Source organism: Cervus canadensis, chromosome 30 (assembly GCF_019320065.1).
Source record: "Cervus canadensis isolate Bull #8, Minnesota chromosome 30, ASM1932006v1, whole genome shotgun sequence".
NCBI classification, from domain to species: Eukaryota; Metazoa; Chordata; class Mammalia; order Artiodactyla; family Cervidae; genus Cervus; species Cervus canadensis.
Window position 1 is genome coordinate 17,479,541 of NC_057415.1, and position 140,924 is coordinate 17,620,464.

General features: G+C 48.8%; 3 protein-coding genes, 1 long non-coding RNA gene and 1 other non-coding gene across 11 annotated transcripts; 3 read left to right on the top strand and 2 right to left on the bottom strand.

The window, feature by feature from the left end:
- The first annotated feature begins 5,313 nt into the window (after positions 1 to 5,313).
- Positions 5,314 to 67,225, top strand: FGD3 (FYVE, RhoGEF and PH domain containing 3). Of its 5 annotated transcripts, XM_043453171.1 has the most exons (19): positions 5,315 to 5,710; positions 21,840 to 22,028; positions 34,987 to 35,181; positions 36,004 to 36,517; positions 42,907 to 42,996; positions 43,678 to 43,814; positions 45,987 to 46,143; positions 47,353 to 47,491; positions 48,036 to 48,094; positions 50,791 to 50,937; positions 51,279 to 51,371; positions 52,555 to 52,634; positions 53,866 to 53,896; positions 54,823 to 54,930; positions 55,962 to 56,024; positions 63,590 to 63,712; positions 64,027 to 64,167; positions 65,894 to 66,040; positions 66,298 to 67,225. In XM_043453171.1, the coding sequence occupies exons 4-19, from the start codon at positions 36,053 to 36,055 to the stop codon at positions 66,541 to 66,543; spliced, it is 2,226 nt and encodes a 741-aa protein (XP_043309106.1). In that variant the 5' UTR covers positions 5,315 to 5,710; positions 21,840 to 22,028; positions 34,987 to 35,181; positions 36,004 to 36,052; the 3' UTR covers positions 66,544 to 67,225. The 5 variants fall into 5 exon arrangements, with proteins under 5 accessions (XP_043309107.1, XP_043309106.1, XP_043309104.1 ...); XM_043453172.1 differs by lacking the exon at positions 21,840 to 22,028 and having other exon boundaries at positions 5,314 to 5,710; positions 53,866 to 53,891; positions 54,818 to 54,930; XM_043453169.1 differs by lacking the exon at positions 21,840 to 22,028.
- On the bottom strand, positions 54,349 to 85,668 carry LOC122431746. Of its 2 annotated transcripts, none has more exons than XR_006266617.1 (4): positions 85,314 to 85,668; positions 61,001 to 61,074; positions 60,428 to 60,573; positions 54,349 to 54,476 (listed from the first exon to the last, which is right to left on the bottom strand). It is a non-coding gene; the product is annotated as an uncharacterized LOC122431746 (long non-coding RNA). The 2 variants fall into 2 exon arrangements; XR_006266616.1 differs by lacking the exon at positions 54,349 to 54,476 and adding an exon at positions 59,489 to 59,617.
- Positions 84,494 to 104,212, top strand: SUSD3 (sushi domain containing 3). The gene is made up of 5 exons (XM_043453174.1): positions 84,494 to 84,966; positions 97,316 to 97,504; positions 99,050 to 99,197; positions 99,844 to 99,996; positions 103,540 to 104,212. Exons 1-5 carry the CDS (start codon positions 84,636 to 84,638, stop codon positions 103,730 to 103,732), a joined length of 1,014 nt encoding a protein of 337 aa, XP_043309109.1. The 5' UTR covers positions 84,494 to 84,635; the 3' UTR covers positions 103,733 to 104,212.
- Positions 104,213 to 123,619: 19,407 nt separating this feature from the next.
- Positions 123,620 to 139,084, top strand: CARD19 (caspase recruitment domain family member 19). 2 transcript variants are annotated; one of them, XM_043453549.1, is made up of 6 exons: positions 123,622 to 123,906; positions 135,189 to 135,331; positions 136,774 to 136,927; positions 138,160 to 138,219; positions 138,465 to 138,536; positions 138,820 to 139,084. In XM_043453549.1, the coding sequence occupies exons 1-6, from the start codon at positions 123,900 to 123,902 to the stop codon at positions 138,933 to 138,935; spliced, it is 552 nt and encodes a 183-aa protein (XP_043309484.1). In that variant the 5' UTR covers positions 123,622 to 123,899; the 3' UTR covers positions 138,936 to 139,084. The 2 variants fall into 2 exon arrangements, with proteins under 2 accessions (XP_043309485.1, XP_043309484.1); XM_043453550.1 differs by lacking the exon at positions 138,160 to 138,219 and having other exon boundaries at positions 123,620 to 123,906.
- Positions 132,648 to 132,774, bottom strand: LOC122432147. Its single transcript, XR_006266761.1, has one exon. It is a non-coding gene; the product is annotated as a small nucleolar RNA SNORA27 (small nucleolar RNA).
- Positions 139,085 to 140,924: the final 1,840 nt, after the last annotated feature.

Sequence of the window (140,924 nt, forward strand, 5' to 3'; positions counted from 1 at the left end):
AAAAAAAAAATTCTTCAAAAAATGGGCATAAATCCCTACCAAGCTACCAACAGTATTTTTCAGAGAACTAGAACAAATAATTTCACAATTTGTATGGAAATACAAAAAACCTTGAATAGCCAAAGCAATCTTGAGAAAGAAGAATGGAACTGGAGGAATCAACCTGCCTGACTTCAGACTCTACTACAAAGCCACAGTCATCAAGACAGTATGGTACTGGCACAAAGACAGAAATATAGATCAATGGAATAAAATAGAAAGCCCAGAGATAGATCCACGCACCTAGGGATACCTTATCTTTGACAAAGGAGGCAAGAATATACAACGGAAAAAAGACAATCTCTTTAATAAGTGGTGCTGGGAAAACTGGTCAACCACTTGTAAAAGAATGAAACTCGAACATTTTCTAACACCATACACAAAAATAAACTCAAAATGTATTAAAGATCTAAACATAAGACCAGAAACTAAAAACTCCTAGAGGAAAACATAGGCATAACACTCTCTGACATAAATCACAGCAGGATCCTCTATGACCCACCTCCCAGAGTAATGGAAATAAAAGCAAAAATAAACAAATGGGACCTAATTAAACTTAAAAGCTTTTGCACAATGATGGAAACTATAAGCAAGGTGAAAAGACAGCCTTCAGAATGGGAGAAAATAATAGCAAATGAAGCAACTCACAAAGAATTAATCTCCAAAATATACAAGCAGCTCCTGTAGCTCAATTCCAGAAAAATAAATGACCCAATCAAAAAATGGGCCAAAGAACTAAACAGACATTTCTCCAAAGAAGACATAAAGATGGCTAACAAACACATGAAAACATGCTCAACATCACTCATTATCTGAGAAATGCAAATCAAAACCACAACAAGGTACCATCTCATGCCAGTCAGAATGGCTGCTATCAAAAAGTCTACAAACAATAAATGCTGGAGAGGGTGTGGAGTAAAGGGAACCCTGTTACACTGTTGGTGGGAATGCAAACTAGTACAGTCACTATGGAGAACAGTGTGGAGATTCCTTAAAAAACTGGAAATAGAACTGCCATATGACCCAGCAATCCCACTGCTGGGCATACACACCGAGGAAACCAGAATTGACAATCTGGTTTCAAACCAGAATTGAAAGAGACACGTGTACCCTAATGTTCATCACAGCACTGCTTACAATAGCCAGGACACAGAAGCAACCTAGACATCCGTCAGCAGATGAATGGATAAAAAAGCTGTGATACATATACACAGTGGAATATTACTCAGCCATTAAAAATAATGTATTTGAATCAGTTCTAATAAGGTGGATGAAACTAGAGCCTATTATACAGAGTGAAGTAAGTCAGAAAGAAAAACACCAATACAGTATACTAACGCATATATATGGAGTTTAGAAAGATGGTAACAATGACCCTATATGTGAGACAGCAAAAGAGACACAGATGTGAAGAATAGTCTTTTGGACTCTGTTGGAAAAGGCAAGGGTGGGATGATTTGAGAGAATAGCATTGAAACGTATATTATCATATGTGAAACAGATCGCCAGTCAAGGTTTGATGCATGAGACAGGGTGCTCAGGGCTGGTGCACTGGGATGACCCTGAGGGATGGGATGGGGAGGGAGGTGGGACGGGGGTTCAGGATGGGGAACACGTGTACAGCCATGGACAATTCATGTCAATTTTGTCATGTATGACAAAAACCACTACAATATTGTAAAGTAATTAGCCTCCAATTAAAATAAATTAATTAATTTAAAAGGAAAAAAATGAACATAGAAGGAACCTACCTTAACATAATAAAGGCCATATACAACAAACCCACAGCAAACATTATTCTCAATGGTGAGAAACTGAAAGCATTCCCTCTAAGATCAGGAACAAGGCAAGGATGTCCTCTCTTGCCATTTGTATTCAACATAGTTCTGGAAGTCCTAACTATGGCAATCAGAGAAGAGAAAGAAATAAAAGGAATCCAGATTGGAAAGGAAGAAGTAAAACTCTCACTATTTGTAGATGACATGATACTGTACATAGAAAACCCTAAAGATACTATCAGAAAATCACTAGAACTAACCAGTGAATTTAGTAAAGTCACAGGATACAAAATCAGTACACAGAAATCACTTGCATTCCTATATACTGACAATGAGAAATCAGAAAGAGAAATAAAGGAATCAATCCCATTTACCATTGCAACTAAAAGAATAAAATACCTAGGAATAAACCTACCTAAGGAGACAAAAGAGCTATATGCAGAAAACTATAAGCCACTGATGAAAGAAATCAAAGATTACATAAACAGATGGAGGGATATTCCATGCTCCTGGGTTGGAAGAATCAATATTGTGAAAATGACTATACTACCAAAAGCAATATACAGATTCAGTGCAATCCCTATCAAATTATCAATGGCATCTTTCACAGAACTGAAACAAAAAATTCCACAATTCGTATGGAAACAAAAGCAATCCTGAGAAAGAAGGATGGAGCTAGAGGAGTCAACTCACCTGATTTCAATACTACAAAGCTACAGTCATCAAGACAGTATGGTACTGTCACAAAAATAGAAGTATACCCCAATAGATAGAGAGCCTGGAGATAAACACACTGTACACATATGTGCACCTTACCTTTGACAAAGGAGGCAAGAATATACAATGGGAAAAAAATAGTCTCTTCAATAAGTCATGCTAGAAGAACTGGATAACTAAGTGCAAAAGAATGAAATTAGGACACCTCCTAACACTATGAAGAAAGATAAAATCAAGACGGATTAAAGACCTAAATGTCATTTATTTTGTTGCTCAAATTATTCCAGCTGTGGCAAGTAGGAGCTCCTCCACGTCAAGTCCTGATTTCTATTGACAGTCTATTTTGTTTGTTTGAGCATTTCCTTTCTTTCTGGTGCCACAACTTCAGGCACATTTTGTATTTTCAGGACAAGGAAGGTGTGCTCAGGGGTCTGTGCTGGGTTGAGCTGCCCTGGGCTGCAGGGATGAAAGGCTGGCAGCTGGAAATCAGGTGGAATTGGCAGCCCTCAGGTTCAAGTCCCCAGGTCCTCTGCAGGTACAGATGAAATCTGGAGCTTGGGGACATCAGGGCAGGGTCTAAGTCGGATTCTTTGTCCATAGATGCTCTTCTTGGCTAAGTGAAGGAAGTGTCCAAAATTGAGATTTGGAATCTGTTTTTTCCAAGGAAGAGTTGCTCCAGGTTTTAAACATCATAGTCTCAGAGGATTGAATTTCAGTAGCTGAAGCTGCACTTGTCATCCTTCAAGTTCATAGTGAAAACATGTCACCAGATCTCTTCCAAATTTTGCCAAACTGCTCACTAATGCTTTTTCCCTTTTTGGGATCCCATAATTCTTTTGTTATTTCTCCTGAATCTTCCCCAGATTGTCATGATGTCTGGATCTTTCCTTGACTTTCTGTTTTTTTTCTTTTTTTTTTTTTAATTTTATTTTTTTCCTTGACTTTCTGATCTAGATTAAAGTATATCTCTCTGGATAAGGTAAAGCCGTACACTGAGTCCCTTGGACTTCAAGGAGAACAAATCAGTTAATCATAATATATATTCATTGGAAGGACTGATGCTGAATCTGAAGCTCCAATACTTTGGCCACCTAATACAAAGAGCCAACTCATTAGAAAAGACCCTGATGCTGGGAAAGATTGAAGGCAGGAGGAGAAGGGGATGACAGAGGACAAAATTGTTGGATGGCATCACCAACTCAATGGACATGAGTTTGAGCAAGCTCCAGGAGATGGTGAAGGGCTGGGAAACCTGGCATGCTGCAGTCCATGGGGTTGCGGGGGTCGCAAAGAGTTGGATATGACTGAGCGACTGAACAACAACATATCAAATTGCTATAGTAAGTGTACTCTATGAATTACCTTATTAAAGTGATGTAACATTTTAATTTTAAAATTCTAATATTTACAACATGCTACAAATTTATTCTTTGCCTCTCTTTGAACTTCCATTGAGGACTTATGTATCAACCTAAAATTTTTCATTACCAATAACTAAACCTTTTCTTTTTTTTTCTGAGTATCATTCTATTGGTGATGACAATTGAAAAATACACATAAAACATAATTGTTCTTGAGTTACTAACAATTATCAAAGATTATAATTGTACAATATTGAGAACTTTAGCACAAAATACAATTATTGGAGGACAATTGCTCTACAGTATTCTGTGGCCTCTGCCACACATCATCATGAATCTGCCACAGGTATACATACATCCCCTCCTTCCTGAATGCCCTGAGGAACATATTAGCACATTCTCTTTACAAGTTGTTTTAATGCTACCACAAGTGTACATGTATAGATAAATTCATAGAGTGAGAAGTGAAGACTTTGAGGTTTCCAACCCTCTGTGTCCTCCCAGGCCCCTCCCCAAGGGGACTTCAGTGGGCATTTGTAGGCCTGCAGACATTGAATTATGAAGATGTTTAATGAGACCGTGAGCAGAGGAATGAAGGACACTCAGGTCCAGTGGGAAGCTGAGACGCCACTGCTCAAGGCGTTGGGGTCCTGGGCCAGGAAAGACGGCTGGCCTGGGCAGCTTTCTGCTTCACACCCATGCCCTAGGCCTGCTCAGTGCTGGCCAGTTGTGGTTTTGGCGCTTTCAAAAGTATGTGACGCAGGCATTCGGCTCAGGCTTATCACTTAGAGAGGAAATGACCTCAGCGGGGCCCATAGCTCCTTGGTGACCTTGGCAGAAAACTCCATGATAACCATATTCACCTTACTCACCTTAGAGGTGTACAGCAGGAAACAAGTAAGTCTGTGTCACATTCACAGACAGGGCTCAGGGGAGCTGACATACCCTGAGGATCCAGGTTTCAGTTAGCACTCTCCAAATGAGGGGTGCAGGCATGTATGAGCGTAAAATGTGGGTGTGGGGGTGAGCCTGAATGTGAGAGACACGCCCCCCCCACACTCATAGTCTCCAAACAAAGGACTCTTTAAGCAGATGAGTATTCCTTGTGGGCATGTGTTAAGTGTCCGCACACTACATCATTGTGGTGATGAAGCATTTTAAATGCCCTGTTGCCACAGAAGCTTCTAAAAAAGTCTGCAAGAGAGAAGGTGGGTGGCAGAGGTGTTCAGAACAAGAAACAAGGCCCTTCACAGCCTGCCGGGGCCTCCTCCTTGGCCCATGGTTGTAGACTCTCCCTGGCCCTACAGGTCCCACCAACTCGTCACCCACCCTCCCCCACCCTTCCTGTTGCCATGGTGACAGTCGGCATCCCAGGCTGCGGGCTGCGGGCTGCACTCCCCTCACCCCTCCTGCTGGCTCTGAAGGAGCAGGCGGGCTTTGTCAGGGCTCAGCGTCTCCCTGCAGCTGTGAGATTAGACAGAGAAGAAAAGAGGCCGCCGTGGGTGCCACTGGGGCCCCTCGAGGCCTGGAACGGGGAGGCAGGGCCACTCCAGACCACCAGCCCTGAGCTCCTGGGGTTCCTGCCAGCCTCACCCTGGACTAACTGCCCACAGCACAGCGTGCCCAGAGGGAGGAGGCCTGCGGCGCCCCAGCGTGGGAGACTGGGGTGGCATCCTGCTCCTTGGTGACCCGCCTGGGGTCTCAGGCAGCAAGCTGTCCCAGGCAGGAGTGGCCAGTGGGGCTGCCCAGGCCTGTGGGTACCCCCTGGTTCTGCTTGTTTGCGAGTTTCATGGGTTTCCTCGCCAAGGGAAGGCGGTGAGTAGACCAATGTCTGAAAAGGGGAGAGATTTTCTCATTTCGGGTGGTGATGAAAACCTGGGTGTCACTTCCCTGGGTTCCTTGGGTGCTGTTTATTCTCCAGGGTTGTTGGGCTGGGGTTGGAGTGTGTCTGCCGTGTGGCTGGAGGAGGGGGTCTACCTCCATTTGAGCATACCAGGGTCTAGGCTGACAACCTGGGCTGGCTTTGCTGAGGGGTCCCTGGCTCTTGAACAAAATTGTCCAGAGTATTTTTTGAACAAATGCAGGATGTTGGGCTCTGTGATGGGGCCTTGTTTAATTCTGGATTTCCCTCACCCTCACCCCACTCTTTCTTTTTTTTTCCCCTTTTTAAATGGATGGGAAGAGAATAGACTGGGTGCTTTAGAAATACCCCTGCATGAGGTTGCCATGATAACAGGGATTTCACATGTCAGGATTGTCTTTTTTTTTTTTTTAAGTAGACTTTATTATTGTTATTTTAGTTTTAGGTTCACAGCAAAACTGAGGGGAAGGTACAGAGATTTCTCATATAACTCCCCTGCCGCTTCTCCCTACCTCCCCCATTATCAGCATCCCTCACCAGGGTGCTGTGTCTGTTACAACTGATGAACCTACTTCGACACATCATAATCACCCAGAGTCCACGTTTTGCATTAGGGTTCACGCTAGGTGTGTACATGCTCTGAGCTTGGACAAATAGCAGGTATCCACCTTTATAGTATCATACAGTGTAGTTTCACTGCTCTAAAAATCCTTTGTACTCCACCTATTCATCCCTCCTCCCTTAAACCCTGGCAAGTCCTAACTCCAGTGATTTTTCCAGAGTGTCACACTATTGGACTCACACAGTATGTAACATTTTCAGATTGGCTTCTGTCACTTAGTAATCTGCATTTTAGGTTCCAGAGTTGTCTTATTATTTCTTTCTCTTTCTCACTTTTTTTTAACATTAGGAAAACCAGCCCTTCAGATAAATGTGGATAAGGGGATTTTTTGCTTTAAAGAGAGTGTAAAGTGCTTATTCCCAGGTTCTTGGTGACCCCAGGCTGTCCCTGGCTCTTTGGTGGTGTGTTCCTTGTCTACGTCTAGGAATCCGGACAGTGAGAAGGTTTAAGCTGTCGTTGTGGGTTTCTAGGGTGACTGGGGGATGCAGCATCACTGCTTGAATTAGCTTGAAGTAAAAAGAATGAGTCGGTGTGGGGGGTCTGTGTGCACATGTGCTCAGACTCAATTCAAATGAAAGCAGCACATCTCAACCCCAGATAGGCTGTTCATGAGAGGTGATACTGTGCAGGCTTATTTTGTGGCTTTTCCCTCCCTGTGTCTAGCCAGTTGGTCAGCTGAAGGCCAGCTGTCTTTGGATGCAGGGCCTGCTCTGTGCAGACAAGAGGGTGACAGGCAAGCCAGCTTGGGCTGGATCCCGCTGGCACAGAGACCCCCATCAGGCAGAGCTTGGACTGGGCCTCAGTTTCCTTATCTGCCCTTTGGGGGATCTTGACAGCTCATCCTCCGGCCCTTAGTGGCTCACTCAGTGACCTCAGTCAGGGCTGTGGGGGGCCTGGCCCTGCCCTAGGCACCAGGAGCAGACCAGCTCACATAGGTCTGGGGGGCTCAGAGCAGGACACATCTGCCTGCCATCGGGGCTGGGGGGAGCACACACCACCAGTGCTTCAGTTCTCCCCGCTATCCAGTGGTCCTTAGTGTGTGTGAAAGGAGCTGAGGGGTGCACTTTGCGGCAGATGCAGTCTGTCTGACTGAAGCATCTGCCAGGACTGAGGGGACACCCTACCCGAGCTCTTGGGCACCAGTTCTGCCTCAGTCCTATAGCTTCAGGTCAGTTTTGGGGGCATCCACCTTCTCTGGGACATCCGGACATCCAGGACAGCCACAGCTCAGCATTCCCAGCCCACCCAAGGCCACCAGGTGTCTACGTGGTCCAGCTGTGAGCAGTGAGAGGCGAGGCACCTGTGTTTGCAGCAGTCTGTCTGGGAAGAACCGAGCAGCCATCCCTTCTGGGCCAGAACCCGCCCCCTGTGTACACTGCTGCACCCATGCCCTCCATGTGCTACCAAGGAGTGTGGTCCTCCTGTCCTCATTCCATGCTCACTGAGAGGCTGCAGCCATCTGCTGCCCTGGGGCCACAGGCAAGATCCCTGTTAGAGTCCAACTATCTGACCAGCTAGTCACTATGGGCATGTGTGCATGCCCAGTCGCTTCAGCCATGTCTGACTCTTTGTGACCCTGTGGACTGTAGCCCACCAGGCTCCTCTGTCCATGGGATGCTCTAGGCAAGAATACTGGAGTGGGTTGCCATGCCCTCCTCCAAGGGATCTTCCTGACCCAGGGATCAAACCCACATCTCTTATGTCTCCTGCATTGGCAGGCAGGTTCTGTACCACCAAGACCACCTGGGAAGCCCCCAGTCAGCCGCTACCCAACTACTAACCAACTAGTTGACTTCCCTCCTTCTCCTTTCTCTCCCGTTCCCTCCTTTTTCTTCTTCCTCCTTTCCCTCTCTCCTTCTCTCCCACCTTTCAGAAGAGCTGGTTGTATTCGCAGACAGAACTTGTGAGCGTATCAGAGGGTGGAGTGTGAAGCCACATGATCGAGTTCTGTGGGAGTTCTGGACTTGGGCCCACCCTTCCAAGAACCTGGGTGTTGAAAGAAGACAGGGGAGAGCAGAGGGCTCTGCACCTGCGAGCTCAATTTGGCCAGTTTAGTCGGAGTCCTCTCCCCACTGCCAGGTCAGGTTCTTATGACTTATTAGAACCTGTGAGTATTCTTTCGTCTAAAGAGTGGAACCCAGAAACACACCCAAGGGGCCCACCCAGAGGGGGTCCATCCTCCTGGCTGTCCCTTCCAGCTCTCTGTCCCCTGCAGGAACAAGGGAAAAGGGGAGAGCAGGAGAGCGGATGACTCCGCCTTGGCCTGGCTTGGGGGTGAGAGCTCCGTCTAGTGTGTTTTGAGAGAATTCCAACAGACTTTCTAGAGATCCATTTGGGGATTTTAAAATGAAAAGTTACTAGTGATATATGCTTGAACAGATGAATAGGGAAGGCCTGTGTTCTCCTGGTACATAATTTTATATCTCAGAATATTCCAGGAGGACTGTGCTGGAAGAGGCTAGGATTTTTTGTTGAATGCATCTTATGCTGAATTTAGAGTATCCTAAAATAAACTGGCATCCCATGCAGATGTGGGATTATAGCTGTCTACTTCCATGTTCTTAACATCACGTCTAAAGGATCCCTCATAGCTGCTGCTCTGGCTGCAAATGGGATAAAACTGCGGGCCTCTAGATATAAGCTTGGAGCCTCCTGGTCAACAGACTGTGACTTTTCAACCGCCTGTGCTGCTTCTCCAAAAATGGGTGCAGGAGAGCATGGTTGTTATTGTTTTGTCCTAGATGATTGGTCAAGGAACCCTGGTGTGGGTGGGGGTCTGGCTGTGTCCTCCTGTGGGTGTGCATCATGTGCAGGGAGTATCCTCGGGAACCACCGAAATGGTAGCCTTTCTTTCTAAAGTCAGGAGCTGCTGCAGAGAAGGTCCTCCCTACCTTCCCCACTCCCTACATATATGAGGAGCCTAAGAGCTTCCATGGCAAAGTGGGCAACTGTTCTCTATTCTCCCCATCATCCTCTGCCTTAAACCAAGCTTCAAAAACTTGTCTGCAAAATAAACTATGCTACCTAAAAATAATTAATTGCAGGGATGGGCAGATGCTCCCAGCCCGACATTGCTTCCTGAGACTGTCCCTCAGCTTCGTGCTTTACTTAGTCGCTCGGTGGTGTCCAACCCCATGAACTGTAGCCCACCAGGCTCCTCTGTCCGTGGGAATTCTCCAGGCAAGAATACTGGAGTGGGTTGCCATGTCCTCCTCCAGGGGATCTTCCCAACCCAGGGTTTGAACCCAGGTCTCCTGCATTGCAGGCAGATTCTTCACCATCTGAGCCACCAGGGAAGGCCCGTCCCTCAGCTTCAGACCTCTGCTAAGGGACACTTAGGTCTTCTCCCCTTTCCCTCCCCTCATTCTTCCCTCACTTCACTCCTTTTTTTTCACTATGACAGTGGTACTGTGAGTAGATTCCAGTTCTCTCTAGCTATCTTCTCCCAGAGCTGTCAGCACATCAGTGCCCTGAAAGGAAGCCATCTAAATAAGCCGAGCTGTTGAGTTATGAACTGCCTTTGGTTGATCAGGAGCAAAGGCGAAGAAACTGAATAAGAAAGGAAGATTCCAAGTGATTGCAAATTCCACCAGGCCACCTCTAATGTAGGTGGAGCCTGAGCATGCAGGGGAGACCCGAATCTCTCTGCGCTCAGCCATGTTCTGCTTGAGGCTGTGCAGTTGCCAGAACAATGCTGGAATCACTCTGTATCCAGACACCTGGACCTGAAGATGGGGGCCAGGCCACTCTTATTGCCTTACTCCTTCATGTAGCTCTTTATTTACACAATGACATTTTTTTTTCTTACAGGGTTAAAAAAAAAAAAGCGTCCAGACACAGCACTTTCCTTTCAGTTTTGATCATCAGAGCTCTTTGTTAAAGATAAGAGGTTGCTTCCACTTCAGGCTTGAATGTCACTGCAGCCTATGCCAGGGCCTCTCTGTAATTATCCCGTCCTGTCTGGAAAGCTCTTAAATGCCACTTCATCTAAGGGCTTGAGGCCGAGATTGCTTCTCCAGTGCGATGCCAAAGGCTCCTCTTGGCTGAGATGATTAAACTGTCAAATATTTTTAGAGCAAGTCTTCTTTTAAAAAATAAATAAGAAAGTAAAGTGAGTGATGATTAATCAGCTGCTCACTGCCTCCACCTTGGCATCTGACATACAATTTTCCCAGGGAGTCCCCGTAGCCTCATGTTGGGGTGACGGGGTTGTCCCACTGTCACCTGGCCAGGATGTGGCCTCTCAGGACCTGTGAACAGGTCCTGGCCTGTTCACCCTCCTAGCTGCCTGATTGATGGTGAAAATGGGTGAAGTTCAAGGCAGTACTCAAGTTTAGGAAACATTTTCTGCCTTTGAACAAAACATACTTTTAGTTTAGAGCAATCTAGAAAAGTTTTTGTAAAAACATGTTCTCGGAAAGCAGAATTAAATTCAGAGTCCCTTCTTTGGGGATTTCTTGACCACATTTTTCCTCAGAGAGATTTAGGACAGCTAAGTAGAAATTAAAATTTCCATATGTAAACAGACATGGAGACAGCTGGCTCTGACTCTGTAATGACTGGAAATTTTGAATCTTGAAAGAGCGTGGAGATTTTATTAGCTGATTTTTTAAATAGGTTGGCTTTTCTCCCAATTGCAAATATAATAAATGTTCTTCATAGAAATTTAGATTACCGAGAAGCATTGAGAGAAGGAAACTCCCAGAAAGCTCACCACCCCAAAGTGGCGAGATTTATGTGGGCCTGGAAAGATTTCCCTTTTCCTTTCCTGGGTCTTGTCTATTGATAAGTGGAATATTCCTCAGAATTTGTCACTGGGGCCTGAAAGCTGACAAAGTTGCCCCCCTATCCAAAGCCTCTTGGATTCTCATCCCAGCCTCCCATCCAGTTGTCTTGGCAAAGTTGCCCAACTTGTTGAAAGAAGTATAGTGTTGGACACTTTGCCCTGTCCTTGGGGCCTGACAGGTGCCCCAGGGCCTGCTGCACGTGGGTCCCACATGACCAGTGAGTGGAAGAGGCACAGACAGCCACAGGGCCCACTTGCGCAGTGTTTCTCTCCTTCCAAATGATTTCACTTCACATAATACCCTGAAAGTCCAAACATTTACTGGAAATGGCAAGATTTCATCTTTTTTATGGCTGAGTAGCATTCCATTCATGGTGACTGCAGTCATGAAGTTAAAAGATGCTTGCTCCTTGGAAGAATAGCTATGACAAACCTAGACAGCATATTAAAAAGCAGAGACATCACTTTGCCAACAAAGGTCCATGTAGTCAAAGCTATGGTTTTTCCGGTAATCATGTATGGATGTGAGAGTTGGACCATAAAGAAGGCTGAGCACTGAAGAACTGATGCTTTTGAATTGTGCTGCTGGAAAAGACATTTGAGAGTCCCTTGGACAGCAAGGAGTTCACACCAGTCAATTCTAAAAGAAATCAACCCTGAATATTCATTGGAAAGACTGAAGCTATAGCTGAAGCTCCAGTGCTTTGGCCACCTGATGTAAAGAGACAACTAATTGAAAAAGACCCTGATGCTGGTAAAGATTGAAGGCAAAAGGAGAAGAGGGTGGCAGAGGATGAGATGGTTAGATAACATCACCAACTCAATGGACATGAATTTGGACAGACTCTAGGAGATAGTAAAGGACAGGGAAGCCTGGTGAGATGCAGTCCATGGAGCAGACATGACTTAGTGATTAAAGAAAAATTTTCATTTTATGTGTTCAGTTCAGTTCATTTCAGTTGCTCAGTCGTATCCGACTCTTTGCGACTCCATGAACCACAGCATGTCAGGCCTCCCTGTCCATCACCAACTCCCGGGGTCCACCCAAACCCATGTCCATTGAGTCGGTGATGCCATCCAACCATCTTATCCTCTGTCATCCCCTTCTCCACCTGCCCTCAATCTTTCCCAGCATCAGGGTCTTTTCCAATGAGTCAGCTCTTTGCATCAGGTGGCCAAAGTATTGGAGCTTCAGCCTCAACATCTATTCCATTGTGTATATATCTCTATCTGTGTATATATCTCTGTCTATCTACAGCATATCTTCTTTACCCATTCATCTATCATGGAACATTTAATTTGCTTCCATATCTTGGCTATTATAAATAATGCTGCAGTAAACATAGGAGTGTCCAAATTAGTGTTTTTGTTTTTCTCAGAAAAATGCCCAGGAGTAGAATTGCTGGATGATATGGTAGTTCTATATTTAATTTTTTTTACTGTTTTCCATAGTGGCTGCACCAGTTTACCTTCTCACCAGCAGATCATGAGGGTTGCCTTTTCTCCACATCCTCCTCAAAACAGTTGTTATTTGTTATCTTTTTTGATAACAGTCATTCTGACAGATGTGAGGTAATATATCTTCGTGGTTTTTACTTGCATTTCCCTGATGATTAGTAATGTTGACCATCTTTTCATGTGTCTGTTGACCATCTATATGTCTTCTTTGGAGAAAAAAAGTCTATTCAAGTCTTCTTTCCATTTTTTTAATCAGGGTGATGTTGAGTTTTGAGTTTTTTTGTATGTTTTGGATACTAGCCCCTTATCAGATATATGGTTTGCAAATATCTTCTCCCATTCAGCAGGCAAGATTTTCATTTTGTGGATAGCTTCCTTCACTGTGTGAAAGCTTTTTAATTTGATGCAACTTCCTTGGCTTATTTTTGCTTTTGTTTCTCTTGCTTGAGGAGACATATCCAATACGTACTTCTAAGACTGATGTCAAAGAGGATACTGTCTATGTTTTCTTCTAGGACTTACATGATTTCAGGTCTTACATTTAAACCTTTAGACCATTTTGCATTTATTTTACTATATGGTGTATCATAGTTCACTTTGGTTCTTTTGCACTTAGCTGTCCAGTTTTCCTAACATCATTTATTGGGCTATCTTTTACCCATTGTATATTCTTGCCTCCTTTGTCTTAGATGGATTGATCGTTTAAGTGTGGGCTCATTTCTGGGCTCTCTATTCTGTTCCATTCTTCTGTGTGTCTGCTTCTGTGCCTGTACCACACAGCTTTGATTACTGTAGCTTTGTAGTATAGTCTGAAGTCAGGGGACTTGATAATTTCAACTATGTTGTTTCTCAAGATTGTTTTTGCTATTCAGGGTCTTTTGTGTTTTCATACAAACTTTAGAATTATTTGTTCTTTTTCTGTGAAAAATGCCATTGATATCTTGATAGAGATTGCAGTGAATGTGTAGATTGCCTTGAATAGAATGATTATTTTAACAATATTAATTCTTCTAGTCCATGAGCACAGTATATCTTTCCATTTGTGTTGCCTTCAATTTCTTTCATCAATGTCTAGAGTTTTTTTGAGTATGAATCTTTTACCTCCTTATTTAGATTTACTCTTAGGTGTGTTTATTCTTTTTAATGAAATTGTAAATGGGTTTGTTTTCTTAATTTCTCTTTCTGATAGTTCACTGTGAGTGTATAGGAATCCAACCAATTCCTATATATTAATTCCATATCCAGCAACTTTACTGAATTCATTTACTAGTTCCAATAGCTTTTTGGTGTCATCTTTAGGATTTTTTTATAAAGTAAGTTTCCTACATACAAACAAACTCCATTCTGAGAGTATGTTCATAAGTCCAGTTTATTCATAAGTCCAACAAAGTTAGCCTCAGTTCAGTTCAGTCATTCAGTTTTGTCCGACTCTTTGTGACCCCATGAACTCTAGCACGCTAGGCTTCCCTGTCCATCACCAATTCCCGGAGCTTGCTCAATCTCATGTCCATTGAGTCAGTGATGTCATCCAACCATCTCATCCTCTGTCGACCCCTTCTCCTCCTGCCTTCAGTCTTTCCCAGCATCAGGGTCTTTTCCAATGAGTCAGTTCTTCCCATCATGTGGCCAAAGTATTGGAGTTTCAGCTTCAACAAAGGACTGATCTCCTTTAGGATGGACTGGTTGGATCTCCTTGCATTCCAAGGGACTCTCAAGAGTCTTCTCCAACACCACAGCTCAAAAGCATCAGTTCTTCAGCACTCCACTTTCTTTATAGTCCAACTTTCACATCCATACATGATTACTGGAAAAACCATAGCTTTGACTAGATGGACCTTTGTTGGCAAAGTAATGTCTCTGCTTTTTAATATGTTGTCTAAGTTGGTCATAACTTTTCTTCCAAGGAGTAAGCATCTTTTAATTTCATGGTTGCAGTCACCATCTGCAGTGATTTTGGCCCCCCCCCCCCCCCGCCAAAAATAAAGTCTGTCACTGTTTCCATTGTTTCCCCATCTATTTGCCATAATGTGATGGGACCAGATGCAATTAGCTTAGTTTTCTATATCATACTCAATGGTGAAAAGCTGAAAGCATTTACTCTAAGATCAGGAACAAGACAAGGATGCCCATTCTCACTACTTTTGGGCAACACAGTATTGGAAGTCCTAGCCATAGCAATCAGAAAAGAAAAAGAAACAAAATAAATTCAAACTGGAGAGAAAGAAGTAAAGCTGTCACTGTTTACAGATGACATGATACTATATATAGTAAGTCCCCTACATACGAATAGTCAAGTTGGAAACTTTCAAAGATATGAATGTGTATTCCATTGACATCAGGGGTGAATTAAAGTGCAACTTGCCCTCCATCTCCTATTGCTGGTGATCCTTCAGCCCTACCATCTCCCACCTCCTCTACCTCCTCCAGTCAGCAATTCTTCTTGTCTGTTCACTTGATGCTAGACCAAGTATGCTAGCTGTTGTATGTACTTTTCAGTTACTGTGAGATTAAAAATGTTTTCTTTTTTTTCCATTTATTTTTATTAGTTGGAGGCTAATTACTTTACAATATTGTAGTGGTTTTTGCCATATATTGACATGAATCAGCCATGGATTTACATGTGGTCCCCATCCCGATCCCCCCTCCTGCCTCCCTCCCCATCCCATCCTTCTGGGTCTTCCCAGTGCACCAGCCCTGAGCACTTGTCTCATGCATCCAACCTAGGCTGGTGATCTGTTTCACCCTTGATAGTATACTTGTTTCAATGCTATTCTCTCAGAACATCCCACCCTCACCTTCTCTCACAGAGTCCAAAAGTCTGTTCTGTACATCTGTGTCTCTTTTTCTGTTTTAAAAATGTTTTCTTTGTGTGTTTATTTTAGTTGGCTCCCAACTGACACAATGGGCTATATAGTACTGTACTGTAATAAGTTTATAATACTTTTCACATAAGTGATACATGAAAATAAACACACAAGGCAAAGAAAACATTTTAAAATCTTACAGTAACTGAAAAGTACAGTATAACAGCTAGCATACTTGGTCTAGCATCAAGTGAACAGACAAGAAGAATTATTGACTGGAGGAGGTAGAGGAGGAGGGGAGATGGTAGGGCTGAAGGATCACCAGCAATAAGAGGTGGAGGGCAAGTTGCACTTTAATTCACCCCTGGTGTCAATGGAATGCACATTCATATCTTTGAAAGTTTCCAACTTGACTATTTGTAAGTAGGGGACTTACTATATATAGTATCATGTCATCTGTAAACAGTGACAGCTTTACTTCTTTCTCTGCAGTTTGGCTTCATTTTGTTTCTTTTTCTTTTCTGATTGCTGTGGCTAGGACTTCCAATACTGTGTTGCCCAAAAGTAGTGAGAATGGGCATCCTTGTCTTGTTCCTGATCTTAGAGTAAATGCTTTCAGCTTTTCACCATTGAGTATGATGTAGATTCTTGGAATTTTCTTTGTTGACAATCATGTCATCTGTAAATATGGGCATTCTTATTTCTCCCATTCTGTTATGTATGCATTTTAGCTCCTTGCATTTACTGTGCTGGCTAAGGAGTCTACCACTCTGATGAATAAGAATAGTAAAAGCAGATATCCTTGCCTCATTCTCATTCTTAAGGAGGATTATGGGCTGTATTGTGTCCCACAGAATTTGCATGTTAAAAATCCTAATCTTCAGTACCTCAGAATGTTACTATATTTGGAGATTGAGTCTTTATAGAGGTATAATTAAATTAAAATGAGGTCTTGCAAGTGGTAACCTTAATCCAATATGACTGGTGTCTTTATAAGAAGAAGAGATTAGGATATAGACACACACAAATAGATGAAACACCATGTAAGGATGCAGAGAGAAGACTGTCATCTCCAAGCCATGGAAAAGGCCTCAGGAGAAATCAGCCCTGCTGACACGTGAATCTCAGACTTTAACCTCCAAAACTATGAGATAATAATTTTTGTTGTTGTTTCTATGGTATTTTGTCATGGCAGCTCAAGCAAACTAATACCCACCCTCTCAACCCAGAGCCCCAGAGATTATCACTACTTCAACTTCATAGACTAGTTTCTGCCTATGAACTAGTTCAACTTCATCGAAAGCAGCCTTTTCTGCTTGGCTTATTTTGAGATACATCCATATCATTGGTTACGTCAGTAATTCATTCCTTTTTGTTTCATATTATGGCTATACCACACTTCATTTATTCATTCTCCTGTTGATGGCCACTTGGTTTTTTTTTTTTTCAATTTTGAACTATTATGAACAGGGCTTCTATAGACTTTTGTGACCAGGTCTTTGTGAGGACAAATGTTTTCTCTTGGGTAGACCCCCTAGGAGTGCCATTGTTGGGTCATAGGGCAAATGTATGTTCAACTTCATAAGAAAATGCCAAGCAGTTTTCCAAAGCAGTTGTAAAATTTTATGCTTCCACCAACACTATATGAGATTTGTTTGCTCAGCATTCTTGTCAACACTTAGTACTGTCAGTCTTTTACATTGTAGCCCTTCTGGTGGGGCATGGTGATATCTCACCGTGAAATTAATTTGCATTTCCCTGATGACAGGTGATGATGAGCACTTTCCCATGTGCTTTTTTCTATTTGAATAACAGTAGAGTACTTACTTTAGTCTTTCCTCAAAAAATTGTTTTTATTAGATCACTTGTCTTTTTTTCTTATTTGATTTGTAGGAATTCTTTTTTTCTTTTTAACTTACCTTTAACTGAAGGAAAAGTGCTTCACAATATTGTGTTGACCTCTGCCTACATCAGCACGAGTCAGTCATAGGTATGCATGTGTCCCCTCCCTCTTTAACCTCCTTCCCAGACCCCCTCCCCCCACTTCCCACTCCTCTAGGTTGTTACAGAGCTCCAGTTTGAGTTCCCTGAGTCATATAGTAAATTCCCATTGGTTATCTGTTTTACACGTGGTAGTATATATGCTTCCATGTTACTCTCTCCATTCGTCCCAACCTCTCCTTCCTCCCCCACTGCTGACCTGTGTTCATAAGTCTGTTCTCTATATCTGTGTCTCCACTATTGCCCTGTAAATAGGTTCATCTGTACCATCTTTCTAGATTCCATATATATGTGTTACTATACAATATTTGTTTTTCTCTTTCTGACTTACTTCACTCTGTATACTAGGCTCTAGGGTCATCCTCCTCACTAGAACTGACTCAAATGTATTCCTTTTTATGGCTGAGTAATATTCCATGGTATATATGTACCACAGCTTCTTTATCCATTCATCTGATGATGGACATCTAGGTTGCTTCCATGTCCTAGCTATTGTAAATAGTGCTGCAGTGAACATTGGGGTACGTGTGCCTTTTTCAATTTTGGTTTCCTCAGGATATACGCCAAGTAGCGGGGTTGCTGGGCCATATGGGAGTTCTACTCCCAATTTTTTGAGGAATCTCCATACTGTCTTTGTAAGAATTCTTTATATATTCTGGATACAAGTCATTTGTCAGACAGATGTATTACAAATATTTTCTTTCTTTTTATGATTTGCCTTTTCATTTTCTTAATGGAGCCTTTTGATGAGCACAGGTTGTTCAGGTTGATGAAATTCATTTGTCAAGTTTTTATTGTATGGCTAGTGTCTTTTATAGCCTAAGAAATTGTTGCTTATTTCTAATGCATGTATGTTTTCACCTATTTAGTTTTAGTTTTGGTGTTTGCAGTTAAGACTGTGATTCACTTCTAGTTATTTTGACATGTGTGGTGTGAGTGGTGAGTCAAGGTTCATTTTCCCATATAGATAACCAATCATTCCAGCTTGTTGAGTGGTTTTTCCTTTCTCATTGCCAGCTGTTGGCACTTTCACTGAAAATCACCTGACCAAGTGAACATGAGTCCATTTCTGGATTCTATCCTGTTCCATTGATCTATTTCTCTATCTGCATGCCAATATTCTGGGAGATAGTGAAGGACAGAGAAGCCCAGCATGCTGTAATCCATGGGGTTGCAAAGAGTCAAACAACTCTTTTGTTGTTGACTGAACAACAACAATGCCAATATCATCACAGTGTCGTGATTCTGTATTTAATATTATTATAGTAATCATTTTGCTTAATAAATTAAATCATTTTATATTTTATAGTAATACCTGTGCTGTGGTAATCTATTGAACTAGTTCTCTGTTGGTGGACATACAGAACCCCTCCAATTCTCACCTATTACAATTATGACTGTATGCATGTCCTTTCTCATCTGTGTGAGCATGAAGGATTGACACCTGGAGTGGGCATGGCTGGGTGGGAGGAGGTGTAAGCTGTGTGTTGCCATCTTTGTATTGGTCGAGGCTCCAGACTTCTTTGCACAAGAAGGTGCGGAGCAGGGGAATGGTGCACCCCAGGCACTATACTGCCCCTTTCCAAGTCAACCTCCAGCGTTTGGTGCCTCTGGAGTTGCTAAATCTCATGTCTTGCTTCTGTGCTTTGTCATGGAGACAAATCATATGAAGAAGTAGAATTTTGTTTTTTAATTATCTTATTCTGAGAAAATGATTAAATGAAAAAATGACTAATATGATTATATGGCTAAAAAAATAAAATGATACAAGAGAAATCTCACTCCTACCCCTATCTTCATCCATCCCTTTCCTCTTGTTCTGTATAGATAACCCATTTTAAACTGCTTTTAAACATTTTCAAACTTACAGAAAAATTATAAGAATTGATTCAGCAAGTGTCAACATTTTCCCATATTTACTCCCTCTTTCTCTCTGTATATATAGGCAGACTTTTTTTGGTCAGAACCATCTTAAAAAAAAACAAAAACTTTCAGAGCTCACAGATGGAACATTTTGTGGCTAGGTACTTCCTATTGTGTCACTCAGGCTCTGATCATTCCATTTTAGTGACTAGCTACATCATCCTTTAAGGCAGTTTTGCCAGATCCCCCTCATTGTGCATATTTCCCTCTGCAGTTAGCAGGTGGCCATGTGGTTTATCAGCAAGTCCCTCCTAGGCGGGTCTTGATTGTTTCCAGCCTTGCTCTTACCAGCCCTGATGCAGGGAACCGCATGACGCACTGTTGTTGTATACTTGTGCAGGTGAGCCTGCAGAACTGTGCCTGCAGAATGCCTGCGTTCACCAGAGAGGTGACTGCCGGGTCAAAGGGCAAATGTGCCGTTTCACTCTCCCACCGGCCCCGTGGAAAGAGCCTCCTCCCATGCCTTACCTCCCTCCTCCCTCAGTCTGCTAGTCTGACTGGGAGAAAAGTTATCTCAGTGTAACTGTGATCTGTAGTTCCCTCATTACATATGAGGTGGAGCCACTTCCCTTTTTCTGTGATTATCTGTTCCTGACCTTTGCCCAGAGCTATTGGGTTCTGGATCATTTCACAGTTCCACTCAGCAGCATCCTCGTCTGGCCCAAATGATAGTGGCTCATCTGATGGCAGATCAGATCAGCCATCTGAATCTTAAAAAAATTAAAAAACTGAACCATTTTGCAATAAAGTCAAATTTAGTTTGAGTCAAATTAACTCATCTAACTCCACATATCTGGTAACAGTAAATAAATTGCTTTACATTTGGTAGCTGTTTTTATCATCCTTTTGTCTTTCATGCTGCCTCACTGACACATGAACTAGACAGTTATTTAGAATGTGAAATGTCATAAGAGGCAAGATTTTGAGAGAAAGCTAACTGGCTCATGGCCTTACAACAGGATTGTTCCATCTCATTAAAATATTCAGTACTGAATTTATAATCCCTAGATTATGGAGTAGTTTTAGATGTACAGACAAGCTGCAAAGATAATATAAATTCCTATAACCTTCACCCAGCTTGCCACAACATGGGCATCTACAAAACTAGGTTCCATTTGTCAAGAAATTGGCATTGGTGGCGTCACTCCAAATCTTTGTTGTGACGAGACAAAGAACCAAGGAGCATACACTCGCCTGACATTTAAATACCACAAACTACAGTTTGTAGCCAGATTTCACCAGCATCCAATCTGGGGTATCATATTTTATTTACTATATTGGATTTTCAAATTAAAAAAAATTTAGAGTGGTTTTACTTTCACAGCAATGTTAAGAGGGAAAAGGGATATTTCAATATATTCCCCACCCCTGAACATATATAGCTTTCTTATTAACAATGTCTCCCACCAGAGTGGTACATTTGTTTACAATAGAGCAGTTGTAACAGATTGAGCAATTGAAGAGAGAATTAGTTTCTCTTTGTATAAGTTTTTTTTTTTTTTTAACAAAGTAAGTTTTTGTATGAAGAAATAAAGTACCTTAATTCTTAATGTTTTTAATGTCTTGTCACAACATAATGAATGAATGTTGGTTTTACTATTTTTCATCTTTCTATATTTATAGTAACAGTGTGAGATTTTCAATGTTCTGACAAAATTTCTAAAGGTGCTGGAACAATGGTACTTCCCCTGTTGGTCAGAACTACTTTGCAGGCCCTTTCTTGGTTTTGCACTGCTGTGCAGTAGGGGCTGCCCACCGCCTGGCTGGTTAGAAGGGATTTGCTGATGCCCGCTCTGGGTCACTGTGATGGCAGAGTACCCTATCAGGGACGCTAAAGTGGTATTGACTGTGTGGTTCTGATCCCAAAGGACACAGGGGGACTGTGGGGCGGAGGTGAGGGGGCGCATACAGGGGCCAGTAGCAAGGCTGAGAGCAGGGTCTCTGATGGGAGAACAGTGGAGCTGACAGCTCTTGGACCATCCTGAAGAGTGGCTGCCCCGGGTGTATTCCAAGTTGCCCGGTACCAAAGCAGTGATTGCTCAATGCCCGTGGTCCAGAATGGACATCTGATAGCTCACAGGAGTGTCCCAGGAGAGGTTGCTTACACCTACAGTACTGCAGGACAGCAAGAGCTAGTTCAGCTCAGATCAGTACAGGCGAGAGGATGAAGCTACTCCCAGCCCTGCCACTTCTGGTGACAAGGAAGCTGGAGCCTCTGTTCTCCACCCTGCTATGGCCAGAGGATTTGAGATCTTTGAGTGCCCACTCAGAATGTATGCAGGCGGGCTAGGCCTTCCCTTTTCTAGCAGGTGCTTTTCCATTGCTAGCAACTGTGAGTAAAATCTGAATTTGTTCCCATGAAAGTGTCTTAAACATCTTCAGCATCTCACATGGGCTTAGTTACGATCTCAAAGCTCAATGCCACATACAGTACAGGTGAGAGGTGATTTTTGCCCAGAGCTAGTGCTTTTGTTGTCCCCTGTCTGCAGGAAAACCTCAGTGAAGCTTGACCACATGTTTGATTCTGCCTGTTCTGGGGCCATCAGATGTCCACAGCCAGTGAAACTTCTGCATGCTCAAAGGACCCTGGCAGTTGATCTGACTCCGAGCAGCATTTGGGGTGGGCCAACGGGTACCAAGTTACCTGACAAATCCAGTCCAGGCGGAGTCTGGCTCAGGTATGTGCTTAGTAAATACCAGCTAGGAAAGAAGGGTCTGCTGGCAGGTGTGCCAGCAGACAAGAACCATGAAGGGGCACTGTTGATTGGGAGATGTAGCACTGGACAGAGAGCAAAGAGGAATGGGATGAACTGGAATCTTCTATGGCTCTTGTTTGGGTCTCTCTCATCTAATCACAGTGACCTTCAGAAAGGGAGGCGTTGCTTCACTTTCATCTCCCAGATACTGTACAAATTTCCCCTGTGACCATCCCTCACTCACATCCCCACAGAGAAGGAGTTACGGGAGACACAGTCCAGCTTAGCTCGTCAACAGTCTGGAGTCCAGTCCCCTTCATCTGATGGCTACTGGCCCGACTTCTATGCATTTGCCTGGCAGATGGGGAAGAGCCAACTGGAAGATTTTGAGAACATTTTTTGAGAGGCCAAGCCTGAAGGGAGCGTGTCATTCCCATTGCCCAGGGCTGGCAACATGGCCCACCATCTGCAGGGGAGGTTGGGAGTAATAAGACGTGGTCACTTCACTCTCAGTACAGTTCCACATTCCTCACGCTCAAATAAGTGTGGATAGACACAACTACTTGTGGCCATTTTATGTTTAATATTTTATACTATAAAAATACCCGTTTGGGGTGACCTCTGTGTCGCTTGAGCTGGGACACAACAGGTGTTGTATACACTCCTGGAGTAAACAGTGAATCAGGGAGTTCAGGTCTGAGCAGGAAACTAATGTACATAGAGACAAACAAATATATACAGAGACTCCATAAACCCTGGATTTTACCACCCCAGGTCTCTTTCTTCACTCTTTCCACTGTTCTTTGTGCAGACCCGTTTGTTGAGGGCACAGCAGTAAGACCAGGTAACAATCACAGGATTGGAGGCACACAAAATGCAGCCAACACTCACCTCACAGTTTGTTGCACACCATCAGGTCACAACACAGCTTAGTCAAAGTAGGGAGAAAATAGGAAAGGGGGTAACAAACCACTCCAGGAGAAAGTCCCGGAAGGAGGTATCTCAGCATGACCATCAGTCTCTGGCACAGCAGTGGAGCCCTTGACCAAGCGTGAGTGGGAAGTGGCTTTGCTTCTGCAAAGCCTCTGGCAGGGCCATCTGGAACAGCACTCAGCAGTGTGGAGTTGGGTCCTCCAGCAAAGAGGCGTTCAGTCATTTGGCTCAGTGGTCTGAGCTTTTAAGAAGTCAGTAGATGTAACAGTTACTCCGGGGGTCTTGTCTCTATCAATCACCCCTTCTGTTCCCAGTCTTTCTTAGGATGCTGCCAAACAAGTGCCTTATCTTTGTTGACACTCTCAATGTATAACACTTCGACACTCAGAGTCCTATGTTGTACATTTCAAAACAACTGGTAAGGAAATTCACATTTGCCACTGTGACTGCATCTTGAATTATTTAATGTAGCTTAAATCCTATGAGTTTCACACAAGATGAGTAGGAATTATAACACAGAAGGAGTCAAATCATGAGATCTTCCTGGGTTCCTCTCTGACCAGTCCCCTATTCCAAGAGACTGTCATATCCTCCTCTGTGTGGGCTTGGCACTAAGCAGCAGCCCCACGTTAGGATATGGGCTGGGCGCCATTCACAGTGCCCCAGACCAGTTTCTCTTGGCTGGCTTGGGGCTCTCTCCCTTTGGATCACCTCTTGAGTGAAATGAATGGATATTCCCCTGGTAGAAAGGTCTCTGCTCACCTACTCTCTCCAGCCTTTGATTCCACAAGTTCCCTTTTAGTGACAGCTTTCAGGGTTCCTCTGCCTTCCTCAGATGGGCTGTCCCCCAGTCTTTGCCAGCTGTCCTGCTAGGTGGGGCTGGGAGTTTCTGGGGCAAAGCAGGGACCATGTGGGAGAGCACTCATGATCAGTGCTGCTTCCTGTGTGACGAGCAGCTTGGGGGAGGAGTGAGCGTCCCCTTTGGAGGATGGATGGGCAGAGGGATGCAGTTTGGGGAACCTGGCCTTCCGCTGAAGAGCCTCTGACTCATGAAGCTATTCACGGTCACAAAGAGTGGTGAAGGGCAGAGCCTTCACCATTGTTACCAGGGAACCCTTCAGGGATGAGGACACAGTTTGAATCACTGGGTCATCATTGGAATAATTGGATAGAGAAATAGGACTGTGTGCCGTTAATACCCTGTAGTCATCTCTTCACTTTGGGCTGATGCCCCCTGACCGTAAGTCACCCTTCATGCATTTCCTGATGACCATTTTATATCATTGCATAATGGATCTATCTATTGCATAATGAAATGTCCAAAACTGAGTGATGTAAGACAAGACTTACCAACTCAGTTTTGGTGAGTCAGGAATTTTGGTGCAGTTTGTTTCTGGCTTGGAGACCTTAGTGAGGTTGTAGTCTTACCCAAAGACTTGACTGGGGCCAAGGGTGCACGTCCATATGATTCACTACCTCATGGCAATTTGGTGCCAGCTGTTGGCTGAGGGTCCAGCTCCTCCCCATGCAGGGCTCTCCTCAGAGCACCTTGAGCACCATCATAACATGGTGGCTGGCTCCCCCAGAGTAAGTGCCCCAAGAGAGAAAGGCAGAAGCTGCAATGTGGTGACTGACCTGGCCTCAGAAGTTACCCTTGACATTTCTGCGGTGTCCTATTGACTGCATTACTGCAGCAACCCTATTCAAAGTGGGCACAGCTGCAGCAGAGTGGGGCCACCAAGATCCTTCTTGGGGCATGGCTGCCACAAACATGCTTCTTGTTGGAGGGTGTCACTCCCAGTGGAGAATCCCCTGCCCCCAGGACGAGAGGGCACTTTACCCCAGTTCTTCTTTTCAGCATACTCTGCCCCCACATGATCCCTGGATCATTATACCTGGTCTGCTGCTGTGCTGCCAGGGTTCATCTCTGCCTTCTTGGGCCATTTCTGTGCAGCAGAGATCTGGGCTTGGGTCTCCAGGTCCTGATGAGTCCCCTTGCCAGTCTTCTGGCTTAGGGATGTCAACAAGGGGGAGGGCTGTGCTGGGCGATGGTGACAGGCACCGTCATTGCCAGCCTGGGCTGGAAGCACTCGGATGGCTGATCTACCCCAGGCCAAGCTCTCTTTCCTCACAAAACTCCAACCATGCATCCTGTATTATCTCCATTTTATGAGAAGAATTAGGGCTCCAAGGGGCTCCGTGATGTGTGGAGGTGACACACCCCCTCAGCCAGAATGCGAAACCAGGTACCCCTGAGACATAGGCCACCCTCTCTTCCATCACTTGCTGACTGAGCTGCTCTCAGTCCACAGCGATGGCTGGGGGCCAGATGGAACTCATCTTAACGCTGGTCTTCAGATTCCTGGAGAAGATGCACTCATGTATTCTGGAGCTGGACCTGGGTCCAAGGTGGTCCTATCCATAGGGCCTGGCACGTGGTGGATTTCACTGCCATGAGCCATGGATGTGAGCAAGAGCTTATCGGTGTCTTGGTCACAGAATTCTTCAAGTCTTTGGTTGAAAGGAAGAACATTTGGAGGTGAAAGTGGGTAGCATCTCTCAGACTACCCCTCACAAACAACTGGTAAATATTTAGAAGAACAGAGGGTGGAAGCAAATCCCCTCTCCAGCTGGTGTGGGCATCCCTTGGGAACCCACGGAGAAACACGGCTGTGTGGTGTGCCAAGGGAGGTCAGTATGGACTGGAGAAATTATCTCATTAACTGGCCCCTTCAATGATTTCATTCGTTATACTCACACGGTCCCTGTGTGTGAGGTATTGCCTCTGAGGGGACTCTATGGCAACCCCCATACAACAAGGAAACCAAGGTCCAGAGAAATCTCTTTGCTTTTTAAAAAACATATAAGTCTGGGTGAAGAATCCATCATTTAAACCAGAATTTGTGGTCTAAGCCTTGTAGCAATCTTGTATCTTCATATATTTACTTTTCACTCTAAAAGTCATGGAGCTCTCTCTGTGGGTGCTAAGAAGGGCTGGATCTGGCTGGAGCAGCCAGATCATCAAATATGGGACAGGTCTCCTCAGGAAATTGGGGTCGGGGGGGCAACTGGCTTCACTCCTGGGAGCACCTTGAAACAATCCATTTTCAATTTTCCAACAGTCTATGGACATTTTTCACTGTTGCCACCCAGAAAATTCAAGAAAGCCTCTGGTGGCCCATTGGGTCATTTCTTTGATCTAGGAGCCACAGCCTGTATGGTCTGGAGCCAGCCCCGCTGCTCAGGCACTGAACCCACTGGATGCCTCCTCTCTGAAGGTCTGAGAGATGGGCACCTGGAAGTCTGCTTAGAAAAACTGACAGAGGCAGAGGCAGGACGGCTGTAGCCTCCACACCGGAACCACTTGGGGCACCCAGAGCAGCCTGTTAAACTTTAAACCACCGCAGGCCACCTCGTGGCCAGCATCGCCTGGTCCTCAGACAGCATTCCAGCCGATTGGGGCTGTATTTTTGCATGTAAGGCAAGGGGAGAACCAGTGAGCTTGAGTGTGTGATAGTGCGGAAATGCAAATGCACAGTCGTTTAGTGACCCATATTGCGAAAACCAGCAAAAGGAAGTTGTGTTTTGCTGCTGCCTGAAGTCAGTCCTAGAGAGAAGTACGTGCGCCACAGAAGACAGGTGAGTGGTGCTGGCTCCAGGGTCTTCGCCAGCCCAGAGAGCCTCTACTGGTCCCGTAAGGGGCACTTTCAGGGTCAGGGAAAGTTCAGAGCAGTAGTCATTTGGGGTCGGATGTCTCGAAGGCAGGAAGCTGCCGTGGTGGCCCCGAGCGGCGTCTTGTGAACGGTGTCTTCCTCTGGTGCCTATGGCATGATTTGTAACTAGTCGTTGAGCAGTGAGTGAGCATACTTACCAGCACACTGTTGAGTGGCCTGTGGCAGTTTAGACTCTAGCAAAGATGAACCTGAGGGCTGGGGTCCCTGAATAGCCTGGACCTATGGAGAAGGGATCAGTGGTCCCAAACACAGTCCCTAGAGACTGTGAGGCTTCAGAAGATTCCTCTGCAATCTGCATTTTAGGTCCTGACAGGGCCTGTCTATGATGGGCTGCTAGGAGGGAAGGCTGAGCCTGTCAGAGCCTCTTCAGAACCCCATACTGTGCCCAGAGAGTGCAGGATGGTGGCCAGGCCACCCTGGCCTCGGGGAGGGGGATGGGCAGCCATGGGGTGCCAGAGGCAGCTGTGTTTGTGCCAGTTGTACTGAGGGGGTGCGTTCTAGGGCAACTGTGCCCAGAGCACTTGGCTCCCAGGACCCTCTGGCGTTTGCAGTGTGGGAGTCCCTGTGATCGCAGACCATCAGCCCGTTTAGAGTTTCTTGGGGTCAGTGAGGAGCTGTGGATTCCCCCTGGGAGGTGGAAAGATGGGTCTGGGGTTTTCATTAGAGGAGGGAAGCTGAGTATGTGGCAGCAGGTGGCTGGTATCCTGGTGATGTTCATGGCCCACTGGGACATTTGGCTTGCAGTCCCTCCCCCGGCTCTGTGACTATGGGGTCACTGATTCTACCACCCAACTTTCCCATAGGTGAAGTGGGATCTGAGTGGTGCCAGGCTCCAGAGGTGAGCACAGCCCTGGGAGGCTGGGTGCGCTCAGGGAAGCTCTGCTGTTACCCACATTAGTCCTCAGACAAATCCCACGGTGACTCTGCTCCACCACTCTTTTAAGAGAGGAAACTGAGAAACTAAGGCCCCGACCATGGACTGTAAGCTGACAAGCTGGGCCCAAACTCAAACCTTTGGAGCCTGAAAACTTGATTGGCAAGTGGCCCTGGGGCTGGGTGGGGCTGGGTGCTGAGGGGAGGAAGTGGTTTGTCTTCGGCTGGGTAGTTGCAGGAGGCCAGAGGCCCTGGTTCCGCAACTCGCACTGATGTCTGTTTCCACACAAAACCAGCACCTCCGAATATGCAATGGCCCCCAAAGCTGGACAGGATTGTAAGCTCTGCACACACAGAAGCCTAGACTGCGGTAGGTCTGTTGAGGTTAGAGCTGAGATGAGGTGCTGAGCAAGGCCCCAAAGGAGGGGTGAGGCCTTGCTGCCCTGAGCCCCTTGAGCCTAGGGTAGGGGTTCACAGTGATCACAGTGATCATAGAGGAGTCTCCAGGAGCATGCCAGGATCACAGTCAAGTGCCAGGAACACTTGCCTTTCTGCTTGCTTGCCACCTGCTCCAGGTGGGCTCTGATGACCCCACTGACAGATGAGGAAACAGGTCCATAGAAAAGTGGATGAGCCTGGGAGTAAAAATATCACCTTGGAGCAGTACTGACCATAGCACAGATGTGAAACCCAAACCTGAATGGAGTGTCACTCACCTGCCTGACCCCCTGGCTGCCTACAGCTATGAGATCCTTCCTGGCCCCAACCCCCAAACCCTGTCCCCTCCCACTCTGGGCTCACACACCTAGGCACTGCCAGCTCTTCAGATGGCATGACTCACTCTTGTTTGCTTTGGGCCCTTCCCTCTGTCTGAGGCTGTTCCCTCTGTCTGGGACACTGGTCTCTCTGCCTGCGATACTGTTCTCTCTGTCTGAGATATTGTTCCCTCTACCGGAGATGCTGTTTCCTCTGTTGGGACACTGTTCCCTCTGTCTGGGGTGCTGTCCGCTGTCTGAGCCCTTATGTGTGGTGGCGATGACTGGTTGCCTAGGTTCCCAGTGAAGTGGATGGTAACCAACCTTGTACATCACTTCTGGGGGGTTTGGTGGGGGCTACTTGGAGCCCCTTGGTGTCCAGGATACAGAGCTCTTGTTGGTGCAGCCATGCAGCTTTGAGGGTGTGAATTCACCGTCTAGGCCTCCATTTCACTGTAATTACCTGAGATGGTCACTGTGCAGTTAGATGAGGTGATGTGGGGCTGTCAAGTGATGGACAGTAGGAGATGGGGTTTGACCTTCTGTAATCTTGATTTGCATTTTGTGTTTTCAAAAATTTGGACTTGACCAGAGCATATTTTTGTAGGGCTATATAAAAGTACACATTAGAAGGAAATAAAACTGAGATGCTGATTCAAATTCATCTATTCACTTACTCACTGAACATGCTTACTGAGCCCTGCTGTTTGCCAGGTGTCAGACCACACGAAGGAGGTAAGATTTCCACCTGCGTGGTCTGTAGCCGGTGGGGAGAGGAGTGGGGAGGTGTGGGTGAGCCTGGCGGGTAGGAGCTATGGAGGAGGGAGTTCTCTTCTGAGGAAGGCCTATCACAGAGCAGGGAATGAGTGTGGGGAGCTGGGCTAGACTGTTCCTCCAGAGGGAGGGCCTTGCAAAGGCCCCTGAAGTGGCTCAGTGTGGAGGGAGAGGCAGAGTCATATCTGTGTTAGGGTTTTCAGTGTCAACTGGAAGCTGTTGGAAAGTTCTTATCTGTTTTGATTCATTGATTTTTTTAAATAAAAATTTTAAACACAATCAAAAGTAGAGAGGACTATTTAGTGAGCCCAGGGTGCCCCATTGGAGAGGTCAGAATGGAACAAGGAGCCCCTGTTTCCTCACCCTGAGTGTGGGCCTAGGGGTCTTGGGTGCTGTGGGGATAAACTCTTTTCCCAAAAAACTTTAATGCAAAACATTTTAAAAATACAGCAAAGCTTCAATAATTTTGCAGTGCTCACTCCTGAGATTCTATTCGCTTTAACATAGCTGCCTATGCAAGAAAGGATTTTACTTTTTATTTCCAAGGTTGTGATTTTATTTCTGTAGTTGCTTTTGATGTATGGCAATGCATAGTGTCTGTAATATTTATACTTATTCTCCTTCTAGATGAAAGTAAAATAAAAACAGAAACAAAATATGAATCAGAAATAAGCATAAAAAATTTAAAAATAGAAAAAATAGGAAATAAAGAAGAATAGTAAATATATACATAAGCAAAAAGATTAAGTTGAAGCACTACAGGGACTTCCCTGGCAGTTCAGTAGTTAAGACTCCACGCTTCCACTGCAGGGGTCATGGTTTGGAGCCAGGGTCGGTGAACTAAAATCCCACATGCCATGCAGCACGGCCAAAGAGAGAAAGAAAGAAACATCACAGTGATCTGTTTCCCAGACACACCTGCCTACATACAGTGTAGCTCTGCATGTGGCTCTTCTAGTCACAGCTCCTTACACTGTACCCAGTGCATTCTTGGACTTGTTTTCCCTGAACTTCTGTCAACCCCCCTCTGGGCACATGTCATCACCACTGGGCTCATTGTGTGATTTCACCAACTCCTTCTGTAGCTAAGCAGGTCCTGTGATGGGGAACTAGGAGCTTCAGGTGATGCTAATGGCTGAAGGTCATCAGCCTGGTGAGGTGTCCTGCCCATGTTTGTCTGTTAGGACTACGAAAAAGGGATGATATAGCCAGTTGGAGGTAGAGTGTTGTGTGCTGCCTTGGGCTTTAAGAATCTTTGTGGGACTGTTGTTGGGTCCAGTGCTGTTGACCAGTCTCCTTTCCTCCTCGCTCTCCTAGCCCCATTCTGCCTTGAAGTCCTGTTGACCCCCGCTGAATTTTGAAGCCTATGGCACCCCAGTGTCTGTGTCCATCTCTGGGTTCTCAGCACGCAGGATGGAGACCACAGACGGTACCAGCCAGAGCACTTCCTAGGCTGAGGCCCCAAGACAAGTATTGTGCTTCTGGATCCTAACACTGGAGTGCAGGCACCTCTGGGTCGTGGAGCAGCTTTGCAGACATGCCATCGATTGTTGCATCTGGCAGGGCCAGCACAACCAGACCTTTGTCACCGCTGATAGAGCCTCGTAGGTTTCTGCAGCCTTACCCCCCAGCCTGCAAGCTGTATGTAGGTGTGTGCCGCATAGCAGTTTCTGGTATTGCCCCAGGGTGCTTTCAGTACTGTTTGAATTCCCTCCTTCACGTAACCAACCACCCCACTGAGTACTATCATCTCTCATGATTCTGGGGCTGGAGGGGTGTATTCCAGTGGCTCTCATTCAGGGTTTCTCTGGGACTGTAACCAGTCAGGGCTAGAACTGTTTCAAAGGCTTCCTCTCAGGCTCATACCTCTGATGGCTGCTGATAGCTGTCAGCTGGGGCCGCATGTTCCGGGGCCACGAAGCCATGTCAGTGACAAAGCGGTGGAGATCCCTGCCCACTTGGGGCCTCCAAGACACCAGGTGACAGGCAGCAAGTGAGATGGGCATAGTGATGATTTTACTGGGAGCTCCTGCATTGCATCCGCGGTGGGGACGTCCAGCGTCTGGTGGAGCAGAATTGTGGCCCACCTGCAGGACTCTCCCTGCCTGTCTCAGGCAGCTGCCAAGCAGTTTGGGGACGCCAGGGCAGGGACCACACCCCTCCTGCTACCCTATCCACTGGCTGCACAGTGCACTCGGTAGTGGGGCGCATTTAATTTCTCTGTACTTCTTCAGTCCCCACACCTCCCCTGGTCCCAGGTTTGGGGCCTTTGACACTGGCTGGTGGCAACCTTGGGTGTCAGGGGCCCTGGGCCCTGGCTGAGTCCAGTAGCAGGCTCAACTCAGCTAGGGTGGGCTCTCTCAGCTCAGAGAGCTCAGGGCTTCAAAGAGAGAGGTAAGTGACTGGGAAGATAGAAATGACAAATGCGCCTTGGTTCCTGCATGGTTTTACATCTTTGGCCTTGGGCGTGTCAGAATGAGCCTGGAACCCAGTCCAGGGGGTTCAGAGCAGCATGTCTGGTAGACTCGGCTCCTGGGTGCTGATTCCCCTAGGCCACATGGCCAGGATCAGCTTTGGCATCCTTGTCTGAGACATGGAATGTCACCTACCTTGGTGACTACAACTGAGCAAGCATACAAAAGTGCTCAGTACATCCCCAGGCACATGGGATATGTGTGTGTGTGTGTATGTGTGTGTAATTGGATGTGTGTTTATGTGTATCTCTGTGTGTGCATGTGCATATGTGTGTACATGTGTGAAGGCATGTGTGTGTTTACATGTGTGTGTATGGCGGGCACCCTTGCACATGTGTGTCCTCTGCCCTAACCTTCCCTCAGTCCTCCGCTCCTCTGAGCTGTGAGGAGGGGAGGCTGTAACTGGGCTGGCCTGCCCTGCACTCACCTTGGCCTTGGAAAGGCAGCAGGGAAACCAATCGAGGCTCTGGGCTGTATCCTGCAGCTTCCTAAGTCAGATTAGAGGGTGGTCTCAGTTGTTCTGCAACCAGAAACACCCTCCACCAGGTACTCTGCTCCCTGAAGGATATCTTTATGCCGAGACCCGGGTTTCCCAGTCTGGCCAAGCCTTGATCAGCTGCCCTTGCACAAAAACCCTTGGAAGATAGATGGTCATGCCTGAAGGACCTCCAGAGGAAGGATACAATTCCTCTCCTTGACCGGGATTCGGGCAAGCCAGGCTGCTGCAGCCTCTCCAGGCTCTGGGCCTGCCACACCCCTTACCACTGTCCTCTGCATAGTTTATTGTCCCTTCTGTAACAAGGAAAATGACACTTTGGTGAATGTTAGCAACTCACCAAGTCTTTGTAACTCAGAGGTATCACCTTCCTTGAAGTATAGTCAACATACAATTAACTGCATATGTTTAAGACGTACAACTGGATGTTTCAACTTACACACACATACACACATGTGATGAGCACCCCTGTCAACTCTGGAAGGCTTCCTTGTGTTCCACTGTAACCCCCACATCACGCCTACCCCTCTTTCCAGGCAACATCCTGGTCTGCTTTCTGGCGTCACATGTTCGGGTACATTTCCTAGAATTCTATGTAAATGGAAAAACAAGTGGGCACCTTTTCCTTTGTCTTTTTTTCACTTGAAATAATTTTTTCTAGATTCATCCTTATTATTGAGAAGTATTCCTTTTCCCCCTCAGTGATCAAAATGTTTGTGTAGAATTGACATCAACTTTGGTCATTTTTTTCTCAAGTATTTTTCACGCTCACTCCTTTTTAAACACTCCACATATGTATTCTGGTTACACACGTATTGTGCTGTTCATAGTTTTTCTGCATTTCACAATTCACTCTCTCTCTCATTTTAGATAGCTTCTGTAGTCTCTCAAAACTCACTAATTTTTCTTCTTTAGTGTCTAATCTGCCATCAATCCCTTCCAGTGGGTTTTGATCTCACACCTTGTGGTTTCCATCTTTAGAAATTGGATATGCATCTTTTTTTATTTTCTATGTCTCTGCTGACCTTTTGAATATAAAGCAGGTACTCCTGCTGCCTTAAAGACCTTGTCTGCTAATTCTAGCATCTGTATCAGATACGGGTCAATTTCAATTCACTGACTTTTCCTCCTCACTGTGGGTTATGTATTCCTGTCCTCTATGTCTGGTAATTTTGGGTTGGATGCCAGACACGGTAAATTTCACCTTACTGGATTCTGAATATGTCTGTGCTTCTATAATTGTCCTGGAGCATTGTTTAGCGATGCTATTAAGTTGCTTGTAAACAGAGGGACTTTCCTGTTAAAATTCATCAGTATTTGTTAGGTGGGACCTGAGTAGAGCTCACTGTGGGGCTAATTATGCCCTTACACTGAGGCAAGATCCTTCCAAGTTATCTAAGTCCCTGCGGATATTGCGGTTTTCCATCTGGCTGGTGGAAACAGGCTTATTCCCTGCCTTGTGTGAGCCTGAGTTGATGTTCCCTTTGATCCCCTCAGGTAGCTCTTTCTCAAGTCTTGTAATTTCCTTGCACACACACTGAGCTATCCCGAGGGCCCTCGTCAGTTCTCTGCGCTCCCTCTGCGCAGTTCTCTCTCTCTAGCCCTCTACCCTCTGACGGCCGGCTGCTTTGGTGTTCCTAGACGCCCAGCTCTGTCTCCTCACTCAGGGGTCGACCTGGGATCCCCTTCTCCAGGCAGGAAGTTGGGGTGACAGGGGGCTCACTGCACATGCTTCTACCTTCAGAAGCACTGTGCTTTGCTGCCTGGGGTAAGGTGTCTCTCAAACTGCTGTTTCGTATGCTTTACCCATGATTCAGTTGCTTCAGGTGAGAGAGTAGCTCCAATGTATTCAGTCTTGACCAGAAGCAGGAGGCCCTGAGGTGTGATTGAGCCTCAGGCTCAACCTGGCACCGGATGGCTGCACTAACATGCCAAAGCTGACTGTGTGGCCTGAATTCCATCTGGCATATTTTTATTGCTATGTCATGTCTGATTTCTAGAAACTGGAGATTATCTTCTGTGCTATGAGAAGAATGCGGCAAAGCATGCATTTTCTGTTTAGAAATATTGATATTCCTCCCTATTAAGTTCTTGAAGAATGTGGCAGTAGCAATACTAAATGTGCACCCTGCACTGGTTTTGGTGTCACTTGACTCAGAAGAAATCTGATTGCACTGGGAAACAAAAGTGCAGAAACTCACAGGGGCTGGATCTTTGCTCGGCTCCTGGGGCCTCACCAGCCCTCAAGGCCATGTGCGTGCAGAGGTGGGTCACACTTCTCTTCTGAGCACCCTTTGCCAGGAGGCCCTTCTGCTGCATGGGTGGCCAAGGGTCAGGCTTCAGGACACCTTTTTGATTGTGTGTCTTGAGGGGAGGGAGACCTGTGCCTCCACTGATGGTTCTTTATTTTGTTTAGTGAGGGAGGAAGGGAATGTGTGAAGAAGCCACTAACAGCAGAGCTGATTGTGACTGTGAGCACAGGGAGTGCATGTGTCTGGGAGGGCATGTGTCTGGGAGGGCATGTGTCTGGGAGGGCATGTGGAGAGGCCTGCTGGGTCCCCTCAGTCATGATGGGCACTGCACACAAACGGACCCTTTCTCCCTGAATCATGGCATGACTGGGGACAAGCTCAGTTCTGGCCCCAGTTTTAAGCCGGCCCTAGAAGCTGCTACGTGCCACGGCCATTGCCATACGTGCTCCCCTGGGCTGGGGCCCAGGAAATCAACCATGCTTCATCTACCCACACACCTCTACCACCTGCTCAGCGGTCCCCTGCCCTGAGTGGTGGCCTGAAGCTGCCCTTCCGTCTTCTCCCTGGAGAACTAGGTCTGTCACCCAGGTTGCTCTAAGTGCCAGTGAAGGAGGTGGTTGACATTCTCTTTTCACCTTTTTTTTTTTAGAACCTCCTGAACTACTCCACTTCAAAACCGCTGGGCAAGGAAAAGATTTTCAGCAAATCAACACCCCCCCACCCCCACCCCGCCAGTCTCGTGCAAGGCCGGGGCTGGCCAACCCAAAGGACCCAGAAAGCAGCCAGCAGGGAGCCTGGCACCCGCCCTTCACCTCGGTGCCCTTGTGGAGTCCTCCAGCCTCAGGTAACCCACCTGTGGCCCAGGAATAAGAGACTGCTGTTCCTGGTTGCTGTCCTCCTCTGCAGCTCCACTGCGGGTTCAAGTAGAAGATGTGGGGGAATGTCAGTCTCCTGCAGGCTAGTCTCACCTTTGACCCTCTCTGTGCGGGTCTGACACTTGACTGGCTGACACCTGAAGGGCATTTCTCCCACAGGGTTTTCCAGAAGAGGCACCACGAGAGAGCATGAAGCAGCCCCAGTGTGTACATGTAGCAGCGGGAGGAATTTGGGACCAAGACCCAGGCTCCTCAGGCCCTGGGTCTCTGGAAAGTGTCAGGTCACCTGTCAGACAGGATATCTACAATGATATGGAGGGAGGGTCTTGATGGGTATCCTGTCTCACCTCAGAGCTACCTTGTAGGACAGAGGGTCGTGGATGCCAAAGCAGGGTGCAGACCAGATCCACTGTGCTCCAGATGGTGATTGCTATTATTTTATGCATTTATTTCTAATTCATTGAGGAGCAGGAAGCTTCATGCTACAGGAGTCATTCCTCCCTGTCCTGTCTTTTTCTTTCACCCTCTCTTTTTTCTTTCCTTTCTTCCTTCTTTTGTCTCTTTTTCTCTCTCTTTCTTTCTCCCTCTCTCCCTCCCTCCATCCCTCTCTCTCTTCCTTCTTTCTCTATAAAGAAATTAACTTTTAAAATAAAATGCTTTGTATTTGCCATTGCCCGAAAGCCAGCTAAGGCTGACAAGGGTGTTTCAAGCACAGCCCCATGTTGACTTTCTCCAGAGGGGGCTGGTCCACAGCCCAGCTGGTACTGACAGTGCTCATTTCTCCCCGACAGGAAGCCCCCAGCCAGCCCCTCACAGAGATCGGAGAACTCAGCTTTGAGGATGGAGCCAGGAGGGGGGTCCTCAACACCCCCGGCCCCCAGTGCCACCATGGAGGAGCCAGACGCTGGGCCTAATAACTCCTCCCTGGAGCAACCAGGCACAGACCCAGGGAAGCTCCCAGCGCTCCCTGTCGGGCCTGGAACTCACTATAGGGAGCCCACCTCTGGGAGCCCTGGCAGCCAGGCCTCTGTTGGGGACGTGAGCTCAGTGGGTGAGGCCAGCAGCTCTAAGATCCCTAACCGGGACAGCGGGATAGACAGCCCGTCCTGCAGCGTGGTCGGCGAGCAGTTCTGTGAGGACAGCGGCGAGGCAGGCCCAGGTACCATCATCAAAGGGCCACAGCCGGGGACAGCCCTGGGCGGCAAGTCTCCACAGGAGGAGGCTGATAGCGATGCAGGAGAGGGCAGCAGTGAGGAGCCAGACCCCGAGAACAGCCTTTCTAAGGTTGACACGGATCCAGCCAAGGTAGGTCACCTTCTTGTACCAGGTGTCAGGGGCTGCAGGGCCCTCCTCTGAGGGTATTTGAGGTTTCCAGGGCCATCATTTGGCCTGGTGGCAGTAGCAGAGTGCACACTCAAACACCACTCCCAAAGAAGCCCCCGCAACGGGTTGGTGGGCAGGCCCGAGGGCAGGACCATGCAAGCAGGGGTCTCCCTGACCCGTCAGGCAATGATCTCACTCCTAAGCCTCATTCCATGGCCACACAGTGGCCCAGTCTTAATGGAAACAGCACTGCCACCAGCTCTGTTCACCGATGCTTGCTGCCTGCCTGGCAGAACCCCCGTGAAGAAGGCAGCTTGATTATCACGTTGTTTTATGAATGGGAAAACACTAGGGTTGCCCATAGGGTGTACAGAGGCAGGAAGGGAGCCCAGGCATGGGAGTAGAGCCCCATGCAGATGGCCCAGGGAAGCAGGTATGCTCATGCCTTGCGGCTCAGTGTTAGAGAAAGCTCATCTGCGTCCCTTTAGCATTCTGGGCTCTGGGCTCTGCGCTGGGACTCATGGGGACATGGGAGTAAAGCTGACAGCCCTGGCTTAGAGGGACCGCATGTGCATGGGAGGGGAACAGCATAAGTAAGCTGCAAGTGACTAGGTCTCAAGAGAAGCACAGGTGGCCTTTGGTTGGAGATGGTATTGACAAACACGGCTTCATCCAGAGGCAGATTGGTGGGCAAATGACAGCCACAGGCCTATGCTGTTGTAAGCCAAAGTCTCAGCAAGTGGGCTGGGGGCATATTTTAATCTAGGTTTTATTATTATTCAGGAATGGCAAAGCCAACCAATCAGGAGATGACTTCCGTGTAAAGACATTTTATTACTCATAGCTCAGGAGAAGAGGGGGCACATCATGCCAAGGAGAACCAGAGAGAAATGCACCAGGGTGGGTCAGAAGACAGAGGGGGTGGAAATTGTGAGCAAGAATCTTTTTTTAATCACTTAATGATTTTTTTTTTAATTGAAGTACAGTTGATGTACAACTATAATTACAGTAGAGTCTTTATTGTGATTTCTGAAGAGATGGATGGGTGAGACGGAGTAAGTAGGCTTAAGCTTGGCCAGTCTGAATAATTTCAGTGGGCTCTACGTACAGGGGCTGTCCCTGGATACCTCACACCTGGCCCTGTGTGATTCAGGAAAGCAGGTGGTTGGCTGTGGGCTCTGGATGGGTTGGTTTGCACTTGAAACACACTATTTGTCTTGCTGGGGAATCCTTTATATCTCTAGGAATCAGTGTACACTGGGAGGGACAATATCTCCAGAGTCAGCAAGGCCCCAGAGCTTTGATATTAAGATAATATTGGTCTTGTAGAATGAGTTAGGCAGTGTTCCTCATTCTTTGAATTTTTTGGAAAAATTTGAGAACAATTGGTGCTAATTTCCCAGTGAAACCATCTGGTCCTGGGCTTTTCTTTGTTGGGAAGTTTCTTTATTGTTTATTTAACCTCCTTATTTGTTATTGGTCTGTGCATATTTTCTATTTCTTCATGATTCAGTCTTGGTAGGTTGTGTTTCTAGGAATTTATCTATGTCTTCTAGCTTATTCAACTGTTGGCATTTAATTGTCTGTCTCTATGATTCCTTGTATTCTGTGGTATCGGTTGTAATGTTTCCTCTTTCATTTTATTTATTTGATTTCTCTCTCATTTTTTTAATTTGATTTCTCTCTCATTTTTTTGGTTTGTCAATTTTGTTGATCTTTTCAAAAAACAACTCTTAGTTCTGTTGGTTTTTTTTTTTTTTTTACTGTATTTCTACTGTCTGCGTTGTTTATCTCTGCTCTAATCTGTTAGTTCCTTCCTCCTGACTCCTTTGTGTTTAGTGTGTTATTTTTCTAATCTTGAGGTACAAAGTTAGGTTGTTGATTTGAGATCTTTCATCCTTATACATGTACGCATTTACAGCTATAAATGACCCTCTTAGCACTGCTTTTACCACATTCCATAAGTTTTGATATGTTGTGTTTTCATTTTCATTTGTCTCAAGCTATTTTCTAATTTCCTTTGTGACTTCTTTGACTGTTGTTAAAGAGTGTACTCTCTAATTTCCAGAAATCTGTGGATTTTCCAGGTTTTCCTGTGCTATTGATTTCTAGTTTCATTCTGGTGTGATTGGAAAAGATATTTCATATAATTTCAATCTTCATCAATTTGTTAATGTTTGTTTTGTGGCCTAACACATGGTCTGATCTTGAGGGTTTCCATGTGCACTTGAGAAGAATGTATGTTCTGCCATTATTAGATAGAGAGCTCTATACGTGTCTGTTAGGTTCAGACACTGTTGTTCAAATCCCTTGCTTCTTTATTGATATTTTGCATGTCCTATCCAGCATTGAAAGTAGAATACTGAAGTCTCCTACTGTTATTTTGTTGTAATCAACTTCTTTCTTCCAATCTGTCAAAGTTTGCTTCATATATTTAGGTGCTATGAGGTAAAAAACCTGCCTACAATGCAGGAGACCCAGGTTCAAGTCCTGGTTTGGGAAGATCCCCTGGAGGAGGACATGGCAACCCACTCCAGTATTCTTGCCTGGAGAATCCCATGGACAGAGGAGCTTGGTGGGCTACAGTCCATGGGGTTGCAAGAGTCGGACACGACTTAACAAGTAAACCACCACCACCATGAGGTTTGATGCGTATTTATACTTTTTGTATCTTCTTGGTGAATTGGTCCTTTTATCATTATACAATGTCTTTGTATTGTGTAAGGTTTTTTATTTAAAGTCCATTTTGTCTGATGTAAGTAGGCCACTCCTGGTCTATTTGTTGACCATTTCCATGAAATATCTTTTTACATTTTTCACTTACAGCCGATGTATATCATTAAGTCTAAAGTGAGTTTCTTCTGTGTGCTCAGTCACTGTTAGGTTTGACTCTTTGTGACTCCATGGGCTGTAGCCTGCCAGGTTCCTCTGTCCATGGAATTTTCCAGGCGAGAATACTGGAGTGGGTTGCTATTTCCTCCTCCAGGAGATCTTTCCAACCCAGGGATCAAACTCTCATCTCCTACATCTGCTGCTTTGGCCGGTTGATTCTTTACCACTGAGCCACCTTGGAAGACCGAGTTTCTTGTGGGTAGCATATAACTGAACGCTATTTTTTAAAAAAAATCTGTTCAACCAATTCATATCTTTTGATTGGGGAGTTTAAATCATTTACATTTAAAGAAATTACTGATATGGAAGAACTCACTATTGCTTTTTTCATTGTTTTCTATATGTTTTGTAACTTTTTTGTCCCTCTCTTACTGCTTTCCTCTTTTAAGTTTATCTGATTTTTGGGTAATAATATGCCTTGATTTCCTTCTCATTGCCCCTTGTGTATATTCTATATGTTTTTTTCTATTGCAACTACATAAAATATTTAAAGTTATAGCATTGTATTTTAAGCTGGTAAAAACTTACTTCAATGGTAAACAAAAACTGCTTTACAGCTGTCCCTACCAGATGATCTATGTGATATCACAAATTACATATTTATATGTACAGTATGCCCTTTCACATAGATTTATAGTTTTTAAATGTTTTTGTCCTTTTTGTGTTATTTTGTACCAAAAATTATGATAGTATAGGTTACTATATTTGTTCATGCATTTATTTTTATTGAAGAACTTTATATTCTTATATAACTTCATGTTGCTATCTACCATCTTTTCACAACTTAAAGGACTTCCTTCAGCATTTCTTGTATAGTAAGTCTAGTGATAATGAACTCTTTATCTGCTTATTTGGGAAAGTCTTTATTCTTCATTTTTGAAGAACCACTTTGTTGAATAAGGTTTTCTTGGTTGACAGTTGTTGTTTTTTTTTTCTTCAGCACTTTAAATATAGTATCCCACTGCCCCCTTCCCCACCTTTTTTAATAATAGGTCCCAGTGTGGTTCTTTGTGGATTTGTCCTAGTTGGAGTTCCATAAGATTCTTGAATTTGTATGTCCATTTCATTTGGGAGACATTTTCAGCCAATAATTCATCAAGTAAACTCTCTGCTCCTTTCACTCTCTTCTTCTGGGACTCTCATAATGCATATATGGTCAATTTGATAGTATTCCATAAACTCCTGAGGCTCTCTTTGCTTTTCTTCATTGTTTTCCTTTTTGTTTCTCTGACTTAATAATTTCAAATGACCTAGCTTGAATTTTTTAGTCTAGTTATTGAAATTTTCAGCTCTAGAATTTGTTTGGCTCTTTTTTTATAGTTTCTATCTCTTTAATGATATTTTCATTTAGTTCATGCATCACTATCCTGATTTCACTTGTCTCTTTGTGTTCCTTTTTTTTTTTTAGCTCGTTAAGCATCTATATGACAGGTATTTAATATTTTTTTATAGGCAGCTCATAGATCTATGCTTCTTTAGGGTTGGTTTCTGGAATTTTATTTTGTTCCTTTAATCACACCATGTTTCCCTATTTCTTTGTAATATTTTGCTGGAATTTGGGCATCTGAAAAACAACCACCTCTCCAGTCTTCACATGCTGGCTTTGTGCAGGGAAAAATCTTACAGGCTAGAAGTTCTAAAACTTGGTAAACTTTGTCTGATCTCTTGCTCCTCTGGCATCTGCCTGCAGATCATCAGCTCTAACATACTTCTTGCCTCTGTTTTCTGTGTCTTTCAAACTCTGGCACTGGTCATGATAGCATTCCAAGTCTGGCAAGACAGAAACCATCCCTCAGGCAACTTCCAGATGAGACAGAACACTGGATGTACAGTTCACTCCTTTGTTTTCATCCTGAGGGAGGAGTATCATGGGGAGGGGGAGTTCCTCCCAGTTGTGCCATGCTATTTTGCTTGGGGGAGGAACGTAAAAGGGTGTTCCAAACACACCAGTTTTCATTCTCTGCTTAATAGAATCTCTTAGTTTTAAAATGGCTTGGAAGCCATAGTTTCTCAGCTGTCTTGAGATTTCACAGAGGTGTTCTTATTTGTATATTGTTAACTCCATGTCTATGTAGGAGAAGGAGGGCCTGGAGCTTTCTTTTTTGTAAATTTATTTTCTTGAAGCATAGTTGATTTCCAATGTTATGTTAATTTTTACTGTAAAGTGATTCAGTTATGCATTTATATATATGTATATATATATATTCTTTTTAATGTTTTCCATTATGGTTTATCACAGGATATTGGATATAGTTCCCTATGCTATACACTAGAACCTTGTTGTTTATCCATTCTATATGTAGTAGTTTGCATTTGCTAATCCCAAACTTCAGTTCATCCCTCCTACACCTCACCTTTCTCCTTGGCAATCACAAGTCTGTTCACTATATCTGTGAGTCTGTTTTTGTTTCATAGACAAGTTCATTTGTGTCATATTTTATATTCCACATATAAGCAATATCTTTGGAGGAGGGCATGGCAACCCACTCCAGTATTCTTGCCTGGAGAATCCTCAAGGACAGAGGAGCCTCATGGGCTACAGTCCATAAGGCTGCAAAGAGTCAGACACAACTAACTAAGCATATAAGTGATATCGCATGGTCTTTCTCTGTCCGACTTACTTCACTTAGTATGATAATATCTAGTCCATGTTGCTGCAAATGGCATTATTTCATTCTTTTTAATGGCTGAGTAATATTCCCTTGTATATATGTACCACATCTTCTTTATACATTTATCTGCTGGCGAACATTTAGGTTGTCTGTGTGTCTTGGCTAGTATAAACAGTGCTGCAATAAACACTGGGGTACATGTACCTTTTATAATTATAGTTTTCTCTAGACATATGCCCAGAAGTGAGATTATAAGATCATGTGGCAACGCTATTTTTAGTTTTTTGAGGAACCTCCATATTGGCTACATCAACTTATATCCCCACCAATAGTGTAGGAGAGTACCCTTTTCTCTACACCCTCTCTAATATTCTTATTTGTAGCCTCTTTTTTTCATTTATTTTTATGAATTGGAGTTTGTAGACTTTTTAATGACTGATGACCACTCTGACCAGTGTGAGGTGATACCCTCATTATAGTTTTGATTTGCTTCTCTGTAACAATTAACGATGTTGAGCATCTTTACATGTGTCTATTGGGAGGGCTTGTAGCTTTCTAATTTGCCATCTTGATGATGTCATTCCACAGTATATTTTGATGTGGCTATTGTAGCTGCTCTGCAGTCAAAGCCCTGGGAGGATAGAGTTTTCTCTTGGCTGCAGAAGATTTGAGGGGATTGGTAAAAACTATTCTGTCTCCCCCAGAAACCTCCCTGGAAATTCCATCTGTGAGAACTGAGCCTCACATCCCAGTTCCAGCAGCTTCCTCTGATCTTTGGGGGCCTGAGGTCATCCCTGGTATGCAGTGTCAGTGCTGCCTCCCCCAAACTCACCTTCCCTAGGTGAGTTATAGCTCTTCTCTTCACAGTGCTCTGAGCCTCAGAAGTTGCTCCACATTGCCCAGGAGCTCCTGCACACGGAGGAGACCTATGTGAAGCGGCTGCACCTGCTAGACCAGGTAACCCTCCTGGCTTGGAGCCTGGCTTTATCTACTTCCAGAGTTTCAGTGGGCAGTTTCAGAGGCAAACTTTATATCTTAGCATTGGCTAGGCCTTGCAGTTGGAATATGCCTGACATGAATACTAAACCTTGGACATACTTAAGTCTCCTCCAGAAATTTTAATTTTTGCTTTCACAACTTGTGGCTCTGGGGCAAAGGTCTTGTCTAGTCACCTTGGGGGTTTTTCTTCCTGGCAGTTAAATTACCTGAGCATGTAAATGCCCTATGACAGTGGGTGGCACTCTCCCTCTCCACCTGGCAACATGGGGTTTATGAGCACAGGAAGTAAAACTCCAATAGAAACCAGGCTTTGGCAGGTGCTGCTTCTGTTTGTAGCTCACAAAACAGAGAAAGGAAATCCGGACCATCCATTTCCCATGAAAGGCAGATGGAAGAAAGATGGTCTGTCTCAGTCTAGAGGGGACTGTCCCTGCCTCACTCCCAGTCCTTGGCCATCAGTAAGCTTGCTTTAAGACCATAAGGTTCTTTAAGGCAGTTTGATGAAGCAGAAGTTTCATTAAGAAAACATAAGGCAATGGCAGCCTCTCCTAAGCTCCCATGTCTGTAGCAGAAGCATGCTTGTAACCATTTGCAGTGACCCACATTTAGTGACCACTGCAAGGGCTTCTCCATGCCTAGGTTTTCTGCACCCGGCTGACAGAAGCAGGGATCCCTTCAGAAGTCACCACAGGCATCTTCTCTAACATCTCCTCCATCTATCGCTTCCATGGGCATTTCCTCCTGCCTGAGCTGCAGGCGCGGATCACGAATGAGTGGTAAGTGCAACTCAGGGTGCCTGGGAGAGTGGAGGGGCTGACATTTCCCCAGGAGTTTGGTTCCTGTGCCTTTGGAGGTTGAAGGTCATGGTGATCCTGTTGCAGTGTTTTGTTGTATATTCCCTTTAAATCTGGGGTTTGCATGCCCCCAAACCAGGAGCTACCTGGGAAACCTGTCTCCTAGGGTCCTAGGCTCTCTTTTGCAGGGTCCTGAGCCAACCCTGACCCCAGGGCCTCTCAGTGTCTTAGCTTCTTCATCTGCAAATTGGTGGTGGTGGTTTAGTCGCTGAGTCATGTCCGACTCTTGGACTGTAGCCCACCAGGCTCCTCTATCCATGGGATTTTCCAGGCAAGAATACTGGAGTGGATTGCCATTTCCTTCTCCAGGGGATACTCCCAACCCAGGAACTGAACCCGGGTCTTCTGCATTGCAGGCAGATTTTTACCGACTGAGCTATGTAAGAGAATTTAATACCTGCTCAGGGCTTTGTTGGTTGCCCAGTTGTGTCCAGCTGTTTGCAAACCCATGGTCTGTAAGCCCACCAGGCTTCTCTGTCCATGGAATTCCCCAGGCAAGAATCCTGGAGTGGCTTGCCATTCCCTTCAGGACTTCCCTGATGGCTCAGCTGTAAAGAATTTGCCTGCAGTGCAGGAGGCTCGGGGTCAATCCCTGGGTCGGGAAGGTCCCCTGGAGAAGGGATTGGCTACCCACTCCAGTATTCTTGCCTTGAGAATTCCATGGAGAGAGGAGCCTGGCAGGCTATAGTCCACAGGGTCACAAAAGAGTCAGATGTGACTGAGCACATTGAGCAGGTGCTACTGTAAATAGAATTGTCTGGGCTTCCCTGGTGGCTCAGACAGTGAAAAATCTGCCTGCAATTCAGGAGACTGCAGTGCATGAGATGTGGATTTGATTAATAGGTCAGAAAGATCCCCTGGAGAAGGAATTGGCAAAACACTCCAGTATTCTTGTCTGGGAAATCCCATGGACAGAGAAGCCTGGTGGGCTACAGTCCATGGGGTCACAAGAGTCAGACATGACTTAACAACTAAAACCACCAAACCAGGGCTTTGTGGAATTTAAGTGAGATTTGATGTCTGCAAACACCAGTGAATAGACCATGCTTATGGGTTTATTTTCCCTCCTAGTGTATACTGCACCTCTGCTTTAAAAAATAAGATGTTTTTCTCTCTCATGAGTGTCCCCAGAGGGCTGTCCCTCTGTCCCTCTTGCTGCTTCCATTTATTTGTAGCAGATGGACAGCTCAGCTGCAAGGCCTGTGGTGTTCCCAAGAGTCCATTCTCTAAACTAGAGCCAGGTCAGAGAGAACATAGAGGCCAGAGGCCAGGGGCTTGATTGGGGGGTGTCCCTGCACCTGCAAGGCTCAGCAAGCATCCAGGTCAATTTGTAAATATTTAGAAGGACATGCTCCACTTGCAGAGCAGGTTATACTGTGTACAAGGCCATGAGGTTAAAGCTCAGGGCTGGATATGCAGTGCACACCTGCTAGAAATGACTTTACCCCTCAAGGCCCTGAAGAGACTGTCAGAACACAGACACTCCTTGTGTAATAATGGTGCAAGAGTCCAGGGGCTTCCCCTCTGCCTTTAAAGCCCATTCCTAGTAATGCTGCAGAGGATGACTTTTTGCCTGTGCCTTTTTTTTTGTTGTTTTGGATTATTTCTTTAGGATAAATCCCCCACAGTTCTAAAGTCTAATATATTAATATATTTTTGGTTCCTTTAAATTTATTTCTAAATCCTTGTCCAAACCATTCATTATTACAGTGCTGCTTTCCCATGATATTGCCAGAATTAGATCATCCTATTGTTTCTAATCGTTGCTCATATAGAAGTATAATGGGGTTTTCTTGGTTCTCTTCTATAACTGGCTCATCAAGTGGTTCCACTATTACTAACAGCTCCTGGTTTTGAGCAACGGTTCTGTGACTGCACTGTTGAAGTACTTCACCTGATCCTGTAGGCAACACACTATTTTCCATCCCATGTGATATAGGAGAGGAAAGTAGGGCTTAGAGAGGGTGACCAGTTTGCCCACCATCACACAGACTTGGGAGTCAGGCCATTGTCCCATGGCTCCCTGTGAAGTCCCTGTCCCACCCTGGCCCTTCACGGGAGCTGTGTGTGTGATGATCTCATTCCCGGGTGCAGGGATGTGAACCCCCGGCTTGGAGATATCCTGCAGAAACTGGCCCCGTTCCTCAAGATGTACGGTGAATACGTCAAGAACTTCGACCGGGCCGTGGAGCTGGTGAGCACCTGGACCCAGCGCTCCCTGGTGTTTAAAGACATTGTCCAAAGCATCCAGGTAGGTGGCCCCGCCTCGGCTTCATGGGCACAGTGATGGATTTGTGTTTCAACATGGAGGAAATCAGTAAAACTGTGGGATGTGTCCAGATGCTCTATTAATGCTTTGATCTTTAAAATAACTCCAAGAGACAAACCATCATTTTCATTTCATGGAAGAGGAAACGGTGGCTCAAAAAGTTTGTGTGACCGTGTCATCACAAACTATTATTCAATAGGACCAGGATCCAAATGCCAGTCTCCCTCCAGAGCATCCCTCAGTGGCTGGTGCAAACACTTAGGAAAATGTTGCATCAATCTTTTCTTTCTCTTTTTCTGCAAACAGACTGTTCACAGCTCTGGTTGCTGTTGTCTACTGCCCTGTTGGTCTTTTTCTTACTAATTCATGTAGATTTTACATGTTAAGAATGTCAGCTGTTAACTGTCAAATGTGTTGCAAATTATTTTTCCCCATTGATGTTTTATTTTTTAACTTTATGATTTTGTTTTCCATACAAAATTTGAGGGTTTTAATTGGCCACATTCACCAATTTTAAATAAAGTGATTCTTTTAAAAATATTTCAAGTATGAGCCACCTGCACCCACGTGCATATATGCACATATGTAACATATGTGCACATGTGTACATACACATGTATATGTGCACCTACACTCCTCACTGTACCCTGGAGAGTCAATGGGCACTGAGCCCTCTGTGCTAAGGCTTTGAAGAACACGTTCAGATCTGGGGTGGCCCCTTGATAATCTTCTGGGTTTTCCCCAGATCCCACTGTAATCAAATCACTCATGATTTCTTAGTATAGAGTCCTGGATCTGCCTGCATCTCTCAGCATCCCCCTCTCTCCCCAGAGAGGATAGCTCTGACTCCGAGTGCTCCTTTCTCCCCTTTTACCTGCAACCCCTACACCCTCACCCGCTCACTTACAGCTGGGCCCTCCCAGCTGTCCGCACAGAACAGTCTCCAAGGAGGATGTATATAAAAGTGCCAGCACTGGGTCTAGAGCAGGCCTGCCTGGGGTGCAGCTCCTCGCTCCATTGTTCAACCTCTCCAAGCCTCAGTTTCCTCTGTGTAAGATGCGGCCTGCGGTCAGTCGATTGTGGGTACTCCAGGCAGCCTTCTGGGGGCTGCAAAAGCTGGAAGTGTGGGGTGTGCCTGGGAGCCACATGCCTGCCCATGGGTGCCCCACACCTCCTCTATCTACCCCACAGAAGCAGGAGATGTGCGGAAACCTGACACTGCAGCATCACATGCTGGAGCCCGTGCAGAGGGTCCCCCGCTACGAGCTGCTGCTCAAGGACTATCTGAAGAGGCTCCCAGAGGACGCCCCAGACTGGAAGGATGCAGAGAGTGAGCTGGCCTGGGTGGTGGGAGTTGGGGCTCCTGCTGAAAACCCACAACGAGAGAGACAGACAGACAGAAAGATAGAGACAGAGAGACAGAGACAGAGAGACAGAGACAGAGAGAAGGAAAGAGTTCCAGCTGACCCCTAAACAGGAAGTGACTGAGTGAGTGGAAGGGAAAAACCTCCCCTGCCCCCATTGCAGTGTGAGGAGAGGATGATATTCTTGTGGAAGGAACTGCTAAGTGCTGGCAGAGCTTAGGGCTCATGGAGGACCTTGTGGAGCTGGCAAGGCTGCGCCTGGTGCATGGGCAGAAGCTGGTGGGCAGCATGGGGCAGGATCTACACAGGGGAATGGGACACCAGCCTTGGCAGACCCCCAGCAAATGGGACATGTCTGCAAGCTTGCAGTGCCCCACCCTGGGCCAGTTCTCATGAGCACCCATGGGAAAGGACAGGAGCAGGGCAGAGTCTGGCACTCAGCCTCATGGGGTAAGGACCTGTGCGGAGCCACCAGGTGCCCTGTAGCTAGATTCTGTCATCTTTCCGCAGGGTCCTTGGAGCTCATCTCCACAGCTGCCAACCACTCCAACGCTGCCATTCGGAAAATGGTGAGTGTGGGCATTCCCAGAAGATGCCTGAGGAACCAGCAGTTTAGGGCAGGGCAAGCACAGGGTGGGCGAAGCATCATCAGTATGCACACTCACCCACCTGCCCCCAGGAAGACAGAGGCTCTGCTGAGAGCTATACAGGCCTGCCCCTTACTAGCTTGATGATTGCTAGTAAGTTATACAGTACCCTGTGCCTCAGTTTCCCCACCTGTAAAATGAAGTCACTGACAAAACTTGTCTCATTGGGGATCGTGGGGATCAAATCACTCTACATAAAGTGCTCAGAACAAGACCTGGTACAGTCCAATGTTAGCTCTCAGTGTTAGCATCACTCATTTGATTGTTCATTCATTCATTCAAGCTCTGTCAGCTGGGGCTGCTATAACAAAGTATTGTAGACTAGACAGCTTAAACAGTGTACATTTACTCTAACCATTCTGGAGGCTGGAAGTCCAAGATCAAGGTGCCGATGGATTTGATTCCTGGCTTGTAGACAGCCACCTTCTCCCTGTCCTCACATGGCAAAAAGAAAGACCAAGTTCTCTGGTGTCTCTCTTATTAGGGCTCTAATCTCATCATGATCCCCTCCCCACCCCATGACCATGACCTCATCTAAACTTAATCACCTACCAAAGGCCCCATCTCCAAGTATAGCCCAAAGGTGTCCTCTTGTTGATCTAACACCTCTGAGCAATGGGGTCTGCAGATGGGGAGGCCTCCTAGCTCACACCAACACCTTTTGACCCAGCTGGCATTGTTTCATCACAGCCCTTGTTTGGCCTGCACACTGCCTGGACATGGTGTAAGAATTTCTAAGTCCTTACCCAGAATTTTAGATCAGGGCACTTCACAGGAGAATCCAAATTCTTGGCTTTACTGGAAAACTCTGAAAGCCCCAGGGCCACACTTCAACCTGGGATGAGGTGAGATATCCTCTCAGTAAGCAGGCTCTCCAGCCTGCCACAGTCTCTAGCCAGCCCTGGTTCCCTCAGTCCTGGGACCTATTTACTTTCACATGGGCACTGCTGTTTTTTGAGATGAGAAAGAAAGGAAAATATTTCTTTGACCACACATCTCTCAACAGCGAGAAATGAGAGATGGGCAGCCTGTTTTGGGGCAGATCTTGTTACGTGTGATCCATGTCCTATGTCCTCCTACCTGACTTTCCCCAGGATTGGGTCTGCTTTGGGGGTACCCACAGCAACCAAACCAGGCAACATTTCACTCTAGATCCTTTTAAATCTAATTTCTTGTCTTTCTCTCCCCAATACTAAATCTAACGGAGGAGAAAGAGCTGCTTCATGGAACTCCAAGGTCATGAGGTCACATAGAGCCCATGGACCTTTGCAGGAGCCGCTGTGGGCCTACCTCTGAGGGGCATGGGATGGACTCCTGTCACACTATAACACATTCACCATGTGTCAGTTCTCACTCCAAGTCTGATGAGGCCTCTGTGACAATCTGGGGGCCCTTCTCAGGTGCAGGGGATGGTTTATCAGTGTGTGCTCATAGGAGTCTCTTCATGTGTCCACCTATCTATCCATAATCTCATCTTGGATCACCACTGCACCCTCCCCACCTCCCATCTCCCTGGACTCTGATCCACCTTTCTCTGCCCAGAGCCTTCTCTGGGTTGCTTATTTTGTCACTCCCTGTTCAGAACCTTCCTGACCTGCCATTTCCTCCCAGGTACACACACAAGCTCTCCAACATGCCATCTGCATGCCTGCCTTGTCTGCTCCTCCTTATTCTCTATGCTAGGGTCCCCTTTCTGCTTCCGTGCCCATATCTACCACCTGTTTCCACACCGGAGACAGAAGGGCCAACTAAACCAGCCAGCTTCCGGGGCATGCGGGCTAAGACTGGTCAGATCCAAGGGCAGTGGCTGCTGTAGCATGGTGGATCCACTCTCCTTGTTGCTGGGTTAAGGGTCCTTAGGCTCAGCTCTGCCTTTTGCTGTGTTCATTCCTTCATTCCTGGCTTAGGCGCCTCTCACCCCAGAGCTGGAACAATGAACTGCCTATCCTCTCCCCTCATACCCCAGGGGAGCTGGTTGATCATATGACCACACAACCCAGTCTTGAGGCCAGAGGGAGATGACCTGAGGATAGGCAGAGGTCTGGTCTTATCATGGCCCTGGGCCATCTGAGGGTGGAGCAGGAAACCCAGTAAGGCTAAAACACAAGAGGGGCCCAGCATATCTCCTCTGACCCAAAGGCCTTCACTGCCTCCCCATAGAAGGCACTGGCATGCAGTGTGGAGGCCAAGAGAGCCAGTCCCAGTTCTCTAGCTGAAGCACCTCCAGCAACTTAATTTCTCTGTGTCTCAGTTTCTCTGTCTACAGGTTGAGGATAATAATGGGATCTGCCTCATAGAACCCGTGCGAGAATTAGGTTAAATACACCATGTGTATTAAATACACTATGTGTAGAACAGGGCAGGGCACATAGCAATGGTGCTAGCTGCTGTTATAATTGAATAGTTATTATTAACATGCGAGGTGAACTTCTATTCAGTGCCCAACTTGAGTGTCACTCGTGTTTTCCCTCACATCCGGTTGTACACATGCTCATGGTTTCAGCTTGGTTCTGGTCCACACTTGCAGGGCAGGGTTCCATTCATCTCTGGGTCCCCAGCCCTGGCAGGCCTCCAGTCCCTGTGGTTGTGCAGCTGCCTGAGCCCCGTGTCTCTCTTAGGAGAAAATGCACAAGCTTTTGGAGGTGTACGAGAGACTGGGTGGGGAGGAAGACATCGTCAACCCTGCGAACGAGCTGATCAAGGAGGGCCACATCCAGAAGCTGTCCGCCAAGAATGGCACCACCCAGGACCGCCACCTCTTCCTGGTGAGCCCCCATCCAATCACACCAGCCCTGCCTACTCCTGCCCAACCCAGTTGCAGAGCCACAACCCTGCCGCGCCTCACCCAGCCCAGATGCAGTCCTGGCCCACCGGGTCACTCAGCCACACCCTCACTCAGCCCAGACCCAACCAGCGGCAAAGCCACGCCCAGCCGCTAAGCCACACCCCCAGCCCGCCTCCTAGCATGCCCTCGCCACGCCCACACCCATCCCAGCCCCACCCAGCCCTGTCCACCACCGCCAGGGCCACGCCCCACCTCCTCCCTAGGGTGCTCCTCTCTGGGGTCAGACGCCCTTCATCGCCTGCCTGCCCGTCCCTATCGCAGTTTAACAGCATGATCCTTTACTGTGTGCCCAAACTGCGGCTTATGGGCCAGAAGTTCAGTGTCCGGGAGAAGATGGACATTTCCGGCCTCCAGGTAGGTGAGCCCCTCCCACGCAATCTGTTCTCCTGGGAGAGCACCGAGCAGGTGTAGGGACACAGGGCTCTAGCCACTCACCGCTGTGCAACTGGTCATCTGCCTGCTTCTCTGAGCCTTGCTTCTGTCCTGATTCAGGCATGCCGGAACATCTCTGAGGGCTCCTTGTCCTGGCATCCTGGACTGAGTGGGCAGGATCCTGGCCTCTCCGCTTGGCCTACCTGCCCGCACGTGTAGGCTTCGTATTGGGCTGAAGGGCCATGGCAGGACCAGGCTGTCGCCTGTCCCCAGCACTCAGGGCCCCCTTTACAGACTCTAAGTGAAGCTTGAGGTGAATACAGATGGGATGCCCATCCTGTCTGTTCTTTGGTCCTTGGTCCTATGCTCCCTCCACTCCTGCACCAATCTGGAACCTGAATGAGGTTCTGCTGACATCTAGACCCCAAATCCAGACAGCCTGTTGTCCTTGCTGGCCCTCTTCCTTGAGTCCATCTGTGTCTTATGCTATGGGGCTACTGGAGCTGGAATCAGTGCCCCTTCTCCTGTGCGGGAGCACTTTGAATTAACAGGCACTCCAAAAATGCTGGCTAAAGCAAAGTACTTAGTTATTCTGAAAAGTAAAGATTTGCTAATGATACAAAAAAAAAAAAAAAATCCTTTCTGATAGTGGCCTGCCTGTGGGCCACATCTAGCCAAGGGCTGAGGGAATGAGGGGTCTAGGGGATGAAGGATGGCTCCTTGTTGCAGATGCCCCTGGATCCAAGGTACCTGCCCATGGGGCCTCAGAAACCCCTGCAGAGAAGTGGGGATCCTCCTGGCTCTTCTAAGATTTCCATCCTGTGTGTCAGGAGTGTCTGGGGTTACCTTTGTGGTTCTTGGGGTCCTGGGAAACCCCGAGAACAGACACATTTGGCCGGCACAGTTCCAAGAACAGTGGATGAGTGGTCGTAGCCCTGCCTCAGCAGGTCAGTGGTCCACCCTCCCCTGTGGACTGACTCATACAGTCACCCACAGCAACCATGACCCTAAGCTGGACACCTTCCGTGCAGACCCACTGGGTCACCTCTGCCCCCTTCTCAGGGAAAACCCTCCAAGTCTGAGTGACAGTGTGAGTCCACAGTCCAGGACCTGCTAAGTGACACATGTTTTTGTTTTTGCTTTGTCCTTGGTTGTGTTCCTTTAGGTGCAGGATATTGTCAAGTCAGGTGCAGCCCACACATTCATCATAACTGGAAAGAAAAGGTCCCTGGAGCTACAAACTCGGTAGGATTAGCTGCCTCGGAGTCTGCTGCTGTGGGAATGTGTTTGACCTGAAATTTTAGCAGATGGCTTCCTTTTCTAAACTGGATAATCTTTTGATGTGTTTTTATTTATTCATTTAACTGGCTTATTTGTGGTTTAAAATGTTAACAGTACTAAGGGGAAGTCAGTGAAAATTAGGCCTCTGCCCACCTCCTGTTCCCCACCCCCAGCAGACATTTTTAACCATCTCTGACGCATCCTTCTGGAATTTTTGTCCCCATACATACATACATGTATCTATTTTTTTAACCACAGATGACTATTTTCTGTCTAGTCTGTTCTGCATCTTGCTTTTTTCACTTAATTTATCAGAAATCATTCCATATGTGATCACCATTTTCTAAAGTAGGATAATTTTCCAATATGGTCACTGGCTGGTTCTCACTGATGGGCATCTAGGCTCCTCTGGGGTCTTGTTGTTGCAAATGATGCTGCAAGCAATGTCCATGAACCAAGCTTTGTACAGATGTCTAGTTATGTACATCTGACAGATTCTTAAAGTGGAATTGCTGGCCAAAGGGTAGCACATCCACTTTAAATTTTGGTGGCTGTTGTCACACTCCCTTGTAAGATGGTGGCAGGCTCTCTCTGACTTGCAGCAGTACATGGGAGAGCCCATCTATGACCCACTGTGGCCCAGGGAGGTGTTGATTTACATCCACTGCAGAGGGCTCTGCATACCAAGCTTAACCACGTATATAGTCACACCTGACTTCGTCTGGGCACACCTGAACCGTCCTGAACCCACATGGCCATACCTAGCTCCGCTTGGCCACACTCAACCTGACTGCATCTGGTGATACTGGCTTCATTGTCCCAGAGCCTGTGGGGCCACTCTTCCAAACCTTGACTTGTACTTCCAGGCAGTGAGCAGCTCAGGCATTTGCTACAGAGCTGAGAGGAGTCGGATGGTTTATACTCAGTATCTAAGACAAAATTAGGACTTCCCTGGTGGCTCAGATGGTAAAGTGTCTGCCTACAATGTGGGAGACCGGGGTTCAATCCCTGAGTCAGGAAGCTCCCCTGGAGAAGGAAATGGCAACCCACTCCAGTATTCTTGCCTGGAAAATCCCATGGATGGAGGAGCCTGGTAGGCTACAGCCCATGGGGTCGCAAAGAGTTGGACATGACTGAGTGACTTCACTTTCACTTTCAAGACAAAATTAATAAAATACTGTTTTGGCTTTTATAGGACGGAAGAGGAGAAGAAAGAATGGATTCAGGTAACGCTCCTAAAGTTTTAAAGTCACCAAATGACCAAATTCTTGAGCAACATAGTCATTTCATTCTGGAACAAGGGATGGGATGGCCCTGTGGCCCTTCAGGTGTTGCCCACCCATCTGTCCACCTTGAAGTGATGGATTGACCAAGCTTCTAAGTACCTTCCAACTCCACAAAACTTTGATTCCATTCTCTTATTTGGGGCTCCTCCTCAGTAAACAAACGTAAAGGCCTGGAAGTGGGAATGCAGGGAGGTGCCTTCACCCTGGGGAAAATCTCTACTGGCTGGCAGTTTGAAGGCGGGTCTGTGTCACCTTTCTCTCCATGGCTGGCAGGAGCGATGCATTGTGTGGAATGAGCAGTTTGACTTCTAGGACGGAGTCTGTGCTTCCAGTGACAGGCCAGGCAGCATCATGGGGCAGCCAGAGCAGGCTCAGCTCTGAGCTGGCCATGGTGGGGACATAGGTCAGGAGGGCCAAGGCAGTGTGAAGACCAAGGCAGTGAGTGGGGTTGGCAGACCACCACCAGGCCAAACACTAACCACTAGTGAAGTGTGGCTCACAAAATTCATAGAAGAGAAATCTGAGTGAGGAGAGAAAAAGGAAATTCAAACAGATACTAGATGGTAATAATGCTATTGCAGGAAATGGAAACACGGCTTCAAATCCATATAAAATGTTCCCAGAGAGTGTCTGCTTTTGGCTTGGAGCCACTGCATGTGGGGTGGCACTGGGATCCATGGGAACTGGAGTGGGGACCTGGTCAGTCACTGGTCACATCCCTGGGCCTTGTTTTCTCATCTTATAGTGGGGACTTTTGCCGAAATGTGAGGCTGTTGGTCAGAGGAAAAGGCAATGACCGGAGGACCCTGTCCTGACCTTCCTGGAGTGCTCTCTGAGGGCCCTTGTTCTTTGTGGTTTTGTTTCAGGTCATTCAAGCCACCATTGAGAAACACAAGCAGAACAGCCAGACTTTCAAGGCCTTCAGTGTCTCCTTCAGCCAGGATGAGAATTCCCCCCTCACTCCAGAACCCCCTGTGAGAGCCAGCACCTGTTGGGTGACCTAGGCCCTTTCCACAAGGACTGGTATCAGGGAGGGAAGCTGGTCCCCACACTCTCCTCGTGCCCACCTTTACTGAGCATCCATGTGGGGACCCCTGCTCCCCGCAGGTGTGGTCAGCACTCAGAACGGAGGGAGGGAAGGACAGGGCTGGATGAAGCTGCTACGTGATCCGCTGTCCTCTCACGTGCTCTAGGGGCTGTGATCATATCAGCAAGCGTGGCTTCCTCCCAATGGGGAGTGGTCCCCAGGCCTGGGGGGAGCAGGGAAGCAGGATCCCTGCCCATGGCCAGATAGGTGACCTTAGGCCTTGGCCATCCCCTCTGTGTGGGCACAACCAAACATGACTTCATGGTGAGAGTCCTCAGAGACATCCCTGATGCCCAGCCCAGACTGGCTCAACAGCTCTGAGTCCCAGACACCAGGCCTGGTTGGTCCTCCCTGTGGCCCACAGGCCACCTCGTTATCCACTTAATATTTGCATCAAATCTCCATTTTGTCTGCTTTCTGGACTATTTTGGAAGAAAACTTTGTTTCATCCCCAGGCAGGAAAAGCACTGTCTCCTAGCTTGAACAGAGGTGACCTGAAAACAGGATGCCCCTGCCCCACCCTGTACCTGCTATTAAAGTCGATGTGGAGGCAGAGCCTGACCATAGAAGGCAGGGCACTGAGCTCTCCATGGATGCCTGAGGAAGGAGCTAGAACCCAGGGCCACCTCACGTGGTGTGATGTAGCCAGCCAGGCCCAATGGGCCTTGAGAAGCTTCATACCTGCCCACCTTCCCCCACCCCCAGCTGGGAAATGATAACTCTTCTGGGACGCCTTCAGTCCTCAGCCAGGCCAGGGAGGGGCTGATTGTCAAAAATCACAGCAAACACTAGGCCCCGACAGTCTTTCTCCTGACCCTGTGATCAGACGGAAGAAATGGTGGTATTCCAACATTACACTGGATGTCAGCATGTGGCCGTGGAACCTCTGCCCATGCCAGCTGTCTCTGTCCCTTCCAGACGATAAGCCCCAGCTCCGAGGTGCCCGCAGTGCCAGCCAACAGTGGAGGGGGAGCTTCAGGGGTGAGTGACCCCCTCAGCTATTGGCATGGGTGGGAGGTGGAAGTTGGGGTCAGACCAGGGTGACCTGAGGGTGAGTCCTTAGGGGTAAGCCTTCCCTCCACTCCATGGGACCTGGGTCCTTACAGTGATGGCCTCTGGGGCCTGTCGGGAGAGGGCTGGGGTAAGCCTGCTGGGACCCAAATGTCCATTTTTTGGGGTGGGTGGAGGTTACAGCTAAGATCTTCTGAAGACTTGTGCTCTCTACCATGAATAGAATAGCCCTGGATGAATGTGCATCAAGGTGGTGCCTGGCCTTCAGGATGCTCAATCAGTGTGGGCAAGGATGGTGTGTCCAGGGACAGCCTGTGTCCTTGTCCCCACTCTGACAGGGCCAGGCCATGGGACTATGCCTGAGTCCCGCCCACTCTGTTGGTTGGGAGATTAAGCAGGAGGGCAAACGGGAGTGCCTTGCATGCAGTGAGTATGCAGTACAGGGGAGCGTCATTATTAACCACGGGGCCTAATCATCATGAAGTCTGATGACAGTTATAACCCTAGACTACCAGGGAGGTGCTGTACCCTGCATCCTGGGAGGGCATTCTCCTGGGCACCCTCGCTTTGCCCTTGTGTGTGCATGCTCAGTCGTGTCCAGCTCTTTGTGACCCTTTGGACTGTAGCCTGCCAGGCTCCTCTGTCCATAGGATTTTCCAGGCAAGAATACTGGAGTGGGTGGCCATTTCCTTCTCCAGGGGACCTTCCCAACCCAGGGATCGAACTAGCATCTCCAGGCAGATTCTTTACCACTAGCCCCACCTGGCCCTATTCCTCAGTTTTCCAGGCTCAAAAGAATGAGTGGGGGCCTGAGGCCCAGCCTGACACCTAACAGGGTATTTGCGCCTAGAAAGGAACATCTCCCGTGGGTGGGTCGGTACTGCCCCCATATTCTCTCCACCATGCCTGCCTCTCCTTCTCTCCCCCACTTCTCTTTCTCATACCCTTATCAGGACCATTCCCTTGGGGGCACGTGCAACCCAGTCGGACAGCAAAGTCTGCCTGAATTTAGCACCAACTTCTACAGCTCCTTCTTTTCTGACTACAAGGGCCACCCTGCTGGTCATTACTGCCATCCTGGGTTGGTGGTTGTGAAGGACAACTCATTTTAGGAAGCAGAAATGGGCTTGACAGGTGAGGAGACCTAGCCTTTGACTCCAAACTTTGTGGTGTGACTGGACTTTTCCTGGGATAGCAGCAGAGGGAGGGACAGCTGCCTAGCTTGTCATGGGAAGTAAGTGTTCCTATCCTGACTTAGATTTTTAGTAAGAAAACTAGTCTCATCCTCCCACAACATCCATGCATTGATAGCATTGAGCCTCTGATGAGGCCCCAGAACAGATGCACCAGTGTCTGCCCAGCTCTGTTATAAGAGCAGAGGCTTTTCCAGGTCACACATGACCCTTGACCTGACATATCTTGGATTGCAGGCACTGGGAAAACCCTGAGAAGTTCTTGGGCTCTGAGGGAAAGATATAGCTTTTCTAGAGCATGATGGGGTTCAGGGACCAATTGAGAGGAAGGAACCCCCTTATTTGAGTGATACTGCTGCCACAAAGTATGCAGTGGGGGGTCAAAAGCAGCCTGTGCTAATTTGCTTGAACTCAAAGTCAGGAAATCTAAAAGTCACATGGTCCTTTGGGGAGAGATGGTCTTATCACAGCCCTTCAAACTCCCTGAGAGGCTTCCTGCATCATGACCCTGTCTCGCCTTGCCTTCTTTCCAGCCCACCCTCCCCGACCAGGCCCTGGTCCCCCTCACTTAGCCATGTCCCAGGGCCTGTGTACCTGCTGCCCCCTCTGTGCAGAATGCCTCAATTATGTCCGCTCTACCCCAAGATCTCATCTGTGAGGCCTTCACGGCTGACCCCAGGATCACTGACAAGTGTTTCCCTCATGAAGCAGCCCATTATCAGCTTTATGAATCACAAAACTATACATGTAAGGCTTGCACTGTGCTACTGGGCTCCTTTCAGGAACGTCTAGGCACGTCATGAAAAGAAATCCGCACATTCAGGCTTCCTCTGTGCAGCTGACCAGAGAGAAATGACAGATAGGGCCTCTGCAATTTTCCAGTTAGCCCCTGGGTCCCTTGGCCAGGGGTCTCTGACAACCTCCGTGCTGGCCCTTTGCATAAAGCACTGCCTCTCTCTGCCTTCACAGGGGAGCTGAGCTGGATCCCATGCAGGGCCCTCTGCTATCTGACCCTTAGCCTGGGGTGGGCTACAAGGCCTCAAGAGCCATGAGCAACCCCCATTCTTTGCTGGGCGAGTCCATAGCAGGCCTCAGCCCTGGGATGCAAGCAGAGGTGGAATGGCTGCAGGCTGCATGGTCAGGGAGGCGGGGCTGAGGAGGATCCAGTGCCAAGGCAGGCAGAGAGAAGCAGGAGGTGTGGCTGGCACACAGGGCAGACAGTGCCCACTGGAGAATGTTCTAGCTGGAAGGACCTGAAGGTCACATGTTTAATGTTTTAACCTGGGAGTGGGTCCTGACTTGAGGCCTTGGGCAATTCCTCACCCTCCACCCTTACCTTCTCCTGGATAGGAAAAAGAGGGAGAAACTATGTTAGGTGCCTGTTGGCTACTTGGGTGCCCCTCTGATTGGTCATCCAACTCCTTTTCTAGGTGAGAAGGAAACTGAGAGCCCCTGAGGGTCAGGGCCTCAGCCCAGTCCAGGGTTGTGTCCAGGCCAGGCTGCAGACCTGCTGGGCAGTGACAGCAATAGTCAGTAGATGAGCAGGCCGCCCCTATTTCTCCCACCTGGGGGCTCAGCCTTCTCAGGGCTCTGCAGCATCGCTGACTCGCAGATGTGTGAGATCACAGTTCAGGTTCAGACTCATAGCTCTGGCTCTGGCTCATGTGGCCTGGCCATGGTTTTTCTCATTTGTGTCTCCGGTGAGCAAAGATTGTAGTGGACCCAGGGCAACTCAGTGAAGCTCCTGCCATATAAGGTGAGTCCAAGACGTACTCAGTGGATATTTGTGGAAAGCACCCCAAAGTGGGTTTTAATTCTGACACTAGAAAGAGTGATCTTTGCTACAACATGCCAGATATAAGCTTTTGGAGAGGAAATGTGACCTCACTCTTGGTGTGCTGGTTTGCTTTCCTGGTGTTGTCCTCAGACACACAATTTGTACAAGTTGTCTTTCCTAAGAGAAGCTAAACCAGGAAGTTTTGCAAGGGGGTCTTGCAGAATCCAGAGACTTCCCTGTTCTGTAAAAATTACACTTCTCTTCACAGAAGCACAGAAATGTCAGAGTCCAAAAGGCCTCCCAGGGCCCCCGACCCACCATGACCACACAGGGACCCCTCCCTACCACCCTCTCCTCAGCATGCACAAATTTAGTACAACCCACCCTCCAGGACCCTTAAACAGAGCTGCCCCCAGGAGGAAGAGGGGCTGGGCATCACCAGGCAGGGCCTAAGACGTAGGCCTATGTCCACACCCTTCAGGACAGATGATAACTGTGTGGCTCTATCTTCCGGGGCTGGTTGTCAGGACCACTGTTTGGGACCCACTTCTTAACCTGAATTTTCCTCCTGCTTCCCTGCTTTGTAAGTGAATCTGCTGAAGAGAAAACGCTTAGTGAAACAGGCCCTGGCACATACCTCCTCCCAGGCCCACGCTTGCGTGTTTGGAGTGCTGCGGGTGGAGTCACTTGGCTGTTACTGGAGAAAGCCACGGTTCCACACCTCCCGGGTTAGACTTGGCCCAGCTTTTCCAATGTCTCCACACCCAGAGAGAAAATCTAAGCCTCTCCCTTTTGTTGGCCTATTCTGTATCCTCATCCAAACAGGAAGTATGGTTGGCCAAGAAGACCTGTCCCCAACAACGGAGGTGGGCTCACCCCAGCCACCTGGTCACCAACTTTCAGTGTCAGGAACTGCGTGGGGTAGTGCATCAGTGGTGGGCCACGGTGGCTTATAGTCCTCAGCACAGAGGGAGCTGGTACCTAGCTGGAACCCTGTCTGAGCACTGAGCTGCTGCCTGACAAAGGAAGCCAGGAGGGTTGCCCCAGCCCCAAGATGCCCTGCTCTGGGAACTGCCCTCTGTCCCTCTGGCCAGGACAGGGTCCCGGCTGTCCTGGTGACCTTCACAGGCCAAGCTCTTGGCCACACACCCCTGGTCCACTACAGCCTCTCCTCCATCTTGTGGGCCAGCCCTGGCCCTCCAGCCCCCTGCCTACCCCCTGGCCCTCAGGGATACCCTAGAAGCCCCTTTGGTCCCCTGATATTCTCTGCAATTGTGCAGCACTGTTCTCAGGGTCTGGAGAGCTGAGGTTCTGTGGCCCACGTCAGAGCTTGAAGGCAAGCCAGTGGATCCAGCCCCCCTACCTCTGACCACTCCCATCCCAAGTGCCCTTGGTGTTCTCACCTGGAAAATGGGAATGACAGGGTCACCATGAAGGCTGGTGGAGGGCTGGGGCTGCTGGGGCTGCTGCAGACCCGTGGATGGCCCCTCGCTTCTCTCCTCTTGTCTGAGCCCCAGCAGTTCTGGAGATGGTCTCCAAGGAAGGAACCCTGAGCGGGGCAGACAGGTGTGTCTCAGGGTTACAGTGTGGCTGGCAGCCTGTGTCGGATGGCAGGGTGGCCCTGGGTGAGACGTGTGGCTGTGGGGAGCGTCAGTGTTGCTTGTTGGGTCTGTGCTGCCTGTTCTCCACCCACAGAACTCTGAGGTCCTGAGTTGCATGGAATAAACTGAGAGGGGGACATCTTAAACCCAGTGTCCATGCGGCCAGGGGTCATGAGATGGAGGAGAAGGGGGAGGTCTTGGGCAGAATAAGTGTTCCTATCACCCTCAGAGGCACCAGCTGTCTCAGGGCTCCTAGTACCAGGTGGCCGGAGCTGGCCTCACAGTGGTGGGGCCCACAGTGGGGATTATGAGCAGCAGAGCTGGGGAATATAGGCCTGTGTTCTGGCTGCTTAACAAAGTACCACAGACACTTACTCTCTCACAGTTCTGAAGGCCGCAAATCCAGGATCAAGGTGTTGGCAGGGCTGGTTTCTCCTGAGGCCTGTCGACTTAAAGAAAAATGTACAACTTAAGAGTTGAATTTAAGTTTTATTCAGGGTCTTACTGAGGACTGTAGCCCAGCAGATAGCCCTGAGAAACTGATTCTAAGGGTGGGGGGCGGCGGTGGGAGGAGCCAGGATATGAATGGATTTTTCTTGGCTAGGACATACATGTAGTCAGACGGCCATCTTAGTAAAAGATGACTGCTAATCATAAAGCACATATCTCAAGTTAACACTTTTGGTGTTTTTCTGTGCATGGGAGGATACAAGAATCTGGGGTCTTTGAAATTCTTTCTGAGATGTGTGTCTATCTTGGGGCCTGTTTCTCCAGCACACAGAATGTCTCCTCTTGTATTTTCATTCTGGCCACACTATCATGACTGCAGTGGTTGTGTCTAGACCTTATGTAACTGGATGATGAGTGACACTCTTCGTTCTTTTCTTGTCTACAGGCATCTCTCTTTGGCATATAGATAGCCATCTTCACATAGTCTTCCCCCTGAGCATGTCCATGTCCTAATCGCCTCTTCTTATAAGGACACCAGTTATGTTGGATTAAGTCCCACCCAAGTGACCTCATTTTACGTTAATCACCTCTTTAAAGGCCCTCTCTCCAATTACAGTCACATTCCAAGGTGCTGGGGGTTAGAACTGCAAACTGTGACTTTTGGGGGACACAATTCAGCACAAGCCCCTCCTTTCTGTCTCCTCACCCCCAACCAGTGCCTCTCTTTCTCCTTAAACTTGCAGAGTTTATATTAAACGTATCTCTAGCTTATTTTGTTCAGATTTTTATTATAGAAGTTTTGGACACACCGAAGTAGAAATAACGGCCAGCAAGCCCCGCCTCACCAGTCTGGAGGAACTTCAGCTTTGTGCTGTGTTCCTTACTCCACTTTACAGATGAGGAACCAGGCTTGGAGAGGAAAAGTGACTCATGCAGGGCCTCACGGCTGATGAGGGGCAGGGCAGGGGCCTGGGAGTTATCCCCTAACTTGCACTACTGCTAATGAGATGGGGAAACCTAATCAGATGACACTTCTGAGCCCCCATCCCAGCCTCACTGCCTGGCCAGTGCCCACTCCCACCCTCACTCCTGCCTGCCTCCCACTCACCTCCCAAGCCATTGCATCAGATGGGGCTGGGGTCCTAGACACAATTGATGTCACTATGGCCAGGGGGTAGGTGGCCAGAGCAGACCACACCAGCTCTCAAACTTCTGTTCATAGTGCAGAGGGGACATAGTCCTCGATGGGAGTGTGAGGTGGGGGGTGGGGGTGTTGGGGGTGCTGGTCAGTGAGTGACTGATTTGCTTTCTATATGTTTTTTGGTTTTCTTCTTCTTTCACAAGCTGTTCTGGTGAACAATTGAGACAATCCAGATAAGAGAGGCAGATAAGAGTAACACTACCCCAAACAGCCAATAGGATCATGAGGGTGTGCTTCCTTCCAGTCTTTTTTTCATGCATGCATCCTTTTTGGTATAAACATCATATGCTACTGTATGTTATTTTGCTATTTGCTTGTTTCCCTTAGCTATAGAACTCAACACCTTTAATCTTCCAATATGTCACCTTGACATCTATCTCCCATGCATGATTTATGTACCTGTTCCTTAGTTTTAAATTGCATCAGATTTTTTTTTAAATTGCAAATATATGCTTACCATAAAAGGAATAAATACTTTTAAGAAAAAAGCAAAGTGATAGAAGAAAATGAAAACCTCTCTCCCACTGCTGCCTGCCACTCCCAATTCCTCTTGGCTCCAAGGACTTTGATGTGGTTCTCATAAATCTTTTTGAGAAACCTTACACAAAACAGCTTGTTTATACGTACAAGAAAACAAAACAAAAGTAGAAGTATTTTATAGTGTGTTCTTGTGACTTGTCTTAAAGATCTTTTGACCTCTCTGAACACACACCACATTATGTTTCATGACTTCCTGTTGTTTCTCTTCTCTTGCTGAAAAGACTCATCAGTGCCCTCCTTTGGGGGAAATTCAGGCAGCATCAGAGGAGACAGAGAGGGGAGTCCAGCCCCCTGACCCTGCTCCTCCACCCCAGGAGAGCGCTGTCACACGTGTTGGGTGGGCAACTGCAGGCACCATGCCCTGGGGCCCAAGGAAGGATAAGAGTGTGGAAGCAAGGGCCACCTGGCCGGATGCTGGGTGCAGACACTCGGGTCCTCGGCGTCTGGACTTTGGTGCAGAGCAGCCACCATTTCCTCCGGTGTGGGTTCCGGTTGTTATCTCTGCAGACACAGCAGGTTACGTCACTGACCTTTGTGGAGGGCCAAGTCATTCCAAGCATAGAGTTCCTCATCCCCTTGGAATTTCACTCTGTGTGATAGCAGGGCAGCTCCTGGGGGGCGAGGCTGAACGGGAGGCCGTGGCCAGCGTGGCTCCTGCTTGACTCCCTTCCGCACGTCCAGCTTTCTTGCCCCGCATGTGCGTTGCCTGTGTGTCACACAGCTGCCGCTCCACACGTGCTGGGAAGCTGACTGCAGCGGTTTGCCTCCAACAGTCTGAGCCCAGGAGAGGGTCCTCTAAGACCAGACGTGACAAGGAGAAGCAGGGCTGCAGCGGCTGTGGTGAGACCTTCAACTCCATCACCAAAAGGAGACACCACTGCAAGCTGTGTGGGGCGGTGAGTCCAGGTGGGAGGAGGCCAACTGTTGGGACCTCCATGTGCTTCATTCCTCCTCCCAATCTTCTTTCCATGCGCACAGACCCCCTGGATTCTGGACCCTCCGAGCAAGAAGGCAGGGCCTGGAGGCCCAAAGGGGTCCAGCCTTGGAGTCTCTGCCTGCTGGACAAGGCTCCTGATCCCCCTGGCTCATGGGCAAGCCCTTCCCCTCCACATGATGTCACATCTCTCTTGGTCATTGTGGCCCTTCCAGCCTCCTTCTGGACAGTCTTCTGTCCCTGGGTGGTAGGGTCACAGGTGCCCTTGTCTTGCAGGTCATCTGTGGGAAGTGCTCTGAGTTCAAGGCTGAGAATGGCAGGCAGAGCCGTGTCTGCAGAGAGTGTTTCCTGACCCAGCCAGTGGCCCACTTGAGCCCCAGCCTTGAGGAGCTCCTGGAGCCCAAGCAGAGCACAGAGGTGGGTGGGCTGGGTCTGGTGAGCCTTCCAGACACAAGGCCCCAGAAGCCTTGACAGATGGTGCTCCCAGAGCTGTTGGCTTCCCTGGGACCAGGACTGATGAGGCTCAGTTGGATCCATAGGCCACTGCAGGCGGCTAGCAACTGAATGCCGAATATCTCCTGTGTGCATGTTGGGCTTCATAGGATCTAGTCATGGTTGAGAGCTTGGGAATCATTTGCACCCTGCAGTTAGATGGTGCATTAGTCAGCTCAGGCTGTGTAACAAATACCACAGGCTGGGCAGCTTAAACAACAGAAACTTATTTCATCATAGTCCTTAAGGCTGGAATTCTGAAATCAAGGGATCAGCAAGCTGGTTTCAATTGAGGTCTCTCTCCTTGGTTTGTCAATGGACTTATTCTCTCTGCGTCTTCACATGGTCTTCTCTCTATGGGTATCCTAATCTCTACTTATGAGGACACTGGTCATATTGGATTGGAGCCCATACATATAACCTCATTTTAACTTAATTACCTCCTTAGAGGCCTCATCTCCAAACACAGTCTCACTGTGTGTATGTTGGGGGTGGGGGCAGCGGTGGTACTTAGGGCTTCAACATATGGGTTTAAGGGCAAACAGTTCAGCCCACAGCAGATGGGAACAAATTTCATCTTCACTCATGGTCATCCTCATTGAAGGCCTGGAGGCCCTGCTGAAGTGAGATGTTGCTCCCACCTTGACCCATCAGGGTGGCAAGGGCAGTGAGGACACCTGTTCCCTTCTCACCTCCTATTCTCTGGAGCTGGCTGCTGCCCTCCAGGCTCTCCTTGAAGGGCACTGTCCCTATTTGATGAGATAACAGGAGAGCTGGAAAAAAAGAGAATATGGCTTTCCAAAAAAGTGCATTTTCCATTCTCTCCACATAACATAGTCCGTGATTCTCAAGGCCAGCTGCACATTGGGATCTTCTGGGAAGCTATTTATAATGTTCATTTCCCTTCCCAAAGGTTCTAGGGAAGGTTACCCAGGTGGGCCAGGACTCTGGTTGGAGCCCCAGTTAGGGTCTCTCTGTATGTCTGAGAAGTTAAGTGCATCAGTGTATTAGAACTGAGCGTAGTATTATCTCGACAGAGGAGAGAGGGGTCCCTTGCACAGCTCCCTTGGCTTTCTCATCCATGCATTTTAAATACTGTGTCTGGGAGACTCGTGTCCCAGGTCCAAGCAGGAACCAGTTTTATCAGGTGTGTCTGAGGGATTTTCTGATGACCTAGGGGTTGTGTCTATGACTACTCTAAACACGTCAGAAGAGAGAGAAGGGTGTGTGTGATGTATGATGTATATGTGAATGAATGTGTATGTGTGTGTGTGGTGTGTGAGGCATGTGTGGGTATTGGGGGGTGGTATGGGTGTATGTGTGTGGTATATGTGTGGTGTTATGTGTGAGGGGTATACTTATGTGTGTGTGTGTACAGATAAATCACCAAAAGCCACCACATTCTGGTTTCCTGCAGTTCCAGTGTTTCCTACTCTGTCTTTATTTCTGTCTTTGACCTTTCTGTGGTCTCACTCCCTAGAGGGTCCAGCCCAACCCCAAGTGGCCTTGCAGTGACCCTGGGCAAAGTCAGGTGGGCCTAGGCCTGTCTTCCCCTCCTGCCTCTCTCCCCGCAGAGCCTTGGCCCTGATGCTGCCGCAGGAGGGTAGCTCTTACAAGTGCGACTCACTTGACTTGTCCTCTGCGTTCCCAGAAGCCAGTCGCTGCGGAGCCCCCACCCGGCCTGCTCTGCGGCCCCCTGCAGGTGTCAGATGGCGGCACAGCATGGAGCAAGGTGTGGGCCGCCATCTCTGAGTCGGACTCCCTGGAGTTGGTGCTGCGCCTCCACAGAGGCAGCCAGGTGTGTGCTCTGGCCACGGGGCCGCGCTGGGGGTGGGCGTTCACCCTGCCCCGGCAACCAGAACCTCAGGCCCGTGCCTATATGGGCCTGGGCCATGCTGCCTGGGACCAACTTCACTTGGAGGGTGGCTCACGTGACCCTAGGGCCTGTTTCCCCGACTGTCCAGAATCACCCTTCTGCTGCCCACTTGTGGGAGGTGGTATTTAGTGACGCCAGGACTCCAGAGGCTAGGGTGCTGACGCTCCTCTACTTTTCAGCAGGATGGCCAGCTGCTCCATGCCATCCCCCTCTCCGGCTGCAGGGTGAGTGTGCTGGACCCTGCAGAGAGACTGGATGCCAGGCACGTGTGGCAGCTGCAGCAGGCCCAGCAGTCTTTGTACCTAAGCGCCCCATCTCCCGAGCTGCAGCAGCAGTGGCTGGAGGCTCTCAGCTCAGCAGCCCGCGGGCGTTCATCCCAGGCCAGCCTGGGGGCCCAGCAGCCCCAGGCCCCAGCTGCCCCATGAGCTGAGTCTCTGCCATGTCTCCTAACTGTACAGCCACCACGGCAGGGCCTATGCTCTTCTGAGAGGTGGTGTCAAGGCCACACATGGGCATGAAGAGAACAGGCCACACAGCACTTGGCTCTGGAGCGTTCCTCCATGTCAGAGAGGAGAAAGATGAGGCCCAGACAAGGGCAGCCAACTGCCTAGGTCATCCAGCATGTCTCTCAAAGACCTGGGCTTCTGCCTGCAGGCCCAGTCGTGTGGCCCAGAGTAGGGCGTGGGGTGACTGTCAAGTAAACTCTGAGCGGGCCATGAGCAGTCACCTGTGCCAGAAGACAGAAGGAGCTCATGGGTGGTGCCCAGGGACACCTGGTGGATGTCTGCAGTCATGCCACCCCTCCCAATGATTGCCTACCATCTACACCACCTACATCCATGCGAGCTGAACCATAACTGGCCCCTGGACTCCACCTCTCTTCTCTTCCCTCTCCCAGCGACTGGGCACAGCATCGTGCTGCCTTGTAGTTTGCCACTCCATTTGGAGACGCCCAAGGGGGCGAGTGGTAGGTTCCTAAATAACCATGCTGCAAAACTACAGGGGGACCACACCGGCATTGTGTGGGGCCCCGAGATTTGTGCCTGCCTCCCCTGGTGGGTGGTGGACTGTGCTTATCTGCATAAATAAATAAATGCTGGCAGCCAACAGGTGGACAGAGCCTTGGGGCAGGGTCTCGGCACAGTGGGCCTGCTGGTGGTTGGATGGAGAATGAGGGTAACAGGGGCACAGCCAGTCATCGGGGCCTGGACCCCCATACAGGCCTGCAGGGTGCAAGTCACACCCCTGTGGGTGCCCCAGGATGCGGCGGCATCAGATGGCGAGGCCTCAGACAAGGTGCCATGCCTGGACAACTGCTGCGTCCCTGCTCATGCTAGTGGGGTAGATAGGACCGTTTGCCCCTGGAGCAAGTGGAGCCAGGCTTAGCTACGGGATCGTGGGGTGCTGGGCACTCACAAAGTCAACAGGAAGGTCTATTTGGACCAGAGTTTGAGGGCCTTGGGAGAGAGCTGAGGGACTTAGGGAGTGATGACTGAGGGGTATCCAGTCCCTTGGGACCCCCCTCTCTCTAACATCCACAAGGTACCCTGCAGGGATGTCTGTCATTGCCCAGTTGTGGGCAGACTTGCAGGGCACCCACCTGGAGGCTGAGAGGGCCATTGTGAGAGCCAGAAATGGGATGACTGGTCGTGGGTGAGGTGGGGGTCGGGCTCCGGTGAGGAATGACAAGGCCGAGGTGAGGTGAGCAGAGTCCAAGTGAGGTGGTGGGGCACAGGTAAGGTACGCAGGGTCGGTGAGCTACAGGTGAGGTAGGAGGGAGCACAGGTGGAGACACAGGTGAGGCGGGCAGGGCACAGGTGAGCTTATGCATGAGTCAGCGCCATCCCCTGCATGCCCACCCTGCGATGCCTGGATGCTGCAGCAGCTGTATACCTCGGCCTCAATCCTGCATCTGTGACAGCCCACCCACCCTGCAGTGGGTGTTCTGATGCTGCTTGATAACCTGCCCACTGGGAAGGGGAGGCCAGGCCCTTCCAGCTGTGCTCTTATTCAAGGAAACACAGCAAAGTCCTACCCAGGGAGCCAAGGCGGGTGTCAGAGGCAGTGAAGGGACCAGCCAGCCCCTCCCCACTGGTCCTGCCCCTTCTCCCTTGGAGCTCTGCTCTCTCTGCCTCATGCATTGACTGAGGGGGCCTAGTGGGGCCCCTTCTCAGGGTCAACTCTGTAATGCTCTCGTCTTACGTGAACCCCAGATGTTCCCACTTCACAGCTGAGAAAACTGAATCACAGAAAGGATGCTTCCAAGAGTCTCACAGCTCTAGATCAAGTGGACAGCCAGAATTGACCGACTGGACATGGTGCCACTCTGCCAGTCCGAGGGGTCAAGATTGGGCCCCCTAGTCAGGGTCCAGGGCTGCCACTGTGGGTTCTGCCACTGTGGCCAGTTCCCCAGTGAGCTCTTGGGCACCAGGGCAGGCCTGAGCCCTATCCCCTCCCACCCAACAGCTTGGGGAGCCTGGCATACAGGTATCCATGGTAATTTCAGGACGGTCCTGTCCTCATTCAGCACGTTGAAAGGCTGGTGAGGTGGCCATTCTGTCCCTAGCAACTCGGGGTCCACCAGGACATCACAGTCCATCAGAGAGTGTCCTGGGGCCAACTGCAAGGGTGAAAGCAGGAGGTGTTCCATCAGCTGTGGCTGTAGCAGGACTGGGAAAAATGTCCTCGCTGTCCAGTTTGGACAGTGCTGGGCCCTGAGGATGCAGAGGAAAGGAAATTCCTGTTTGGAGTGGCTATTCCCATGGAGACACTGAGAAGAAAATGTGCAGCCAGGGAAGAGAGAAGCAGGGGGGTGGGTGGGGGTGGCAGGAGGTACCTGGAAGCCTCACTCCTGACCAGGACGTGCTGGGGGAGGGGTTACAGAGAGGGTGCCTAAGTTGAGGGCAGGGCCACCAAGGTCTGGAAGAGCCAGTGATACACAGTGAGGAGAAGGAGACTGGGGGAGACAAGGCCTGGTCATGGGGTCTCCATAGGGTCTTTTTTGGTGATGCTCCAGGAGGCGAGAGTGATGGGGCAGGCTTGGGGGTCTTCATAGATCCAGTTGGCTGCAATAGGGATGACCAGGGCAGAGATGGAGACAGGGCCAGGTATCTCAACACAGACCCCCGTGATGGGCACACCAGCAGTCATGGTGATATAGGGGCGCTTCTGCCAACTGTGCCCATGCAGGTATGGACCTATGTGGCCAGAGCTTCCAGCTCTTCAGGAGATGAAAGACACTTGAATGTTCTTATGAAACATCCCGATAAATGTTAATAACTATTATAGAGTTTGAAATCATGGGGTGGCTGGCCAGTGGGTGGCTCCAGAAGGCAAGGTTCCAGGGACCCCTCCGGCTAGGGGCATCTGGCCTGCCTTGAGCCCTCTGGATGCCCCAGTAAGGACTGTGAAAAGCAGGCTGCCTGCCTGAAGTCTCCACACCATATGTCTGGGTGACTTTGAGCCTGGGCTTCTTCCCACGCACACATTGCCAACATCTGTCCACCCTCATCTTGTCCCCATAGCCCAGGGCCTGCCCACACCACACTGCCCACCCACAGAGCAGGGAGGTGGATGCACACTGGCTTTTAGCTTCTCCTCTGTCCTTCCTTTCCAATCATCTCCTCCTCCCCAACTCCAACTCCCAACCCTGAAGGACAGGGGGCCATCCACCATCCTAAAGAATGCCAGTCAGGGCAGGAAAGGGGCTGAGGTCCCCAACAGTCACAGGAGTTAAAGGCCTGAGCTAAGAGTCTTCTGTGCCTCCAGGGGCTGCTGCCTGCTCAGTGTGGGGAGCATGCATCCCCACTACGGCCATGGGGGATGTTGGCTGTGTCCCTCACAGTTGTGGGAAGAGGAAGGCGCCCCCATACACAAGGGCCTGCTGCAGCCAGGCACCCAGCCCAGCCATTTGCTGAAAAGAATTATAACTCAGGAGTGTCTTAGTAGTAATGAAACAAAGACCCAGAGAGGAAAATACACTTGCCCAAGGTCACACAGTGAATCAGGGACCCAGCTGGGTCACTCATTCACTCTCTGTCCATTTCTTCATGCAGCAGGCACTGATGGCATACCTGTGTGCTGGGCACTAGGGTGCCAGCTACTCAGATTTCTGGGACTCAGGGATTGAATAATGCCCTGTAGCCTCTGACCCTCCCACATTTCCAGCCTCATTTTCTCCTGCCCTCCCTTGCTCCCCTGATGCTTCATCCTGACCCCAGATTACCAGGCTCCAGTCACTGAGTCTTCAGAACATACTAGTCTTCCTCCCATCTCAGGAAATTTGCACATGCTGTTCATCTGCCTGGGGGTTCTTCTTTCATGACTTTGCAAGAGTCTGCTCCATGAACCTCAGCAGAGCCCTTGCCCTAATCTCTCTACTTTTTGTTTGGGTCTTTGCCTTCTTGTTTAATCTCTGTCTCATCATCTAGAACAGAAGCTCCAAGGGCAGAATGAAGCACCTACGATAGCACCTGGCACAGAGTAAGTGCTCAGTTAATATCTGCCAACAGCATTAGTGAAAGTTCAGGGACTCTGCTCTTGTCATGCAGCCCCAGAGCACTTTGGGCCTGGAATCCTCTTTTAACAGATCTTCCCTAGTAGCTCAGATGGTAAAGCGTCTGCCTACAATGCGGGAGACCCGGGTTTGATCCCTGGATCAGGAAGATCCCCTGGAGAAGGAAATGGCAACCCACTGCAGTATTCTTGCCTGGAAAATCCCAAGGACGGAGGAGCCTGGTAGGCTGAAGTCCATGGGGTCATAAAGAGTCGGACATGACTGAGTGACTTCACTTCATTCACTTTAACAGATCAGGAAACAGAGACAGTGGCTGCCTGGGGTCATAAAGGCCCAGTGGCTCTCCTGCTCGCTCTGAGGTCCCCAGGTATCCGGGACATAGCCAGTTTCTCCTCAGACATCTGGTCCCATTGCAGAGAATAGCACATGAGACCCAGAGAGCTGCCACGCCCCCAGAAAATCAGCAGAGGGGCACTGGGACCCAAATGGGCCTGACTTACACCTGTGCCCGTCCCTCACTACCCTCCCAGGGGACAGTGGACCCCTGCACACATAGAGGTGGTAGGATCAGCCCCTGAAGCCCCGGCTGACACTCCCAGGCCTTGGGGGCTCTAATCCTCATCCCCTGGATGCTCACAGGGCCTTCCCACCTCCTGGGGTCTGACAGGGCCCTGGAATCCAAGCCCTTCTGAGCAGCTGGTCCAGGCGCTGGGCATCCAGGAGGGAGGGTGGGCTCACCTCCTCAAGAGCCACTGCAATGTGTCTGTAGACGAGATCTCTCTGAACGATCCTTCTGGAAGCCCAGCTGGCAACTGAGAGGGGCTGTTCTGTGGACCCCCATCGCCCATTCCTGTTAGTCACCTCCCCTTCCTCGTGGGATTCCCAGGGGGCTGTGGATGGTCTCAGAGAACTTCAGGTGGTCACAGGGGCTTCAGGTGGTCCTGAGGGGCTCCAGGTGTTTCTGAGGGCCCACGGTGGGTCTCTAGTTTGTCTTGGGGGGGCCCCAGGTGGTCCTGAGGGGCTCCAGGTGTTTCTAAGGGCCCACAGTGGGTCTCTAGTTTGTCTTGGGGGGGGGCCAGGTGGTCCTGAGGGGCTCCAGGTGTTTCTGAGGGCCCACGGTGGGTCTCTAGTTTGTCTCAGGGGGCCCCAGGGGGTCCCCAGGGACTCCAGATGGTCCCTGTGAGGCTCCAGTCTCCCCAGGGAGCTCAGGTATTCCTAAGTACTCCAAGTGATCTGAGGAGCTCCAGCTGGTCCCAAGGCAACCAGCTGTGACAAGAGGCCTGGCTGCTCCCTGGTCACATACCCTCCCACATCCACCCCTGCCCCCCAATTATAAGAGAGAAAACTGAGGGCCAGAGAGGTGGGCAGGACTAGGGCAAGCCATGGGGAGCAGCCAGGAACCCACCCCAGCAGGATGGCAAGTACCAGGTGGTGCCAAGGAGCAGAGCTGGTGGCTCAGGTGGGCCATCTGGCCCCAAGACCCTAGAAAGGGAAGGTGTGCAGGAGAAGGCCTCCATCTGGGCCCCCTATACCACAGGCTCACTGACCAGCTCTCCTGCTCCCTCTGCTGGGGTTGGTCCAAGTTGGCCATGTGACCCAAGACAGTCAGTCCCCCTTTGAGGGTGGAGGGGGGCCATCCTAGAAGGAGATGGGAGGGCCTCCCAGGGAGCCCAGACTAGGATAGGAGGAAAGAGGGGAAGAAACCCATCTCAGACTTCACCTGAAGCAGCAGCAAGAGAATAAAGTTCATCTTGAGTCCTATTTCTTCTATGGCCCTGCCCCACCTCACAGCACCCACAGACAGGGACCAGCCTGCATCCTCCAAAATGTCCTGCCTTGACCCTATATTCTCAACAGAATCCAGGCTGGCAGTATCCCTGAGAGGGACAAAACCCTCCCCTTTCCTGCCTGGGCCAGGCCTGCCCCTGGGGGCCCTGGTCATCAGCACTCCAGTTCTGCCTGTTGACAATGCGCATGCCACATCTCATGAATCTATCTTCATCTTGGAGTGCCACTTCCCTGTGCTCTGTCCAAACTCAGAGAGCAAATGACAGCCCCCCAGGACATCTGCCCCCAAGGGGCACTGGAAAACTGACACCAGAGCAGCCCCTCTCCAAGGAAAAATACTGGAGTAATTCCCAAAGCATCTCCACTTCCCAGAGGCAGGGCATGGCCATTCTCTGTGTGTGGTCCTAAGCCCAGAGCCCTCTAGCATTCCCTTCTTCCTCCCAAAACCTCAGAGGAAGGGGCCATTATCTTCACTCCATTCACAGAGGGGGACACTGTAGCTCAGCTGAGAGTCTTGTCCTAAGTGGGTTCCCAGTAGCTCACAGAGGAGGGGGGCATGTCTTAGGTGGGTCCCCACTGGCTCCCAGCAGGGGGCCTGTGTCTTATGTAACTTTCTCTCAGTAGCAGATCCTGCTACACAGATCGAATGCAAGGAGTTTATTTGGGAGGCAACCCAGAAAGAATAGTAGGGGAATGGAGAATGAGGCAGAAAAGGGAAGAAAGTGAACATAAGTTGGCTTCCTGAGTTGAATGGTGTCCCTCATCCCAAATCCATGTTCACCTGAAACCTCACAATGTGATTTTACCTGCAAGTATATTTTTCACAGATGAAGTTAGTTAAAATGAGGATCGAGTGGACCCTAAACCCAATGACTGGTGTCCTTATAAGGAGAGGACAGGACACACATGGAAGGCCTTGCGATGACGGAGGCAGACACTGGCATGTCGCAACTATACGCCAAGGACCAGCAAAGTTCACCCGGAGTGACCAGAAGCTCACTCTGGTGTGTGTGGCATCGAAGGATCCTTTCCTAGAGCTTCCAGAGTGTACACAGCCCTGACGATACCTTGATTTCAGACTACTGGCCTCCAGAACTTTGAAAGGATAAATTTCTGTTGTTTTAAGCCACTAAATTTGTACAACAGCTCTAGCAAACTAATACAGATTTTGTACCAGGAAGGGGAATGCTGCTATAACAGATATCTAAAAATGCAGCTACGGAATTGGGTAATGTGTAGATGCTGGAAGAGTTTTGAGGCACATGATAGAAAATGCCTAGATTTCCTTGAAGAGATTGTTGGTAGAGATATGGACAACAACGGTGATTCTGGTGAGACCGAGGTCAGAAGGAAGTGAGGACCCTTGGGCACATACCTGAAGAAAACCATAATTCTAAAAGATACACACTCAATGTTTATTGCAGCACTGTTTACAACAGCAAAGACATGGAAGCAATCTAAATGTCCACTGACAGATAAATGGACAAAGTAGATATGATAGCAGCTACATGGATAGACCTAGAGATATCATACTAAGTGAAATAAGCCAGACTGAAAAAACAAACATCATGATGTTGCTTATATGTGGAATCAAAAAACAAACAAAAAAGATACAAATGAACCCATACACAAAACAGAAATAAATGCACAAACATAGAAAACAAATTTATGGTTACCAAAGAGGAAAGTGGGACAGAATAATATATTAGGAGTTTGGGATTAACATATACACACTATATATAAAAGAGATAACTGACGAGGACCTATTGTATAGAACAGAGAGCTATACTCAATATTTTGCAATAACCTATAAGGGGAAATGATCTGAAAAATATATATATGTATGTATAACTGAACAACTTTTCTGTACTGGTGTACAACATTGTAAATTTTTATTTCAATTAAAAAAAAAGAAAAATGTCCAAAAAGGAAAAGAAAAGAAAGAAGTGAGGAAAATGTAGAGAAAGTTTCTATTGCCTCAGAGAATACATATATGGTCATGAACATAATTTTGATATAAGTATGAACATGAGAGGTGCTTCCAGTGAGATCTCAGATGGAAATGAAGAACTGGTTATTGGAAAAGCCATAAAGTAGCAGAAACTTGGCTGAATTATGTTCTAATGTTGAGTAGAAAGTAGAAATTATAAGGAATGAACTTGACTATTTAGCTGAGGAAATTTCCAAGTAAAATGTGGATGATATGGCCTGATTTCTCCTTGCTGTTTATAGTAAAATCTGAGAGGAAAGAAAGAAATGGGGGAAGGAACTGATAAGCAAAAAGGAATCAGCACTTGATGATTTGAGAAGTCCTCAGACAGTAAAGAATCTGCCTGATATATGAGAGCCCTAGTTTGATCCCTAGGTCGAGAAGATCCCCTGGGGGAGGAAATGGCTACCCACTCCAGTATCCTTGCCTGGAGAATCCCATGGATAGAGGAGCCTCTTGGGCTATAGTCCATGGGCTTGCAGAAAGTCAGACACAACTGAACGACTTTCAATTCACTTCACTTCAGTTTGTTAAATTTAGGAAATTTACTGTTCAGAAAGTGTGGTCTAAAGAGAGCACCAAAGGTGTTGTGGGAGAACCTACTGCTGAAGAGATTAGGTACGTGACTTGTAGGTCTACTCCACCATCTCAGGGGAATGAAGGAACAGAGATGGGTTATTCAGGAAAAATCTGTGGAGCCTCTTATCTGATGGTGTGGCTGCCTGTGAATTATACAGAAGACCAACAAGGTTTTTGAGACTGTTACATCAATTACACCTACCAGTCTAGATTGAGAGGCCCAGGGATGGAATGAAGTGAAGAAAGAATGGCTTGGAGGGCAGAGCTATGAAGGCAGAGGCAGAGAAAAGAGAAGGTGGGGCTACAGCTGCTACCAAAGTCACAGAAAGTAGGGCCACCATCATGTACCCAGAGCATCAAGCCACAAAGGGTTATTTACAGGCCTTGAAATCTACTGGAACTTGCACGGCTGGGCTTCTGACTCACACTGGACCAGTGGCTCCTTTGTTCCTTCCTTTTTCTCCCTCTAGGATTGATTTAAGACTTTGGGAGATGTTGGGATGGGGTACATGTATTTTTTTTTTTTTTTGGAGGTACATGTATTTTGTACATGGGGGACCAAAGTGACTTTTGAGGGGGTCATAAGGCAGATGATGGGTTAAATAGTGTCCTCCACTAAAATTCATGTCCACTTGGAATGTCAGAATGTGACATTATTTGGAAGTAAGGTCTTTGCAGATGTAACTAGTTAAGATGAGGTCCATCCAATCACTGGTGCCCTTATAAAAAGAGGGAAAGAACACATAGAGACGTGATAGTGGGGGCAGACTGCAGTGGTACACCTACAAGCCAAGGCACACGAAGGATTCATCTGTTGTTTTAAGCTTCCGGATTTGTGGTACTTCCTTGTAGTGGCCCCAGGACACTGATACACAGAGTCTATTAGCAAGCAACTGAGGTCTGGAGCAACTGAAGCTTGGCTGCAGGGGAAGCCTGTGTGCCAGTCACCCCATTCCTCCCAGCAGAGACCCCAGGACAACTTTGGGGTTTTTAAATCTCCCGCAGTGAGATGAGATGAAGTGCTTGCAATGGGAACGTGTGAGCCATCTCAGTACAATGGTGTTAAGGAGGACCTGAGTAGGGTTTGGGCTCATGTGAGGCAATTTTGATGAGGGTTCAAGAAAGCAGAGCTGGACTGGACGCTGTTAGGAAGTGGGACTTGTTCTATGCCTGAGTATCAATAAATTTTACTGGGAAGTGTGAGGAATGAAAGGAAGCAAAAGCTGTGGCTGGTAACAAAGCAGCGGTCACTTATATCACCAGGATGGGGACAGTTAGTTATGTTTCTATCCTGGTGATATATGCTGTTGTCTGTCTCACAGAGTGACCTTGTCTGATGCTGATGTTCTGTGACAGTTTCTGTTCATCAGGACAGCCCCAGCGTTCTCATAGTGCAGAACCATCACCTCTGAGCTAACCCGCCTGTGGGGCTGGGGGCTGGGAGCTGGGAGCACACGGCACCACGCAGGGCCACAGAAGGAAGCACCCCTGTTTCTCAGGAAGCAGAGGGAGAGGGGGACTGTGGCGAGAACCTTTACCATGGTTTCCACAGGAAGGAAAGAGTGAGCAGGCTTTACTCCCGGGCCCTGGGAACCCAAGAGATCACAGAGGCTGGCAGCATGGGGCACAGAGTCAGGTAGGAGCTGGTATTTAATGACTGAATTGAATAAAATAGGGAGTCAAGGAAGAGCTGAGCAGGGACCTTTTAACTAATCACACTGTGAGTCCGGTTTGAGAGGTGGTGGCCATCAGCAAGGCAAGGCAGGACCTGTGCACCGACCCAGTCCTCTGAAGGCTGAAGGAGCATGTTCCCCACCGAGGATCACCGTGTTCTGTCCACACGTTGTCTCTGCCCAGGGGCCCCAGTGAGCACAGAGATAGAAAAACATTTAGCCCATGCAATACCCTCGGGGATCTTGGCCTTCACCAAACAGGCTGGCCTCAGCCTCCCCTGGCCTTCCTTGAGCCTCTCAGAGGAGCTGAAAACAAGGTGGTTTCCAGGAGGGCTGGGACCATGGCGGGTACAGGGGACAGGGGAGAAAAGTGTATAGTAATATGCATGATTCACATGAGCTTGGACCCACCTGGGCTGAGCTGGGCCTCAACGGGAAGGAAAACTAGAGGGCACCATCCCTGGGACTCCACAAGTGGGTATATGAGAGATGACCTTGTCTCTGGGTATGGTCTCTGCCCGCCTGCCCTCAGATAGCATCTTCACAGCCCAAGGCCAGATGAATAAAGTGTACATTCCCCTTGAAGAGTTCAGAAAATGTGGACAAACATAAAAAACATAGACATTACTCATATTTCCTATCAGCACTTAACACCATGTCCTCCAGCCCTCCTGTGTTTGCATCTGCTTGTGCATGTTTTATCAGAACTCAGATTACACCCACACTTAGGGTCTGAATTTGATCCTAGTTCTCTAATATGGAGTGGCCACTAGTGTGCAGGTGCCCATCAGATACTCAAGAGAAGCCTGGCCTAGTGCTTGTGCTCCCATGGTGGCCCTCAGATTTGCTGAAGGTGAGGTCTGTCTCCTCTCCTTGAACCTGAGTTCCTAGGCTGCTTGATAAACAGAACACAGTGGAAGTGACATTCCAGGTTAAGGCCTGGATAAACAGGCAGTTTCCATTCCCTGTCTTCAGGAATGCTTGCTCCTAGAAGACAGCACCATGTCATGAGGAAGCTCAAGCAGCCCTGTGGAGAGGTGATGATGCCCTGGGATGAGCCCTCTCTAGTGGAGTCTCACTGTGGAGCAGAGCCAAGGTGCTGAGCCCTGCGTGGACTGCAGATTTATGATCAGAAATGACTGTTGCTGTTATAAACAGTATCTGTGGTTATGCAGTCACAGGTTCCCAGAACCCTGGTCCATCGAGTGACTCTGCCTGACACAGCTCTCTGTCCAGGGATGAATGCATGGTCCAGCCCACCTCTGGGATGAGGTGCTGGGATGCTGAAAGAGTTGCTCCCCTGCTCTGGGATCCTTAGCCTCAAGGGCATCCCTCAAAACTTTAAAAACTGCCAACAGCTATCTCTTCTGGGTTGATATTGGGTTTCTATTCCTTGAAGATGACTAATGCAGCTACTTAGCAAACATGTGACTCACAGGCCTGAGCCTCAGTTTCTCACTTGTAAAATGGGGACAGCAAAGAGCTCATGATGATTACTGGAAAAGCGCAGATGTCAGCACAGAGTGGGGAGGTGAGTAGGTACGCAGGCCGCAGGGCTCAGAACAGCCCCTTCCTGCTCTCTGCTGATCCAACCTTCCTACTGGCCCTGACTATGGGGCTCGCATGTCGAGCACACTTGGACTTGCAATGTTCCTTTGGCCCTGGTATGAGCAGCATTAACATGCCCATCTCGGGGAAACTGAGAGGCAGAGAGAGCCAGGATGTCAGGCCCCAGAGGCTGGGCCTTGAGGATGAGCTGTGTTGCTATGGACAGATCCTTCCCCCAGGCCTCAGATTTCCCATCTGTGAAGTGGGAGTGCTCTAAGCACCTGTTCCGTGCAAGTCTCTCCAATCTATTCATTTGGATGGTCTTGGCCAGCCTTCCAGGCCTCGTGAAAGACCACTCCCTAGGAGGCCCAGGAAGTACCTTCCCCCAAGGTGTGTGCCAGGCCACCAGCCTGGGCCTCAGTGCCCCTGAGCCACAGCCTCAGTAGATGTGGCTTGGGAGAGGTGGGGAGGAGACAGGAGCCCAGAGACAGGGCAGAGCTTACCCAAAGTCGACCAGCAGGGTGCAGAAGTAGGACTTAACACCTGCAAGGGGCTGATGAGGGCCAAGAGGTCACAGGGTCTGTGTTAGGCAGGGGGAAGCCCGCAGGGAGCATGGGGAGGCAGGCTCTCATACCTCTCCTGGGACTGGGGACTCGGGCTCCCGCTGGCTGTGCAGGTATATGGCCTCAAAGAAGCTTAACTAGCTCAAAACCACCAACCCTCTGGATTACCCTGGACTCACCAATGCACATTTTACCCCAGGCTTACCTAGGAAAAACTTCCGTCTGTGAAAACACACCGCTTCCCCCTCACAGAGCCTATGAGTGAGCCCTCAGACCACAGTAATGAGGCATCATTCGAACGGGCAAATGGCCACAGATGGGATAATTCCACCTCCCTGAGTCTCAGCTTCCCCATCTGTAAATGAGGGGCCAGTCCATATCTTTTCTGACAGGTAGAATTTAGAACTGTCCAGTGAATGCGTGTAATCAGTTACATGTATTCCACCTTTAAAATATTTATTAGTTTCCTGTTTTCTGAAGAGAGAATAGATTCATGCCTATTGCAAAAAATTCAGACAACACAGAAAAGCGCCAAGAGGCAGGAGAAAATGAGCCACAGTCTGGCCACCCAGAGGTGAAGGAGGAACCCCGGAAGTAGCCCATCAGGCTTTGTCCCTCCTGGGCACCCTGTGTCCTGGCTCCCAAGTGGGCCTGGCATTCGGGGGGGGCTGGTCCCCTCAGTTCTGTGGCTCCATCATCTGCTTTTGACCCCCTGGGAAAGCACACAGCCCATAGGCCTGCTTCCTCCCAGCTGCCTTGCTTCACATCTCCAAGCCATCACTGTGAACCTGTGGGTGATGGCTCAGATGTCGCCAGGGGTGACTCACCTTTCTCCCTCCTGAAAGTCAAGGAATGCCTCACTTGTGCAGACTCAGGGCCAGGGAAGACAACCCAGCAGTCAGAGCCCTGATGGGGAGTGGGCTCTGGGCAGGCGTTCCCTACAGAAGAGGACCAGCTCTGGCCTGCCTTTGGAGCAGTCGGAGGTCTAGTACATGTGGAGGATGCCAAACAGCCTGGCAGAAAATATTTTGGGGAGAATTCTTCTCTCCCCAGATACCCAGCTCATTGGAGCTACAAGTTTAGATTACTTTTTAAAATAATTGCTCTTAATTTAAAAATGTAATTTTTTAAAAAAGAGGCAAAGCCCATGAGTGCTTAGTTACTTTGCTCATTCGGGTCCGACTCTCTGTGGCCCCATGGACTGTACCCCGCTAGGCTCCTCTGTGCATGGGATTTTCTAGGCAAGAATACTGGAGTGGGTTGTCAATTCCTACTTCAGGGGATCTTCCTGACCCAGGGATAGAACCTGCAGTTCTCACGTCTCCTGCATTGGCAGGCGGGTTCTTTACCATGAGTGCCACCTGGGAAGCCCTTAAGCCCATGAGACCACTCTGCTTCCCTGACTCTTATTTTGGGATGGAATTTTCTAGCCTCAGTCCATTATGAGAAGTTTTTAAGATAAAAATGTTATTTTTATACTGAGTGAGAGAAAAAATGGAGAATATTTAAAGAAAAACAAAAAGCATTTTACATTTCCAAAGTTATTATACAATTTGTGGAAAACAAACACACACAAAATGACCACCCCCTGGGGTACCATGACCTATGGATGCTGTCAGGAGAATCAGGTTGAGGGAGGCTCTCTGGGACAGGCAACACTCCAGCTAAGTCTTGAGGGAAGAGGAGATGCCCAGACGAGATCTTCAGCATCCCCTCAAAATCTCTGGTAGCATGTGTGTAAGCCCATTTTACAGAACAGAATATTGAGACCCAGAGCTTCCAGAACCTTCCCCTTTCACCAGTCTCCCTGGTTCCTTCCTGCCAGTTCATTTATTCAACAAATGTTTGTCTGGGCATACTCTGTGCTCCCAGATGCCAATGAAGATGGGGAAGAGGTTAATGCGGTGGGGGCTGGACCCCAAAATGCAGAGAGGCCAAGGCTTGGGTCAGCTGCTTAAGAGCCTCTGGTGGCTTTTTCTTGCCTCTTTGCCAGCTGCCCACATGCTGCCTTCAGCAGAGGAGTCATATGTCTTATCTGCTTCATAGAACTTGGGGTCATGCAGCACAGAACAGCTTTGCCTGGGAAGGGCATCAAGGAGGGCTCCCTTAAGGAGGTGGCCAAGGCCTGAGGGCCTGGGAACACCAGCCTGGCATAGCACAGGCACTGCTCCCCACTCTGGGCCAGGTCTTGGAGAGGTGGGGGGAAGGTAGAGTTGGCCCAGCTTTCAGATGATGGTCCATCCCTGATCATGTCACAGTCTCCCTGCCCTTGGGAGGGTGGCAGGATCTTTTCTATCCCTTAGATGAGACTTTTAAGGCTCAAGCATCAGGTGTCTGTCAGAACCATATCCCTGACATGAATGGAGCAGGGGGCGAGGTGGCAGCTCAAGCAGTCTGAGTCTGTGGTGAGCTACTGCCTCAGTTTCCCTCCCTACCCATGGTAGGTGTTGCTGGTGTCCCAAGAGCATGCCATTCCAAGAAGCCCCAGGAAAGGTAGATGGGGTCTAGATTGAGTTCATATTGGTCGAGAATCCACTGCCTCTCACTGCTCCTGAAGATGTCTTTGACACAAGTGGGTGTTCTGAGGCATAACAAAATGTACGGTTTCTTGTACAGAAGTCTCAGGCCACTCCCAGTTCCCTAACAGTACAAATGGAGGCCAGCACCACATGCTTGAATACCCAGAACATGTAACTGTGCCACAGATGGCCAAGAAAACATGTTGTCTCCCTCCTGACATGTTATAGGCTGTTATGGGCTGAACTATGTCCTTGTCAAAATTTGAGTGATTGAGATTTAACCCTGAGTACCTCAGAACATGACCTTATTTTGAAACACGGTTTTTATAGAAGCAATCAAGTTAAAACAAGGTCGTTAGGGTGGCCCTATTCCAATAGAACTGGCATCCCTCTAAAAAGGGGAAATTTGTACACAGAGACAGACATGCGCAAAGGGACAGAACAACTGTGTAAAAACTGGAATGATGCTGCCACAGCCAAGGAATTATCTGAGGAGAAGTGTGGGAGAGGTGTGGAAAAGACCACTTCTAGTGCCTTCACGGGGAGCACAGCCCTGCCAGCACCTTCACCTCAGACTTCTGGCCTCCAGAACCCTGAGATTACACACTTCCGGGGTCCTAAGGTACCCAGTCAGTGGTACCTTGTTACAGCAGCCCCGGGAAGCATATACATTCTAAATAACCAGGCCCTGGGCCAGCGTGTGGCAGTGTAGGGCAACCCGCAGGCAGCTCCTACCAGCTCTATCCTGTGATTCCAAAGGCCACAGCAGACCTCCCCTCCCAACCCTGCTAATGCATCTTCAGACAGCTGTCCTGGGTACAGTGTGCACAAAAGATCAGAGCCAACGAGAAGGCCACAAGACCCCAGAGCGGGGCATGGGGCCATCTGTAGGGAATTCTGGGGTCCCATGTCCCTGAGGGCTTCCCTTTGGGGCTCAAGGGAAGACACAACATGTGATTCAGCTGGTAAAGAATCTGCCTGCAATGCGGGAGACCTGGGGTCGGTCCCTGGGTTGGGAAGGTCCCCTGGAGAAGGGAAAGGTTATGCACTCCAGTATTCTGGCCTGGAAAATACCATGGACTGTATAGTCCATGGGCTTGCAAAGAGTCAGACATACCCACCTCTGGGGTCTTGTGGCCTTCTCGTTGGCTCTGATCTTTTGTGCACAACACTGTACCCAGGACAGCTGTCTGAAGATGCATTAGCAGGGCTGGGAGGGGAGGTCTGGTGTGGCCCTTGAAATCACTGTCACATGTGCCTGAGTGTGGTCTGGAGGGGGCAGATCACAGTAGGCCCTGCAGACACCCCTGGACTCTCAATGTGGCAGATGGGACATACACGCTTGGTTCATATAAAGGGAAATGAAGAAAGTCATTATGTGTGACCCACAAATCTGAAGTGGGAATTAGATATTATGGGGAGAAACACCCCTGGCTCGGGAAAGAGGAGGGCCCTTATGTATTACACTGAACATGAGTGTCTACCAGACTAAGAAAGCAAATGCAGGGAGGGGCTGGCCTGCTGGGACCCTGCCCCATTGTCCCACAAGACACCAACCTCTTTGCTGCTACCTGCCAGGCACTCCAGAGCCAGTTCTATCCACCTGGGCCATCTCAGAGACTTCCAGGGGTGGCCACACTGAACTTCTGGTTGTACCTTGAGCTTCCAAAGAATTAAGATCATAAGGCCTTTTCATCAGCTGTTCTGTCACTGACTGTCTTATGGTGGCTCTCTGGGTTCATCTTGGTATTTACTCCTAGTCTAATGGTGGATCCCTGGGTCTGTCTTGGTTTGCACTCCTGATCTAACGGTGGATCCTGTGTCTGTTTTGCTCTCCATTGCTTAGTTCAGTGTTGGGTCCCGGATCTATCTGGGTCTAATGCAGGTTCCTGTGTCTACCTGGGTCTCCATTCCTAGTCAAATGGGGCATTCCTGGATATGTCTTAGCCTGCACTCCTAATCTAATGGTGGATCCCTGCATTTGTCTGTATTTGTGGATCCCTGTATTTGTCTGATGGAGAAGGAAATGGCAGCCCACTCCAGTACTCTTGCCTGGAGAATCCTGTGGGTGGAGGAGCCTGGTGGGCTGCTGTCCATAGGGTCACACAGAGTCGGACACGACTGAGGCGACTTAGCATGCATGCATGCATTGGAGAAGAAAATGGCAACCCACTCCAGTATTCTTGCCTGGAGAATTCCAGGGACAGAGGAGCCTGGTGGGCTGCCGTCTATGGGGCTGCATGGAGTCGGACACGACAGAAGCGACTTAGCAGCAGCAGCAGCAGCAGTATTTGTCTGGTGTCTGTATTTGTCTCCACTACTTAGTAACGGAGGATTCTGAGGTCTAAAGGTGGACCCCTGGATCTACCATGGTCTCCACTACCTAGTCTAAAGGAAGATCCCTGTGTCTATCATGGTCTGTAATGCTACCCTAATGTTGGATCCAGGTGTCTATCTTGTTCTCCTCTATGTATTTAAGGGTGTGCTCAGACACTCCAGTCGTGTCCAACTCTTTGTGATTCCGTGGACTGCAGGCACCAGGCTCCTCTCTCCATGGGGATTCTCCATGGAAGAATACTGTAGTGGGTTGCCATGCCCTCCTACGGAGGATCTTCCCAACCCAGGGATCGAACCTAGGTCTTCCACATTGCAGGCAGATTCTATACCAACTGAGCCACCTGGGAAGCCCAAGAATACTGCAGTAGGTAGCTTATCCCTTCTCCAGGGGATCTTTCTGGCCCAGGAATCGAACCAGGGTCTCCTGCACTGCAGGTGGATTTTTTACTAGCTGAGCCACCAGGGAAGCCCTACTTTAAGGGCGGATCCCTGGATTTACCTTGGTCTGCACTCCTAGTCTAAAGGATGGATCTGTATGTCTATCTTGGTCACCACTACGTAGTCTAATGTTGGATAAACTTAGTGATCCACCATTAAACTAGCAGTGCAGACCAAGACAGACCCAGAATCTTCCACACACCTTCCCCCAGCTCTGCAGGACTGGTCACCAGCGGCTGCCTTGGGAAGACCCCGCCGTGGACTCGGTAATCTTAGAGCTTCCTCAGCATTTCCTGGGCCTGGGCGGGGTGCAGCGCCTGGGCTGGGCGGGGTCCTAGAGAGAGGAAGGGGCGGGCCGCAGCTCTGAGCCTAGCCAGGGGCCCCCTCTAAGGGGGCTGGGTAGGAGGAGTCACGAGAGGGCAGATCCCCCCAGTGGGGTGTGTGAGCCTAGGGCCAGACCCTGGAGGAATGAATCCTGCCCCCACGACCCGGGGGTCCTCACTGAAGAAGTACAACGTCGACACTCACCACAGAGGGCCTGACCCAGTGACACAGACGAGGTTCACATGTGCTACTCACCCAGAACACCTGGTCTGGGGAGGACCCTGGTGGTCGGAGGGGCAGGGACGAGAGCAACGCCTGCGCAGGGCCCTGGAGCGAGACTTTCCGCTCAGCGACTTTCGCCCCCTCGGGGCCGAGTGCTCCCGCGGGGTCGGCCCCGCCCTCTACCCTGCGAGGGCGCGTCCTGGCCGCCCCGCCCACGCTGGCCCCTGCGCGGAGTCCGGCCAAGCGCCGCGGAGGGCGCGGGGATGCGCGGGGCGGCGGCGACCCTCCGCCGCAGGGCGAGGCCCGGGGGGCGCAAGGAGAGCGCCATGCCCACCCCCGGGAACGGCACAGGTAAGGGCAGAGGCTGCGGGCCTCGGGCGGGGGTCTGCGCCCATTACACAGACGGGAAAGGTGAGGGGCTGCGTGCACAGCCTCGGGCGGGAGCGGGTGGGGGCTGGCGGTGGGCTGCACTCTGCCGCGGGGAGGTGCACACCCGGCGGTTAACGCCCCCCGGCTCTCTCCGCCGCCCAGCGGGCGCCCCAGCGGAGCTGAAGCCCGGCAGCGAGTGCCCAGAAGCCAGGCGGCTGCGTTTAGCCGCGCGCCAGCCCAGGTGCGCGCCCTTTCCCAGTGGGGGCCGCCTCGGGGTGATGCGAAGGATGACTGCGCGACGGACTGGGGGAAACCGAAACCGGCCTTACCTCGGGGAGATGCTCCGGTTCGCCGGCTAGCTCTTCAGCCCCACTTTACAGGTGGGGAAACTGAGCTCGAGGGAGGAGAACGACAGTGGGGCCTGGGGTGTGGCTCCGGGGTCTCCGGACGGCTGACTGTTACCGTAAATGTTTGATTTCTGGATTGTTCTGGAGGAGGTTCGTCTTTCTGCCCGCCTTCGGTGTGGGGAAAGCGTCCGAAGCCCGGGGTTCGAATGTGCGCTTTGCGCCTTGAATGCGTCTGAAATGTAATCCTTTTAGAAACACAGATAAACCCAGACGTCGAACCCCCAGATGTTCCTGGAGGCTCACTGGAGGGCACACTGCCCGCTCCCCCTTAAGCCTGAGCGTCTCTGCTCACCTGTGCCCCAGGCCAGGCGCTGAATTGCGCGGGTGGAGGCCGGGCCTGGAGGAGCGGCCTGGCACAGGACACACCCCATTGGGCATGCAGCCAGTCAAGCTTAAAACAGTGACACCTGCCACCTTGGGAGCAATGACGGCTCTGTCTCCGCTGGGAAAACAGGCCCAGGGAAGTCAGTCTCAGAGCAGAGGCATGTGGATTGACGTTGTGAAAGCTAAGACCTGAGACCTGCCCCTGGCCTGGTGGGGTGGGTTTTTCTTTAACTCCCTCTGGCAGCCTGATGCCCCGTCCCGAATTTAGTGTTTCAGTGTGTGTAAAGAGAGGATAATGCGTGTGCGAGTTGGGCAGCGCTGCCTGGGGAGGTGAGTGTCCACTGTGAGGCTGAGGGACTTGCCCACAATCAGCCAAGGAGAGCCGGGGAGGCGGGGAGACTCTGGCTGCATACAGAAGACTGTTTTCAGAGAACTGTCCTGGGAGAAAGGGGGTCTCAGAGTCCAGTCCCTGCCCTCTATCTAGCTTGCCTGGCCTGGCCCCAGCCCTGCTACCCTGGGGATCCCAGCCTGTGAATCTTTCCCAGGAATTTGCGGTTGGAGCACCCCCCACCTTGGGGTATGTCTGGCCTCACTGTGTGCCTCAGTTTCTCCAAGTGCTAAGTGGTGGGCCTTGTATACCTGCCCAGGCTTGTGGAAGCCAGGGAAGGCCCAGTGCACCCACCCTCACCATGGTTGTGCCCCAGGGTATCACTGTTGTCTGGACTGCTCTGCTCCGTAGCCTCAATATCTTAGGCTGTGAAATGGGCACCCACCTCTCCTTGTGGGGCAGTAAAAGATGGGTATGGGGGGGTCTTTAGAGACAGTTTGGCACTGTCTAAAACACAGGAATGGGATGCGTGTTTTTCCTGCAGTCTGTCAAATGGGTACATTATTCTGCTCTTCCTGGAGGAGGTATGCAAATCCAACCAGTCAGACACAGAGTCCTAGGATTCTGTCCTCATCTCCCATGCACAGCCAGGGAGGAGCAGACAGGGGGAGGCTGAATCGGAGCAAGGCCTTAAATCTTTGTTGAATGGCTCACTGGGAGGCTCCCCTCCCACTGCCCTTAGGCCCCTGGCCCTATTCCCAGGGCAGCTCCAGCACTCCCCAATGGAGGAGATTGTCCAGGAACACGGCCCTGCAAGAGGAATACCTCGGGGTTTCAGTGACCAGAGATGACCTCCCATACCCCTGAGAGGGGGCAGCAGAAGAACTGCAGGGGAGGATGAGGACGTGCTCTGTGGACGTCCTCTTGGCTTCACCCCTGCAGGCCAGCCCCACAGCCAGCCTGGGCCGGTTTGACGAAAAGACCGAAACCTGGAGGGAGTGGGTGGGCGTTGGTCTCCCACCAGGGTACAGACAGAGCTGCTGGTTGAAAGAGGCTCTCTGGAGCCTCAGTGTTCTCTCCTGAGAGATTCAGAGTGGAGGGGATGGGGGCACGGGGCTTGCGCTCTTACTGGGTTGGAATTAACCTGGTCATGTTCTGGAGGATGTACCATTCTCATGTGAGCTGACCTGCTGTCAGCGGACTGCCTGGGAGACCCAGGTCTGGACTGTAGCCAGGGACCAGAACCGCAGTCGTTCTGAACCCTGTGCCTGCCTCAGGACACAGCCAGGGCGTGGGCCTCCTGCACGTGGCTCTCCCCACTGCTGGGGTCTTGTGGGTGGGAGTGGGGAGTGACTGACTCTCCAGAGAGTACCTGTGCACCCACACCCCTCACCCATTTTGATTTCTGTCTGAGAAATCCCTCCTGTGGGTTCCTCTTTCCACTTGAGGATGCTGAAACTCAGAACAAGGAAGTGACTTTCCAATCCCGCAGTGACCCAGGCCCACAGTGGGCGAGTCCAGGAGCCTGCCTCCCCCATCTCCCCATTGTCCCTGTTGTCCGCAGCCATGGCCAACATGAAAGGTTAACTTATTTACCTCCCAGCGGATGCGGTCAGGGTTTGAGGGCTGTTTTGGCTCCAGGAAGGAGGATGGGAGGGATGGTCCTGTGGTCCAAGGTTCCAGATAAAAGATTAACAAGCAAGGATTGTTCTTACCCCCACTGGCCAGGCAGGCTGGGGGAGGCATGGGCTGGAAGGACAGGGTATGCAGGCCAGGCCATACACCCACTGTGTGTTAGAGGGTGGGAGAGAGCATTGCCTGGCACTGGGGAGTGAGTTGGGGGAGTTGGATGCACACTTGATGGGCTGATCTGCCTCTCCACTGTCCAGTGACTTTATAAGGTTTGCTTTTGTTTTGCATCTTGCCTACATCAAATCCATTCCTTTTTTTTTTTCCTGTTGTTTTTCCTCTCTTTTGAGATTTATTTGTACATAGTGAAAAAAAAGATGAATTTATAAAGGGTGCAGAGGAAAAAAATGCACCAAAGATTGAGGGGTGCAGGGGTCCAGCCAGAGGAGGGCTGGGGGAATGCAGCATCCAGTGTGTGAGTCGGGCCGCAAGTGGGCAGGGCCAGGCACCAGGGCTGAGTGGGGCTGGAAGGAAAGGACAGCTGGGAGTTGGGGGTGGGGTGGAGACCAGGCCTAGGAAGGATATACAGGGGCAGCTGGGTGTCGGTGAGGATTTTCAGCAGGGGATGGAGGAAGTGGGATTTGCCTCTTAAACATCATGTGTAGGGAGGGACTGTTGGGGGCCCAGCTAGAGCGTCTGGAGGCCTCCAGGCTGTGGAGGGTGTAGTGAGGAATGAGAGAAGAGGCTGGGTTTGCAGTGGTTAGGGGATGTCTCTGGAATGTCTCTGGAGCCAGCTGGTGGTTTCTTGGAATATCCTTAGGAGATGGGTAGACTGAAGCCCTCATCGTCCCCTGACGCTGTGCCACCTTCCTGCCCCGTCTGGCCTGTGTGTCACAAGTTGGGTAGAAAGGTCTGGTGGGGGGCACTGCCAGTGTGTACCTAGGGCCTTCAACAGGTCTGTGGACCTCAGTTTCCTCATCTGGAAAATGAGCCCAGCCCAAAGTGTCTGCCAGCCTTCCAGGCCCAGAGAAGGGATGCAGGACATCCTGTTGGAGTAAGGGGATGGCAGATAAAGGTGTCTTGGCAGAGTGTCATGGTCTCGGGGAAGACTTGGGTCTGAGTCTGGGGGTAGCAGGTGCAGACCCAGACTTGTGTCTGGATACTGTGGACTTAGGATGGGGGATAGAAGTGAGGTATTAAACCTCCTCCCAGGGGCATTCCTGAGCTCCCAGGCACAGGTTTAAGGCCTCTACCTAGTGGTCCCACTCTTCCTATCACCCTGAAGAGCAGGTCATCCTATTTTGCAGGTTGGCAAACTGAATCTGACCAAGTCTAGGACCTAAGCCTAGAGGTGGTGGAGCAGGGCCAGACCTGGTGGAGAGGGGCTGGGGCTGAGAGGGTGATCCTAGCAGACCAGGCCCACTTGGCTTCTCTGCCTTCGCCTCCCTGCTTGATTGGGCTCTCAGATTACTGGAGTTGAGCTCCTTGCCTCCCAGGTAGGGGAAGGTTCCATGATGTACTCACTGCAGGGAGGGGCCTTGGGCAAGGCTCATCTTCCCCCTGCTCTTTCTTTTCAGAGTTATTTCCTCAGACCTTTCATTTTCATTTTGAAAAGAGGACCTGTTCGAACATACACTTGGGCTTGAAGCAGGGGCTCCCTGCCTCTGATGGGCGTGAGACACCTGTATTGGCTGGCCAGAAATGCAGAGTGTGAGGCCACAGGTCTGGGTAGAGAGGCCATGACGCCTTTTAAAGCCCCCATTCTGAGTCTCTCGGCGGCCCTCCTGCCCCCAGCCGCGCAACATGCATGGTCATGGGCAGTGGTGTTTTCACTGGGCCTGGGCTGCGAATTCTCTTGGACCTTTCCCTTGAGTCTTCAGTTTGACGCATACCCTGGAAGCATCCACACCTTAGGCCTGTTCCCTTTCTCTGGCATCGCCCCTCTCCCTCCCACCTTGGTGAGATTCCAGGAGCCAGGACAGGCTCTGGGCCTCTTGTGGGGAGGGCTTATTTCTGTCATTGAAGCTATGTGAGCCCCTTGGGTGATGAAACAGCGGCCGTGCCTGCCTCGGGATTGCATGTCACCATAGCGGAACCCAGCAGATGTACAGGATGTGGCTGTTGACAGCCGGGCCCTTTCCCCACGACAGGGGTGGTTTCCTTGCTGGGTTGGGGCTGCATGTCATCTCAGTCAGCCCCCGCCCAGTCTTGCCCGCTGCCGCATTTACGGGTGAGTTGAGGACCGAATTGGTAACCTGGTCACCCCACAGGTTCAGTGTGGTTTATACCCAGATGTGTGTGTCTGTAGAACCAGCCTGCTGCCTCCATTTCTGAAACTTCTTCTTCTGTCTGTGACTCCCCATGCCAGGGCCAGCTAAGCTGGTAGTGCAGGATGTGGACTGGGCTCTGGGTAGGGAGATGGGCAGCCACCCCCTGGGGCATATGAGGCAGTCAGATAAATTCAACAGTGATGCCTAAGGCTTTCTCCCCACATTAAAATTTTTTTTTAAACATACCACAGAGGGAAGAATTTATATCCACACATCCCCCAGCTCTATCCTACCCTTAACTTTTCACCAGACCTGCTTCATCTCATCTCTTGCCATCTTTTTGTCCCTCCCTCACAGCATCTTATTTTTTTGATAAAGTTCTAGTTGCATCTTTAAAGGATAAACACAGGTTTATCCCTTCCTCCTTTTATTTGCCAGGTGCTGGGAATACAAGTGCCCACGAAGCTCCCACCCCTGCTGATCCCTTCCAAAGGGCCCTCCCTTCTCCGAGGGCCTCATGGGGCTGGGGAGAAAGAAGGTGCTTAGCCACAGAAGAATGGAGAAGTGGCATTTCTAAATGGGGGACTGGGAAGTGTTGCTTTCCGGTGACCCTGGGGAAGGGGCCATGTGGCTGGCCTGTGGCTGCCCTGCTGTGTCTGCCCAGTTCCAAAACTCCAGTCCACTTCCCTGGCTGGAAGGACAACACAGGTCCAAGTACACAGATCCTGAAAAAGAAAAGAGATTTCTCCTGGAGAAGTGCTGATCACAGCTTTCAGCTATTAGGTTGTCTGTTCACTCATTTATACATGCATTCGTTCATTCATTTCTACTTTGGCACCTGTGGAAACACAGTATGATGATTAATTAAGGGCCTATACTCTGGAATCAAGAGTACTACTGTACTACTGTGTACAGTACTGAGTACTCAGTACTCTGTACTGAGTATTGAGTACTGGGTGACCCAAGGCCAGTGAGGGTAATCCGGAAATGTCTGACCGGGGGCTCAAAGTTGGTGCTGTGTCCTCCTTGCCCTGCCTCCCTGGGACTCCCAGCTCAGGCTCCTTACCCCTTCCTGCCTGTCCCCTGCTGCAGGGGAGGACTGCTGCTTAGGTCTTCCTAAGGTGCCCTCTGCCCCTCCCCTTTTCCCACAACCTCACTAACCTGGTGGGCTGGTTTTTTTGAACTAGACCAAGCCAAAAGTAATAACTTAGGTTTCAAATTCACACCTCTTTAATTGAGATAAATATTTCCCCTGAATTTTTCTAACAGGCTTTATTGAGGTATTATTCATGTGCCATACAACTCACAGATTTAAATTTTACATTTAAAGTGTACAACTCGATAGCTTTTAGTCCATTCAGATACGTACAACTATCACCACAGTCAATTTTAGGACATTTTCATCATCCCAAAAGGAAGCCCTACGTAACTTAGAGTTCACCTCCCAATTCCCCCTCTCCCTTACCCCAGACAACCACTGATCTGCTTTCTGTCTCTATAGATTTGCCTGTTGTAGACATTTCATATGAATGGAATTATACAAAATGTGTTTTTTTTGTGACTGGCTAGTTTTGAAGGTTCATCCACGTTGTAGCACATCAGTTCTTCAGATAATATTCCATTGTAAGGGTGAGCCATATTTTAGCTCACCATTTAGCAGTTGATGAACATTTAGGTGGGTTTTACTTTTTGGCTATTATGAATAATGCTGCTAATGAACATTGGTGTTCAAGTTTTTCTATAGATGTGTTTTCCTTTCCCTTGGGTATATTGTTGGGAGGGGCATGACCGCATCATTTGGAAGTGCTCTGAAAACTGTTAGAGAAGCTGCGAAGTGGCTGCCCCATTGACATTCCCGGCTGCAGTGTGTGAGGGCTCCAGTTTGTTTACATTCTTGGTACACCTGTTATCATTTTTTTCATGTGTCTTTTTCATGGTAGACATGAAAAAGTACCTCCCTGTGGGTTTGGTTTGCATTTCCTTGAAGCTAGTGATGTTGAGTATCTTTTCATGTGCTTGTTGGTGGCCCCTGGTATATCTTTATAGAGAAATGTCTGTTCATATCTTTTGCCCATTTATAAATTAGGTTGTCTTTTTATAATTCAGTATAATAATTTATACACTCTAAATGCAAACCCTTTTCAGACAGATGCTTTTGTAAATATTTTCTCCCACTCTGAGGGTTGTTTTTTCACTTTCTTGATAGTATCCTATAAAGCACAAATTTTTTCGTTTTAGTGAAGTCCAATTTATCCATTTGTTTTGTTGTTTGTCTTTTGGTAATCATTGAGAAACCATTGCCATTGGAAGGTCAGGAAGATTTACCCTTATGTTTTCTTCTAAGAGTTTTTATGGTTTTTATCTGTTATATTGAGATCTTTGACTCATTTTAAGCTAATTTTTTTATATGATATAAGGAGAGGTCCAACTTTCTCCTTTTGCGTGTAAGTCTTGTTTTCATGGCACCAAATCATTGAAAAACTATTCTCCTCCTGTTTAACTGTCTTGGCATCCATGTTGAAAATCAGCTGACTGTAAATAGTTTATGCCTTGAGTTTAAATTCTTGCATTGGCCTGCATGTCTGTCTGTATAGCGGTGTCCTCTGTTTTCATCACCATAGCTTTGTGATAAAATTTGAACTAAGGAAGTTTGAATCCTCCAACTTTGTTCTCCTTTTTCAAGATTGTTCTGTGTGTGCTATTCTAGGTCTTTTTGCCTTTCCTTATGATTTGTAGGATCAGTCTGTCAGTTTCTGTGAAAGCAGCAGCCAGGACTCTGATGAGGGTTATGCTGAATCTGGGTTATGCTGAATAAGGGTTAACTGTTAAGTGAGCAGAGGAGCATTGCCATCTTAAACCATACTAAGTCTTCTGACCCCCTAGTATGTCATGTATTTCTATTTTTTTAGATCTTCTTTAATTTCTCTAAACATGCTTTGTAATTTTTAGTTTCAGTTTTACCCTTCTTTTGTTAAATTTTGTTCCTAAGTAGTTTATTCTTTTTGATGCTCTTGTAAATGGAATTGTTTTCTTAATTGCATTTTTAGTTTGCCCTCATTGCCACTGTACTGAAATACAATGGATTTTTGTGTGTTGATCTTGTATAGCATAATCTTGATGGACTCATTTATTAGTTCCTGTAGAATTTTTTTAGGAGTTTCCCAGGGATTTTCTAGATATAGGATCATGCCATCTAATAGAGAAGCTTTGCTTCTTCCTTCCTAATGTGGATGCTGTTTAATTTTCTTAATTAATTGCTCTGCTCACTAGCTTGGGACCATTTCCATTTTTTTTTCCTAACATAACCATTTTTTCTGTTGTGACTTTTGTGTAAGTGCTGTTTATATAAGAAAGATGCTCTGTTACATCTAAGTTGCAACCCACACTCCTTTGTTCTGCTATTGATTAGGAATCTTAAGCTGTGTGTCAATCCTGTCTGTGGGTTCCCTCTCTATCTGTGGGTGTTGGGCAGGTCAGCCACCTCTCCAAGCTTGGTGGCTCATGTTAAAATGATATAATGTCCTCTGCAGACAGTTGAGTGCCACATGAGGGCAAGAATTGGGGTCCTTCTTGACCAGATGTTTCTATCAGACCTGCATTGCTATTGTTAATGTGACACCAACAGTGGATATCTCAGGCAGGGAAGCCCAAATCCTCCCAGACGTGTGGTTTACATGACAACCATGGCCTAGCACACTTACACCCCGTCACCCTCAGCATGTCACCCAGCCTTGCTGTGCTTCAGTTTCCCCATCTGTGAGGTGAAGATGGGTGGTCTTCTCATATGGCCGAAATGTAGTGAACCGTCCATTAGGTGCCCAGTGTTGCTTATGCTCTTCCAATGGTCAGTCCCCACTCCCTGCTAGGTACACAAGCCACAAGGACGCCCAGGCACAGACTCCTCCCTCCAGCCTTTTAGCCTGATGAGGCACCCGCTGGGTTCTTGGTAGGGTGGGGCAAAGGGGTGGACTACATGCAGCTTGGCCAACCTCACCCAAATGATGTCTCTGACTGTCGCTGCCCCACACCAAGGGTCTTGGGCAGCCTTGGTCTCCTTGAGGGCAGAATGCAAGACTGAGGCTGAAGCCTAGCTCTCTCACTGCCCTGTTAACACCCTCACCCTAAGTGGGGCAGGGCCAGCAGGTTCATGCAGGGGGCGGCCTGACCTTCTTGAGCCTCGATTTCCCCTCTGGACAGGGCTGGTTGTGCGCAGACATGGAGGTCTGTCACGAGGTACGTGAGTGCATGTGTGTGACCCTCCTTAGTGACTGCCATGGCCCTTTGGGCAGTCGCAGGCATGGTCTGTCCCCACAACCTATATGACCCCGTGTCCCATGCGTTCCTCGGTGGACCCCCTGTGGGGCTGCTTCCAGGTGGGTGTGGATTTTGGAGGACTCTCCAGCCTACTACATATGTCCTGGGTGTGTGTTTTGAAAACAGAGCTCACAGAGTTTGCTGGTGAATTGGTTGTGGACTGAGAAAAGGAAGTCCAGGGAGGTTCTAAATGTGAGGGCTAGAGCAGGTAAAGAAGAGAGGAGCTGGTGGCTAACATCAGAGTTAGACTAGGGGAACCAAGTGATGAGCAGGCTGGCCAGGGCAGGAGCTTGGCTGGGTGTGGCGGGCTGAGTGGGCCTTAGGACATCTATGCCTGCTGCCCAGGGCACGGTCCTGGCTGGAGGCATCCCATGGAGGTCAGGCGCAGCGTTGTTTTAGGTTGATGTGGAATAACAGGGTCCTCATTCTGGGCAGCGCTAGCCCCTGTCCCAGTCCCCACCCTTGCTCCCACCTAGCAAGGGAGTTGAACACAGATGCTGCCTCTGGTCATTGTGGCCACAGACACGGGCCGGACAGCCTGCTCAACCAGTCTCCCTTTTCTCCCTTTTGAGGCTAAGCACTTTATACACCAGTAGTACCATCAGAAAGTTCCAGAAAAGCAGAAGGAAGAGCCTCTTGCACTCGGGCACGAGGAGGCATGCTCCAGAACATCGGTAGCCACTTCATTCCATATTCTTGAAGGCCAGAAACAACGCACACATCCATCTGTCAGCAGGAACAGGGAAGCATACGGGGCATCTGTACAGTGGGGCTCTGCTCCACCATAAATATGGACAGCTGCCAACACACGCAGCACGACCCCTCTTTCATGCTAAACAAGGGAAGCCAGACACGAAGAACACATGATGTGTCTATCACACGTGTATATCAAGAGGGTAGGCCCAGAGCCTCCTTCTGTGGTTCAGAATCTCTGCCCTGCAGCATAGGAGCTGTGTTACTTCAGGAAACGGTTAAACCACTCTGTGCCTCAGTTTGCTCCCCTGCCAAATGGGGAGGTATTTTGTGGATTGATGAGTTAATACATGTAAAGCATTTAGAACAGCATCCAGCACACAGTAAATTCTGTATATGTCCTTATATAAGGACATCATTGTAACACTTTGTAATGCCATCATTGCTGGCATTCATGTCAGTTGTACTCTGATTAACGGCACTGATGCCCACAGCTGGAGATGTGGGTGTAGACAAATACCTTGTTATAGAAATCCTGGCAGCGGATCGTAAGTACTTACGTTGGCTAAATTCTCAGATGGTTATATACCGGCATAAAGCTCTGAATACACTTTACCAAACTCTGTCCAGAAAGGTTTGGGTCTGCATCCCCATCGGCAGGTCAAAGAGGAGTTGTTCCCAGGCCCTTGCTAAATTCACATGTGGGGTTTTTTTTTGTTTGTTTGTTTGTTTTTACGTTTTGCAAGTGGAGGAGTGAAAGATTAGCTCTCATTTGAATTAGTGTTTCTTCTGTTACTATGAGGCTTCCCAGGTGGTGCTAGTGGTAAAGAACCCGCCAGTACAGGAGATACAAGGGACTTGGGTCCTATCCCTGGGTCAGGAAGCTCCCCTGGAGAAGGGCATGGCAACCTACTCCAGTACTTTTGCCTGGAGGATCCCATGGATAAAGAAGCCTAGCGGACTACAGTCCATAGGGTCACAAAGAGTCGGACACAACTGAAGTGACTTAGCACTAACAGTTACTACGAAGGCAAGCGTTTTCTCGTATCTGTTGGCTACTTGTTTCTTATGAGTAGCTTGTTCACACATCAGTTCATTCTGTTTTACTTGGATGTTCAGCTTTTGCTGATGCGTTAAGATCTCTTTATAAATTACGGGTGTTGAACTTTTGTCCTGTGTTTTCTAAATATCTTTTCCTAATTTTTTCGTCTGAATTTGCTTTTCAGTTATTGTTGTTGTTCAGCTGCTAAGTCATGTTCAATGATTTGTGACCCCATGGACTGCAGCACATTAGGTTCCCCTGTCCTTTTCCCAGAGTTTGCTCAAATTCATGTTGATTGAATCAGTGATGGTATCTAACCATCTGATCCTCTGCCACCTCCTTTTCCTTTTGCCTTCAATATTTCCCAGCATCAGAGTCTTTGCCAACGAGTTGACTCTTTGCATCAGGTGGCCAAAGTATTGGAGCTTCAGCATCAGTCCTTCCGATGAATATTCAGGGTTGATTTCCTTTAGGACTGACTGGTTTGATCTCCTTGCAGTCCAAGGGACTCTCAAGAGTCTTCTCCAGCACCACAGTTCAGAAAAATCAATTCTTCAGTGCTAAGCTGTGCAATATTGTTCTTTCCAGCTTTGGACTTTACTTTCACCACCAGACGCATCCACAGCTGAGCGTCATTTCTGCTTTGGTCCAGCCTCTTCATTCTATCTGGAGTTTTCAGTAATTGCCCTATGCTCTTCCCCAGTAGCATATTGGACGCCTTCTAACCTTGGGGGCTCATCTTCCGTTGTCATACCTTTTTGCCTTTTCATACTGTTCTTGGGGTTCTTGTGGCAAAAATACTGGAGTGGTTTGCCATTTCCTCCTCCAGTGAACCACTTTTGTCAGAACTCTTCACTAAGACCTGTCTGTCTTAGATAGCCCTGCACGGCCTGGCTCATAGCTTCATTGAGTTATGCAGGCCCCTTCTCCATGACAAGGTTGTGATCCATGAAGGAGTTTTCAGTTATTAGGGAATAACAAAAGTTTGTGTTGTTTACTCTTCATGAAATCACATCTGTCAATCTCTTTCCTTCCTTTTCCCCCCCTTGATTCTGCGTTTTAAGCTGCACTTGGATAATAGTTGTCCTTTTGCTTTTATTGTCTTTAGATGTGTGTTTCTTTTATCAACACAATGGTCTTCAGCACCTCTAGATTTCACTTAATGTAGGGATTACACTTTGACCACATGGATGCCACTGTTGCTTGTCTGGGTGACTGACCTTCTCCAGAGCACATATGGTCGTTGGGTCAGGTGAGGTCTCCTGCCAAGCCCCTGCCCCCAAGGGTGGGGTCCTCACGTTGTCTCCCCTCTCTTCTCTCCTAGGCATGTGTGTGCAAGTGCAGCAGCCCCTGCAGGGCACCTTCCAAGTACTTCGTGGGGACGGCACTTCTGTGGGGACTGTCATCGTGTTCCACTGCCCCTCGGGCCACCAGATGGTGGGGTCTGGCCTCCTCACCTGTGCCTGGAAGGGAAACATCGCTGAGTGGTCTTCAGGGACCCCCATGTGCAAGAGTGAGGCCCATTCTGCCTGAGCTGCCCCCAGCTCAGCAGTGCCCCCTGGGGGGAGTGCTGATTTTGTCACATGGATGGCATGGGTGTCCACAGAGAAGGTTCCATGGGTGTCTGTATAAGGTCCTGTTCCCAGGGCTGGTGATCCCTTGGGGCTCCATGTCTGCAGTATAGACTCAAGTTCTAGTAGTTGCTTCAGATTCTAGCACTGCCACTGACTTGGCCTGTCATCTCCGAGAGGTGACTCATGTGTCTGAGGTAGCACTTTACCTGTTAAGCAGAAAACTGCATTTCATTCATGTGTTATTTCATGCACAGATGCAGCAAAGCTTAATAGGATATTCCATGTGCCAAGAATTCTAGGACTGGGGAATGGGATTGCCTGGCTGTGGGGCTCAGTCTGGAGGAGGAGATGGTTTTCTATATTTCCTCTACAGGGTGTTGAAGAATAATACTTAGCACAGTATTTTCCAAAGTGAGGCTACGTATGTTGTGTTAATGTGTATTGTGCATTGAAAAGGGCTCTGTAGTCAATATAATTTGGAAAAGACTGGGTTAACAGGCTGCAGGACTTCTCAGAGCCTTTAAAATACTCATGTGGTGGTTGAATTTCTGAGAAGGAGAGTGTCTCTTAGGATTAGACTCCAACAAGAGATAGAAAACCCAAGATAATGAGGGTTACCAAAGTAATGGGGGATTATGAGAGGTTTTTCTTGCCTCTGGCCCTCAGGATGGGCAGTCCTATGCCTGTATAGTGCCCCCTGCTGGGGACCCAGGCTCTTTCCATATTGTGGCTCTGTTGGGCATGACCTCAACTGCATGATCCATGGAGTTGTTACAGGATTAGTTGCAGGGCAAGAAAGGCTCTTAGAAGTTGTCCCACACCCCTGCCCCACTGTTCACCACTGGCCAGGATGTGGTCATGTGAAGGGAAACTGTAGTAGTCTTCAGTCAGGATGGCCAGTGTCCAGTTAGGGCAGAGGGACTAGGAAATGGAAAGCGTGATCCATATCTACTACATCGGGAAATGTGCAATGTTGTTCAAATTAGGATTCTGGGCCTCAATTTCGAGAACATCCTTTAGAGCCTGATAGAACTAGTACTCGGCACATAGCTGATAATGTGCCAAAGGCCCTTTGACCCCAAACACTGGTGTTTTCCTTTTTTCCACACCTTCCTAGAAAGTGACCTAAGAAGGCACATAGGCCCCCAAAGGGTTTTGCCAGCTTGCAGCATTGTGAAAATAGACCATGTGTTGTCTACTGTTCTCTGGTCTCAGGAGTCCAGTCTACAGGGGATGGAGCCAAAGAGACCATCACTGAACTGCCTGTTAGAGCTTCCCCCAGTATGCCACCCAAAACTCGTGCACACTCACCAAAACCCTGCTTAAATACCCACTTCTTGGGGGCAGTCTTACCTGGTAGCCCTACCCCTACAACAGTTTTCACAGACCTTCACCTCATCTGTCAGTAGCTCCCTGGCTTCCCCATGGAACGGGGCTCCCTGAGGGCAGGCTGGGCCCAAGAGCTGGTCTTGTCTCCCTCACAGCTGTGCCCCCCTACGAAACCTTTGGCTTCAAGGTGGCCGTGATCTCCTCAGTCATCAGCTGCGCCATCATCATGCTCATGTCCATGGCCTTCCTCACCTGCTGCTTCGTCAAGTGTGTGAAGAGGGGTGAGCAGCGGCGATCCGACAGGTACAGTGACCTGACTGCCGCGGGACACCTGCTGGGCACTTCGGGACCCCTAGGGTGTCAGGGAGCGGGGCTGCTGCGATCGTGGCCTCTTGCTGTTCACAGAGCATCTAGGCCGTGGCTTACTTGTTTGGTCTTTTGTAAGACAGGTGACAGGGACACGGGGGCCTTTCTCATTCTGCTGACTGTGCACACCCCCAGTGTATGCTCTGCTGTGTGTGGACGTGCACGGCTGACCGCACGATGGGCCTGCAGGTGGAGTCTGACTCACCTCTACTTTTCTTCACAGAAATTTACCCTGTTTTTTTTTTGTGTGTGTGTGTGGAGGTGGGTTTTGTGGGGTATTTTTTTTTTAACTGTGGTAAAATATTTACAACATAATAAAAGTTACCATGAGCAGCATCTTTCAGTGCACAGTTCAGGGGTGTTGGTTATATTCACAGTGCTGTGTCATCATTGGCTTGATTCATTGCAAGATCTTTCCACCACCTGTCTTTGTAAGTGGTTTTTCTGGCACTTACTCATCACCCATGACTGCCTTCTCCCTACAGCAGCAGAAGTGTCCAGACCTAAAATTCTCACTCTTGGCCTTGCAGAGGCTTGCAGGACACGCTTGCACCTGAATGTCTCTCCCCCCATCTCTCCCCAGGGCAAACCAACTGTGGCTCCAGCTGAGAGGCGAGGATTTGGAGACGGTGCAGGCTCCCTACCTCGGCCTTAAGGGCATCAGCAGCGACAGCAGCATCAGTGGAGGGTCCAGGATCCAGCCTGTCCAAGTGCATGACAATCGCAGCTTCACCACGTGGGCATGGGCAGGGCAAGGAGGGCGGCAGGGCAGTGATAAGGGCGGGGTGGGAGGTGCCTGGCTTGGCCAGAGAACCTGGACGCCAAGGGCACTCACAGTCCGCACATGCTGTGAGTCCAGGCCCGCCAAGGCCTCGACTCCCATCTGTCAGACGAGCTGATGGTCCTTAGCTGCAACCTGTGCCTGACCGTGTACCCTAGTACCTGGAGCTGCCCTCCACTCCATGTCTTTATCTTGTCACCCCGTGTCCAGAGAAGGAAGCTTCCGGAAATGAGTATTACCCTTCACCAGGACCCACAGGGCCCTGTCAGTTTGCTCCGTCTTCCCGTCTCTCTCCCTGCCCCTCTGTCTCTCCGTTTCTGTCTCTCCTTGTTTCGCTTTCAAAACACACACACACTTTTTATGAACCAGTTCAAGGACATTTTTTACATACTTTTTTTTGACTCAAGGAGTCTAATCTTGGCGGAATGTGGACTGCAGATAGAACATCTCCCAGTGTTTTTACCAGCTTTGAGTGAGCACCCTCTGTCCCAGGGCTTCCCGGTGTCTGGGCTCCTTAAATCGGACAGGATGTTTGTCTTTGGTGGTGATTCCCTTGGCACACTCAAGGCCAGTGGTCTCCTACAGACTCTGTATTCTGGACTGGCTTGGCGTTCCTGCATGACTCACTTGGGCAGCATTTCTGGTGCAGGTGCCCCGTGAGTGGTGTTGGTGTGTATCATGGATGTAGGCTGGGCTATTGCCCTGCAGGCATGAGGTCTGGGCCCTCTTGGCTGAGATGAGCCCGTTGTCAAGTGACAAAGACAGGATTCTGCTAAGGGTCACTCTGCTGCCCCCATGACCCCTGGCCTGTAGCCTTAGCATCCAGGGATGATCCAGCCAGAATCAGTTTTGGCCCTGGCGGTTACGGAATAATGATTTTAATTCCATTGTGATTCTGTTATTCCCTCTCTGAGGAATGAAGATGGATTTTGTCTTACCCTTCCTTTCCTTTTCATTTTGTTTTGTTGTTTTTGTATCACTCTGAACTCATAGGTATTCTTTTCTCAAACTTTAAAAAAAATTTTTTATTTATGGCTGTACTGGGTCTTCGTTGCTGCTCCGGAGCTTTCTCTAGTTGTAGCAAGTGGGGGCTACTCTTTGTTGCAGTATGCAGGCTTCTCTTTGTGATGGCTTCCCTTATTGCGGAGCGGGGGCCCTAGGCTTGCTGGCTTCAGTAGCTGCAGCACCTCCTCTCGCACAGGATGTTCTGGCCCATTGAGTGCTTTCTCTGCCCCTCCCTGGCATTGCAAGGTCAGTTTCTGCTCATTTCCTCAGTCCATCCCCCCAGGAACCTCCCAGGGAGCCCGTTGCTTGAGCCTGACACCTCTCTGTGTGACAACCACTCATGCCTTGTTTTCCAGCCTTGTACAGTGAGGATTATGGTGGGCCTCACTTCTTGGCCCTGTTGAGGTGATACAGGTCAATGGGCTTGACTGGGCCCGGAGTACAGTTTCAGTGAGTGCCAGCCGTTGTTGTTAATTCTTCTCTCGTCCCTGGTACGCACATGAGGAAACTGAGGTGCTAGAGGTGGTGGCCTGTGCAGGAGTAGCAGGGGCCTGTCTGATCCCACGTCCACACTCAAAGTGCTGGGGCTGGCTGACTGCTAGGAATTGACTTCCTACCTCCTTCCCTTAAACTTCGGACACACGTTAGACATACATGGTGATGGCCATGGCAGGAATGCCACCTTGCACCCTTTCCACCTGACCTGACACGTTGTGTTGCCATGGTGGTCCGAGGCCCCTGGAGCTTCACTCCAAACACTTCAAGTGCTGTGCTCAGGTTTAGGCAAATGCCTGTACTTAGAGCCGTTTTTCTTTTTTGAGATGGCATTTTGGGACGATCCTAGGAACAGATTGTTTAGGTCAAATAAGTCTGAATATTTTTGTTACCATATTCTTTCTCCAGGAACCCAGTACCAGTTGAGCCATTTTTACAGCTAGCCATTGCCAAACATTTATGATTTGTTTTCCATCACTTCCCTAGCAAGTGTGAGTTACATCGCTGGTTTTAATCAGTATTTATTTGATTAATATTGAGAAAGAGCATTTTCTCCTTCCTTTTGCTTACCAGTCGCATTGCTGGCTTTAGACATTTTTGGTCTGCTCTGCTGAATTGCCTGATGTTTTTTCTCATCAATACTGGAAGCTCCATGTACATTGTAGAAGAGATCCTTACCCATCAGCCAGCTGCCAGCACTTTCCTTTTTGTTTCAGTTATTTTCAGATTATGTTCAGAATATATTGGTAGTGCATATCCTTTTCATATAGTCACATTTCCTTGGCAGGTTTCAGAGCCTCTCCATTGCCGCCTGCCCTGTGACACCCTCTCCCCATTATAGACCTGTGACATACTGTCTGGTGTCTCAGTTGGGAAGAGCCCCAGTGGAATAGGGGAAGGAATTGTTGCATTTCAGGATGTATCATCCTAGGCAAGGCCTAGATGCCCCGGTTCTCCCACTGATTGGTGGTGAAATCATCTTTAGTAAGGTGAGGTTTGCCCCTTGACCTTACTTTTTTTTCATAAATGCTTCCCCGCACTCATATTGTGCCAGGCACTGTTCTAAGCTTTTCCAAACATTACTTGTTCTAACTGTAGGAGTAGGAACTATTTTTTTATCCCATTTTGAGAAACTTGTCCAGAATAACACAACTGCTAAGCATGAAGCTAGGTTTGAAGTCAGCTCCAAAGTCTAGCTCTAAAGTCAGTGGACTTGCTTACTAAGCTGATTTTCCTTTCCGCTAGTTAGTTTATTCACTCACCTATTCATTGAACCAACAGATAACATAATTCCTATTACTTAGAGCTTTCCTGAGGACTAGATGTGGGTGGGAATAGAAATCTGGGAAAGCTTCCTGGAAGAAGTGGTGCCTGAGGTGAATAGATTGGGAGAGCCTGTATTGGAGAGGAGAGAGAGAGCATCTTAAGGGGAAGAAGTAGCCAGGCAGCCTCAGGAAGCAGAAACCAGTGTAAGTGGGTGGGAGCAGGGCCAGGTGGACAAAGGTGGGGGCCAGGGTTTGCTCAGCTTGGAAATTGGGTGGGTTTGTGGCTTGGGGGCTAGAGGAGGCCACAAGGGAAGTGAAGATATAGAAAGTAGGAGATCTGGCCCCAGCGTGCCAGAGGAGAGCCTGGCAAGAGTGAGGGTGTCCTCCAGAATGTTCCTGGGACCCCAGTGTCCCTTCTCTGCCTAAGGCATGCTGTTTCCACATAGTTTACACTCTGAATAAGCTTCCTTCCTCTAGAAAGCCCCAGGAAGGTGGGTGTGCTGCTCCTTGAGTCATCCCTCTTGTATGAAGGAGGGACTTGAGGCTCAGTGAGAGGCACCTATGGAGGGGCCTCCTTGGGTGCAAGGCAAGAGAAAACAGGGGCCCTCACCTTGGGGCAGCAATCTACCCCAGACCCATTGCAGACCAGGGCCTGGTACCCAGCATGGGGGCAAAGTTGGAGTTAAATGGAGTCCTCACTCTTCCCCCACGCTCACACTTCCTCTTCCTGCAGAGACCTTGGCGAGGGTACCAGAGAGCTGGCCAGCGTGGCCCGAGGCGTGGACAAGGACTTCTGGACCGCTAGTGGCCCCACCAGCTCACCCCGCGCCCAGGTGATGGTGCATACAGCAAACCCAGGGCAGATCCTGCCTCCCTCCAGGCCAACTGTGATGCTCAGACAGCCTGCAGCCTACGTCCCAGGGTGACCAAAGCAGAGGCCAGAGCCTGCCCTCCACAGTGGGAAGGCCAGGACGACCCTACCAGCTGACACCTGCATCTCGACATGTGTCCAGCTCAAGATTGGTCAGTGAAGTCAGCTTCCGGGCTTAGAGATCCCTCAGAGCATTGAGTTGGGGACCCTCTCAGGGGGTGACCTGTCCCAGGGGAGCCCAGCCATAGCTGTTTTTATAGACAGGGCTCCTTGAAACCACCACTGAGGTTCACAAAACCAGCTGCAGCCTCCCTCTAGTGAGGCTCCTTTGAAGAGACTGGAGGACATTTAGGCACATCTAGTTTTGCATAGCAGAGTGGAGGAGATGACAGCACACTCCTCCACAGTTACAGCTGGCTGCCTGGTACCTACAAGTAGAGACCCAGCTGGGATGCTGCATCCATTATCTGTAAAGTTGTGGTAAGGGGTATGAAATAAACAATTCTTTGAAAAACAATAAAGGTAAGAATTACTGCCTCAGTTTTCAATCCCTGTGTAACGGAGCCTCAAATGTAGCAGCATAAAACTGTAGTTTCTTGTTATTACAGCTTGGGATTCCAGGACTGCTGGGCTCTGCTGGCCAGTGCTCACAGCAGCTCCTCCCATGTGCTTGTGGTCAGCTGGATTGCTGCCAGGTGTCCCCAGAGACCCACGAAGTGGTGACCACCTCGAGTGGCCAGGCCTCCTCACATCACGGCAGCTGGTTTCCACAGTGAAAGTCCCAAGTGCAAACCTTACCTTTCAGGGCCTCCGAAATCACCCTCGGTCACTACTTCTGTGTTTCATTCAGTGAGGGGAGGTACTTGGACTCCACTTCTCTCCTGAACCAGTTGAAATCCGACTTCCAGCCTTCTGAGATTTGGGGTGTGATCTCTCTGGCCATTGAGGAACCTCACTGGTGTTTGCTCTCTGAACTTTACTGCTTCCTGGAGGCCCTGCAGTCACGCTGAGGATGTAAGGAGAAGAGCCTGACGAAGAAGAGCTGGTGGTCTTGAAAGAGCCTGTGCTACCCTGAAGCCACGTTCGTCATGGTTTCCGTCACTAACAAATATGTCTTGATACAGATTACACGGGGCAGTCCATCTGTCCTGCCTCCAGCAGGGGGCACTTGGGTGGTTCCACATTTTCAGCTGCTACATTGGTGCCAACATCCTTTCTGATCTGGGATGCTATTCCATCAAGTGGCTTCCAGTGAGGAATTCTGAGACCAGAAGGTGTGTGTGGTTCTCCAGTGAGGAGAACATCATGCAGGGGGCACTGGGGGGCAAGCCCAAACCCAACCCTCAACCAGATAGTGCAGCATTCATGCTATGGAGTCCGTGGTAGACTCAGGCCCTCTCCAGCTTTTCTGGGAGGGGCAAAGTAGTCTCCCTCAGCTGTGTGCCTCCAAGGGTCCTGTGGGCTCAACTTTGTGGGGCCAGGCAGGCGTGGAAGGTCCGCCCTGATCCTGCAGAGTGTGATGTCAGGGCACATGGATGCCCTGACACCACAGGCCCCTCATGGGGGGCTTCAGCAGCTCTGCGCAAGGCTCCGAGTTCAGTCACAAATGCTAACTCCACCAGACCTTCTCCATGTCCTTAGAGTGAGGTGGTGAGAAGCTGCCATGAGGGTTTGAGGGGGTGCCTTCAACAGGAAGTGGGTGCTTTGTCCCTGGTGCCTGGACCTTGGGCTACTGGAGCAGAAGACAGGAGGGATGGGGTGAAGTGGAGCCAGGAGGATGGCGCCACCCTGCTCCAGCTCCCAACAGCTGAGAGTTACAGGAATAGGTGTCCAGAGGGCCACAGGGTGCTGCAGGGGTGGGAAGGAAGTGACGTGGTGCCCAGCTGGAGAGAGTGCTGGCTGAACCTCAGAGTCATTGCTCAGGAGAGCTAGAGGGACATGAGGCCTCTGGGGTGCAGCACGCTGGGCCCTGACCTGTCTACACCAAGGCCAGGAGTCTTAGCTGGATTAGGATACAAGCTTGCTAAGGAGCAGGAAGAGAGCAACATCCTTTCACAGGCGTTTTAGAACAGAGGCCCTTACTCAGCACCAGAGGAGAAGTGGAAGGGGGAGCCAGCCCCAAATCTCCCCTAAAACCAATTCCACATTTTAATGGGAAGAAAGAGGAGTGAACACCTTTTCTTGCTTACCAGGCTTAACCCCCCATGGACAGCCCTTAGTACCTGCTGTCCCTTCTGCCTGCAATACTGCCCTTATAGGCCACATGGCCCACTGCCACACTTGCCTTCTTGGCTCAAGAAACATTAACCACTTTTTATATCAGCATAGGTGAGACTATGCTGCTGAAACCGACAGCCTCTGGTTCAGTCAGCTCGGGAAGCTCTAACAAATACCACAGAATGGGTAGTTTAAACAATAGAGATTTATATCACACAGTCCTGGAGGTGAGAACTAAGTGCTGGCTGATTTGTTTTCTGTTAGGGGCTCTCTTAGTGGCTTGCAGGTGGCCGCCTTCTTGCTGTGTCCTCACGTGGCCTTGGAGCGTGTCCAGAGAGAGGGAGAGAGTGCTTTCTGATGTCTCTTCCTAGGACACTCGTCCTATGGGGTCAGAACCACAACGTTAAGACCTCGTTTTACCCTAGTTCAGTTCAGTCGCTCAGTCGTGTCCAACTCTTTGTGACCCCATGAAGCACAACACGCCAGGCCTCCCTGTCCATCCCAACTGCTGGAGTCTACCCAAACCCATGTCCATTGAGTCAGTGATGCCATCCAACCATCTCATCCTCTGTCAGCCCCTTCTCCTCCTGCCCTCAATCTTTCCCAACATCAGGGTCTTTTCAAATAAGTCAGCTCTTCACATCAGGTGGCCAAAGTACTGGAGTTTCAGCTTCAACATCAGTCCTTCCAATGAACACCCAGGACTGACTCCTTTAGGATGGACTGGTTGGATATCCTTGCAGTCCAAGGGACTCTCAAGAGTCTTCTCCAACACCACAGTTCAAAAGCATCAGTTCTTCAGTGCTCAGCTTTCTTTATAGTCCAACTCACATCCATACATGACTACTAGAAAAACCATAGTCTTGACTAGACAGACTTTTGTTGGCAAAGTAATGTCTCTGCTTTTTAATATGCTGTCTAGGTTGGTCATAACTTTCTTTCCAAGGAGTAAGTGTCTTTTAATTTCATGGCTGAAATCACCATCTGCAGTGATTTTGGAGCCCCCAAAAATAAAGTAAGCCACTGTTTCCACTGTTTCCCCATCTATTTGCCATGAAGTGATGGGACAAGATGCCATGATCTTAGTTTTCTGAATGTTGAGCTTTAAGCCAACTTTTTCACTCTCCTCTTTCACTTTCATCAAGAGGCTCTATAGTTCTTCATTTTCTGCCATAAGGGTGATGTCATCTGCATATCTGAGGTTATTGATTTCTCCCGGCAGTCTTGATTCCAGCTTGTGCTTCCTCCAGCCCAGCATTTCTCATGATGTACTCTGCATATAAGTTAAATAAGCAGGGTGACAATATACATCCTTGACATACTCCTTTTCCTATTTGGAACAAGTTTGTTGTCCCATGTCCAGTTCTAACCATTGCTTCCTGACCTGCATACAGATTTTTCAAGAGGCAGGTCAGGTGGTCTGGTATTCCCATCTCTTGAAGAATTTTCCACAGTTCATTGTGATCCACACAGTCAAAGGCTTTGGCATAGTCAATAAAGCAGAAATAGATGTTTTTCTGGAACTCTCTTGCTTTTTTGATGATCCAGTGGATGTTGCCAATTTGATCTCTGGTTCCTCTGCTTTTTCTAAATCCAGCTTGAACATCTGGAAGTTCACGGTTCACGTATTGCTGAAACCTGGCTTGGGGAATTTTGAGCATCACTTTACTAGCATGTGAGATGAGTGCAATTATATTGTTTTACCTAAGCACTTCCTTAAAGGCCCACCTCTGACACATAACCACAGTGGGAATTAGGGCTTCAGTATATGAATTGAAGAGAATAAACACTCAGTTCATAACAACCCCCTAAGTCTCAGGGGCTCAAACAGCATCATTTACTCCTTGCTCAGATGTGTGTCCAGTTCAATCAGCAGGGGCTCTGCTCAGCGGAGTTGTCAGGTCCTCACCTAGTGGAGCAGCCCTATCCAACTTCCACCTCCACAATCTCCAGAAACAAGAAGGGACGCTGGAGCCTCTTTCACCAGCAGTGGAGGGGACACATCTCACTTCTGTGTAGGACATGTCAACCAGACTGACCTCAGGGCCCAGCAGGGTGACTCTCCGGGGTGAGCAGAAGGAGAGGGAGCAGGTACAGACAAGAGTCCCACCAGGGCTACCATGTCATCCTGCATCAGCTCTTTAACATTTGGTGCTGACGAGATCCACGGTTTTCAGTCGCTGTGACAGCTACTTTATCAGAGAAACGCCAGCCAGCCCTAAAGACTGGAGCAGCACCAGAAGTAGCTGTGAAGAATCAGGCTGTGATGACCCAAGGGAGACTTCATTCCCCATCAGTTGGGGGAAAAAAACAAAACAAAACTGTGCCTCATATTGATTCCTCAACAATTTGGTTAGCTGTGTGTCACATTTATGCACTGCTGGATAGTGAGTCATCCCAAAACTCGGTGGCTGTAAACCGCAGCCGCCAAGTTGTCATCTCTCTTAGTGCTGTGGGTTTTTGCAGACGTGCCTCCCCCACTGCTGCAGTTAGCAGAATCCAGGCCTGAGATCTCCTAGATGTGTTCACTCACTCAGTTTAGTTGACCCTAGTTGTTTGGGACCTCAGTTGGGACTCTGGGTAGAAACACCGCACATAGCCTGAGTATTCTTTAGGGGTGGGGGCTGGGATTCAAGGGTAGTTGTCCCAGAAGTGGGAAGTGGGGGGCTGTTGGTTTCCTATGGCCTGGGCCCAGACTATTGCCAAGCAGTCCTGAGGCAGGAGATAGATGGGCTCCAGGATAGGTATTTATAACTGGCCTCCTATTCACACCTCCTGGGGTGAGAAGAAGTTGAGTTCCGGGTAGAATATTCATAACCAGCCCCCTGTTTACATTTGCTGAAGCAAGAGACAAATGGGCTCCAGGATGACATATTTATCACTGGATTCCTGCCTATATTTTGAGATCTATACCTCAATATAAAAACCAGCACAGGAATAGAGTAAATAACCAGACATTGGGCATTTTTATGGCAGGGATAGTGGGACTAAGCCCTCTTAAAAGATCAGGACATCATATATTTCCCATACTTGGGGCAAGGGAGACATTTCACAAACAGAAAGCCTCCTGGGGGTCAAAAGGAGGGGGCATCACCCCATAATATGTGATGCTAATATGTGGATCACATAGACCACTAGGCTGGAACCCATCTTGGAAAAAAAGTTGCACATATATCTTGGGGAGGGTCCTAGGATTGGTCAGGTGTGGAAAAAGAAACCAGATAATTGGTTAAAGGTAAACAAAACCCGGAAGAACTGTCCTATAGAAATGACTTAACCACCTCTTTTCTGTGCTCCTCCTCACTAACAGGAATGCCCACACACTTTCTCTCTGGGTGTGTGTCTCCGCCTTGCTTCTATTTTAACGAAACAGTTTCTCTACCTGCTCTCTCACTTGTTGTGCTATGTCTCTAAATAAACTTTTTGTCTGCATTTACAGTTCTTGCTTCACTGAGAAATGCAGTTTTCACCGGGGGCAAAGATCCAGGGAAAAATAGCTTCTAGCCTCTGGCCCTTGGTGGCTAGGATTCCTGGTTTTCATCCAGACTACCCAGGTTCAATTCTTGGGCGTGGAATTCAGATCTCACTTCGAGCCACCGTTCACTGCTACATGGCCGGGATCATCCTGACATTTAGATATGTTCACACTTCTTGAATTCAGTGTGCCAAGGAACTGTCCCATCTACCCTTCTACCTCTCTCCATCTTCTTCCCCAGGCCAAAATCCCTGGCTCCACTTTCTCTCAGACCCCATATCCAATCCTACAGCAGTCCTTTTGCTTCAACCTCAAAATTTAACTGGAACACACCCCATCTCCCTACCTCCACAACCACTACTTTGGTTCCAGCCTCCTCCTCCTCTCACCTGGACCATTACAGTAGCATCCTCCTGGCCACCCCTTGGTCTGCCTTCCTCCCTTGCCTTCCTGCCAAGCCCCATCATCCGCCCCCAGGGTCAGTTCCCATATAATTACAAGAGGGTTACTTTGCTTTTTAAATTTTTAATTGTGGTAAAAGATGCAGAACATAAAGTTTACCCTCTAAACCATTTTTAAGTGTAAAGTTCAGTAGTGTGACGCACATTCGCATTGTTATGCTGCTGTCAACACCATCCATACCCAGAACTCTTCATCTTCCCAAACAGAAACTCTGTTCCCGTTAAACACCAACTCCCCCTTCGCCTCCCTCAACCCCTGGCACCCACAGTTCTCCTCTATGTCTTTATGAGTTTGACTACTCTAGGGACCCCACATAAGTTTAATCACACATTATTTGTCCTTTTGTGACTAGCTTATTTTGAAGTAGGAGGTAGATGGGTCTCCCGGCTGAGCAGCTGGAGTTTGTAAAGTAGAACAAATTGGAGCTTTGTTTGCCCTAGAAACTCTAGTAAAAGTGTTAGTAGCTCAGTCATGACTGACTCTTTGCAACCCCATGGACTGTAGCCCATCAAGCTCCTTGGTCCATGGAATTCTCTAGGCATGAATACTGGAGTGCATTGGCTTTCCCTTCTCCAGAGGACAAAGCTAATGGCAAGAGCTGGGCTCTGCTAAAGAGATAAGATGACCACATGAGGTCAAGAAAACCTCCCCGAATGAATGTGCACCGGGAAGATCCTTGGGGGTTAAAAGAGAGGAGGCATTATCCCACAGTTCAGTTCAGTTCAGTCACTCAGTCATGTCCAACTTTTTGCGACTCCATGAACCACAGCATGCCAGGCCTCCCTGTCCATCACCAACTCCCAGAGTCCACCCAAACCCATGTCCATTGAGTTGGTGATGCCATCCAACCATCTCATCCTCTGTCGGCCCCTTCTCCTCCTGCCCTCAATCTTTCCAAGCATCAGGGTCTTTTCATATAAGTCAACTCTTCGCATCAGGTGGCCAAAGTACTGGAGTTTCAGCTTCAACATCAGTCCTTCCAATGAACACCCAGGACTGATCTCCTTTAGGATGGACTGGTTGGATCTCCTTGCAGTCCAAGGGACTCTCAAGAGTCTTCTCCAACACCACAGTTCAAAAGCATCAATTCTTCGGCGCTCAGCTTTCTTCACAGTCCAACTCTCACATCCATACATGACCACTGGAAAAACCATAGCCTTGACTAGATGGACCTTTGTTGACAAAGTAATGTCTCTGCCTTTTAATATGCTGTCTAGGTTGGTCATAATTTTCTTTCCAAGGAGTAAGCATCTTTTAATTTCATGGCTGAAATCACCATCTGCAGTGATTTTGGAGCCCCCAAAAATTAAGTAAGCCACTGTTTCCCTATCTATCTGCCATGAAGTGATAGGATGCCATGATCTTAGTTTTTTGAATGTTGAGCTTTAAGCCAACTTTTTCACTCTCCTCTTTCACTTTCATCAAGAGGCTCTTTAGTTCTTCACTTTCTGCCATAAGGGTGGCGTCATCTGCATATCTGAGGTTATTGATATTTCTCCTGGCAATCTTCATTCCAGCTTGTGCTTCCTCCAGCCCAGCATTTCTCATGATGTACTCCACATAAAAGTTGAATAAGCAGGGTGACAATATACAGCCTTGACATACTCCTTTTCCTATTTGGAACAAGTCTGTTCCATGTCCAGTTCTAACTGTTTCTTCCTGACCTGCATACAGGTTTCTCAAGAGGTAGGTCAGGTGGTCTGGCATTCCCATCTGTTGAAGAATTTTCCACAGTTTATTGTGATCCATGCAGTCAAAGGCTTTGGCATAGTCAATAAAGCAGAAATAGATGTTTTTCTGGAACTCTCTTGCTTCTTCGATGATCCAGTGGATGTTGCCAATTTGATCTCTGGTTCCTCTGCCTTTTCTAAAACCAGCTTGAACATCTGGAAGTTCATGGTTCACGTATTGCTGAAGACTGGCTTGGAGAATTTTGAGCATTACTTTACTAGCATGTGAGATGAGTGCAATAGTATGGTAGTTTGAGCATTCTTTGGCATTGCCTTTATTTGGGATTGGAATGAAAACTGACCTTTTCCAGTCCTGTGGCCACTGCTGAGTTTTCCAAATTTGCTGACATATTGAGTGCAGCACTTTCACAGCATCATCTTTGAGGATTTGAAATAGCTCAACTGGAATTCCATCACCTCCACTAGCTTGGTTCGTAGGCCCACTTGACTTCACGTTCCAGGATGTCTGGCTCTAGGTGAGTGATCACACCATGGTGATTATCTGGGTCGTGAAGATCTTTTTTGTACAGTTCTGTGTATTCTTGCCACCTCTTCTTAATATCTTCTGCTTCTGTTAGGTTCATACCATTTATGTCCTTTATTGAGCCCATCTTTGCATGAAATGTTCCCTTGGTATCTCTAATTTTCTTGAACAGATCTCTAGTCTTTCCCATTCTATTGTTTTCCTCTATTTCTTTGCATTTATCACTGAGGAAGGCTTCCTTATCTCTCCTTGCTATTCTGGTCATAGCAAACACCTTCTTCCAACAACACAAAAGAAGACTCTACACATGGACATCACCAGATGGTCAACACCAAAATCAGATTGATTATATTCTTTGCAGCCAAAGATGGAGAAGTTCTACACAGTCTGCAAAAACAAGACCGGGAGCTGACTGTGGCTCAGATCATGAACTCCTTATTGCCAAATTCAGATTTAAATTGAAGAAAGTGGGGAAAACCACTAGACCATTCAGGTATGACCTAAATCAAATCCCTTATGACTATACAGTGGAAGTGAGAAATAGATTTAAGGGACTAGATTTGATAGACAGAGTGCCTGATGAACTATGGACGGAGGTTTGTGACACTGTACAGGAGACAGGAATCAAGGCCCTCTACAGGAAAAAGAAATGCAAAAAGGCAAAATGGCTGTCTGAGGAGGCCTTACAAATAGCTGTGAAAAGAAGAGAAGTGAAAAGCAAAGGAGAAAAGGAAAGATATCCTACAGTAGGTGTTGTGAAACCTCCCTTTAGCCTTTGCGCGAGAATCCATCTTGGCAAAAAGATGTGCGTGCATAACAGGGAGGGTTCTAAGAAAGGTCAGATATGGGAAAAGAGTTGAGATAGTTGGTCAGAGGAGAACAAAGACTAGGAAGGACTGTCCTATATATTGATTTAACCACCTCTAACCACAGCCTTTGACTGTGGATCACAACAAACTGTGGAGAATTCTTCAAAAGATAAGAATACCAGACCACCTTACCTGCCTCCTGAGAAACCTGTATGCAGGTCAAGAGGCAACAGTTAGAACCAGACATGGAACAACGGACTGGTTCAAAACTGGGAAAGGAGTACATCAAGGCAGTATATTGTCACCCTGGCTTATTTAACTTCTATGCAGAGTACATCATGTGAAATGCTGGGGTGGATGAATCACAAGCTGGAATCAAGATTGGTGGGAGAAATAACAATGACCTCAGATATGCAGATGATATCATCCTAATGGCAGAAAGTGAAGAGGAACTAAAGAGCTTCTTGATGAAAGTGAAAGAGGAGAGTGAGAAAGCTGGCTTGAAACTCAACATTCAAAAAACTAGGTCATGGCATCTGGTCCCATCACTTCATGGAAAATAAATGGGGGAAAAATGGAAACAGTAGCAGGTTTTATTTACTTGGGCTTCAAAATTACTGTCGATGGTGACTGCAGTCATGAAATTAAAAGATGCTTGCTTCCTGAAAGAAAAGCTATGACAAACCTAGACAGCATATTAAAAAGCAGAGATATCATTTTGCGGACAAAGGTCCGTATTGATGGTTTAGTTGCTAAGTTGTGTCCACCTCTTGCAATTCCATGAACTGTAGCCCATCAGGCTCCTCTGTCCATGGGATTTTCCAGGCAAGAATATTAGAGTGGGTTACTATTTTCTTCTCCAGGGATCTTCCCTACCCAGGGATTAAACTCGGGTCTCCTGCACTGCAGGCAGATTCTTTATCCACTGAGCTACCAAAGCTATGGTTTTTCTAGTAGCCCTGTTAGAGTTGGACCATGAACCAAGGCTGAGCACTGAAGAATCAATGCTTTTGAACTGTGGTGCTGGAGAAGACTCTTGAGAGTCCCTAGGACAGCAAGGAGATCAAATCAGTCAATCTGAAAGGAAATCAACCCTGAATATTCATTGTAAGGACCGATGCTGAAGCTCCAATATTTTGGCCACCTGATGTGATGAACTGACTCGTTGGAAAGACCCTGATGCTGGGAAAGATTGAGGGCAGGAGGAGAAGGGGACAGCAGAGGATGAGATGGTTGGGTGGCATCACTGACTCAATGGACATGAGTTTGAACAAATTCTGGGAGATAGTGAAGGACAGGGAAGCCTGGCGTGCTGCAGTCCATGGGGTCTCCAAGAGTTGGATATTACTTAGTGACTCAACAACAACAACAGTTACAATGTTGGTCCCCCTGGCAGCCAACCTCCATCCTTCAGTAACTAGGGGCTTTCCAGAAGTTACCTGAATATAACAATATAAAATATTTAAAAAAAAAAAAAAAATCTTGGGAGCAAGAGAAACCAAGCAGGACCAACCAAGCAGGACCCTGTGGGGCTCCTGGGCACATAAGTCTTTCTGTATCCCTCATTTCTTGCTTAGAAGAAAATAGGCTTCATTCAGCCTCCATGACATTCTCTGCATTCCAAAGGGCAGATTCAAAGCATTGCTAATCAGGGAAGGGAGGGATTGTGGAGATAAGGGAGGACCAGTCAAGAACCAATGATCCTGGTTCCCTCTCAGTGGATATACACAATATGTATGAGCTGCTTTGCAGATACTGAAACCTCCACCAAGTGGGAGATGTTAACTCTGTACTGCCCACAAGCACATAGACTTGTGGTTAAACTGGTTAGAACCAGAAGGTTAAGAATGCTGACTTCCAGTTGAGTCACTGCCAACCAATCAGAAGAATGTCCATGAACTGATCCTGCTCTCCTCTTTGAACCATTACTGTAAGACTCTCTGTCCCCTCCAGATTGAGGCACAGTTTTGAGGGCATTAGCTTGCTGTGGCCCCTTTTGCCTGGCAAAGTAATAAAGCTATTCTTTTCTACTTCACCCAAAACTCTGTTTCTGATATTCAGTTCAGTACCAGGATACAGAGGCTGAATTTTGGCTACACAACCACTTGGGAAATTTCAAAGGTTTTTAGAAACTCTGTGCGGGGAACCAGAATGAAAATCAAATATATATTTCTCATTATAAATTGTAATATCACTCTTAGCATAATGTCTTTAAGGTTCATTTATGCTGTAGCATGTGTCAGAACCTCCTCCTTTTTAGGGCTGGATAGTACTCCCATCTTAGGTATATGCCATATTTGCTTATCTATTTATCCCTCAATGGACACTTGGGTTGGTTCCACCTTTTGGCTACAGTGAATAACACTGCTTTGAACAGCATTCAAAGTGTGCAAACATCTCTTTGAGACTCTTCGTTCAATACTTCTGTGTGTTGTTGTTAAGTCACTAAGTCATATCCAGCTCTTTGCCACCCCATGAACTGCAGTGTGCTAGTCTCCCCTGTCCTTCACCATCTCCCAGAGTTTGCTCAAACTCATATCTATTGAGTCAGTAGCCATCTCATCCTCTATTGTCCCCTTCTCCTCCTGCCTTCAATCTTTCCCATCATCAGGGTCTTTTCCAATGAGTCGGCTTTTGCGTGTGCAGGGGGTTATTTTTAAAACTTAAAAATCAGAGCAGATCTCCATTCTCCCCACCCTAGCTCATAATTCTCATACTGTCAGCTCTAAGCTAACCTGGCCTGCCTGACCCTATGTGATTGGCCTGTCACCACCTGACCTTCCCCTTCTGCTCAAAACAATCATCATCATTTAGTATCTCTCACAGTTTCAGGTGAGGCTTGGCGGGGTGGCTCTGTCTTGGATCTCTCTCTCTTTTTCTTTCTTTTTTAAAAAAATATTTATTTCACGGTGCCAGGTCTTAGTTGCAGCACATGGGATCTTCCATCTTTGTTGTGGCATTCAAACTTTTAGCTGTGGCATGTGGGATCTAGTTCCCTGACCAGGGATCAAACCTGGGCCCCCAGCATTGGGAGCATGGAGTCAAGACATTGAACCACCAGGGAAGTCCTTCTGGATCTCTCTTGAGGCTGCAGGCCTTCACCTGAAGTCTTAACTGGAGCCAGGAACTTCCTCATGGTGAGGCAGGAGATAGAAGGACTCCAGGTTAGACATTTACAACTGGCCTCCTGTTTGCATTTCATGGGGCATGACGAGGTGGGCTTCAGGCTGGATACGTAAAACTGTTAGCATTTCCTGAGACGAGACAGATGGGCTCCAGTTAAGACATTAACAATCAGCCTCCCGTTCCCCCTCCGAAATGGAAGTAACAATATAAACAGGGTAAATAGCCGGTCTTTGTCTTTTGTAAACCCTTTAAGGTAATAGTCATAGCAAGGAGAAAGAGGAGCAAAATCCTGTTTGAGATCTCTGCTCCCCCTTTTTGAGACAAGGGAGACACTACACATGCACAGAAAGACTCCTTGGGGGTCAAAAGTCAGGGGATAAGGCCAGGCCATAATGAATCTTGCTCCTTCCAGAAGCCTTTGCTTTGAGACCCATCTTGGCTGAGAGGCGTGTGCTCACCCAGGGAGGGTCCCAGTGTAGGTCAGGTAGTTGACCTGAAGGAAGACAAAAACCTGGAAGAACTGACCTATATAAATGACATCTGCCTCTTTACTCTGCTCCTCCTCACTAGGGAGGAGACCCACACCCTCTCTCTCTCTTTCATCTCTGCCTTGCTTCTATCTTAACCAAACAAACTGTTTCTCTATGTGCTCTCCCACTTGTTTCGCTATGTCTCAAATAATTAACTTTGTACCAACACTTACAGTTTTTGCCTCTGTGATAAAAGTTTTTTTTTTTTTTTTTTTCCCACCAGGTTCAAAGAGCCAGGGAAAAATAGCTTCTAGCCTCTAGCCCTTGCTGGTCTGATGGCTAGGATTCCTGGTTTTCATTCAGGCTACCTGGGTTCAATTCCCAGGCAGGGAATTAAGATCTTGCTTCACACCACCACTTACTGCTGCCTTGCTGAGAGCAATGGCAAGCTGATGCGGGCTGTTGTCTGGGGTCCCAACACCTCAGCACACTCCTCAGCACTGCTTGCTCATCCTCATGACATGGTAGCTGTCTCCCCTAGAGAGAGTGATCCAAGAGAGAAAGGCAGAAACCACAATCCAGAAACCACAATCCCCCTTCATGATCCAAGCCCCAGAAGTCATCATGATTTCAGCCATGTTTCACCAGTCATAAAGATTGGTCTGATTTGCCGTGGAGGAGACTGCACAGGAATGTGACCCGGGATGGTGCAAGCAGCTCTTTCACCCCTTTTCCCTTTGTTCATCCCTGCTTTCCTCAGACCTTAACCATGAACATGAGATCGCTAGACAATGTTTAAGCTAGTTTCCTGATTTTTGCTTTACTGGATGTACACCATGTTTTGCCTAACCTGTTGACTCCTTCCCTTAATTAAAAGGAGTAAGAATGAAGATTTATGTATTAATAATTAAAGAATGACTGACTCTCTACCTTATCTTGCCCTTGGTACATTTGCAGGCGGACCATGGGCAAGAGAACATCTAGTTGCAGGGGGACCATGTGAACAAGACAGTATCCAAAGGAAGACCAGAAATCAGCAGATCCTCACTCAATGGAAAAATGACTAAGAATCCGACCTCCTACATTAATGATTAACTGAAATCGTTTCCCCTTTATTCCTTTAAAGATTGTCATGGCTGAGCACGATCTTTGGAGTTGGTCTCCAGACAAGAGTTCACCTTCTCCCCAGATTGTCAGCTCTTCTGAATGAAATACCTTTCCTTTCTATTGACTCTTGGTCCTCAATTATTGACTTTTGAGCAGTAAGCAGGTGATCCTGAGTTCAGTAGCAATAGGAGGGCCACCTTGGAGGCTGGCAGGCTCCCCAGGCAGCCTCTGTCTAGCCTCTTGCTCTTCACAACACTCAGCACCCACACTCAGATGTGTTTTGTTGCTCTTGGTGGAAGCTCCAGCAGGGCTCCTCTGCTCTCCCAGTGATAGCCTACCTCTTTTTTGGGCTTATCACAGGTGTTTAGGAGACATTTATTAAATAAATCAATGAGTAAATGAATGAATTGTGGCCCATATGCGAATGTGGAGGAGAATGTCCTTGCTCTGCCTCAGTGGTCAGGCCCTTCATGACCCGCCATACTCCTTCGCACGGTCAGCTCTAGCCAGGCAGGCTGCCCCTCGGCCCATGGGCACACTTCATTCCTCTTGCCTCAACCTGTGCGTGCCTCTTCTTTCAACTCATCTTTTTAGGCTCTAAGTGCATTTACAGAGCACCTGTTGTATGTCTGGCACTGTGACCAAGGTAGATGTGGCCCTGTCCTTGGGAACTGACATTCTAGTTGGGAGATGGGTAGCAGAAGGTGCCTGGGGGGCAGAATGGGGAGCCTATGGTGGTGCCCTGTGGTGAAATATTCCATGGCCTGGCCCACTGAAGGTCTGATCAGGAACTTGAATTTGTGCCAGTTGTACGCGTGGAACACAATGTTATTATGAATGAAATTGAGCAGCTCCTTAGGTGTTTCCTGTTTCTCTGATGATAGGAGTATTGACCTCTAGGGTTGATTTCTAGGAGTTCTTTATTAATTAGGGAGATGAGCCTTCTGTGAGAGGCCAATATTTCCCCATTTCTAGTCTGTTTTTTGACTTTGTAGACATGTTGGAGGGAAGGGCAGGCCTGAGATCAGGCGAGTGGCAAGTGCAGACACCATGTGGGATGAACTCTCCCTGCCTAATTTTAACTTGTATTTACTTTCTGATCAGATAAAGCATACCAGGATTACAAAATTCTAAGACAGCAAAAGTCAGAAGTGAAAGCCACGGCGGTTGGGGGTGAGGGGCACGGCCAGTGCATCCTGGACATTTAGGGACAGCTGGGGAGCAATGTCAGTTTGCACCAGTAAGTCCACACAGGGTGATCTGTTTCCATCTGCATATAAGACCCCCCCCAGTGTTCAGAGATGGAGGAAGGTCCCCAGGAGTCCTGCCCTCCCACCTTGGATGGCCCAACAACCTCTTACCCAAGTGCTCACTTTTTTTTTTGGCTTGTTTCTGAATTCTCTTTATTACTCTGACAGTTCACGCTACATGCAGCTATAATTTGTCATTATTCCATATCATACTGTTATCAATTTACCTTTTTTAGGAGAGGGTCATCAGAGGTTCTACTACATATATCACAGTAACATCTAGCAAAACTTACATATTAAGCAATGGAAGTTAACATTGGTTGAATGCCTTAACAATGACCAAATCTGCCTGTTTTTTTCCCATGGAAAAACTGTCTTATTTATTTGATTAAACAAAAATAAAATAAGCTCCAAGTACTCACTTTTGATTTGCATCATGCAGCATCTCAGTGGGGACAATGGGCAAGGAAGGAGACACTGCACCTGACTCCTGACTGGGCAAGGGAGTGCCCAGGGTCCACCCTTTGAGTGTCCACCGGCCACTCACAGGGTGGGATCTGCTGCCCTTGCTTGCCTGGAGCACCTATCCCAAGGGGCACAGGATCCATCTGCCAGGGAGTGGAGCCCCCATAGCAAATCCTGCACTTAGGAGACCCTGTCCTTGTACAGGGGCAAGGTCCAGAAATCTGCTGCTCTTGATCTCGAAGGGAGAGCAGTGAGCAGTCCTGAAGAGAGATCTTAGCTCCTTGTCCAGAGATTGAATCTGGCTAACCTGGGTGAAAACCAGGAACCCTAGCAATTTGACCACCAGGGGCTAGAGACTAGAAGCAAAGTGGCCCTGGTCCTTTCCCCTGTTTGAAAGCAAGCATGTTTCAAGGAGACAAAAACTGTAAAAAATAGGTACAAAGTATATTTTTAGAGACACAGTACAATGTATGGGAGAGCACACAGGAAAACAGTTTAAGTCAGAAGCAGGGCAGAGATACACGAACCCAAAGAGAAAAGGTATGAGTGTCCTTTTGGTGAGTCAGAAACGAGGCAGAGAGAGAGGGTATGGGGATCCTGAAAGAGGAAGAGTGCAGCAAAGAGGTGACGTACATCACCTACATAGGACAGTCCTTCCGGGTCTCTGCATGGGTGCTTAGTCACTTCAGTCGTGTCCAACTCTGCAATCTCATGGACTGTAGCCCGCCAGGCTCCTCTGTCCATGAGATTCTACAGGCAAGAATGCTGGAGTAGTTTGCCATTTCCTTCTTCAAGGGATCTTCCAGACCCAGGGACCGAACCCATGTCTTTTATGTCTCCTGCATTGGCAGGTGGGTTCTTCACCACTAGCACCACCTGGGAATGTTAATCACTTATATAGGACAATCCTACTTTTGGCCAATTATCTTGTTCCTTTCTTCACACCTAACTGGGACTTGGATCCTCCCCAAGATGCCTTGTGCAACTTTCTTCTAAGCTGGATCCCACTACAGAGGTTTATGGGTACATGTCCACACTTATAATGGGGTAGAGCCCCTCCCTTTTCAACTCCCAAGAACCCTTCCTGCACATGTGCAGAAGAGTCTTCCTTGACCTCAGGAGAGGGCACCTTATCTTTCTACTTCAGCGGAGCTCAGCTTTCACCACTAGTTTTGTCCTTGGAATGTCTGTGTGAGAACAACACTTGAATTTTACTTCACTTGACAAGTACCAGGTGTCCAGCCCAGAGGCCCATCTATCTCCTACCTCATTCTGAGCCTCAGTTTCTGCATCTGTCCCTCGGTGGCAGTGGCATAGAATGCTGGCCACCCAGGAAGGAGCCGAGCCTGGGAGCCCCCCTTCCCCACTGTGTCCCCTGTCCGTCTAGACCCCAGGCTTATGGCACTGACATTACTTCTGAAACTGAGCAGCGTCCTGTGAGGCTCCCAGGTCCACGGAGAGCCTTTTGGTCTGCCACTTTTTGTAGATAAGACTATAGGCTTCTCTGAGTTCCAAAGGGGAGATCTGAACAGTTGTTAATCAGGGAGGAGCACTTGAGACAAGATTAAAGGGACCAGAGAAGCTCATCAAGGTTAGGAGCCCAGACCACCTGAGATCCTTCACACACCCTAATCTTGTCAGCAACTTAACCCTTTGAAACTTTGCAGAAGAAAGAATGCACGACTGTTCCTACCTTGATCCTACTACTATCAAGTATCTCTGCCTGACTATAAGAGCTCTCCCTATCCCCCAAGGAGGGTGGCACAGTTCTTGAGGCACTAGCCTACTGTGTTCCCTCTTTGCAAAGAAATAAAGCCACTCTTTCTTTCTCCTCCATAACTCTGTCTCTGTATTTCTGTTCAGCATGGGTACACAGAGAGTCAAGATTTTTACATCACTCTTAGAAAGGAACGGAGAGAAGTAAATGCTAGGAGCCATTGACTTTTGAAAAACACACAGGACTCTCCTGGTGGTCCAGAGGTTAAGTATCTGCCTGCCAACATAGGGGACACGGGTTCCATCCATGGTTCAAGAAGATTCCACATGCCAAGGGGCAACTAAGTCCATGCTCCACAACTATTGAGCCTGTGCTCCAGAGCCCAAGAGCTGCAAATTCTGAGCCCTAATGCCACAGCTACTGAAGCCTGCAAGCCCTAGAACAGTGCTCTGGCACAAGAGGAGCCACTGCAATGAGAAGCCTGTGTACCGCAACTAGAGAGTAGCCCCTGCTCACCATAATGAGAGAAAGCCCTCTTGCAGCCAAAAATAAATAAATAAAAACATACAGTCTTAAAGTTGCCAGTTATGCTTTCTTTACTCAGAGACCTTAGTGAGGACTATAGGCTCTCAGCTCTGAGCAATTGTTCTGTGAATGAATAATGTTGCCTGCCATATCAGTAAACAAAAAGATGCTGTAGCCATCAGTCATTACCACTGCCCCTTACGGTGAGAACTGGGAACTCAGGATGCAGACAAATGAGCTGCCGCTCCCCCAAACCCTCAGCAACTGCAGCCACTCCCATCAATACCCAGTAAGGGGACTCAGAATGGGAAAGAAAAGGATCATGGCCATAGATAGCTATGGTGCATATAAAAGGGATGATTTCAATGAACCCAAACTCGTTCATCTTCCCATACAAAGAAAAGCGATAAATCCATCAACTTGAGATATCTGGTTTTCTTTACTAAACAGTAAACTTTTGATGTTTCAACTATCTGGTCTTCCTTGCAGAACTTCTATATATCCTGGCTCTTCCCTTACCTCTTTGGAGCAGTCCCTCAGAGCTATCTGAAAGGCTACCTCCCAGTATTGAAGTCCTTAGAAAAAGTTTGGCAGATAAAACAGAGCTCAGTTTTCAGTTGACTGTTTCAAAGTTAAGAAGGAACCAGGATACACAGGAATTTTGCTAAAAGAACAAAAAAAATCCACAAAGAAATTTTAAAAACCCATGCAGTTGAACATCGAAAGATTACCAATTACAAAAACAGACACTTCAAGTTAATGATCTTAGTGCTTTACTATCTTTGGGAAGATGCAAGAACGTGGGTTCATTGAAATTATTCCTTACATACACATCCCAACTGTCTGAGGCCAGCATCTTGTTTTTCTCCATCCTAAATCCCCCCCAAAGCGAGTGGTACAGAGGCAAATGGCTTAATAGTGGGTATCATTTACCTTTACTGGGATGGCAGGCAACATTTTTTGTCTGCAGAGTCATGACCCAGCAAGAATGATGCAGAGTAATGTGGGGGTCAGGCCAGTTCCCCTGGTGGGCAGGATGCCCTTCCCTCTGGGAGGACGGCGCCCTAGGACCTGGAGCAGGCCTGGACTTCCTCTATCACCCCCAGGTCATGTTATACAATCTTCCTGTCCAAAGTAGGTGCTGTCCCCCCCAGCTTAGGATAGGCCCTGCCTGGACTGCAAGGAGATCCAACCAGTCAATCCCAAAGGAAATCAGTCCTGAATCGTCATTGGAAGGACTGATGCTGAAGCTGAAACTCCAATACTCTGGCCACCTGATGCGAAGAACTGACTCTAGAAAAGACCCTGATGCTGGGAAAGATTGAAAGCCAGAGGAGAAGGGGCCGACAGAGGATGAGATGGTTGGATGGCGTCACTGATCTGATGGACTGAAGTTTGAGTAAGCTCTGGGAGTTGGTGATGGACAGGGAAGCCTGGCGCGCGGCAGTTCATGGGGTCGCAGAGTCCGACACGACTGAGCGACTGAACTGAACTGAAGCCCTCCAGTAAGCATCCTCCAGTTCCCTCATGGGAGAGGGGAACTCGGTGGTGGCGGGGCGGGGCGCGGTGCGGCGCGGCGCGCAGAAGCACCGCTGACTGTGTTGCGAATCTGGCCGGCCCGCCAGGCCAAGACAGGGCTGGACCAGGGCAGACCCAAGGTGGAGCCAGGCCTGGGAGGAGTGCGTGGGCTACAAACGAAGTTGAGTCAGAGTTGGGGTGAGGCTCGAGTGAGGGGAGGGGCTCAGGACTGCGCAGCGACGTAGCTAGCGCCGAGGGGGCGGAGCTAGAGTGGTGGCGGTGTTTAGAGTCGGGACTTGGCGGTGATTTAGCCCAGAGCAGCGGGGGCGGAGCTCAGTGAGGGGCGGAGCTGAGGGCACCTACTGTGGGCGGGAGAGAGGCGCAAGGCTTTTGGAGGCCCTGTAACTAATGAGGACCGAGCGAGGGGCGGGGTTCAGCGTTGTGGTCGCGACCTAGTTAACGTCTGCAAGGGTGGGGCTCAGTGAGGGCAGGGTTTAGAGCCCTCGCGTTGACAGAGACTAGGCCCTGGATTCCCGGAAAGGCGGACGCAGTGAGGGGCGGGGCTAAGGGCTCAGCGGCGTCCGTAGCCCACGCGTTAGGAAGCTGGACTGCGGCGAAGGCTGGTGGTTTTAGACCCTGCGGCCGCGCCGCCGACGCCATGGGCGGGGCCTAGCGGGAAGGGGCGGGCTCAGTGAGGGCGGGGTTAGAGCTTAGCAGAGAGGATACCAGGGGCGGGGCCCACCGGGAAAAAGCGGGCCGGAGCGGGAGGCGGTCACCGGGGCCCACGGGCAACGCGCGGACAACCACACGGACTAACAGCGGCAGGGGGACGGATCGGGTCGGCCGAATGCACGGCGTGCCGCCGCCATGACAGGTGAGCGCGGTCCGGGGTCGTGCCTGCCATGCGGGGACAGGCACGCGGCCACGGTGGCGCGTAGGGTCCTAATGTCCCGATACCACTCCTCGCTGTGACGGCGAGTGACCTTGCCCGTGACTGCGTGCCCTGTCGACAGGACGACGGCAGAGCGGCGCGCGGCCCAGGGCTGTGTTCTTTGGGGGGCGAGGCCAGGCTGGGTCTGGGAGGGTGCTTGGGGGGCGGGGGCCATGGACAAGTTCTGGAGAGTTCTGGTGGGCAAAGCCATGTCAGGCGCTGGAGGCTTCTGAGAGTTAGGGGCCGAGCCTTGGCGTGTTCTGTGCTGTGATGCCAGGTCAAGCCGTGGAAGGTTCTAGTGGGCGGGGACCAGGTCTTGGGTGATTCCAGGAGGGCAGAGGCCAACGTATGTCTGCAGGTGGGGAGCTGCTGGGGTGAGGATCTGTGGCCTGGCAGTGGGAGATGAAAGTAAAATTGGTGGTAAGGAATACTCTTTGGGGTTCTACTGAGCTTCGGAGATATAGAAACTCCTGATAAAAGGCTGTGTCTTCTATTAGGAGTCACCTGAGGAGACTGCCCTTCCTGGGCAGTGTGTGGTTCCTGTGGGACTCTGGTATCTCCCAGGCTGCACCCCTTGTCCAGGGACAGGCCCAAGGGAATCTTGCACACAGACTCTGTCTCCCAAGGCTTTGTGCTCTATCTGGACTGCCCCAGCCCCTCCAGCTTTTTTTTTTTTTTTTTTTGCCCAGAATGCAGTCCCCAGCCCAGCCATCCTCCAAGAGCCTCTCTCGAATGGGGACCCACCCACCACCTTCCTGATCCTGAGCAGAGTGACCCTGCTCTGTGGACCTTTCCCTGTAGGAGAAGCTCCATGAGAGTAATAGGCTGGTGAGAGCACATGACAGTGTAATCAGGGAGTGTGGTGGCTTCCAGAAGCCATACCTTGTATCAGGGAATGCTTCTGAGGTAAAAGTCACCTAGGGTGACCCACAGGGTGTGGGAGGCCCCTGAAGTCCCTGTTCTCTCCCTAGCTGTCACTGGAGTCCCAGCCTAAGTCCCACATACAAGTAAGATTTCATGGGCAGGAACCTGGTGATTTCCAGGACACCAGTGTACCAGCCTAAGTCAGAAGAGACCCCCAGGTACTACTCACTCCTCTGTCGTCTCTCTGAACTGTTTTTATCTGTGGCTGCTATTTCTGAGTAAAGTTGATCCTCTGACCTAGGGTTTCAAATGTGACGGTTTCAAATATGTGGATTTTTTTTGATGCATACATACTACTGCCTGACCTGAGGTTAGCTGAATTCTCAGATGCAAAATTATGGATACGGAGGACTGACTGTAAAGCAATGTGTGGATTTTTGACTCCTCAGGGTCTGTCCCCCAGTCCCCTCACAGTTCAAAGGTCTATTGTACCTACTGTGCATCTGGCCCTGCAACAGGTGCTTCCTACTCAGGCCTGCTGTATGGGGAAATACGGAATATCTCTGTGTGAATGAGAAAACAAAGACTCAGCTTGGGCAGGTGCGCTAGACCACTGGGGCAGTCAGTGGCAGAGCCAGGACTAGACCTTGCCCAGGGCCACAAATCCCCCTTCTCCCTACTGTCTCTGTGTCCTGGGCTTCTAGAGATCTCTTCCCTCAGAGCCATTCACTTTGGGGATGGGGAACTAGGGCCCAGAGAGTACAGACCTGGGAGGCTATAGGTCCCAAGTTCCTGGCTTAGTGTCTCCATGCACCAATAGCAACCTGTCTTGTTCTGGGGCCTTTATGAAGGGTCGCAGAGTGAGCGTGTGGAGCCTGATGCAGGGCCCAAACTGACCAAGTATCACTGTAGCAATTACTGTTGCTGCAGAACCAGCCCCTTCCTTGTGGTGTGCTGGGGAGTGGGTCGTCTCAGCTCCATGCCTGAGGCCAGGTTGGACACTGGGACAGGAGGGGATTCTGGGAGATTCAATTTGAGAGGGAGGGTTGAGGCCCAAGCATCTGGACTTCGATGGGGGTGGTGGTGGTTGGGAAACTCAGGAAAGTCTCTTGAGAGGAGGACGGTGAGTGTGAGTTAGCCAGGTGGAAACCATAGGAAGAGGTGTTCTTGTCCCTGGGAATCCGAGGCAGAATGATGCAGTTGGGCGTTGGTGTGCAGGGTTGGCTCAGGGGCTGGGAGACCTGGTGAGGGCAAGTGAGGCCAGCTCCCACAGGGCCTCCAGTGCCAGGACAGGCTAACAGGTTGGCCAGCCTAACCATGCTTGTGGTGCCAGGAGGGCAAGTTGATGGGGGAGGGGGACTTCCGTGGTCACACAGTGGATAAGAATCCCCCTGCCAGTGCAGGGGACACAGGTTTGATCTTTGGTCTGGGAGGATTCAACATGCCACAGAGCTTCTAAGCGCGTGCACCACAACTGATGAGGCTGTGCTCCGGAGCCCATGAGCCTCAACTCCTGAGCCCATGTGCCGCAGCCGCTGAAGTCCGCCTGCCCTAGAGCCCGCCCGCTGCACCTACTGAGCCTGTGTGCCTAGAGCCTGTGTTCTGCAACAAGAGAAGCCACTACAATGAAGAGTAGCCCCTGCTTGCCGCAACTAACGAGAGCCTGCATGCAGCAGTGAAGACCCAGCGCCCCCCAAAGAAAAAAGCGACGATGGGGGAGGTAGGGCTTAGCAAAGGTTGCTGGCGAAGGTCTGGTGAGTTTTTATGCCAGCGCATTCCTCTTCCTCCTTCCTTAAAAACTATCTGGGACTGTCACTTGGGACCAGACTGGTTTCCTTTCTTGTGCTTCGTCATGCCTGTGAATGGCCGCCCGGGTGTGGTTTGTGTGCACAGCTCACAAACGGCCACAGGAAGCATGGGGCACGGCAGAGCCCAGAGCTGCGGTCCCCAGGCTATGCCATTATGCCAAGTGACGCACAGCTCCAGGCAGTGGAGGCCCCCCTGGCTGGCAGCCTGCAGGAGGGGAGGAGCTGGTGCAGAAGAGCTGGTCACTGTCCGCTGACAGCCCTTGCCCTGAGGCTTGGACCTCTGTGCATTCGTTTCCACACTCTTAGTGAGTGCTCTGTGTGTGCCAGCCCTATGCACAGGTGCACATGCTGGCAGCGCTGGGCAAGACAGCCCACGGCTCGGTCAGGAGCAGACAGGATGCAGCTAAATTGCATGATTATTTAGTAGATTGATCAGAGAGGCAGAAATGGGCCCCAACACTGTGCCTGGGTCCTGAACTCAATCCATTACTCTCCAGCTGATTGAGGTCTTAAGCAGGTACCTTGTCTACTTATGGTGCCTCAGTTTCTCCTTTTGAAAATGAGTGTAGTGGTCATGCTTGTGTAGCCAAGCTGATGGAAGAATGATGATGCATAGAGCTCTCAGAATGCCCAAGCATGGGTCCCAGTCTGTGAACTATGGCCAATATTGTTAACTCTTTAATCAGAGAGGCTACAGGTGATGAAGCCAGGTGATGGCCAGGAGGGTCCTGCCATGTGGTGGTGACAGGTGTCTCTGCATCCCTGTCCATGACTTCTTTACCATGTTGGAGCTGCTGACAAGTCTGTCTTCAAAATATACTTTCAGAGACTGGGAGAATCAAAAGTTAGAAATTCTTATTCTAGGGGAAATAGACCATCCAGGAGGAGGTAGTATCAGGAGAGAGAGATGAGAAGGTAAACTGTCTATTGAGTTGGGCCTATGGGAGATATCAGGAGGAGCCCCACGTGTTCCAACTCAATGACCCTATTTTTCAAAAATCAACTTTATTGAGGTACTGTTTACTTATAGATACACTCATTTTTAGGGAAAAATTCTCTTAAGTTTTGACAAACGTATATACTCGTGGAACAACTGGCCCAGGCCAAATCAAGCTAGAATGTTTCTGTCACTCCAGAAAATCCTTCATGCTCCTTTCCAGTGAACACCACCCAATCCAAGAATTCAATCTCCTTTCTGTGACTGTTGTTTTCATCTTTAAAATTCAACAGTGGAGGGTTTCCCTGGTTGCTTAGTCGTAAAGAATCTGCCTGTCAATGCAGGAGACATGGGTTTTATCCCAGATCTGGGAAGCTCACACAAACTGCAGAGCGGCTCGGCCCTTGTGCCACAACTGTTGAGCCCGGGAGCTGTAACAGCTGAGCTCCGCGCACCCTAAAGCCCATGCTCTGCAACAGGAGAAGTCATTGCAATGAGAAACGTGTGCGCCACAACTAGAGAGTTGCCCCTGCTTAGCACAACCGGAGGAAAGCCCGCACAGCAGTGAAGACCTAGCACAGCCAAAAATAAAATAGATAAAATTGTAAAAGAAAAAAAATTTCAGCAATGGAATTTCCAAATAGTATTTCTTATTAATTACTAGAATTTATTTTTGGAGCATTTTTAGTTTATAGACAATTGAGCAGGTAGCACAGAGGGCTCCCCCCACCCCGTTTCCTCTGTTATTAATATCTTGCATTTGTATGGTTGTTACCTTAATAAGCCAATAGTGATACAGTATTATTAATTTCAGTTGTCACTAACTAAAGTTCATATTAATATGATGGTTCATTCCTTGTGTTGTATACTTGATGAGTTTTGAATAATTCAAGATGTCCTGTATCCACTATTACAGTATCATACAAGAAGTTTTACTGGGTTAAACATCTGTGCTCCATCTATTTATCCCTCCCTCTTCCATAACCCTTGGCAACCACTGATCTTTTTACTGTCTCCATTGTTTTGCATTTTCTAAAATATCATATACTTGGGATCATATAGTTTATAGCCTTTTCAAATTGGCTTCTTTAACCTTTAACAAAACTCATTTGTTTCCTCAATGTCTTTTTGTAACTTCGTAGGTCTTTTTATCACTGGGTTATATTCCATTGTAACTTATTAAACTGAACCACAGTTTAATATATTATCCACTTACCTTTATATGTATTTTGTTGTTCAGTCGCTAAGTTGTGGCCGACTGTTTGCAAGCTTGCTCAGGCTCCTCTGTCCTCAACTGTCTCCTGGAGTTTGCTCAGATTCGTGTCCATTTATATGTATATGTGTGGTAAAATATACAGAACATAAAATTTACCATTTTAACCATTTCATTGGGATTAAATACATCCACAGTGCTGTGAAACTGTGCATTTCAAGAACTTTTTCATCATCACAAAGAGAAACTGTGTACTCATTAAACAATAACTCCACTTTCACCCCTACCTGCAGCTCCTGTTAATCACTATGGTACTTTCTGTCTTTAGAATTTGCTTATTCTAGATAGTTCATATAGTGGAATAATACATGTGTCCTTTTGTATGGGCTTCCCTGGTGGCTCAAATGGTAGAGTCTGCCTGCAATGCAGGAGACCTGGGTTCCATCCCTGGGTCAGGAAGATCCCCTGGAGAAGGAAATGGCAACCCACTCCGATATTCTTGCCTGGAAAATCCCATGGATGGAGGAGCCTTGTGGGTGACAGTTCATGGGGTCGCAAAGAGTCAGACACAGCTGAGCAACTAACATAACACTTCACTTCACTTATCCTTTTGTGTCTAATTTATTTCACTTAGCATGTTGTTTTCATGGTTCAACCATGTTTTTGAACCCATGTATTAGAATTCCGTTCCTTCTTATGGTTGTATAGTATTCTGTTGTATGTATACCAAATTTTTCTATCTGTTCATCTGTCTGTGGACACGGGTTGTTTTTACCTTTTGGCTTTGTGAATAAATGCTACTCTGAACTTAACGTGCACATATCTGTTTGAGTCTCTGTTTTGAGTTCTTTTCAGTGTATACCCAGAAATGGAATTGCGGATGTATTTGATTAACTATTTGAGGAACAGCCATAATGTTTTCCATTGTAGCTGCACCATTTTACCTGCCCACCAGGAGTGCATGAGAGTTCCAGTTTCTCCTCATCCTCATATTCATGTTCCCTCTGTCCATATGAGTATGCCAGAGAAGGCAATGGCACCCCACTCCAGTACTCTTGCCTGGAAAATCCCATGGACGGAGGAGCCTGGTAGGCTGCAGTCCATGGGGTCGCTAAGAGTCGGACATGGCTGAGCGACTTCACTTTCATTTTTCATTTTCATGCATTGGAGAAGGAAATGGCAATCCACTCCAGTATTCTTGCCTGGAGAATCCCAGGGACGGCGGAGCCTGGTGGGCTGCCGTCTATGGGGTCACACAGAGTTTGACATGACGTAAGTGACTTAGCAGTAGCAGTAGCGAGTATGAAATGGTATCTCATTGTATTTTGACTTGCTTTTCGCTAATGACTGGTGATGTTGAGCATCTTTTCATGTACTTAGCAGTCATTTGTCCGCCTTTGGAGAAATACCTGTTCAAGTATTTTGCTCATCATTGTATTGGTTATTTTGTAGGATTTTTTGTTGTTGTTGAGTTGTAGGAGTTCTTTTTATATTCTCTGTCTGTCTATATATATTAATCCCTAATTAGATATATGCTTTGCAAATATTTTCTCCCATTCTATGGATTGTCTTTTCACTCTTTTTTTAACTCAAAATAGGGTTAATTTCTGGACTTTCTAGTCTATTACGTTGGTCTATATGTCAGTACCACAGTTTTGATTCCTGTAGCTTTGTAGTAAATTTTGAAATGAGAAAGTGTGAATCATCCACTTTGTTCTTTTTTCAGGATTGTTTTGACTGTACGAGTCCCTTGACATCCCATATGAATTTTAAGATTAAAAAAAGACAAAGATTTATTGCAGTTTGGATAGGGGTTACATTGAATTCCGGGATCACTTTGGGTAATATTGTCATCTTCACAATATTAAGTCTTCCAACTGGTGGACATGGACTGTCTTTCCATTTATTTGTATCTTTTAGCATTTCTTTGAGTAGTGTTTTGTAGATCAGTGTACAAGTCTTCCATCTCCTTGGTTAAATTTATTTATAAGTGTTTTATTCCTTTTTTAAGAGTTCAACTTTTTATTGAATGTGTTACTGAAGAGGTTTAGTCAAAAAGACCAAAGCCCATGTCATCATTAGACTTTTCAGATTCTTATTTCTTTGCCTCTGCTTTCTTCTCCTCAGCTAGGGCAGCAGTGGGGAAGAGGATGGGACCTACTGCTGGTGCAGCGCCAGCTGCTCGGAGCAGATCCACCAGCCACCCATGTGGCAGATGAGGCTCCTGATATTGACACTGGCCAAAGCCTTTGCAAACAAGCCTGGCCAGAAAGAGTCAACATTTATACAGGCTGCTTTAAGGAGGGCACTGATTTTGTTGTTGTTGTTGGCTGCACTGGGTCTTCATGGCTGCATTCGGGCTTTCTCGATATGATGTTGTTTAGTTGCTAAGTCATGTCCAACTCTTTTCGACCTCATGGACTGTAGCATGCCAAGCTCCCCTGTCCTCCATTCTCTCCCAGAGATTGCTCAAATTCACGTGCATTGAGTCAATGATGCTCTCTAACCATCTCATCCTCTGCCAGCCCCTTCTCCTTTGCCTTCAATCTTTCCCAGCATCAGTACCTTTTCCAAGGATCAGCTCTTTGCGTCAGGTGGGCAAAGTATTGAAACTTCAGCGTCAGTCCTTCCAATGAACTTTCAGGGTTTATTTCCTTTTAGGATTGACTGGTTTGATCTCCTTGCAGTCCAAGGAACTCTCAAGAGTCTTCTCCAGTACCAAATTCGAAAGCATCAGATCAACACTCAGCCTTCTTTATGGTCCAATTCTCACATCCATACGTGACTCCTGGGAAAACCATAGCTTTGACTAGGCGGACCTTTGTTGGCAAATGATGTCTCTGCTTTTTAATATGCTATCTAGGTTTCTCACAGCTTTTCTTCCAGGGAGCAAGCATTTTTAAATTTCATGGCTGCAGTCACCATCCATGGTGATTTTAGAGCCCAAGAAAATTAAATCTGTCACTGCTTCCCCTTCTGTTTTGCTGTGAAGTGATGGACCAGGATACCATGGTCTTAGTTTTTTGAATGTTGAGTTTCAAGCCAGCTTTTTCACTCTCCTCTTTCACCCTCATCAAGAGGCTCTTTAGTTCCTCTTCACTGTCTGCCACTAGTGTGGTATTATCTTCATATCTGAGGTTGTTGATATTTCTCCAGCCAACCTTGATTCCAGCTTGTGATTCATCCAGCCCAGCATTTTACATGATGTACTCTGCATTTAAGGTAAATAATTTTTTAAGTTAAATAAGGGTGACAATATACAGCCTTGTCGCACTCCTTTCCCATTTGTAAACCAGTCAGTTGTTCCATGTCCTGTTTTAATTGTTGCTTTTTAACCCACATACAGGTTTCTCAGGAGACAGATAAAGTGGTCTGATATTCCCATTTCTTTTACGAATTTTCCACAGTGTGTTGTGATCCACACAGTCAAAGACTTTGGGATAGTCAATGAAGCAGAAGTAGATGTTTTTTCTGGAATTCCCTTGCTTTCTCTGTGAGCCAGTGAATGTTGACAATTTGATCTCTGATTCCTCTGTTTTTTTCTAAACCCAGCTTGTACATCTGGAAGTTCTCCGTTCACATACTGCTGAAGCCTAGCTTTAAGGATTTTGAGCATAACCATGCTAGCATGTGAAATGAGCGCAGTAGTACAGTAGATTACATGTTCTTTGGCCTTGCTCTTCTTTCGGACTGAATTGAAAACTGACCTTTTCCAGTTCCATGGTCACTGCTGAGTTTTCCAAATTTGCTGACATATTGAATGTAGCACTTTAGAATCCTTTAAGATTTGAAATAACTCAGCTGGACTTCTGTCACCTCCACTAGCTTTGTTTGTAGTAATGCTTCTTTTTTTTTTTTTTTACAACGTTTCCTCTGACAGGTTACAAGACAGACACCCAGTTTGCCTGAGTTTTAGAAGGTTATTTCCTTTGCTCCACTTGAATGACCAATAAAGACATAAGTCCAATTGGCAAAGTGAAAGGGGGTGTGTAGTAATGCTTCTTAAGGCCCACTTGACTTCACACTCCAGAATGTCTGGCTCTACATGAGTGACCATACCATCCTGATTATCTGGGTCATTAAAACCTTTTTTGTATAGTTCTTCTGTGTATTCTTGCCACTTCTTAATCTCTTCTGCTTCTGTTAGGTCCTTATACCGTTCCTGTCCCTTATGTCCATCTTTGCATGAAATGCTCCCTTGATATCTCCAGTTTTCTTGAAGAAATCTCTAGTCTTCCCATTCTATTTGTTTTCCTCTATTACTTTGCACTGTTCATTTAAGAAGGCCTTCTTATCTCTCCTTGCTGTTCTCCGGAACCCTGCATTCAGTTGGGTACATCTTTTCCTTTTTCCCTTGCATTTCGCTTCTCTTCTTTCCTCAGCTATCTGTAAGGTCTCCTCAGACAACCACTTTGCCTTCTTGCGTTTCTTTTCTCGATACATATTTTCTCAACGCTTTTATTTCTGACACTTTCGGTTACCAAATGTGTGTGGGGTTTTTCTCTGTCAAGCAGTTTTCCAGTTCTCTGGTGGACACCAACTGGGGGTCCTATAAATTTAACTTAGTTCTTACACCATCTGTCTGGAGAGTGTCAGATCCCACAGGTTCACTTTAGGCTCAGTCCCACAAGATTGCCCCTACTTGAAATGCCAGTCGCTAGTCCAGGCTACCCCCTGTGCTTCTAACTGATGGCTATAAATCAGAGTTCCCCTGACTGTCATTTGCTAGAGCAGTTCACAGAACTCAGGAAAATACTTCCTGTTCACAGTTTGTTACACAGGATATTTCAAGGATACAAGTGAACATCCAGGTGGAAGAAATGCATAGGGCAAAACATGTGAGAAGGGGCATGGAGCTTCCATGCTCCTCCCAGGCACCTCCATGTGTTTAGTAACTGGGAGGTGCTCCAAACCCCACTTTGGTAGGGGGGAAGGTTATGGAGGCTTCCTTAGGTGGCTTCTCTGGTGTCTCAGCTGGCAAAGAATCTGCCTTTAATGCGGGAGACCTGGGTTCAATCCCTGGGTTGGAAAGGTCCCCTGGAGAAGGGAAAGGCTACCCACTCCAGTATCCTGGCCTAGAAAATTCTATGGACTGCATAGTCCATGGGGTTGCAAAGAGTCGGACATGACTGAGTGAATATATATTTCTTACTGTAAATCACAGTATCACAAATCTGTTCTGTCAATCTGTGTCTTTTGATTAGAGAGTTTAATCGATTTACATTTAATTACTGACAAGGGACCACTTGTTTCTACCTGTTTGCTGTTTGTTTTCTGTATGTCTTGTAGCTTTTTTGTCCTTCATTTCTTCCATTACTTCCTTTTGTGTTGATTTCTGTAGTAACACATTTTGATGTTCTTTTGTGTATATTCAATGGACATTTTCTTTGTGGTTACCATGGGGGTTATGTTTAATATGGTAAAGTTACAGCTATCTAATTTCAATTGATGTCAGCTTAACTTCAGTCACATACAGAGACTCCTCCTATACGGCTCTGCCTGCCCATGCACCAACCCCCCATCCCCTGGGTCCCCCAGGAAGCAGGACAAGCTGCCTCACATGGGCAAGGTGGTGCACTTGTTCAGGTAGCTAGGGCCGCAGGGACTTGGGACCTTTCCTCAGAGATTCTTTGCCATCTGCCCACCAACTTCTCCCCATCCACTCCCTGCCTTTAAAGGCTTGTCATTCTAAGGGACATTCTTAATGGGAAAGATAGTGTAACAGTGATGTTTGAATGATGATTCGGAAAGAAAAAAACAAAAGGAAAAGCATTTCCCAGCCTCCTGGGTAGCAGGCATGTTGGTCTGCTGTTTGTGGCAGCTTCCCAAGGCCTTGCAGATACTGTGTCTGGTGTCTATGCCAGCTCAAAGTGGCCAGGCCACTCTAAACCCTGAGCTCCTGTCTGTCTATCTCCTGTCCCCATGACAACAGTGGCTGTAGGAGCTTTGGAGTTGGGCCTTCTCTGTGCTGCTGTGTCCTTCCTCAGGCCTGGCTATTTCCGGAGAGCACTGGGGGACTCCACAGACAGCAGACTCTTCACCCTTCTGAGTTTTTTTGTGATAAGCTCTCAGGCATAGAAGAGAGGAGGAGCCAGACGCTCTGCTCTGCTTTTGAGTACTCTGTACCTTTATCACTGCACCCACCCACCCCACTGTTTTGCAAGGGGATTGGCATGACATGGGGGAATCCTGGGCTGTGCATGAGTCGGGATGTCAGCAGTTGTCCAGATGCTTACAGCTGGTACACCTCTTTTTTTTTTTTTTTAGCTGGTACACCTCTTGGTGGGCACGGGGTCTTCCTGTGAAGCTCCTGCCATGGCTGTGTCACGGTGTGTGGGACTCGACACTCCCTCCTTGGGCTGTGCTGGCTCATGTCCTTCTCTGTTCTCTGCTTCTGTTTCAGAGCAAACCTACTGTGATCGCCTAGTGCAGGACACTCCTTTCCTCACTGGCCTCGGACGCCTGAGCGAGCAGCAGGTGGACAGGATTATCCTCCAGCTAAACCGCTACTATCCCCAGATCCTCAGCAACAAGGACGCAGAAAAGGTGCCAAGGAACCTGAGGCTGCTCTCCCATTCCTTCCTCTCTGGGCTGGGAGAAGGGGGGCGGTGGGGCGGGACAGCTTGGAGGTGAAAACCTATCTCCTTGGGGTGACCTTGGGCCTAGAACATCAGCTTTTTGAGCTTTAGTCTCTTTAGATGTCATCAGAACTTCTAGCCCCTTTCAGAAATGCTGGAGGATCACAGGGGATGTGTGACAACATGAGACAGACCTGGGAGGGGGAACAGGGGAGTACCAGGGTGGGAGAGGAGCAGGGATACCAGATTCACTCTACCGAGTGCTGTAGAACTCTTCACTCAGCATCTTCCAAAAGTTCAAAATGGGCAATCATTTTGGGTGTGATCTGGCCCGTCCTGTTCGGGGACTTTGGATGAGGGTGGGTGCTCCTTGTGCACCCCACCCACCTCTCTGGCTCCCTTGTAGCACTGGGGGTTGGTGCCAGAGACTGGGGCCCTGGGGCACATGACCTGCCTCCCAGATGGGTGACAGAGCGAGCCCTTCTCCTCTTGGGGCACCCGTGCAGGGCTCTCTGGAGGGCTGAGGCCTCTCCAGGGGACAGAGCTAGAATCCACCCCGCACCCTGCTACTGGCTCAGATGCTTGTTGAGTTATAAAAGTACAGTAAGTTAAAAAGTAGGGGCTCAAATTTCTGTCTTGTAATTAAAAGTCTAATATGCATTCATTATTTTTAAAAAATTTGAAAAGCTTCAGATGTTTACATGAGAAAAAGGAGACTCCTGCACACACACCCGCACGGTTCCTTTCCTCGGAGATACCCGTGGTTTCTGCTGCACGCCTGCCTTTGCTTTGCAGTTTCTGTACTTGTGGTTCAACGCTAGTTCCTTGTAGAGTGGTCCATCACCACCAGGTGGCAGCACCCGCCATCGCCTCCACGTTCTGGGGGTCAGTGCAAGTACCCTGTCCACTGACCTTTACAGCCACCTATGTTTCAGTCAGCCACATCGAAAAAGCCACCTCTTTTTTCTGCTTAACCCTTGATATATTTTGTAAAACTTGAATCACATTCCTGTAGACTATGAACTACTAGAAGTTATCATTTATGCCATTACCTTGAAGGTTTCCTATAATGATCATACTGTGTGTGTTTATTATTTCCTTTTTCACACGTGGGAAAACCAAGTTAGCAAGCTGCTAAGTTTCCACACTTATGGACATTATGGTGGCATAATGTCACCACCATCTTTCTTGGTGACCTGTCTAGGCCTCCAATGGGAGTGCAAGGATTAGTGGCCGTGTAGCACAATCTTGGGCACTGCATGGGAGTGGTTGAGTCTTTGGTAGCAATTGCTACCTCCCCATGGGTGTTCCAGCCACCAAGGCGGAATCACAGCCATTGAGGAGGTTGGGGCTGGGGCTGAGTCCAGGGTCCTCCAGCCTGATCTCGTCTTGTGCCCCTTCCTCCTCCAGTTCCGGAACCCCAAGGTGTCTCTGCGAGTGCGTCTCTGCGACCTCTTGGGCCACCTGCAGCGGAGCGGTGAGCGGGATTGCCAGGAGTTCTACCGGGCCCTGTATATCCACGCCCAGCCACTGCACAGCTGTTTGCCTAGCCGGCACGCCCTGCGTAAGTGCGTGTCCCAGCTCTCTGGCCTTGGCATCTCCTTGCTCAGCCCTTCGCCAGAGACAACCCTCTGGTTGTGTCTTATGTGACCCTCAGAGAGCATAGAGAGAGTATTTCAGACAACACAGATCTCTCTGTCTCCAAGCTCCCTGTCTCTGTCTCTCCATGTCTCTCTGTGTGTCCATCTCCATCTCTCTGTCTTCCTTTTGCTTCTGCTGTTTCTTACACGAAAGTATCTGGTGCATGTAGTCCTCCCCGTTCCTCTATAATCGAATGAACCTGGGAATCCTTACCCTTCTGATCAGAATTAGCTCACAGCTGTAGGCTACACCAGCCTTGAATGAACTGCCTCCCACGACAGAGGTTGTATATACTTTCACCCAGGTAGATCCTCAGGGTGTGGGTGTTTCTGTACAACAGTCTCTGGCACATATGGCTGGTCCAGGACAAGGTGTTTTGGTCTAGAAGTGCCAGCCCATGGCCCAGGAAGCCTTAGAGGGATCCTCTGAGCTGCCAGGATGGGTACAGGGAAGCCACGGGTACGGATGGCATCTCAGCCTTGAAGCCTCTGCACCCAGGTCCCCAGGGTGAGTGGCTACTGTCCCTCAATCCTCACATGAAAGGCTGGAGGCCGTGAGGGGAGAGGTGGCTCCCCTCAGGCCACTCAGCTGGACTGGGGGCCCCAAGGACAGGCAGGCAGGACTGGGCCCTGAGCTGCGGCATGGAACGGTCCTATCACCCCAGCTGTCAGGACCACACAGCCCTGCCTGAAGTCAGGGACCTTCCAGGGTGCCCTCAGGGTTATCAAGGAGCTGGTTGATTGGGGACCCCCAGAGAGGTCTGGGGAAAGAGAAAGAGCGCCCTGCCCTCACTCAGCATCATCAGACTTTGCACAGGCAGGTGTTTGCACTGTTGGGTGCCTTGTGGTTGCCAGGGAACAGTGAAATCCCCATCCCATGGTCCTCAAGTTCCCATAAGTGGACAAAAGGAGAAGAGCCCCAAACTGTGCAGGGGTCCTTTCCTGGTGCTGACTGCCCACCTCCCCCCCGACCCGCCCCGGCTCCCCATCCCCGGCCCCAGACACAGCTTGGAGGACTCAGCCTCCGCACAACCCAGGGGGCCTGGGTGGTCTGCAGGGAGGGGCCGTGGTGGCCTCCTTGGTTTCTCGATGGCAGGCGACCACCTTACTCTCCAGCCCCCCTATGACTAACCATGCCCTGTGATTTTGTTTCCAGAGAACTCAGATTGCACAGAGCTAGACTCGGGCACCGCAAGCCGTGAGCTCAGTGACAGGGGTAACCGCCTCCCACATCCCTTTTCTCTGTCCCCTGACCCAGGGCTCCACCTCTGTCTCGGGGGCTTCTCATTCCAAGTTGGGTTCCGTTCCTGACTGCCCATTGGACAGACCCCCTCAGGGTGCTCGCTAGGGGCATCCCTGCCTGGCTGACCCCAGCACAGGGTGTGAGCCTGTCCTCGAGGCCTCCGGACCCCTCCCCGCCCTTCAGGGCTCGTGGAGCTGCTCACGTGCGTTTCTCCCCAGGACCTGTGGCTTTCCTGACCTGCCTCGGCCTGGCCGCAGGCCTGGCGCTCCTCATCTACTGCTGCCCTCCAGGTGGGTGCTGCCTGGCCAGCCCTCGGCCAGCCCTCTCTGCATCCTGGGGCTGAGCCCTGCCAGATGGACGGAGGCCCACACCTGAGGCCCCTCCTTGTGACCCAGTGTGGCATGCCTGCCGTCGCTTTCCTGCCTTGCTGACCTTGTCCAGGTCCTGGGTGGGAGCAGCACCAGACAGACCCTCTTGGCATGGGAACCCCACATCACTCAGGTGTGGGCTGGTGATGCTGCGAGGATGAGAAGGTACCTTCTTGAGGAGTTCTGAGACCCCCTTGTCTTCCAGACCCCAAGGTGCTGCCAGGGGCCCGGCGTGTCTTGGGCTTCTCCCCTGTCATCATTGACAGGCACGTCAGCCGCTTCCTGCTGGCCTTTCTCACAGATGACCTGGGGGGCCTCTGACTGACCTCAGCCCGGCCCACCTGCGTGATTGCTCTCCAGGGGCTTGCTTCATTCCTAAGTGTTTATTTCTTGCTATTTATAATTTCTGTAATAAGCACTTTACTTTCATTGTACAGAGGTGTTCAACAATATTAAATGTTTGAGTCTCATCTCTTCTCCCAGGAGTGTTTTCTAGATGATTCCAATTCAAGAAATGACAGCGTCTGTAGCTAGGGTTGATCTTGTGGGTTCTTCACTTCCTGAGTCCAACCCAAGACCCAGGTCCTGCTGAGGCCGCCTTCCCGGACTCCTCGGGGCCTGGGTCTCACCCCTGCACGTGGACTACCCACCCCAGGTGTCCCCGGCCGTCCCCAGTGCGCACTTCCAGATACAGCCCTGCACGTGTCCTGTTCCCTCCTTCTGTGGCCTTCTTCCACTGCTGCTCTGCAGAACTCCCTACCTTGAACCCTTCTTGCCATCTCCTACCTGGAGCACTGTTGGTCCCCATACCTGCCCCCGCCCATCTCCGCTCTGTCCCAGTCCTCAGCCCCAGGTCTGGAGGATGGACAGGCAGGCCCTCTGGACTGATCTGTTACCCTTCCTCGGCTCACAGGGCCACCAGGGCCAAAGGCAGAGCACCAAACCCTCTTGGATGTGTACACTCGCCCTTCTGTGTCCACAGGGACATTTCTATGACAAGATCCTGAGCCTGAGGCCAGGAGGTGAGATAGACGGTTGCAAGCTCCCTGGCTGAGGGGACAGGCCTTTGTCCCCAAGGCAATTACAGGGCTCGGCTCAGAACAAGGGGCCTGCGTGTGGCCAAACCCCAGGCCGTTAGGGGAGGGCCATGGAGGGGCACCAGCCAAATGCCTTGTGATGCTCTAGTGCTTGCATGTGTTACTGTGACTCCTCCCACAGCCCCAGAACGTGGGGGCTGCTGCCCTTGCTTTCCTGACGAAGAAGCTGAGACTGAAAGGGGAGGTCACTGAGCCAAGAAAGGAGGACCCGGCACTTGAGGGGCTCGACCACCATCTTCATTCCCTTCCTATGACATGTCCCAGGGAGATACCCCCCATCAGCCCTCTTGTCTCTGTCTAGTCACCAGAGCCAACACCCAGTTCCTGGGCCCTGTGAGGCTCCTCAGACCCCACTGTCCGGGAGATGGAGCCCCTCCCTCCTGGGGAAGCAGTGATCTTGACTTTGGGGGTCAGGGACACATATATGGTCAGAGCCTAGACAGGAACACAAAATCTTATCCCTGATCCCAGGTGGAGAGGAGGTTGAGAGACAAAAAGAGAGTCCACAGAAACTTCTCGGACTGTTAGAGATGAAAAGTGTAATCGTGCCATTTGAAGTTTTGGCCTCTGGCTCCTCACGCCCTCCCCTAACGGCCTGGGGGAGCCCCTTGTTGGCCACACATAGCCCCTTGTTCTCAGAGCCAAGCCCTGTAATTGCCTTGGGGAGATGGGCCTGTCTCCTCAGCCAGGGAGCTTGCACCCATCTGTCTCACCTCCTGGCCTCAGGCTCAGGATCTTGTCATAGAAATGTCCCTGTGGACACAGAAGGGCGAGTGTACACATCCAAGAGGGCTTGGTGCTCTGCCCTGGGCCCTGGCAGTCCCCATCGCATGGCCCCTGTCCGCTGTGGGGCCCTGTCAGCGCCCTCATGGCCAGTGAGGGAGCCGAAGCTCAGCGCCCAGGACCACACGGCACCCGAGTGCCCTCGCCACGTGTGCACGCACACGTGCACACAGACGTGAGAGGTGTGCGCAGTGCTCAGAGACACAGGTGCGCGTGCACAAGGCCTGGCCCCTGATGGGTTCCTCTCCCCGCTGCCTCCCTCTGTCATCTCCTTCCCCTCCAGCCTCTTTCTGGGGAAACAAGTATGTCAGCCCAAGAATCATCACGTGCTTGCATTTCCCTCCGGGGGTTTCCAGAGGTACGGCCGGCTGACACCAGGAATGATGCTGCCGCTGGGCAGGCCCTCAAGAGGGGTTCCACGCCCACATCC

What these genes read in the sequence shown, in the direction of transcription:
- FGD3 (XM_043453172.1), top strand. Translation starts at nt 36,053, where the DNA reads ATGGAGCCAGGAGGGGGGTCCTCAACACCCCCGGCCCCCAGTGCCACC. An exon ending in CCCTCACTCCAGAACCCCCT is followed by an intron (nt 54,931 to 55,961) that starts GTGAGAGCCAGC and finishes TGTCCCTTCCAG; the next exon opens with ACGATAAGCCCCAGCTCCGA. An exon ending in ACTGCAAGCTGTGTGGGGCG is followed by an intron (nt 63,713 to 64,026) that starts GTGAGTCCAGGT and finishes CTTGTCTTGCAG; the next exon opens with GTCATCTGTGGGAAGTGCTC.
- SUSD3 (XM_043453174.1), top strand. Translation starts at nt 84,636, where the DNA reads ATGTGCTACTCACCCAGAACACCTGGTCTGGGGAGGACCCTGGTGGTC. An exon ending in CACCCCCGGGAACGGCACAG is followed by an intron (nt 84,967 to 97,315) that starts GTAAGGGCAGAG and finishes CTTCTCTCCTAG; the next exon opens with GCATGTGTGTGCAAGTGCAG. An exon ending in GAGCAGCGGCGATCCGACAG is followed by an intron (nt 99,198 to 99,843) that starts GTACAGTGACCT and finishes ATCTCTCCCCAG; the next exon opens with GGCAAACCAACTGTGGCTCC.
- CARD19 (XM_043453549.1), top strand. An exon ending in GCAACAAGGACGCAGAAAAG is followed by an intron (nt 135,332 to 136,773) that starts GTGCCAAGGAAC and finishes TTCCTCCTCCAG; the next exon opens with TTCCGGAACCCCAAGGTGTC. An exon ending in CCGTGAGCTCAGTGACAGGG is followed by an intron (nt 138,220 to 138,464) that starts GTAACCGCCTCC and finishes GTTTCTCCCCAG; the next exon opens with GACCTGTGGCTTTCCTGACC.